The 144,179-nt window shown below is 41.5% G+C and overlaps 2 protein-coding genes across 2 annotated transcripts; one reads left to right on the top strand and one right to left on the bottom strand.

Annotated features, from left to right (window-relative positions):
- Window positions 1-48,013: 48,013 nt before the first annotated feature.
- UTP15 (UTP15 small subunit processome component) lies at window positions 48,014-80,015 on the bottom strand. Its single transcript, XM_077462514.1, has 13 exons — window positions 79,870-80,015; window positions 74,535-74,691; window positions 73,928-74,020; window positions 70,260-70,444; window positions 64,906-65,084; window positions 63,424-63,549; window positions 60,345-60,480; window positions 55,127-55,211; window positions 54,465-54,617; window positions 53,764-53,865; window positions 51,979-52,112; window positions 48,494-48,552; window positions 48,014-48,398 (listed from the first exon to the last, which is right to left on the bottom strand). The coding sequence occupies exons 2-13, from the start codon at window positions 74,622-74,624 to the stop codon at window positions 48,169-48,171; spliced, it is 1,572 nt and encodes a 523-aa protein (XP_077318640.1). The 5' UTR covers window positions 74,625-74,691; window positions 79,870-80,015; the 3' UTR covers window positions 48,014-48,168.
- A 28-nt stretch (window positions 80,016-80,043) lies between these two features.
- On the top strand, window positions 80,044-109,811 carry ANKRA2 (ankyrin repeat family A member 2). The gene is made up of 9 exons (XM_077462515.1): window positions 80,044-80,200; window positions 84,446-84,796; window positions 85,649-85,807; window positions 89,060-89,125; window positions 89,543-89,640; window positions 91,878-92,003; window positions 96,950-97,016; window positions 102,309-102,389; window positions 104,157-109,811. The coding sequence occupies exons 2-9, from the start codon at window positions 84,511-84,513 to the stop codon at window positions 104,210-104,212; spliced, it is 939 nt and encodes a 312-aa protein (XP_077318641.1). The 5' UTR covers window positions 80,044-80,200; window positions 84,446-84,510; the 3' UTR covers window positions 104,213-109,811.
- The last annotated feature ends 34,368 nt before the right edge of the window (window positions 109,812-144,179 follow it).

The following is a 144,179-nucleotide window of genomic DNA, read 5'->3' as shown; positions in this document are numbered from 1 at the left end:
CTTTTCAGGAGCCCTTGGATATGCAAATTAGAGCATCAAGTTTGATTTTTTGGGGGGCCGGAAGTTGTGTGAAGGGCCATTAGAAGCCATGAGTGTATCCTCTCCAGCAGCAGCTGATGAGAATCTCCTGCTGGCTATTTGCAATTAGGAGCTTTCATGGAAGTATCTTCTTTGTCAGATGGTGGGATTTGGCCTGGTGAAGAGGTGGTGAAGAGGCCCCAGGTGCCAACTGGCCAGTGAGCACACCAGGGGTTATGGTATTGTTGGGTTTATGCTTCTTTTGCATTCCAGTGTGTACTATCTTTTTCAGTCCTCTAGATCAGTGGTCATCAACCCTGTCCTCAGGGCCCACTAACAGGCCAGGTTTTATGTATTTCCTTGGGGAATTGCAGACTAGAATACTGTAATCACTGAGCAGCAAATGATATCACCTGTGATGTATTTCAGTTATCTTGCAAACCTGGCCTATTAGTGGGCCCCGAGGACAGGGTTGATGACCACTGCTCTAGATGCTGACACGGATATAAAGCTGTATGGAGCCTTTGGAGCAAAAGGTAGTGCCCTTAATTGCGTATCTGTTCACAGGCAGTGTAGAAGACAATCAGCGAGCATCTGACATCAGTGATATTGTGCATGCACCCCCTGTTATTTCTTACTTAAGGCCCAACCTCTGTCATGTTATATTTGCAGTCTGGACCCTGCTGGGGAGATTTCCTCTCACTTCTGGTCATCAAGGAAAGTCCTGAAAAATCTTCAGTGAGAACACACAGTCTTTTTTTTTTTAATCCAAGAAGAAGTTTATTGAGCATACAAGTCAATACAGAATATTGCACTTTCAACAACCGGCGCAACAAGTACCAACCAGCAGTACAGGGAATATACACACTTCGTCTGACATAGTTAACAGAATGTACTATCTACACAATACAGTCTCAATATACAGGAGAGCGAATAAGTAAGTACTCCCGGAGATCCCATGCCCCCGATGCCAGCGGTAGTGAGAGGAAGACCCCGCATCCCCATCCAGACAGGACAGCTGTCCTAACCCGTGCAACTCTGGGAGTTTTCTATCCACCTATCCCAAATCCTATGAAACTTGTCCGGGCACCCGCAGTTAGAATAAATTACCTTTTTGTATGGTAGTACAATGTTCACAGCCCTCTTCCACTGCTGAATCGTAGGGGACACAGGTCTGAGCCACAATTGGGACATCTGCAGGGTCTCCTGTAAGAAGATCATAAGGTACTTCTCCTCCTCAGGGAGAGGGAGAAGACCAAGGATACACTGACGTGGGCACAGTGTAAGGGGAGAATCCATGTGATCGTGTAGGAACTTGATGACCTGCGCCCAGTATCGCTGGATAGGTGGGCAGGACCAAATAAGGTGGTAAAAGGTACTATTAATGTCTCCGCATCTGGGGCATGTGGGATCAAAGTCTGGCTTGTACTTGGAGAGGTGATTAGGTGTGATATATGAGCGGTGGAGAATATAAAGGTGGGTGAGCCTGTCCGAGAGCTTTCGTAGACACTGATAATATGTCTCCCCACTGATCAGAGAACACACAGTCTTCCCACTTTCATCATTTTGTCCCCTGCTGCCCAGACTGTCAAAGGAACAGAAATTGAGGTAGTATCTCCTCAATGAGGTCGCGGAGTAAACATGAGTATTTGCTCTTCCTGAGTTTTGGCTGAAGTTGGATTGATTCTGATCTGTTTGCTAGACTGAATCTTCTGAATACCATCTCTCACAGCACTACATATTTGATTGTGTCAGTGATTTGGTGATTATTACACACCTTTTTTCCATAATTCACAATAATTTAATAGGGCACAGAGAGGCTGTCTCGGTTTGTTTATTTAGCCCTCTACAAGGATGCTACATTAGAAGTATTATTATAATTTCATTGGCACCTCCTAAAGATTAGCATGCCGGTGTGGTTTCTGTTCTATGTGTTACAATCTCAGGTTAAAATCAATTTTCTGATTACAGAACATTGTGTCATTCTGTCACATTGCTAGAGGGTGTTTGATTAAGCCTGCTCTACAGGTTTGCATTGGGTTGAGGTAATATGTATATAAACAAATGCTTTCAGGTCAAATTATTTTTGGCACAATTTGGATCATGCAGAAGTTTTTCATATATGTGGATTGTTGCTATTTGCATTTCAGTTGGTTGTGTTAAAAGATACATGCTCTACTATCCACCCCCATCAATAATAATAATAATAATAATAATAATCCACCCTCATCAAATTATTGCCCGCATCTATTACCTTTTGTACCACCACCCACTCCTTTTAGAATGTAAGTTCTATGGGCCGAGCCCTCCTGTACCTTCTGTATTGAACGGTATTGTAATTGTGCTGTCCCCCCTCTACATTGTAAAGCGCTGTGTAAACTGTTGGCGCTATATAAATTGTGTATTATAATAATAATAATAATAATAATAAGTATGTTCTAATATATACACAAGGTGGGGAATGCTTATTAAATACTATTTGGAGGCATCCAGCTAGGTAGTTTTTGTACTATCTGTATTTTTCTTTGAAGTGTTATTCATATTGCACAACTGCATGCTTTTTATTATAAAGCAGAATTCTATGTATGACATTTTTTACATAGTTACATTGATCCAGCTTGGACCAATGTAACTAATAAGGAAAAATACAGCCAAAGCTGCTGAAGCCCACTGTCGGCTGACGTCACAGAGTCGGTCCAGGCTCAGGAAAGATCACGACCATATGGTCGGGATCTACCCAGATCCCTGCACCGGTATCCAGCTCAGCCTTTCAGCAAACCACTGAGAGCCTTAGCCTGCATGAGTGCCATTCAGAGAATCAGACAACACTGCATTTTCTCAATTAATGTAAATTGTTCTCTGATTGGGCAAGATGGAGAGGCGAGGTGGTGAGGAGACATTCTCTCTTAAATAACCAGGAGAAAAGAGAACCCAGGCTGGGCAAAAAATTGTCAAGGCACCTCATCCCAAAATAGTCAAGTGAAAAAAATAGAGAAGAACGGAGCGGGACTATTGCGGTGCTAAACAGTCAATCTAAAGAGGAAGCCCCCTTGATAGGAGGTGCAGAGACACAAATACTATATAGTATAAAAATAGAAAAAGACTTTATTACTAATTAATTATACATAATCATTAAAATACAAATCAAAATTCAAAGTTACAGATAAACCAAAACAGTAGTTAGGGGTAAAATGTCCACACTTGGTCAATTAGTTCAAATGGAATTGTACTTGGCTGTTCTGATGGAGTCCCGACATGTTTCACCCAAACAAAGGCTTCTTCAGGGGAGCCAGTAATTGACATAAAGTGGTTACAGGGAAAAATTCACTGTGAATAGAACACAACAAAGCTGTGAATTAGGTCTCAAAGAATCAGTGCAGCCCAGACCCTTCGTACTCGCATAATTTTTAAAAAACATCAGTAAATTTAGAGAGGCTTGTATCTGGGATATAAGTATATACCTACCCATCTCCAACCAGGAGCCCTGCCAACACGATTGAGTAGAGACGCCTTTAAGACATGGAGAGCGGACCAATAGGAAGATCCCCAAATGGTGGCCGCAGGAGATAAATGGAATAGACAAATACCCACTATCGTTAGAATCTATAGGGCCCAATTGGCTCCCATTATCAGATTGCCATACTAAAAAAGTTTACCGTGTGATTTTTATTGAAAGTTTGTGGGAGCCTACCTGAATGGATTGATCTTTAGTATGTCTCATATATGGGATAAATGCCCACGGATAATAGGCACCCTATTAGCGATAGGATGAAGGTATGAGAACCTAAAATGTAATTAATGGGAGAGTTTCCCCTTAATAAACAAATATGCAAATATCGAATAAACTTATGGGTGGCAGATAAGGACAGGTTAGTGCTCGTATTATAGTTTAAATATGGCATTATGCTCAACTTACTTGGATAAATATCAAAGAAAAGGGCTTACCCAATGCTAACAGAAAAAAAGGTTACAATTGCTCCACTATGTTCCAGGCTAGGACACACTACAGCTGGAGGGTCTATCGATAGATTAGATGCATGACCAAGTCAGGCAACCGGCACAGATCGATCCTATTGATGTAAATATAGATGAATGGAATTAGAGACTAGTATAACCAAATCGTAGGAAAAGAGAAATGGACGGTGTGGACCAGTCCAGACTCAAATCATCAAACTGACCTTCAACTAGCGGTATCCAAACAGTAGTGTCCTGCAGAGCCAACACAGGCCTGCATCGTGGATGAGCCTTTTATCTCCCAATCACTCGGCGTCACGTCACGTATGCCGAGTGAAAGCGGACAGAGAAGCAGAGCTGCGCATTCGCGCGCTGGGTGGTGGAGCCTACATTCGATATTTGCATATTTGTTTATTAAGGGGAAACTCTCCCATTAATTACATTTTAGGTTCTCATACCTTCATCCTATCGCTAATAGGGAGCCATTTATCCGTGGGCATTTATCCCATATAAGAGACATACTAAAGATTAATCCATTCAGGTAGACTCCCACAAATTTTCAATAAAAATCACACAGTAAACTTTTTTAGTATGGCAATCTGATAATGGGAGCCAATTGGGCCCTATAGATTCTAATGATAGTGGGTATTTGTCTATTCCATTTATCTCCTGCAGCCACCATTTGGGGATCTTCCTATTGGTCCGCTCTCCATGTCTTAAAGGCGTCTCTACTCAATCGTGTTGGCAGGGCTCCTGGTTGGAGATGGGTAGGTATATACTTATATCCCAGACACAAGCCTCTCTAAATTTACTGATGTTTTTTTAAAAATTATGCGAGTACGAAGGGTCTGGGCTGCACTGATTCTTTGAGACCTAATTCACAGCTTTTGTTGTGTTCTATTCACAGTAAATTTTTCCCTGTAACCACTTTATGTCAATTACTGGCTCTCCTGAAGAAGCCTTTGTTTAGGCGAAACATGTCGGGACTCCATCAGAACAGCCAAGTACAATTCCATTTGAACTAATTGACCAAGTGTGGACATTTTACCCCTAACTACTGTTTTGGTTTATCTGTAACTTTGAATTTTGATTTGTATTTTAATGATTATGTATAATTAATTAGTAATAAAGTCTTTTTCTATTTTTATACTATATAGTATTTGTGTCTCTGCACCTCCTATCAAGGGGGCTTCCTCTTTAGATTGACTGTTTAGCACTGCAATAGTCCCGCTCCGTTCTTCTCTATTTTTTTCATTCTCTCTTAAATGTTTATCACCAGGTTGCCCATTGGATGATTTCCCCACGCCTCCTTTTCTGGAATCAGATGGAAAAAACAGACAGATGTGACACTCCATCCTATTTCAATCCCCCCCCCCCCAAAAATATGATATATGTAATGATAATGATATCTGACAAAAACCAAACTGTGTGGAGCAATTGGAGGAGGCATACTGAACACATTACCCCCATTTTTCTTCAAAATGTGCAAACTCAGGACAAAAAACTGTCAGAATCTCATGTCTTTGGTAGGCAGGGGACACCCTTGACAAAAACACAGCCAGCTTAAGGGCCCCTTAACATCAGTTTTTCAGTTTAAAAAAAAAAAAGAAGAAAAATGCATGAAAAATTCATCCCTTTAAATCCTATGGAACTCTTCACACCGGTCAGTTGCATTTTCACATTTAACAAAAAGCTAGGCAAAAGCTAGAAGAAAAACAGGATTTCACAAGCCTCCATTAGCCTGAATCCTCAAACAGCTCACAATGCAGTTCTATGGCAAAAAGCAAGGTTGTAAACCAGACCTGGGCAAATGATGGCCCCTGCCCTTTGGCTGATGTTGAGATTATTGCACATTCCTTTCTTTAAGGACCCATTCACACTAGGTACAATTACCTACGTCTTTCTGTGTTTTTCCACTTCTGTGATGTGACACAGCTGGTCCAGACTCTGCAGGGATCCCGACAGTAATGTCAGGATCCACCCAGATGCAGACACGACAAGACTTTTTGACAGCAAAGATCCAACGGAACAAATCCGTCGGACAATTTGATCGTGTGTGGGCTCCATCGGACCTTTGCTTGCCGAAAATCGATGGACTTTAGAAATAGAACATGTTTTAAATCTTCCCACCTGAACTCCACTGGACCCAATTCCTAGCGGGAAACCCGTTTGTCTGTATGCTGGTCCGACAGACCAAATACGATGCAAGGGCAGCTACAGCACTTGCCCGCGAGAATGTTTCCAGCGCGATCACGCTGGTTCTGTGCTGCAGGGTACTGTACATCTCGCGCTCGCTGCAATAGGAAAAACACATTTTTCTATTGCAGCGAGCGTGAGAGAGAGGCGACAATGTCCCTTTTAGGTCTGGTATGGATTTTAAGAGGAAGCCCCTACCCCGAAAAAGCAGCGTGGGGGTCCCCCCAAGGTCCATACCAGACCCTTATCTGAGCACGCAGCCTGGCCGGTCAGGAAAGGGGGTGGGGATGAGCGAGTCTTGCACGCTCCCCCACCCCAAAGTACCTTGTCCCCATGTTGATGAGGACAAGGACCTCTTCCTGACAACCCTGGCCGTTGGTTGTCGGGGTCTACGAGCGGGGGGCTTATAGGATCTGGGAGCCCCCTTTAATAAGAGGGCCCCCAGATCCCAGCCCCCCATCCTATGTGAATAAGTATGGGGTACATCGTACCCCTACACATTCATCTAGGGGAAAGAAAGTCAATAAAGTCGTCTTCTTCTTCTTCCTTCTTCTGTTCTTCCGATGTTGACACAACCCTCTCTCCCACTGTAATGCTGTGGACATGTGCGCAACGACTTATATAGGCATAAGGGGCGGGGTCACCAGGTAATGTCACCCGGTGACCCCGCCCCTTATGACATCACAGTCCCGGGGTATGCAAGTCCTTTCATTTGGAAGGCCGCCGGAACTCCATCGGGAAGACCTAGTCTGCCGGAAAGTCCGCTCATGTGTGACCAAGTCCGTTCATTCTGAAAGTCCATCGGAACTCTGACGGAATTCCGGTGAGGAGTCTTTCGGACCTAGTCTGCTGGAAAGTCCGGTCGTGTGTACAGGGCATTGCTGAGAGACTGAGCCAGCTGCTCCTGCCCCTCCACAGCCGGTGCTCCAGTGATCGCTGGAGGGACAGAGCAGAGTGCCGATGACTAACAGTCACCACTCTCTGCCCAGTGAAGACCGAGAACTGAGCAATCAGCAGTCATGTAATTGCTCAGTTCTTGGTCTTATTGCTGATGGGTAACAGCTGCAGCATAGGGTTGATGCCCACCTAGGTGAATATGTATGTTTTGTTTTTCGTTTTTTTATAAAACCTCGCATTTTTCTTTTAAGGGAGCACCAGGTATATTTATGCCTTCACTAAATTGTAAACCTGGGGTGGGTTGCCATTTACAGATATAATTCAATTTCTAATTGGCATCATCCCAAATTTAAACATTAATACAAGCAAAACACAAGGACAAAACTGGATTTTAAATATGCCTATGAGAACTGAGTCCATACGGATTTGTATAAAAACTTTACAAACTTTATTGGATTGCATATTTTAAAACGTCATTATATATACCATTCAGTATAGAGTTAGAAGGTTAAGCTGATATAAAACTTAAATTCAGTTGATGAGTAATTTGATAGTATGCTATTCTACGTGTTTCGTGGGAGCACCCGATTCTTCAGGACCACATAAATCGGGTACTATGTATACTTCTAACTAGAGATATATAACAAAGAGAACTATATCACAGAAAAAGAGTATAAATATATAATTATAAAATAACATTAGCATTAATATATAAACAACATATTAATAAGATGGTTCGCTCAAGCATAGACAAGAGGAAAAAAAACCCTATTTAATAAACAATGATTTAGACATCAATCATACTTGTAATGATAGATGGTAGACCACAAATTATGTCATCAATACAAAGAAGGATCTCCAAGTGGGGGGTACACCCACCAGCCCAGTGGATACACCCATATCTACATAAGAGATGGATTATGGATAGTAAGGAGCATGACATAGAGCATGATAAAGGGGTTAGAGAATATATATGTACATCCACATCGATATAAAAAAAAGATTTACTACTATTACTCAGTTCTATTTCTGTCAATGTTTTTTTAGTGCTCATTCAAATCTTGGTATAATTTTTTTTTTAGTCAATATAAGCATTGATTTATAAAATTTTCAATGCTTCTAGTTGAGTGAAGATGAGTTGTAATTTTCCACACAACATCATTGATTAAATTGTCCATCCCTTTTTGACAAGACTCCCAGCTAATACAGATTTATATCTGTATAGTAATCTTCCTTCAGCCAAGTACAACCAGAGAGGTCCTCTCCAAACTCTCTCGTTATCATTACATAGATCCAGGTACTTGTCTGGACTCGAGTGCACAGGGCTGAAGTAATGAGGCCATTAGTGCACCTAATGGAATGGCATAATCTTGTTGCTTTATGCTATGTGCTCCTAAATGATGATGGATGGGCTTGTTATCATTTAGGAATAGCTCAAGGGTTTGGGGCACAGACTGAGGATTATGTGCTAAAGTGTAAAAATGTGTGGATTTTCATGAAACCACAACAACCCTGCTGACCTGTCCCCTATAGAGGGAAAAAAACAATTGTTTTGTTGCTATGTTATGATTTGTCTAGTAAGTACCACTCGTTCTTACTTACTTCCATGGCAGTTTTGCTCTGGCCATGGTGGAAAGAGAGAGTAGGAAGGGAGTGGACCTAAACTCAAATTCAATATTTGCTATAGGGAACATTTAGAAATTTAGAAATTAATTGTGCTTAAGCATTACCCTGACATATCAACCTTTTGCCTGGAATCCCTCTTGCAAAATAGCAGTGCACTTCCTGGTTCGTGGAGATGCCTAGGCATTCCAGTGCATAAATATTTGGTGATTGCTGCTTACACTTTCAGGTGCTGGAGGGTCTGACGTGAGGAAGCAAAATCCTGCCTTTACAGAGATTGCCGCCTCCACACAGAGACAGTGCAGAACAAGCTGTGGTAAGTCAGTAATAGGGAATAGAGTTGGGCCCAACACCCCCCGGTTTGCTCCAAAACTCTTGAACATCGCAAAAGTTTGGACCTGAACCCCATTAAAGTCTATGGGACCTGAATTAGAAAAATCAAAAGTCCCCATTTTGAAGGCTTATATGCAAGTTATTGGCCATTAAAGTTTATTGGGGCCCAGGTTCGGTATGCAAATGCAATGCAATAAAAAAAAAACAGATCATTTTTTGGCGGCAAAACAAAAATGTTGAAAAAAATGGAGTGGGAGTCTCCCCCCCATCACCCCTGATTCTTTCCAGGTCCAAAAATAAAGACAGGAGGCAGTTTTCTTTTGACAATTCCTTTATTAAAAACAAAAACCAGAAAAAACAATGTGCCCCAATGTAGATCCATCGTCAATCATGGTGCCTGCCGCACCACTTGACCCCAAAAATAAAATGCTCTGCCCACGATGAAGGCTAACTGCCACGTTCCTGCTCCGCCGCTAGATCATTCTTAAATAGGTAGCTGCATGCTGGGTCAGTGATGCCATAAGGGGGTGGTGCCACCAGGGGACATCACCAGGTGGCCTTGCCCCTTACCTATTTAAGAACTGTCAAACGGCAGAGCGTTTTTTTTTCCTTCTTTTTTGGGGTCCGGCGGGCGTCATGATTGACAATGGATCTACATCTGTTTTTTTTTTATTTTGTAATAAAGGAATTGTCAAAAACTGCCTCCTGTCTTTATTTATTGTTGACACAGTTTTTTGGTGAATAGGTACAATGTACCCCATAATTATTCACATGGGGGTCGGAATCTGGGGGTCCCTTTTGTTAAAGAGGGCTTCCAGATTCCGATAAGCCCCCTGCCCACAGACCCCCAAAGCCACCACCCAGGGTTGTCAGGAAGAGGCCCTTGTTTGGGGTGGGGGGCAGAACCCCTCCTGCCCAAAAGTACCCCCCTCATGTTGAGGAGAGGCATGTGGTCTGGTATAGTTCAAGAGGGGGAGGGCACTCGCTTGTCCCTTTCCTTACTTGTGCTGCAAGGCTTGGATAAGTGTCGGATAAGGGTCAGGTATGGATTTTTGGGGGGCGCCACGCCCTTTCTTTTAATTTTGGCGTGGTTCCACTTAAAATCCATACCAGACTGAAGGGATGGGGTGGACCCTACGCAGTTTTTTTTCCACTTTTTCCTATTGCCTTTAACGTTTTTTTTTTTCATTCAGCTGTCAGCGGGGGAAGACCGTTGATAGCTGGTGACTCATCCATTGTTAAGCACGCAACGGCTAATTTCCTGCCCTCTTCTTAACAAGCTATTCACTGTGCCCTGACTGGGCCCAATCGGGACTTAGGATGCACTGTGCAGCGCGCAGTGCATGGTGGGGCGCTTGGTGGGTGCCCCGCAAATTCAGGTGTAAGCCGAACTAGCGATCAGCTAATGTTCGGGCCAAATTTTTGCTCGGTTCGAACTATTGGCCCAAGTCTAACAGGGAGCAATCACCTGCTGTGCAATGCAAGGCAATACTGGTATATTTTTGCCCTCTGTCCTCTTTTGTTTTGGGCTCAGCTTCAGTTTTGTTTCCTCCTTAGGCCTTTACAAAGAAACAAAACCTGCAAATTACTAGGGGGTTATATTAAACTACAAAGCAAATTAATAAAAATCATCACCTGGCAGCAACTTACATTCATGTTGAGGCATTTTCTTTTGCGATGCAGGTTTTCTCTTGTTCAAGTTTTACATATCGATCCTGCCAGTAGGACACTTCCTGCCCTAAGATGACCATACTACCCCTGCTGTCACCCTGGGAAATGTTCTCTCTCTGGGACTACATGACATGCCCTGTGCATCTACACATCCAGTCAGAATGACTGTGTGATTTGTTCATTCATAGCGTATTTATTTTAAACAATGCTCAAGTACTGAAGTACGCACAAGTTATGAACCTTAGTAGATTCAGTTACCAAGATGAGCATGGCACTAAAATCTAAAACCAAATTTACAAATAAAAAAAATAAAAAAAGTCACACTTAGTGATTGCCCAATATAAGTACATAATTTTTAAAATATGCGTTTTGGGAGATACAGACACGCACTTTGCATACAACAGCAGGGACAATGGTTCTTTTTCTGTAGAGTAATAAGTGCTCTACTTTTTTGCCCAAAATGAGTGAACAAGTAAATATCACACTGAAAAAAAAAAAAAACGCAAAAAAAAAAAAGCAGACACTCTATGAACAGTTGTTATGAACAGCAAAAAGCTGAGAATTAGGGAGCTACGATCTTCTAGGGATAGAGAAACAAAACTTAAGCTGCCAATAAATGGATCGAAACTCAGAGACTTCAGCATGGACCAGCCAAATTTTAACCATCTATGGCTGCACCTATGTGGGGGGAGTCGATCCAATGGGACTGTTGGTATATTTTAGTTTGATCACCACTTGCAGCCAATCAGATCCAGTGCTTATCAGTGTATTCTGACAGCGGAGCAGTCCCACCGTCAGAATACAATAGCACAGAGGGGAGGATTCCCCCAATCCATCTCACTTACGTGGATGGGGGAATCCAATAAGTTTTTTCGAACAGCCCACTGGCTGATCAAAACAAATGATCAATATATAGCTAGATTTAGAGGCAACAGCATGGTGAGAATTCCAAAGCCAGATTTTAGTACAACAGCCAAAGGTTGGGGTCAATGTTGTAAATTAAACTCAGGAAACCAGTAGATCAAACCAAGAAAGGACAATATGAATAGTACTCCAGGGAACAAAGGAAAGACCTAGCATCCTGCCATGGATCCAGAAGAGGCTTTACAACTTCAACATGTTCTTCCTCTAGTAGCTCCTGCTTCCCTTTGAACTTTACGTGTTTATCAATACTTCAATAAGACTCGCTCTCAGAAAAGGGTTTGCTAGGTGTTTCTTGAGAAGAGAGCAATTTCTGCCTCTCAGATATGTAATCACTGACACCAAGAAAATTAGAAATGATTACAAATTATTGGCAGGGGTTTCTAGGGGCCTGAATGTTATTTTTAGGGTTCCCACGTGTTAAAATGGCTGAGAAAGGCTAACTTAAACGCTCCAAGGACTTAACACTTGACTATCCTCGTCCTATAACCAGGCAGGTGAGAGATCCAAACTTTGGTAGGTTTGCTGAAATGAAAATTCTAAAATAACATAGCAGAGTTACAAGACTTCCAAGTGGCAGACTTCCTTGTCTCATGTTGCCCTCATTGCCTTTGAACGTTTGTGTGACTTTAGGTACAACAATGGAACTGGATGGAAAGGAGAGAGTATGCTTACATCACGCATCACAAGGACTCAATGCAAAAAAATATTCAATGGGTGAGATCAGGCTGTGGACACCAGAACATAACACAGATATTGTTATTCACTTGTTTTTTATGCATTTCACATTGGCTGGAGGGGCTATGTATATTATACTGTGATTTTATTTTCACGTGGAATTTGCAACAGTTTTGTGGCAGCCAGCAATCCAGAAGACACATGCTGTGCATTTACAAACTTTGCATGTTTTTATTTACCCCTTATTGAAGTATTAAGCCAATAACCTATTGTAGCGGTACACCTTTGAGGGCTGCTGATTGACTCTGCAAATCCCCTCTTACCGCTGATACCTTGGGTTCCATTCTGTAATGAGATGTTATCAATGAAAAATGCACACAATGTCACTGAACCACACCGAAAGTTTACTAAAGTGAACATTAAACACAATGAACAATGGGATAAAACACAAACAATAAGTGATAGTTGACAACAATCAGTTTAGATATGAAAATTGAGAATTCAATAATCACCGTAGTGGGTATACGCATAAAGGCATACAGTGGGACAAATGTTCAATATTCTCCAAATCCTATATTAAACACCTTCCCACTGAAGCCCCAATACACACACCAAATTGCAATATAATGTTTCTCACATTCAATAATACAATGTAATATTTAACCTGTACTCAAGGGCTCCCCCTAGATTGTAATTCAATGTTCAAACTACAAAGTAGAACCGTAATGCTTTGCAAAAGATGATAAAAGTTTCTTGACTCCCGATATTTTCAGCTATCCTGTAGTTTAAACTGCAGTATTTGTAATCCAACAGGGAAATAAAGAGAAAGCAGACTGTAGAATAAATGGTATGTTGATAACTGTTTAACTGAAGAAATAGGGTGCTTGTAACACTTCCTCCTTGTGTGTGTGTGTGTGTGTAATACAGCACTGACTTTACATCACAGGGAATAACAAACCCCAGAGTTCAGCTGAATTTGGCCTGGGAATAAGTAGAATAACCTCTGTGGAACTACAAGTCTCACCAGCAGCCTGTAAATAACTTGCTCAGCAAAAAGTGTGCTTTATTGAAATGGGCAGGTGCCCGCTCACCACAATAGATTCAGAGGCTGCGAGGTTCCGTCCGAACTCCCCTCCTGATGTCTCAGTCTGATGAAAAGATGGCGCAGCCATGCCGTACCGCTCCTTCGGGTGGCTGTAATACAGGAAAACCTCCAGATGCCCTGGTTCTGCAAACCAATCCGCTTGATAGGCCGGCTGGGTTGTACTTTGATTTACCTCAGAGGCTGTCAATCCCGCTCCACACTGTATAGACAGCAGTCTCCTGATCACACACACAGACCTCCTGCTGGCAGGCACTGAATGACGTCCCAAGAGACGGAAAGATGGCTGCGCCGTTTCTTTTATTACTACTCCCAGCATGCAGTGCTTTGCGCTTTGCATTGTCTGTATTGTAGTTCTGGGCTGATCCAGCTAAAAGAGTCACTTTCTCCTCCAAACTATATCTCCCACAATGCTTTGCAGCGCTGCTTCTCAGGAATTAAAAGAAAATCCTAACCGCATTAAAAGGACACTAGAGGGAGCCAAACTCATTTGCAACCATAAAAGCTGTAATGCCTTATATTAGCTAACCCTTGGCAACACTATTATAATAATAAATGCATCATAAATGTCAATCCAAGGAGCAATCTTATTATCTTGGGGATCATTTCCCAAATTAGCAAAAGTCCATTACGCTTGCCTTATGTCAAAGTGAAACTTCAAGAATCATCTGTTAAGGAATAGGTTACAGCTTTGACACGTTTACTTGTGTGTAAAAATTCCAGCTTGAGATATTTCATGAGAGATGATCTTTTTACAACAAGCGGGAAGAGAGAAGAGGAAAATATATGAAATAGAACCCAGGACTCCCCTTACTAGCAATTTTTTTTTCTGGCTATAATAAATAAAAAGGAAAACCCTGAACCCTGGGGCACTACTTACACACTTGCCTGCTATAATGGTAAACTATTGTTTTTGCTATAAAAAATAAAGAGTGATAATATATACAGAATCTCACAAAAGTGAGTACACCCCTCACATTTTTGTAAATATTTTATTCTATCTTTTCATGTGACAACACTGAAGAAATGACACTTTGCTACAATGTAAAGTAGTGAGTGTACAGCTTGTATAACAGTGTAAATTTTCTGTCCCCTCAAAATAGCTCAACGCACAGACATAATGTCTAAACCGCTGGCAACAAAAGTTAGTACACCCCCTAAGTAAAAATTTACAAATTGGGCCCAACTAGCCATTTTCCCTCCCCAGTGGGGAGGTTTTATCTCTCTCACTCTCTCATACTGGTCACTGGAAGTTCAACATGGCACCTCATGGCAAAGAACTCTCTGAGGATCTGAAGAAAAAACATTTTGCTCTACATAGAGATGGCCTGGGCTATAAGAAGATTGCCAAACCCTGAAACTGAGCTGCAGCATGGTGGCCAAGACCATACAGCAGTTTAACAGGACAGGTTCCACTCAGAACAGGCCTTGCCATGGTCGACTAAAGAAGTTGAGTGCACATGCTCAGTGTCATATCCAGAGGTTTTCTTTGGGAAATAGAGGTTGTCTTTGGGAAATAGACGTATGTGTGCTGCCAGCATTGCTGCAGAGGTTGAAGGGGTGGGGAGTCAGCCTGTCAGTTCTCAGACCATACACCACACACTGCATCAAATTGGTCTTTATGGCTGTCATCCCAGAAGGAAGCCTCTTCTAAAGATGATGCACAAGAAAGCCCACAAACAGTTCGCTAAAGACAAGCAAACTAAGGTCATGGATTACTGGAACCATGTTCTGTGGTCTGATGAGACCAAGATAGACTTATTTGGTTCAGATGGTGTTAAGCGTGTTTGGCGGCAACCAGGTGAGGAGTTCAAAGACAAAAACAAGTGTGTCTTGCCTACAGTCAAGCATGGTGGTGGGAGTGTCATTGTCTGGGGCTGCATGAGTGCTGCCAGCACTGGGGAGCTACAATTCAATGAGGGAACCATGTACTGTGACATATTGAAGCAGAACATGATCCCCTCCCTTCGGAGACTGGGCCGTAGGGCAGTATTCCAACATGATAATGACCCCAAACAAACCTTCAAGATGACCACTGCCTTACTAAAGCAGCTGCGGGTAAAGGTGATGGACTGGCCAAGTATGTGTCAGGTCACCCAGCCCAGGTGACAGATGCACACCGTAGGGTTTAGGGGTGCGCCACAAGGTTGTGGACCCTACGGCTGACTGCTGCAGACGGGGGACAGATCCCACTGGGGTTAGAGTGTAAGATTCCCTGTGGCGCGGAGTCTAAGAGCCAGCAGGTGTTCACCAATGCCTCTGGTGGTGAGGATGGACTTGGCTGCAACTGGCTCCAGGTCGCGACCCCCAGGGTCCCCCAGCTCACACCCACAGTAGGCAACAGGAGGATAGGGATGGTGAGGGACAAAGCCAAGGTCGGGCCACAAGCAGACAAGAATAGTCAGGTACACGCCAAAAGGTCAGGATCACAGGCAAACAGGGATAGTCAAGACACGCCAAAGTCGGTAACGGAAACCAGTAGCAGAGCACACGGCAGGAAACAGGAAGCTAACACACAAAGGTTGATCAGCAGGATAGGCTAGCAGTGCACAGGTTAATATAGAGTTGTCTGATAGGAGCTAGGGTGGAGCCATGCCAGAGGATGGATTATAAAAGCAGTCAGGTGAGGCTCGGCTGGTCTCTAGAAATGAACACATGCAGACAGGTAAGCAGACGAACTCTATTGCATAACCATGACAGTATGTCTCCAGACCTAAACCCTATTGAGCATCTGTGGGGCATCCTCAAATGGAAGGTGGAGGAGTGCAAGGTCTCTAACTTCCACCAGCCCTGTAATGTCACGGAGGAGTGGAAGAGGACTCCAGTGGCAACCTGTGAAGCTCTGGTGAACTCCATGCCCGTGAGAGTTGAGGCAGTGCTGGAAAACAACGATGGCCATACAAAATATTGACCCTTTGGGGCCAATTTGGACATTTTCACTTAGGGGTGTACTCGCTTTTTGCTGCCAGTGGCTTAGACATTAATGGCTGTGTGTTGAGTTATTTTGAGGGGACTGCAAATTTACACTGTTATACAAGCTTTACACTCACTACTTTACGTTGTAGCAAAGTGTAATTTCTTCAGTGTTGTCACATGAAAAGATATAATAAAATATATACAGAAATGTGAGAGGTGTACTCACTTTTGTGAGATACTGTAGATCAAGGGTCTCCAAACTTTCTAAACAAAGGGCCAGTTTACAATCCTTCAGACTTTAAGGGGGGGGGGGGGGGGGTGGGGGAAGACCATGGCCAGCCTAAATAGAAACTTTTGCAGGCATCAGTGAGATTAAACAGTGTACCCATCTTTGATATCAGGGGAGGAATAGTGCCCCATTTTTGCTGTTAGAGGGCAGAATAGTGTCTCATATCAGTGGGATGAATAGTGCCACAAGGGCCAGATAAACGCAAGCAAAGGGACGAATCTTTGGAGACCCTTGCTGTAGATGATAATATACTAGTACACATTTTTATAAAATGGTGGAAGAAATCTCTAAATATTTCTAAAAATGTATTTCAACATGTCAAAAGACTATGTTCTGGGACACAATTGTGAAGTGGAACGAAATCTATTGGATAATTTAAACTTTTTTAGCAAATAAAAAACTGAAAAGTGGTGCGTGCAAAATTATTCGGCCGTTTTACTTTCAGTGGAGCAAACTCACTCCAGAAGTTCAGCGAGGATCTCTGAATGATCCAATGTTGTCCTAAATGACTGATGGTGATAAATAGAATCCACCTGTGTGTAATCAAGTCTCTGTATAAATGCACCTGCTCTGTGATAGTCTCAGGGTTCTGTTGAAAGCGCAGAGAGCATCATGAAGACCAAAGAACACACCAGGCAGGTCCGTAATACTGTTGTGGAGAAGTTTAAAGCCGGAATTTGGATACAAAAAGATTTCCCAAGCTTTAAACATCCCAAGGAGCACTGTGCAAGCAATCATTTTGAAATGGAAGGAGTATCAGACCACTGCAAATCTACCAAGACCTGGCCGTCCCTCTAAACTTTCAGTTCAGACAAGGAGAAGACTGATCAGAGATGCAGCCAAGAGGCCCATGATCACTCTGGAGGAACTGCAGAGAACTACAGCTGAGGTGGGAGAGTCTTTCCATAGGACAACAATCAGTCGTACACTGCACAAATCTGGCCTTTATGGAAGAGTGGCAAGAAGAAAGCCATTTCTCAAAGATATCCATAAAAAGTCTCGTCTAAAGTTTTCCACAAGCCACCTGGGAGACACAACAAACATGTGGAAGAAGGTGCTCTGGTCAGATGAAACCAAAATCAAACTTTTTGCCCACAATGCAAAACGATATGTTTGGCGTAAAAGCAACACAGCTCATCACCCTCAACACACCATCCCCACTGTCAAACATGGTGGTGGCAGCATCATGGTTTGGGCCTGCTTTTCTTCAGCAGGGACAGGGAAGATGGTTAAAATTGAGGGGAAGATGGATGCAGCCAAATACAGGACCATTCTGGATGAAAACCTGTTGGAGTCTGCAAAAGACCTGAAACTGGGACGGAGATTTATCTTCCAACAAGACAATGATTCCAAACATACAGCAAAATCTACAAAGGAATGGTTCACAAATAAACGTATCCAGGTGTTAGAATGGCCAAGTCAAAGTCCAGACCTGAATCCAATCGAGAATCTGTGGAAAGAGCTGAAAACTGCTGTTCACAAACGCTCTCCATCCAACCTCACTGAGCTCGAGCTGTTTTGCAAGGAAGAATGGGCAAGAATTTCAGTCTCTCGATGTGCAAAACTGATAGAGACATACCCCAAGCGACTTGCAGCTGTAATCGCAGCAAAAGGTGGCTCTACAAAGTATTAACGCAAGGGGGCCGAATAATTTTGCACGCCCCACTTTTCATTTTTTTATTAGTTAAAAAAGTTTCAAAAATCCAATAGATTTCGTTCCACTTCACAATTGTGTCCCACTTGTTGGTGATTCTTCACAAAAAAAAAAATTTTTATCTTTATGTTTGAAGCCTGAAATGTGGCAAAAGGTTGAAAAGTTCAAGGGGGGCGAATACTTTCGCAAGACACTGTATATAGGAATTATTTATAACCATATACTATACTGTTTCTTTTGTTTTTTTTATATAAGTTAATTGGTCTTTCAAATGATGTTTCATGCAATTAGCATTAATTTAATTTAAATCTTTGTTTGTACATATGTAAATATGTAAGTCATGACGTACCAATGTAATGGGCTTTGCAAAGCATTCTAGATTTGTAAAGAGGGAACACAGAAGTATATTTTTCAGCGAAAACTTCCTCTAGCTGGACTGCCATATGGAGCCCTAAAGAACATGAAGACTTCTGCAGCTGTGTATACAATGGGCTATTTTCAGCAAAGCAGTTAAGGTTAACCTGCAAATATGTAAAAAAAAAGAGCTAAACGTCGTAAATATGCACACGTAAATATGAAATATTTATATGCAATCTTTCATATTTACCTAAATAAAAAATAATGTACCTAAATAAAAAAATATCTTGAACATTATATTATATATATGCATACTTATCCACTATACTTTGTACTTGTATACTTTCAGATGTAAAACGAATCTCCCCACAATCTCTAGTGCATCCCTTGGCATGCCTAATATAAAATGCGCACGTTGTGTCAGACACGGTAGGGTAAAGTCAGATTTGATGTCATGTATTTGTACAGACAATGGAGAAAGTGGAGGAGGAGGAATGCATTAAATCCAGGATCTGGTTCCAGGATTTTATCAAGACCTGCGTCATCATCCTCAGAATCTGACCACCCAAATGTCTGTCCTGGATTCTCTGACATTTTGCATGGCTGTGGATATCAGAAGCGGTGCCTTCCAATTTTACTTACATAATTACATTATCTCTAGCTTTGTTAGAAAGAATAGCAGTCAGTTTGGATGGCAGTCTGGTGGTGTTAGGCTGTTTTCAGTCTGCTGAAATCCAGTATGGACACACAATACTTAGTAAGCCACTCTGACTAATGTTCAGTGATTTGGAAGACTGGTTTGGCCAGTTTTATCATTGGGAGCATCACTGCAATGGGGAAAACAAAAAAAGAAAAGAAAAAAGAAAACAAAACAAAGGAGAAAGTTATCAGCTTTCAGCACTGTCAGGCCAGATACAAGGCTGTTTGCACAGAAGTCAGTCTTACACAATACAGGAAAATCAATCCTGGAGCGTAGGCTTGTCCCATCATGTGTTTTAATATACAGTAAATGTTTTAAATGAAAGTTTGTAAATGTAAAGGTTATGTGTAAAACTGCATGTTTTATTGTTTTTTGCTCCCTGTAAAACATAAAGGGTGACTCCACTTTTGTGGGAAAAAAATAGCAATCAAAAAAATAATATAGCATATACAACTGCTACACAAGTCATATCGTAATGTTATGAAAAATTACCTTTCTTTTTCAGTCTGTAAGTTTCTCTAAAATTTAATGCAACACCTGGAGATGTTCCGTACATAATTGGTGTACAAAATGCCCCCCAGAAATGTCCTTTTGTGCTTTGTGTGATCGGCCCACTGAGTTTCCCAAAAGTCTACATTAAGATACAAGTCAGATTGCAGGCATCCCCTGCAACAAACATGTCAGTGGATATGACTAAATATTGGATATTGGCTTGGCTCACTGACTCACTGGTGGCCACATATATTTTGAAGGGATTTTTTCTATTGATGCATATTTGAATTTCCCCTGAGGAAGCAGAAATACATGTGCAAAACGTGTTGGGTGACTCTACGCTCAAGTATCCTCTAAACTATTGCTGGGAACAAGTATCAATACTGAAAATATGATATATGTTGTTTATATATTGAGATATATTCTTTTATGCAAATGTTTTTATATAAAACTTGTACAATAAACATATTTTAAACATATACATATTTTTGTGCTCACCTCAGTGACGGCATCACATCCCTTAAAGTCCTGGTTCTATATGGTAAAGTTAACTCTTCCAATTTTGTGTATTCAGTCTAGTAGGATGTGGATGTGATTTGCTGTCCCTAGAACTGGTTTTAAAACTTTAATTCTAATATTGATACACACAGCTTTTACTTCAGAGCAACCAAAGGTAGGAACCTGCAAAAAAAGTTTGTTAAAATCCTTACATTGTACATAGATTGCCCAGCTTTGAAAATATCGTAGCCATGTTTTGTACTAGAACATTTTTCTCAATTAAATTTGCACAATACAATTTTTTTACTTTGGCATCATAAATTATGACAAAGCTATCCTTGGGTCAGTAGACCTACAGCCTAAATGTAAAAATTGCTCTGGTTCAAAAGAAGTATACAGGTGGGAAATCTGAAGTGATTAACCACTTGCCGACCGCTGTCGCAAATATACGTCGGCAGAATGGCATGGCTGGGCAAAGTAACGTACCCGTACGTTACTTTGAATTTCCCGCCATACGCACATGTGTGCGCCACTGGTGGCGCGTGCCTGCCACAAGTTCCGTGACCGCTCCCGCGAGACCCGCAAACTCGAGCTCAAGAACGGGGAGATGCTGATGTAAACAGCATCTCTCCGTTCTGCCTAATGACAGGACACTGATCGTCTGCACCCTGTCATAGGGAGCAGCGATCAGTGTCACGTCACACACAGCCCATCCCCCAGACAGTTAGAAACACTCCCCTAGGACACACTTAACCCCTCCCCACCCCCTAGTGATTAACCCCTTCACTGCCAGTGACATTTTTACAGTAATCAATGCATATTTATAGCATTGATCGCTGTATTAATGCCACTGGTCCCAGAAATGTGTCAAAATTGTCTGATGTGTCCGCCATAATGTCGCAGTCATGATAAAAATCGCTGATCACCGCTATTACTAGTAAAAAAAAAATTATAAAAATGGTATAAAACTATCCCCTATTTTGTAGATGCTATAACTTTTGTGCAAACCAATCAATAAACGCTTATTGCAATTTTTCTTTTACCAAAAATATGTAGAAGAATACGCATCAGCCTAAACTGAGGAAAAAATTTATTTTTTTTTATATATTTTTGGGGGATATTTATTATAGCAAAAAGTAAAACATAATGAGTTTTTTTCAAAATTGTCGCTCTTTTTTTGTTTATATCGCAAAAATTACCGCAGAGGTGATCAAATACCACCAAAAGAACGCTCTATTTGTGGGGAAAAAAGGACGTCAATTTTATTTGGGAGCCACATCGCATGACCGCGCAATTGTCAGTTAAAGCGACACAGTCCCAAACTCCACTTTTGTGGAGAAAAAAACATTCCCCTCTGGGTTATCTATTTACAGTGCAAGAATTTTAACAAACTTTGTAGCAGATTCCTACATTTTGTTATTCTGAAGAAATCCCTGTGTGTTTGTCTGTGTCTTTGTAGAAAGTGTATCTAATGGGAATGGTTTTATGGTTTTTATAAATCAGCTGCAGGGCTCTAATGAGGAAAATTTGCAGGGTCTGCATCCCTTTAGATATGATTTGCTACTGGAAGTATCTCATCATAAATCACATTTTTGGTGCAAGGGATGCCTGAAATCTGACTTGTATCTTAGTGCAGACTTCTGTGAAAATCGGTGAGCCAATCACACAAGCAGGAAATTACATATCTTTGTGGCATTCTGTAAATTCTGTGTACATAACACCTCCAAGCAGCCATATTGCATTGCATTTTACAGAAAATTATAGTGCTGCAGATTGAAAAGGAAAGGTCATTTTTAATAATGTTCAATTACAATATGACTTGTGTCGCAATTGTATATATTATAATTAAATTTTTTTGCCATTTTTTTCCACCATGAAAGTGGAGTTACCCTTTAAATATGTAATTTAATATATGTAATTACTTATAAAAAAAACTGTGCTTAGTTATTACATGAAATCCAATAAATTGAACCCTTGTGAACTCTGCAAATAATTAAATAAAAACATTGCGATAGATTAATGTGTAACAGCCGCACTCAGAACAACACTATAAAATACACACACACAACAAAAAAAATAAAAAAATCAAGAACTGCAATCCTTGTTGTTTGGACACGAATCTTACCTGTTCTGAGATCCCTGGCCAAACAACAAGGATTGCAGTTCTTTCCAAGGGACAGAAAGTAAAGCTGGACATACAGTACATCCGCACTAAAAAGCCTGGATCGAAGAACCTCCTGTTGCTGGATACTGTATTCTCGTGCACCCTGTGGTTCCTCTGTGAAGACTCACCATCCAGGTCCACTCACCTCTGAGCTTGTTTAGACCACCTATGATTTGGGGTCTTAGATTTTGGTAAGAGGCTGTGTGTGACTAGGCGGAGGGATGCACCGGAGACATTTTGGTTGATACCATGCACTGATGGACTCATTGCAAATAGTTCACACGTGGTGTTAACTTTATTTTTATTTTCTGGTGATATTTTGATGGGTTTGATGATTTAATTTGTTGAAAGTTCTATTTACTGAAAGATTGGTTAACACTGAAACATACTGTAGGTGAGGCTGAAAAAAGACACAAGTCCATCAAGTCCAATCTATGTGTGTGATTATATGTCAGTATTACATTGTATATCCCTGTATGTTGTGGTCGTTCAGGTGCTTATCTAATAGTTTCTTGAAACTATCAATGCCAACCGCTGAGACCACCGCTTGTGGAAGGGAATTCCACATCCTCGTCGCTCTTACAGTAAAGAACCCTCTATGTAGTTTAAGGTTAAACCTCTTTTCTTCTAATTTTAATGAGTGGCCACGAGTCTTGTGGGGTCACCATTATGGTATTTGTATATTGAAATCATATCCCTTCTCAAGCGTCTCTTCTCCAGAGAGGATAAGTTCAGTGCTTGCATCCTTTCCTCATAACGAAGACCCTTAGTTAGACCCTTTATTAACTTTGTTGCCCTTCTTTGTACTCGCTCCATTTCCAGTACATCCTTCCTGTTGCACTGTATATACAGTGCAACAGTATTTGTATAAGACACTCAAGTAGTTGTCAGTATATTTTAACTGTTAGGTCCCTTTAAGACATGGGCTGGTGATTAAACTCATTGGCGTATATTTTAGGTAGATGTACCCTTACTTTTAATTCTATATTAAGAATTAAGATTTAATTGCATAAAAAGTGCATCATGTTTTGTCCACCTTATCGTTGATATCCATTGTTTGTTCCATATACCCAGACCTCCGTTAGTGTGCAATTAACTAAAGATGGCTTACATTAAATGAGTGATGCGTTGATGATTGAAGTACTTTTGTGTTCAGTGAATATAATGATAAAAACAATGAAATTGCTTATGTTCTGTGGTCAGTTATTTACACAGCTTGAACATTTCCTGTAGCTCCCTAGAATTTAAAACGTAATTATATTTTCAGCCTCCTGCACTTTGTCTAGTCAATGGCCATGTCTTCCGCAGGCTCTTCACTGCAATACCCCCTCCCTACAATACTGCTTCTTATATGTTCTATTTTACCTTAAAGAATGTCCTTTCTGAGGGATTCCTGAAAGAGAAGTCACACTATATATTTTGTGCTGTTTTAGTACAGAAAAACATTATGGCTGAAACGCGTTAACATCTGCTGTATATATTCATCTTTTATGGCGTTACAATAAACTTGGACTTATTAAGGAGCATGTAAGGAGTTGCGGACTGTCTTCTACCCATTTTCTTCCATGAACATAGGCTAGTCAGATAGTCATAACATAGTGTAGAAATGCAACTGATTCAATTAACCACTTCAGCCCCGGAAGATTTGTCTGCTGAATGACCGGAATGTTTTTTGCGATTCGGTACTTTGTCGCTTTAATTGACAATTGAGGGGTTGTGCGGCACTGCACCCACAAATAGAGCTTTCATTTGGTGGTATTTGATCGCCTCTGCGTTTTTTATTTTTTGCACTATAAACAAAAAAGAGCGACAATTTTAAAAAAAAAAACACAATATTTTGTACTTTTTGCTATACTAAATATCCCCATTTTTTTTTTTAAAAAAGCTATTTTTTTCTGTTTTGGCCTGATATGTATTCTTCTACATATTTTTGGTAAAATAAATCGCAATAAGCGTATATTGATTGGTTTTTGCAAAAGTTATAGTGTCTACAAAATAGGGGATAGATTTATAGCATTTTTATTATTTTTTTACTAGTAAGGGCGCCGATCTGCGATTTCTATCATGACTGCGACATTATGGTGGACACATCAGACAATTTTGACACATTTTTGGGACCATTGGCATTTATACAGCGATCAGTAATATAAAAAATGCATTGATTACTGTAAAAATGTCACTGGCAGTGAAGGGGTTAACACTAGGGGGCGCTCAAGGGGTTAACTGTGTTCCCTGGGAGGTGATTCTAACTGAAGGGGGAGGGGACTGACTAGAGGAAGTGACGGATCGTGGTTCCTAGCTAATAGGAACACACGATCTGCCACTCCTCTCAGAACACAACAGGGAAGTGTGTGTTTACTGTTCTGTCTCTCGTGCTCGCGATCGCTCATGGCCGGCGGTCATCGCGACCATTGGCCACGAGCATCAGCACCCCTGCTGTGCAGAGGGCCCGCTGTCGCGCCTGCTATCCTGATCCCGCGAGCCGACCTATGGCTACGATGGTTCACGGGATCGGGTCGAACAGTAAAATGACAAGAGGTTAAGCTTTTACCGTAATACTCTAAAATCACTACAAATAAATGTGAGATTGTTTCAATCATAGCAAAAAAAAAAAAAAAACTATCTATGTTGGCTAAGAGTGGAGGTGTCATTACATTATTAGGTAAATTGCAGAAACGTGCCTTTTAAAACGTATCTGCTGAAAATGGGCCGCTGAGAAAAGGGGCATGTAGCCAGATTTTGTCTAACAACGGGAGTGGCTGCAAGTAGAATTGTGAAATAGAACTTTAGCCGCATACTGTATGCTGTATACACTGCACATATACACTGACCACCCACCTAATATTGAGTAGGTACCATTTTGCCGCACAGCCCTGACCCATCGAGGCATGGACTGGACCTCTGGTGATATACTGTGGTATCTGGCACCAAGTTGTCCGTAGTATCATAGTATTAGAAGTCCTGCAAGTTGTAGGGGCCTCCATGGATCAGACTTGTTTAATCCAGCACTACCCACAGATGCTCAATTGGAGTGGGATCTGCAGAATTTGGATGCCAAGCCAACACCTTAAATGCATTGCTGTGATGCTCAGACCATTCTTAAACTATTTTTGCAGTTTGAAAGGGTGCATTATCCTGCTTAAAGAGACCACTGCCACCAGGGAATACTATTTCCATGAAGGGGTGTACTTGGTCAACAACAATGTTTAGGTAGGTGGTACTTGTCAAGTAACATCCACATGAACGGCAGGACTCAATGTTTTCCAGCAGATTATTGCCCAAAGCATCACTCTGCCTCCACCAGCTTGCCTTCTTCCCATGCTGCTTCCTGGTGCCATCTCTTACTCAGGTAAGCAATGCACATGAAAAAAAGGAACAATGGAGGTGAAGGAACGATATATGGGTACCATAATATACCCTCATGTCACTTACCCACTCACTAAAAATTAAAGTGTGGCTCTATGGCCAAAAGATAGCTTATACAAAAGAAAGAGACAGTACCAGAAAACTGCACTGTCAACAGGACCATAATAATGAGTCTGAGGGGACCAAATACAAAAATAATGAAAAAATATACCAAATAGGAAAATACAAAAGCCTTTATTAACCGGTTCCCCACCGGCACACTCCGATGTACGTCGGCAGAATGCCATCGCGTGCGCGCCAGCCGGGAGCTCCGTGAGTCGGGTCGTGGGTCCCGCGGACTCGATGTCCGTGGGCATACCCACGATCGTCTCACGGAGAGGAAGAATGGGGAGATGCTAATGTAAACAAGCATCTCCCCGTTCTGCCTAGTGACAGTGTCGCTGATCATAGCTCCCTGTGATCGGGAGCTATGATCAGTGATGTGTCACAGCTAGCCCATCCCCCCTACCGTTAGAAACACTCCCCAGAACACACTTAACCCCTTCAGCGCCACCTAGTGTTAACCCCTTCACTTCCAGTCACATTTACACAGTAATCAATGCCATTTTAATCACACTGATCGCTGTATAAATGTGAATGGTCCCAAAATCGCACCAAAATTGTCCGATGTGTACGCCATAATGGTGCAGTCATGTTGAAAATCACTGATCGCCGCCATTACTAATAATAATAAAAAAAAATTAATAAAAATGCCATAAAACTATCCCCTATTTTGTAGACGCTATAACTTTTGTGCAAACCAATCAATAAACGCTTATTGCGATTTTTTTTTACCAAAAATATGTAGAAGAATATGTATCGGCCTAAACTGAGGAAAAAAAATGTTTTTAGATATTTTTGGGGGATATTTATTATAGAAAAAAGCAAAAAATAATGTGTTTTTTTCAAAGTTGTCGCTCTTTTTTTGTTTATGGTGCAAAAAATAAAAACTGTAGAGGTGATCAAATACCAACAAAAGAAAGCTCTATTTGTGGGAAAAAAACTACATAAATTTTGTTGTTACGTCGCACGACCGCGCAATTGTCAGTTAAAGCGGCATAGTGCCGAATCTCAAAAAGTGCTCTGGTCTTTGGCCAGCAAAATGGTCCGGGGCTTAAGTGGTTAATCATAAAAATCTGGCAAAAAAACAAACAAACAAAAACAAAACTGAAAAAAAATGCACCAGACCATCCACATGATGTAAGAAAGAAAACGTGATTCATCAGACTAGGCCACCTTCTTCCATTGCTCTGTGGTCCAGTTCTGATGCTCATGTGTCCATTGTAGGCACCTTTGGCTGTAGACATGGGTTAGCATGGGCACCCTGACTGGTCTTCAGCAATTAAGCTCCATACACAATAAATTGCAATGCCCATTTTTTTATGTTTTCAACACAATAATTTCAGGGACAAGATGCTTACTTGCTGCCTAATTTATCCCACTGACTTTTAGAAGAGTAATTGTAAAGATATAATTAATGTTATTCACATAACCTGTTAGCGGTCATAAAGTTATCGCTGATTGGTGTAGGCTGCAAGTTATTAAGCAAAAAGTTTGGATTGCAAGCCCTAGGGATCTGAACCTTATTTCCATCACAGAGTTTTCGAATGTGGGTCTAGTTAGGTAATGACTGCAGCACAATAACTTTACTCCAGCTATCTCCTCCCCATGCTGAAAGCATTTTCCATCTTTTATGTAGAAAAATATTAAAAAGAACAATATTTGAATAGACTCGCCAAGCTCATCCCAGGGCATTCCATTCAGGCAGTGAATGTGGTTGGTGCTGCGGCTGTGGCCCCTGTAAGCATGATAAGTCCATATGTCTATTGAAGTGGGCACTCAAGCCAGGAAAAGAATCCATGGGTGTAGCACCGCCAACACATTTCAGCCTTAGTGGCCTTAGTCATAGCAAACATTGAGTGGCATTAGCAGTGCTACACTCATTGATTCTTACCCTGGTGGCAAATAAAAGTTACATTTTATCATACATTTTTGGTCGAGTGCCCACTTCAATATATATAAACTCACTGGCCATTTTATTAAGTACACCTGTTCAATTGCTTGGTAACACAAATTGCTAATCAGCCAACCACATGGCAACAACTCAGTGCCTTTAGGCATCTAGATGTGGTGAAGATGACTTCCTGAAGTTCAAACTGAGCATCAGAATGGGGAAGAAAGGAGATTTAAAGAGGAAGTAAACCCTGATGAGTTTACTTCCTCTTTCATTCCCTGCAAAGGTAAAGCATAATGGGCTACTATTCATCGCATAGTAGTCCATTATGTGTCACTTACCTGGCAGAGGAGCCAGCGATGTCACCGCTGTCCCCTGTAGTCCGGCGCATCCATCTTCTCGATGGGTCTCGTTGCTCCGCCGCTGTCATTCGGCGAAACCGCGATGATGTCACTCCCGCACATGCGCACGGGAGCCGCCACTCGCGGCATATCGCCGTTGACCACGGCGCGCTCAGTGCGCCCGCGCGCCACTGTCTACGGTGCATGCGCCGTAGACAGCGATGCCTGTCTTTCGGCAAATATCTCCTAAACCGTGTAGGTTTAGGAGATATTTCTTGGACCTACAGGTAAGCCTTAATCTAGGCTTACCTGTAGGTCAAAGTGTGTTGTAAGGGTTTACAACCACTTTAAGTGACTTTGAATGTGGCATGTTTGTTGATGCCAATGGGATGGTCTGAGTATTTTAAAAAAATGCTGATCTACTGGGATTTTCAAGCAAAGCCATCTTTAGGGTTTACAGAGAATGGTCCGAAAAAGAGAAAATATCCAGAGAGTGGCAGTTGTGTGGACAAAAATGCCTTGTTGATTTCAGAGGTCAGAGGAGAATAGCAGATTGGTTTGAGATGATATCAAGGCAACAGTAAATCAAATTACCCCTCGTTACAACCAAGGTATGCAGAATACCACCTCTGAATGCACAACACATTGAACCTTGAAGCAGCGGAAGACCACACTGGGTGCCACTCCTGTCAGCTAAGAACAAAAATCTAAAGGCTACAATTCACACAGGCTCACAAAAATTGGACAATAGAAGATTGAAAAAATGTTGATGAGTCTGATGACTCTCGATTTCAGCTTCAACATTCAGATGGGTCAGAATTTGGCGTAAACAACATGAAAGCATTGAACTATCCTGCCTTGTATCAGCGTATCAGGCTGGTGGTGTAATGATGTGGGGGACATTTTCTTGACACACTTTGGGCCCCTTAATATCAAATGAGCATTGTTTAAATGCCACGGCCTACCTGAGTATTGTTGCTGACCATGTCCATCCCTTTATGACTACAGTGTACACATCTTCTGATGGCTCCTTCCAGCAAGATAATACACCATGTCACAAAGTTCAGATCCTCTCAAACTGTACTCCAATGTCCTCCACAGTCATCAGATCTCAATTCAATAGAGAACCTTTGGGATGTGCTGGATATCTGCAGCAATTGCATGATGCAATCATGTCAATATGCACCAAAATCTCTGAGAAATGTTTGCAACACCTTGTTGAATCTATGCCACAAAGAATTAAGGCAGTTCTGAGGGCAAAAGGGGGTCCAATCCTGTACTGGCAAGGTGTAATAAAGTGGCCGGAGAGTGTATATAATAAAATTAACATTTTATGAACTGTATGTGGAACAACTTATATTATGTTATTTGTGGTTTACAGGAATTTAGTACTGCACTCAATCTGGTGCCCATCATAGGTCTCCTTGAATAAAAGGGGAAATCTATAAAATGGATGGTGGTTTGTTACTAGACCAATCAAGTTCTGCTTCTGACCTGAAATTAGTAGGAAGAGGAATCCCGATAAAGGAATGTTGGAGGTCTCTTGTGTGATGTGCTAAGTGGAGAAGAACTCGGTTTGAAATACAATGGCAGGATGAGATTTCTTTGCTTATATCCTTCCATGGTTTCAAAATATCACAGAGTAACAATAGTTCTGCGAAAAGAAAACACGTTTGTTCAGACACACATTAAAGGGCCATCTGGGTGAGTAAACACAGCGCCTGGCAGTAAAGGGAGCCAGAGACCCAAGATCATTTCACAAACCAATTACAAAAGCAACCTACCCTCCCGATGTGAGGACATTTGTCAACATTGTAAAAATATTTCATTTGTTGTCAGTGCAGACAGTGGTGATCTTCAACACAATAGCTGTTTTATAAAAAGGCAAATATTTATAGCTTAACTAATCCTAATTACAGCAAAGTATTTTAAAGAGGTGATTATCATGAAGAAGGACACAAACAAAAGGTTTGCATCATCAAAGACTAATTTTGCTTGGAAGCATAAAATACTTATGCCGCGTACACACAACCGGACTTTCCGGCAGACTAGGTCCGACGGGATCAGTCCATTGGACAATCCGATCGTGTGTGTGAGCTAATCCCATCATGTGTGGGCTAATCCAATTGTTTTTTGTTTAAAAAATCAGACGGACCTAGAAATAGAACATGTTTCAAATCTGTCCGACAGACTCAATTCCTATCGGGAAAACCGTTCGCCCGTGTATGCTGGTTCTACGGACCAAATACGACGCAAGGGAAGCTATTGGCTACTGGCTATTGAACTTCCTTTTTTAGTCCCGTTTACGTCATCACGTTCATAATGAAAGGACTTTTAAACGGACTTAGTCCGTTCGTGTGTGGCCAAGTCTGTTCATTTGGAAAGTCCACTGGAAACTCCGCTGAAAGTCCATCGGGAACACCGTCGGACCTAGTTTGCCAGAAAGTCTGGTCATATGTACGCAGCATTAGGAGTTTATTTATAAACATATAACCCAAGATTCACACATTATTATGTTGGTCGAATATACATACAAAGACAAATAAATCTGTGCACAAGTGAGACCATAGTGGGCTTTCCATATATACCAGGGATCCTCAAACTACGGCCCTCCAGCTGTTGCGGAACTACATATCCCATATGAGGCATTGTAAAACTCTGACATTCACAGACATGACTAGGCATGATGGGAATTGTAGTTCCTGAACTGGCGGGCCATAGTTTTAAGAACAGGAAACTGAGGCTACAATTTGCACAGGCTGACCAAAATTGCACAATAGAAGATTAGAATACCGTTGCCTGGTCTGATGAGTCTCGATTTCAGCTGCAACATTCAGATGGTAGGGCCAGAATTTGGCATAAACAACATGAAAGCATGGATCCATCCTGCCTTGTGTCAATGGTTTAGGCTGGTGGTGTAATGATGTGGGGGATATTTTCTTGGCACACTTTGGGCCCCTTAGTACCAATTGAGCATAGTTTAAATGCCACGGCCTACCTGAGTATTATTGCTGACCATGTCCATCCCTTTATGACTATAGTGTACCCATCTTCTGATGGGTACTTCCAGCAGCATAATGCACCATGTCACAAACCTCAAATCATCTCACCGCTGGTTTAAAAAAACATGACAATGAGGTCACTGTACTCCAATGGCCTCCACAGTCACCAGATCTCAATCCAATAGAGAACCTTTGGGGTGTGGTGGACATCTGCAGCAACTGTGTGATGCTCTCATTTAAATATGGACCAAAATCTCTGAGTGTGTGTGTGTGTGTGTGTGTGTGTGTGTGTGTGTGTGTGTGTGTGTGTGTGTATTTTTTATTAAACAACTATCAGTGAGAAAACCCATTATAGTAAAACCATAAGCAAGAAAATTCATTAATTTTCATTTTGGATAGAGTAAGGGAGGGTTATAAGCCCTGCCAACAGGGACGGAGGGTGGGTGGATTGTAATTTGTAATTTGCAGCCTATAACAGGAGATGGCACCCTTGGTTGCCGATGCCTGCCCTTTACCTTTAAGCAGCCATGTCATATGCTACCAAGTGCTTGGCTACAAAGCTCATAACATTAACTGCACTGTGCGGATGTCTCAGGTTACATGGAAGTGTTAAATATCTCAATAAACAATTCACCCCACCAATCTAATATTACACACTGATGACCATTCATAGACTTTCACAATCTGCACTAAAGGCATAAAAAGTATGTAGACTCTCAAATTTCCACTATATCAGTTGAGCTTTAAACTTGCAAAATTCTATCATTAAATATCTAAATGTGTTGTTAGTTAGTGCCTTTGGCAGAAGATTGTAATGAATTTTCTTAGAGCTCTTACACACAATTATTAATCCTCCTTCTTGGTCTAAAACAAATAAAGTAAACCAACAACAACAACCAGCACAGGTTAGAGAAAAACTCAACTCACGGCTTGTAAACACAGTAAACGCGCTCAACACAACAATACAACATTGTAAACATAACATTCACATATGACAAGTGCATACTGACCCACATCTAAGAATTATAGAATTAAAGTGAAAACACAAATAAAATCTGACACTAAGGCCGCGTACACACGAGCGGACTGTATGGCCTACTTAGTCCGTCATACAATCCGACGGACAGTCCGTCATACTTTCGACTGAACGGACTTGACCACACACGGATGCACAAACAGTCCGTCGAAAGCTTGCGCGATGACGTGTACAGCACGTACGACGGACTAGAAATAGGAAGTCCAATACACAGCAATGCAACCTTTCGCCGTGTAAATCCTTTCTGGGCATGCGCCATTCTTAGTCCGTCGAACTAGCCTACTGACGAGCGGATTGTCCGCTGAAACCAAAGTACGACGGACAGAATTTCGAAAAATCCGAAATTCTTAGTATGCCAGACTGCACGCTGAAAAAGTCCGCTGAAGCCCACACACGAGCGGACTGTCCGCTGAAATGTGTTTAGACGGACTAAGTACGCCATACAGTCCGCCCGTGTGTACGCGGCATAAATTTGCGCTTTTGGTACAAAGGATTGCAAAGTTATTTTCAATTAAATAAAGGTGTTTTCTTTTTCAGTGTTACTTATTTTTATTGTGAAAAAATGCAAGAAAAAAAATAAAAATAAAAAAAAATCATGATTAAAAAAATAGATATGAAAAACATCAACAGAAAAGTAATAACTAAGGGAAGAAAGAATTAATTAGGACTGGTTAAAGTTAGCAAATGGCTAAATCATGAGACCAGAACAGATTAAAAATAGGTAAGTACACAGATCTTTTTTATACAGGGTATGCAGGATAGGTAGGAAGAGTGGGGAGGGAAAGCTCATCTCCCAATTTAAAGCGTAACTCCACTCTTGTTGAGAAAAAAAATTACCCTCTAAGCAATCTATGTATATTGCAAGGATTTTAACAAACTTTGTTGCGGATTTCTACCTTTTGTTATTCTGAAGATATCCCTGCGTTTTTGTGTCCATGAGGGAAAGTGAATCTAAAGGGAGTGGTTTTATAATTGTCAATCAGCTGTGCACCCGCAGGACACTAATGAGGAAAGCTGCTGGACCTGCATTCCATTAGGCCTGATTTCCTATTGGGAGTATCTCACCAAAAATTTAATTTTTGTTGCAGGGAAGCCTGTAATCTGACTTGTATCTTAACCACTTCGCACCTGTGCTATAGACAAAAGACGTCTACAGCATGGCGCTCAATTGCCGGGAGGGCGTCCATGGATGTCCTCCTGTTTACTTCCTCCCTGCGCGCCGCGCGGGCATGCATCGGGGAAATCTGTGTTGCCATTTGGCCATTTAGCACTCAATCAGAGTGTCCAATGAAAGATGATCTCATATGTAAACATATGAGATCATCTCTCATTGCCGGCTCTTCCTCCTCACACAGAGATCGTGTGTGAGGAGGGAGAGCTTCCGTGCTGCAGAGTGAGTGGAAAAAACATAAATTACAGTGCCACACTAACACAACACAGTGCCCACAGTACCTATCAGTGCCATCTGTCCCCAGTGCCACCTATCAGTGCCAACTATCAGTGCCACCTGTCCCCAGTGCCACCTGTCAGTGTCACATGTCATCTGTTATCAATGTCATGTGCCATCAGTGCCATGTATCAGTGCTAACTGTCATCAGTGCCAACTATCAGTGCCATCTGTCCCCAGTGCCACCTGTCAGTGCCAACTATCAGTGCCACCTGTCCCCAGTGCCACCTGTCAGTGTCACATGTCATCTGTTATCAATGTCATGTGCCATCAGTGCCATGTATCAGTGCTAACTGTCATCAGTGCCAACTATCAGTGCCATCTGTCCCCAGTGCCACCTGTCAGTGCCATCTGTCCCCAGTGCCACCTATCAGTGCCAACTATCAGTGCCACCTGTCCCCAGTGCCACCTGTCAGTGTCACATGTCATCTGTTATCAATGTCATGTGCCATCAGTGCCATGTATCAGTGCTAACTGTCATCAGTGCCAACTATCAGTGCCATCTGTCCCCAGTGCCACCTGTCAGTGCCATCTGTCCCCAGTGCCACCTGTCAGTGTCACATGTCATCTTTTATGAGTGTCATTTTATCATCAGTGCCATGTATCAGTGCCATCTGTGCCATCTGTTATCAGTGTCAGGTGTCATCAGTGCCATGTCATCAGTGCCACATCAGTGTAATCTATCATCAGTACCACATATTAATGCCATCTGTCATCAGTGTCACATGTCATCAGTGCCACGTATTAGTGCCATCAGTGCCACATCAGTGTCACGCGCCATCAGTGCCACATAAGTGTCACGTGTCATTGCCCTGGTGCTCCAGGGCCTTCAAAAGTGTAAAAGGTAGTCAACAAGTTAGATGTGTAATTTATGCTCCTAGAACACGTGATGGCACTCCCTGCATGTTGGGCTCTCTATGTTGCCAGGCTGTGAAAAAGTCCCAAACATGTGGTATCGTAATAATCAGGAGGGGTAGCAGAATGTATTTTGGAGCGTCATTTGTTGTATACACATGCCATGTGAGAGAAATAACCTATTACAAAGACAATTTTGTGGAAAAAAAATAATCTTGATTTTGCAAAGAATTGTGGGGAAAAAATGACAACATCATAAACCTCACCATGCATCTTACTAAATACCTTGGAATGTCTACTTTCAAAAAAGCGGTCATTTGGGGGGGGGGGGGGGGTATTTGTACTTTCCTGGCTTGTTCGGGTCGCAAGAAATGAGATCGGCCATCAGTACATCAGATGTGATAAATTTTTTATGATTTGCACAACAGCTTGTAGACTCTCTAACTTTCACAAAGACCAAATAATATCCACTAATTTGGGTTATTTTTACCAAAGATATGTAGCAGTAGAAATTGTGCCCAAAATTCATGAAGAAAAATTAATAATTTGCAAAATTTTATCACAGAAACAAAGAAAATGTGTTTTTTTTCCATAATTTTCGGTCATTATAGTGCAAAAAATAAAAAACCCAGAGGTGATCAAATACCACCACAAGAAAGCTCTATTTGTGTGAAAAAAAAGAACAAAATATTAATTTGGGTACAGTATTACATGACTGAGTAATTGTCATTCAAAGTGTGAGAACACCGAAAGCTGAAAACTGGTCTGGGCAGGAGGGGGGGGGGGGGGATCTTAAGTGCCCAGTAGGCAAGTGGTTGAGGCTGACTTCTGGGAAAATCAATGAGCCAATTAGGAAATTATGTTTCTGGGGGCATTCTGTGTACCGAACACCTCCAGGTAGCCATATTGCATTGCATTTTTAGAAAAATGACAGAGCTGCAGATTGAAATGGAAAAGTAATTTTTAAAAACGTTCAATTACATTATGACTTATGTTGCGATTGTATATGCTATATATTTGTTTCTTTATTCACACTGCTTTAAAATATTTTAAAAAAAACACCTCACCAAAAAAAAAAAAAAAAAAAAAAACCTATATACTGTATTTTCTGAAAGCAGAGATCATGTGGAATAAAATAGTAGCAGTTGAATTTTTTTTTTATGTTGCACAATATTTGTGCAATTGCTTATCAAATGCATTTTCTAAGAAAAGAATACACTTAAATGATTTTTAGTGCACACAAAAAATACCCATTTGTCTGCAACATATAAAAGAAAGGGCTGTGTCAATTAAGTAGATACCAAACATACCAAGTTACAAAATTGCATGTACCCCTGAAATGGTGAAAAACTATGGTACCCATAATTGTCCAGAAGTGACACTTTAAAAGCATTTACAAGCAATCAATCTAGAATTAACCAGGAATGATATCCCCAGAATGATTGTGGCAATATCTCACATGTATAGTGCAATGCCCTTTACCCACAGGTGCGTGCCCTACGTGTACATTTGCATTTGGGTGTATAGCCGGGGCAGCAGGCGTGCTTTTCGGTTTTTTTTTATTTCAATTTTTTATTATTTTATTGCCATAACAAGGGGGGTAACAGCTGCTGTGAGCTTGTTTTAACCCTTTGACTACCAGAATATTTATGAACATGCCTTGGAAGGCAAGAGGTTAATGATCAATGTTGCTGCATTTACTACTTTTTGGAAAAGGTGGACTGAGCCTTTCAAGCTGGCTAATGGCCAATGACATTAGAGCAGACAATGTGCACCCCTCATATGTATATATCAGCATGCAGCTCCTTTAGCATTGGAGGGCGAGCTCCAGGAAGGTTCTTCTTGTATTACTGCCAGATGCCTTCTCTATTTACCACTGTGAAATAGTCAAAAAAATAAATAGCATTAAAAGTTTTTACTTTAACAGTGGAGTTCCAGTTTGTCCAGGATGGTATCCTTCTTCTGCATTCTAATTACAATCAATTCATAACAAGGGAATATAGGTTTACCCTTGCCTACTTCATTCTCAGCCTTTGGTTGAAAACTTTACGGAGCAATTTTAGGCACACAGGGCATTTTGGGGAAGGACATTACACACTAGATTTCATATAATATAGTTAAAGCCCATTTGAATCTTCACTTTAAAGCAGCTAAGCACACTCCAGATGCATCAAAATAATGTGCTCAATTGTCTTACACTTCTGTTTTTATTTTTTAAGCATATATGCGAATTGGATGCATTTTTACCTACATCCATTTCGCATAACATGTGAATAGGACTGGCTTTTTAAAAGCCGAGTCACACATGTCCAGGTCGGCCGAGGTCCATTTCTAAAAAGGGTCCTGTGTGATTTTGGGTCCTGTTTAAGTGCGACTTCAAGTAAATATTTGCACCTGAAAAGGTGAACAAAACCGCACCGGATTCCGGACTGCAAATCGCAGACAGAGATGTGTGAACCCACTCTAATGCTCATGCTCCCTGCTGATTGAACTCTGGCTCTGCAGGGGTGTGTTGGACCTCTGCTGAGAGAATCCTGCAAAGAGCAGGAGCCCCAGTCTGCAGCTGATGGCAGGAAACAGGCTTTTTTTTTTTTTTCTAATGCCCCGTACACACGATCGGAATTTTGGTTGGAAAAAGCTCTGATGGTTTTTCCGACAGGATTCCGCTCAAGCTGTCTTGCATACACACGGTCACACAAGAGTTCTCTGTACTTTTGACTGTCAAGAACGTGGTGACTATGACGAGCTGAGAAAATGAAGTTCAATGCTTCCGAGCATGCGTCGGAATTTGTACAGACGATTGGAATTTCCAATCTGAACTTTTTCTGACCGAAAAATTGAGAACCTGCTCTCAATCTTTTGCTGGCCCAAATTCCGCCAGCAAAAGTCTGATGGAGCATACACATGATCGCACCAAAAGCTCTCATCTGACTTTTGCTGGTGGAATTTCCGATCGTGTGTATGGGGCATTAGGCTAAGGCTGCTTTAGCCAGAAAAACTAAAATACTTTAAACACTTTTAGGTGACACTGATGGATTAGTTGGACTTTGAAATGTATGTAAACCCAGTCATTATAATCTCATATAAGCATATGATAAAAAAAAAAAAAAAAATTTAAACCTTTAAATAGCAGGGATCCAATCATAAAGGTTCTTGTTCAGGCACTTCCTGTTATGGGGTAACAACTGACTCCCAATTGTTCTCATGCACTTTCACAAACTCGCTCAATGAAGCGTAAAATCGTTGTGCCAACGCTCACTGCACAGGCATGGTCCACTCTTGTCACCAAAGTGGTATGCCCTGAGAAATGCATGCGGCAATTACCAGAGTGTGTGTAGACAGGAAGTGTATGCAAAGAGACATTTTTTCAATGCATGTTTTGACTAATCTGTGTGTTAATGCCATTATTTACAAATTATTGTATTACATTTTTTTACATGTGAAACCCATTTGGATTCTTGTTTGTATGTAAAATACATAACCTTAATAAAAACCTGATTTGAAAAAATAAGATGATATTGAACAAGATAAAAATGGACTGACTCCTTTTTCATGATGTGTGCCAGTCCTCCCCTAAAAAATCTACTTGAACAGCTTGGCCCTTTGCTGGCATTGTAATCAGCATGCTAGTACCCTACTTTACAATTCCTGGGAATGCCCTGTTCTTAAAGTGATTGTAAGTGTTTGTAAGGGTTCGTTTAAAAAAAAATATTAACAACAAACATGTAATACTTGCCTCCACTGTGCAGCTCATTTTGCACAGATTGGCCCCGAACATCCTCTTCTGGGGTCCCCTGGTGGCTTCTCTCCGCATCAGATAAACCCTAGCAGAATCGCTCTCCCGGGGGGGGTTACCTTGCAGGCATGCTCCCGCATCAAGAATTTGCATCCACAGACACGAATGCCGGACTTGGCCCCGCATCATTGATTGACAGCAGTGGGAACCAATCTAGCCAATCAGGACATGAGACACCGGCTAGAGCTGGTGTGCTCATCCCCGGCCTGAGAAAAGGAGGGTTCAGGTAAGTAAAACGAGGGCACTGGGGGGCTGCTGCACTGCAAGAGTTTTTTCACCTCAATGCATAGAATGCATTGAGGTGAAAAAACACAAAGGTTTACAATCCCTTTAAGCCTTCCATTATATTTAAGCTTACTGATGTAGACCATAGCAATAAGGGAGGATAACCCCAATCATGCAAAATAGATAATAAAGCATAAGTTCACCTTTACAAAAAAAAAAAATACATATTTTTTTTTGCAGGTAAAAAGGGGGTAGAGGGGTCAGATGCTGAACATGTTCAGAGAGGTGAACTTATCCTTTATTGTTCCTTGCTAGTGCAAGTGATCAATGCGGCAAGGGCCTGTGTCCCCCTGATGTGAAAGCCTCCAACTATTCCTTCTGTGGGTATGTGACTATGGAAGACCTTACAGGTTGCCTTCATCATAGGGAAGAAAAGTTTCATCACACCTGGTTTTACTGGATTGCCTTTACAGTACAGATTTCAACACCAAGTTGTTGGATAATCCGATCGTGTGTGGGTTTCTATCAGACTTTTTCCGTCAGATTTGCTGACTAAAAAGATTTGAGAGCAGGACCTCAAATTTTCCGACAACAAAGTCCAATCGGACTTTGACCGATCGTTTGTAGAGAATTCTAATTGGACAAAGTGCCACACATGCTCAGATCAAATTACGAGACCAAAGCAATTGGCTACTAGCCGCAACATAGTCCCGTCGTAACGAACAACATCACGTTCTCAACGATCGGATTTTCCGACAACTTTGTTCGACCGTGTGTATGCAACACCAGTTTCGGACAAAATCCGTCTGCAAAAATCTGACGGATTTTGTTGTCTGAATGTCCGACCGTGTGTACAAGGGCTAAGGAGTGCACAAGTGGCCTCCAACGGGCACTCGGATGCACGGACTCACATGTCTTTCTATTTAAATCACAAAGCGTCTATTAAAAATGGATGCCACTCTATTGTTTGATATGTCAAGTACAAGTTTTGTATATGTTTACACCCCCACCGCATACTTGTCCCTTTTAACTATTCCATACAAATGTTTCCCCTTTTACCCCTTAAGGAAATATCAGCAACAAAAAAAAAAAAAAAAGAGAGAAAGCTGGTAAATGGATAAGTGGTCTTTAGCCTTAAACAAGAAATGGGGCGGTCACTTTCTTGTAGTTGCAAAGTATTGCCCTGTGTTCCCATTTAATTAATGCAGAAAGTTTGGAGTTTAAAGTCAGCCACAGACAGTTTGAATCTCAGCTGGTTCAGCAGGAACAGGACAAGATTCGAACCATGTATGTGCAGGCTGAATGTACCCAAGTTGATTAATCAACTTGGGTAAAACCAGGCTGTTGGATTTTACATGCAATTATTGCTAGCGGCTATTACAGCCGCTAGCAATAATTACTGTGTTCTCCCACGGGGAGAACACAATGGCTCACAGCAAGAGTTGATGAGGGAAAGAAAGTCGCTTCCTCTATGGCCGCCTTTCTAATTGGGGGAAAACTTCACAGGAAAAACTGACAGACCTTTGACAGATGTTCATAGGTGAATTCACCGATCATGTATTTAAGAATGTTAAAAGGGGTGTAAAGGCAGAAGGTTTTTATCTTCATGCATTCTATGCATGAAGATAAAAAACAAAACAAAAAAAACAACCTTACCTGAGCCAATCTTTATCCAGCAATGACAGCAATCCGCTGCTGTCAAAGTCTGTCAGCCAATCAGGAGAGGGGGCGGGGCTTCATGTCTGAATGGACACAGGGAGCCGTGACTCGACTCAGGTGCCCCTATAGCAAGCTGCTTGCTGTGGGGGGCACTCAACAGGACGGAGGGGCCAGGATCACAGAAGAGGGTGATCCAGGCTGCTCTGTGCAAAACCACTGAACAGAGCAGCGCAAGGATAACGGATTTGTTTTTTTTTAGTTAAAAATAAACAAAAAACTAGACTTTACACTCACTTTAATCTTCCCTGCATTAAACGTTCTAATCTTATTTGTTCTTATAGCTTCATAGCATTGTATCATTGAATGTACAGAACTATTTTGGACCGTTAGTCACATTTTATATGAGGAACAGCTTCTATAAAGACCTCCATGCTGTTGATTGATCAGGAATAGTCAGCAATGCCCATCTTCTAGAAGACGGCTTATTTTCACTAGAAACTAAGGAAACAGCCATGCAGTCAGGAATGTTGTTCCAGCCTTAAGACATTATTTCCTCGCTTTTTACTTAACGTCTGTGTATGATGTTGTCGACTTCTTTTGAATTTCCTCTTATTGTTTAAGTCCAAGTGCAAGAATGCAGATGGGCGATCTCATGATACTTGTACGGAAGTGACGCGGCCCTAGTAATCCCCACAACAATGAAGGTCCATAGGCTGACTTATGGTAAATGCATGTGCTACCTCTGCCTAATATAAATTTCAGAAGCTCAAAAGGAAGAAGAAACAGGTCAGCAGAACATTGTACTGCACAATAAACACTTGTTCGGTGAAGTCATATGCTGGAATCATACAAACTTCAGGACACAGAAGCTGTGTTGGATTAATCTGGGTAATGCTATCTGAATAGTAAGAGGCTCTCTCTCGGTCTTCATCAGGAACCTTGATTAAAGCCTAGTGATGCCTGCTAGCTTGTTTGTTTGTTTAAAATAACAGCCATCATTCCCATTAAAATTTGTGTTTTAACATCGCCATACTGGAACTGAAGCTCTCTTTAAAGGCTTTAACAAAGCTACTCAAAACTTTGTATTGATCACTGTACACATTGCTGTTATGTAATCTAAAGCCTGTGTGAACAAGGCCTTAGGCCCCTTTCACACTAACGTCCCGTTCAGGCCCGCCTGTCAGTTGTTCAGGCGGACCTGAACGGGTGCTCCATAGAGCTCTATGGAGCGTCGGATGTCAGCGGTGACATGTCCGCTGACATCCGACCCGCTCCGATCCGAAAAAGTGTGACGGAGGAAAAAGCTATTTTTCCATCCGTCTGCGGATCGGATCGGATGACGACGGGCACTGCGGTCCGTCGTCATCCGATCTCCCATAGGGGAGAGCGGCGCTGTGACAGGTCCGTCCCTGCACAGTGTGCGGAGACAGACCTGTCATCTCCCTGCTCAGCGGGGATCGGCGGAGTGATCCCCGCTGAGCAAACGGACATCCACGGGGCGGATCAGAACTGATCCGCCCCGTGTGAAAGGACCCTTAGAATGCAAATAAAAGGGATTTGCGACACACATCTGATTACTCCAAAGTTAAAGTGATTGTAAATGATCACCTTGTAAACAACCCATTCAGTTTAAAATTTAAATGAAAGGCAAAACATTTTTGTATATGTATTAAAAAAAAACATTCTAAATACCTTTTGCATAAGAGCTGGGGGAGGAGAAGCTGCATCACACCGAGCTTGCCAGTGAATAGCTTTGCAGCGGGGGCGCGTCAGGACAAGTCTGATCATTGGAGGAGGAGAGTACACCGAGTTCCCAGCATAGCTAGAGAACTGACCACAGTGTGCTCTCCTGCTTAGTGTTGTCTGTTTTTAACATGGAAGCAAGGGGACTTGCAGGAACACCAGGGATTTCACATAAAGGAAGCAATCCAAAGAGAATAGGATACTTTTTCATACAAGTACATGGTACACATGCACAGGCATAGATCAGGAAAATTAAGTGTTGGGGTAACAAACGCTTTAAGCTAAAGAGCCAGAATACTGGAAGTTTGAATCTACCACAATACCAGTTGCTAGAACTATTTTATTTTACAATCAATTGTGGAGGAAAATGCCCCACAATACAGTACTAGGAGTGTTACCATAATTAAAGTCTAAGGCCGGCCAAACACGGTGCAAAGTTCTTTTCTGCAACAAGTTCACACAATGCCCCCATCAACACAAACAGTGCTAACAGCGGAATCCCTCCTGCTGAGCAATTGGCTTCTCCCAACGGTGGAAGCCATCATCACCAGGAGAAGACAGCGATTATGGCTATAGCAGCCACTAGCAATAAGCGCAAGAGAATCCAGTAGGATGGTTGTACCCAAGTTGATTGGTCAACTTGGTACATTCAGCCTGCCCATTAGTGTTCCTGCTGAACCAGCTGAGAGTTGAACCATATAGGCCCGGTCTACAGTATCTCACAAAAGTGAGTACACCCCTCACGTGTTTGTAAATATTTTATTCTATCTTTTCATGTGACAACACTGAAGAAATGACACTTTGCCACAATGTAAAGTAGTGAGTGTACAGCTTGTATAACAGTGTAAATTTGCTGTCCCCTCAAAATAACACACAGCCATTAATGTCTAAACCGCTGGAAACAAAAGAGAGTCCAAACCCCAAGTGAAAATGTCCAAATTGGGCATAAAGTGTTCATATTTTGTGTGGCCACCATTATTTTCCAGTACTGCATTAACCCTCTTGGGCATGGGATTCACCAGAGCTTCAGATTGCCACTGGAGTCCTCTTCCACTCCTCCATGAGGACATCACGGAGCTGGTTGACATTAGAGACCCTACGCTTCTCCACCTTCCATTTGAGGATGCCCCACAGATGCTCAATAGGGTTTAGGGCTGGAGACATGCTTGACTAGTCCATTACCTTCTTTAGCAAGGCAGTGTGGTCATCTTGGAGGTGTGTTTGGGGGGTCGTTATGTTGGAATACTGCCCTGCAGCTCAGTCTCCGAAGGGGATCATGCTCTGCTTCAATACGTCACAGTACATGTTAGCATTCATGGATCCCTCAATGAACTGTAGATCCCCAGTGACCACGACACTCGCACCACCGTGCTTGACTAGGCAAGACACTCGGCTTTGTGCTCCTCGGCCAGTTGTCACAACACATGCTTAACACCATCTGAACCAAATAAGTTTATCTTGGTCTCATCAGACCACAGGACATGTGTCCAGTAATCCATGTCCTTAGTCTACTTGACTAAGCAAATTGTTTGTGGGCTTTCTTGTGCATCAGCTTTAGAAGAGGCTTCCTTCTGGGACAACAGCCATGCAGATCAATTTGATGCAGTGTGCAGCATATGGTCTGAGCACTGACGGGCTGACCCCCCCCCCCCCCCCCACCCCTTCAAACTCTGCAGCAATGCGGGTAGCACTCATACGTCTTTTTCCCAAAGACAACCTCTGGATAAAATTCTGAGCATGTGCACTAAACTTATTTGATTGACCATGGTGAGGCCTGTTCTGAGTGGAGCCTGTCCTGTTAAACCACTGTATGGTCTTGGCAACCATGCTGCAGATCAGTTTCTGGGTCTTGGCAATCTTCTTATAGCCTAGGCCTTTTTTTTTTTTTTTTTTTTTTTAGATCCTCAGAGTTCTTTGCCATGTTGAACTTTCAGTGACCAGTATGAGAGTGTGATAGCCTGCTCCCCATTCACACCTAAGACCTTGTAACACTAATGAGTACAGGAAAATAGCTAATTGGGTCTAATTTGGATATTTTCACTTAGGGGTGTACTCACTTTTGTTGCCAGCAGTTTAGACATTAATGACTGTGTGTGGTTATTTTGAGGGGACAGCAAATTTACACTGTTATACAAGCTGTACACTCACTACTTTACATTGTAGTAAAGTTTAATTTCTTCCATGTAAGCTACCGTAAGTTTAGGTTAAGGGAAAAAAAAAATTGTCAATGTCAAAGCTCTATCCCTTCCTTACTACTAAAAATGTACATTTGTTTTTCCCTGTTGAATAGATTTCCCTTCCTGAAATCATCCAAGTAGGGGCACAAACAGCAGTAAATCCCCTGACAAAGAAGCTAACCCCTCTCTGTCCATTTCCAACTGCATAAAATGTGGCAGATGCTGGGCTTTAACCATTGTGGGACAGAAGACGACAAAGACTGTCCTTACTGTTTTTTTACAAAGTGGTTTTGGAAAAGGGCTGTACAGGTAGGATAATCAGCCATGTTCTTTGCCTGTATTAGCTGTTTTTTTTTTTTTTTTTACATTAGAGCCAAATATATCTACCAGTACTTGCACATGGGAAAATAATAGCTTAAACAGAGTAATAACCAAACAGCGTTAGCGTAAATGGAAGCAGGGACAAAGTCAGGTCACAACATAGGGATTAGAGCCAGAGGGATGGAGAAAGCTGATGAAAAACAAATGCACAAGTTACAGCCATATGAAATCAGTTGGAAATTGAGAGTCAGGAAAATAATCACACCAAAAGGAGAGTGTGTGTGAGAGTGTTTTTTTATTTTTTTTTTACTTAGGTTAGGTTCACATTGCAGCGAGGCGGGAACGCCGCAAATCCGGAGGGTTCCCGCATCGCATGCCTCCCGGCGGCAGTTCACACTGCCCTATGCAAACAGCTGGGAGTGTCAGTGAAATGTTAAAAAAAAGGGCCCTGTGCGAGTTTGGGGCGGGTGCGATGTGAATTCAGCCATACCATCTGTATGGCTGAACTCGCATCGCACAGAGATCGGATGTGATTTGCACTGCAGTGCGGTGCAAATCACATCTGGTTCTCGTAGCCGCAGCAGTGTGAACCCAGCCTAAAACTGCATGGTTAAAAAAAAATAAAAATAAATCAGGTGCAGCTCTGCATATAAACCAATCAACTTCCAGGTTTTATAGGCAAAGCTTAATTGTGCAAGCTGAAGTTAGAAACTGATTGGCTATCATGCACAGCTGTACCAGACTGAGTGCTTCAGTTTTAGTAAATCTCCCCATAGAGGGGAACGGCCTGTCATGGGTGAGTTATTTCTTTACACTAGCAATATCTTACTTTGTGGCCTTTGTAACAGTATATTAAGGGGTTATATCCTCCCTAATTTCGACAGACCCCCCACTAACTGTCCCACCACTGGAAAGACCTCCAGAGATTTAAAGGGGTACCAACATTTTTTTAAGGCCTCCCTTGCCTGGTGCTGAAAGACACACAAATGGATAACAGCATAAAAAAAAGCCACGCAGACATGGGTATAGCACGTGTGGGTAATAAATATCTCAAACAAAATATCACTTATTTATCAATAGGTGACATGGCAAAATACAGGAGCATTACAACTTTGAACCTACTATAAGGCAGGTTATTAGAAAAAAAGCAATGCATTGAATTACTGGCAAAAGGTCATCACAGACAAAAAAAATAAAAAAAATAAGATCTTATACCTGTAGTGACAACCTACTGCCACCTAGAGGCAATATAATGAAAAATACAAACCCAATAAAAATGTCTAAACATTTGATCTTTCATGCTTTCCACTGGGATCCTGGCAGCCACTAATCAATAGGCACATTCAGGAGGGCGCTTTCGTTTTCAGATTATCTGCACCGTTCTCTGGATCATCAAATGCAGGGAAACAAATGGTGATCGGTTTTAGTGGCTTCTACACCTTTCTATAAGCAATTAAATTCAAAGTATGGCCTCAGACCATGACAAATATGTCAGAAGTACACAAAAGGAAAAAGAATTCACCAAATGCAAAATTCACCAACACTCCATGCAATTGATGAGACGCACATGGCAGCTGCTGGATTTAAAGCTTGCATGCCAATTACAAAAAAAAAAAAAAGAAGGGGTAATGCAAATTTGTACTGTAAATAAACAAGCGTGACAGAGGCCTTTTTCTGGTTAGGTTTGCGACCAAAGCAACCAGTCCAGTTTTAGCTTCCATTCTTTAACCTATCCTAGAAAAAAAGAAAATGGATCTGCTGAAGATTTGTATATTTTCTATAGTAAATGAACACATTTGAAAAAAAATGCACACCGATGTAGTTAGTTTAAAGAGTAGTTGGATACGCTTTTAACCTTCTTATTCACAGTTCCTTGTTGTCTTTTAACAGCGTAAATATTTGCCATCACACCTTGGATCTTCAGATTAAGTCCAAATGCTCCGTTATTGAAGAACGATCGCATTAAACAGAAAAGAGCAACGTTTTAAAGCCACACAAGACTCTGGTCTCGTTAGGCATGTGATGGCCTGCGCTCTGTTGCACTCTTCGGTTTGTGGTGTGATTGTTTCTTCAATAACAAACCGTTTGGATTGAACTACTTCAGCTCCGGAAGATTTTACCCACTTCATGACCAGGCCATTTTTTGCCATTTGGCATTGCGCTATTTCTAATGGCAATTGCATGGTCATGCAGTGCTGTACCCAAACTAAATTTATATAATTTTTTTTTCCCCACACAAATGGAGCTTTGTGTGGAGAAAAAAAAACAAAATAAAACCCCAATAAGTGTATATTGATTGATTTGCATGAAAGTTATAGCGCCTACAAACTATAGTATATATACTGGAATTTTTAATGACAGCAATCAACTTATAGTGAGACTGTGATGGTGTGGCAGGCAATCCGCCATGGATGCTGGGTAGGGGAGGGGGGGGGCTTAGTGAGGAATTGACTAACTGCCACTGACATCACCAGTGACACTAATACAGTAATCAATGCTATAATACACACATGGTCACTGTACTAATGACACTGGCTGGGAAGGGGTTTAATATGTGCCTAACTATGGGTCATGCGTAAAGCGTGCTGCTTTTTACTAATGATATCCCAGTTTCTCCGCTTTGCAGGGATGAGAAACTGAAAGATCACTCCCTGTGTACAGAGCTCTGTGTTGAACGTCACAGACCTCTTGAGTGTGAATATATACAGCCAATTAGCAGGTCCCAGCCATGAATCATTGGCTAGGACTTGCTTCCAGGCTCCCTAAACCTGAAAGTAGGTGATGTACCAGTACGTCGATTTGCCTACAGCAGCCACCCATCCACAGTACAAGTGGTTAATCTGAAGATCCATGATGTGCTGGCAAACATTACACTGTACTGTGTGTGTTCCAGTTTCCAGCTGGTGGTTGCTGCAGAAACCATTATTTTAGATCCTTTTCCAGGAATGTTTGCAATAGGAAGATGGACGATTACTTGTTGGCAATTAAGATACAGATTTCTAGATTACAGACTAGCTGCTGTTGTATATCAAAAATACACCGCTGAAAAGACTTGCAAACATACCTGCAATACCACTACTCGCATATTAAATACATGTTATTTCCAGGCATGTATGTCTGACTACAGAAAGCTCATCTATAATGGCATCAGTCACGCCAGTGTAACACAAGAAAAGCAGTAAGATGGCACTAGTAAATGAAAAATTCCTGTCTCTTATGCTCCACACTACTCTTAGGGCTCCCCGGCTGTAAAACTGGAAATGCTACGATTCATTCTGTGAATACCAGTACACAGATAAAAATATAATGCATGGCAGAAGCCATCTGGTGTTTCTCATACGAGAATTTCATTTTAAAAGTAAACGAGAAGAATTTTGTACCCGCTAAGGAGAGAAATCCACCTGGAAGTGAAATGAAAACAGCCCAAAAATCTCATCTGTTGTTCGAGAACAACATGGATGTTCAATGCCTTTGGCAGCTTCATGGCAGTGACCAGGCCTGTATGGTACAGCTATCATCACAGGCAGGAGTGAAAACGGAAAAGGATTCACCTGCCACCAATTGCAATAAAATCACAGAAATTTCAAACTTTCTTTAAAATTTTATGAACGGCGTTCCAGTCCTTTTCAACCAGACACATGAATTGTATTTGACAGCTTTTTGACAAATTATATGAATTTACATTTCCCTGCATATAAAATGTTTTAAAAAGTGGTATAAAAAGGTCCATTGGCAACTGCCACATCAAGATGAAGATGTTATGCCTGTTGAGGTCTCCTGCCCAGAAATGAATGATTTGGTCTCCCCAGAAATGGTTTCCTTTTTACTGGTCATAGTTGCAAAGAGAGTGTCCATCATCCCCAACACCTCCAGAAGTTCTTCTTGGTAATGTATTTCCTTTTCTAGAGTGTCTTGGAGTCTCAGGAATAGTTTGTCGATTACAGATGACTGGTTGACAACAGATGAATAAATATCTAAGGACAAATCAAGATAACCTCATTAGAATTGAATCATCAATGACCATCACTGCTGGCGATATGAGAGATTGTGACGGACTAAAACCACTTACCAATAACTTGTTCTGCTACATTTATCAGTATAGGGGAGAAGCGAGGATCTATCACGTTTCTGTTGGGAAAAAAAAAAAAAAAAAAATCAGTTATTATGGTTACTTTAAATGTACGTCACCAACATAACTCCACAATGCGTTAACCCCTTCTTGCTATACACATGCACAACTTCATGTAGTGGTTTAATAAATATTCCCCTTCTAACTAAGAGCCACCAGCTAATACTTTGCACGCCTGGAGTCTCTCAATCCCGGCTGTCACCAGCAGTTTGGACCCACACTGAAGCAGGTACCAAGTTCTTACAAAGGGCTAAATTAGGGGGAAAAATAAATAAATAATATACTACATTAATAATTACAGAGATGCATTATTTTGTCTTTTACCTCTGTATGAAATTTAACTTAGAGGATGAAATATCACATCTGAATATTGGATCTAATTTGCTCTCAAGCCTGTTTATGGAGCTCAACAGCTAATGCTGCAATTTACGCAGCTGCATTAAACTAAGCAGGACCCTCCTTCTCTTTGCTTTGTTCAGATGGGGGCTGTAAAATAGGTTCAACCACAGCAAGTATGAAGGCAAACCACTTTTGCTCTCTGCTAAAAAAAAAAAAAAAAACACCTTTATAAATCATGCCTCATGGGTACAGCACAAGGGACAGAACCTACCTTCGGTGATGGAAGCTACTGTATGGTTACTATGAACAATGAGTGCCTATGTCAGCTCCCTTAGCTCCATTAATCCCCAGAACACCAAAAGATTACAATGCAGGGCGCAGGGCTGGGGGAGAAGGAAATCAGAAGACGAAGCTAAAAAAAGGACACCAGCGCAAGGGACAAATCTCTATGAAGATAAACATTGTCCCTTATATATCCATCTATCGATACTTCCTACTAATTTCTATTGGCCCCTATTCTCCTAGTGATAGACTCTCCTTTTAAAAGTATCTAAACTCAAGATCAAAAATGCAATATATTGCAGGTTACCAGTCCTTCGATGATGTGGTTGCATTAGGTTTTATTTTCCTCCCAATTTTTAGCCTGGAGATTGAACCAGAAACACACTTCCTGGTGACAATCATTCACTTTAATGTATCTATTGAGGTGTTCTGTAGGTCACAGAGAGAACTAGGGTTGCTAACACTGTTTAAGATTTAGGTCCAGTAAGACATTTTGCTAGATGAAGTTTGAAGCGCACAGTTTTTTTTGGCAGGGTCAACAGGTAATTTCTGCACTTCTTGAAGAGATAACAATTATTCCACTATTCCTGGAAATTCTTCCAAACAGACTCCTCTGCTGCTCAAGATGGCAAGCAAGTCTTAATGGATACCTCCTCCCTGAAGACTGGAGTAAAATTTGGCTGTCACTTTTTAAACACTCCCCTTAAAAGTACAGGTCTTAGAATATTCCTACAATGTATTTCTTGTCCAGGAGCATTTTTCAGGGCTGTTCAGACATATGCAATACGATGCACATATAGTGGATGTATATGGATACAGATTTACACCATGATCAATGCAATCCTCTGAGCTAATCTCTGTAATGCCGCGTACACACAACCAGACTTTTCAACATCAAAAGGTCAGACGGAACGATTCCGGCAGACCATTCGATCGTGTGTGGGCTGCAGCGGACTTTTGATTTGCAAAAGTCTGACAGACTTTAGAAATGGAACATGTTTCAAATTTTTCCGCCAGAACTCCGCCGGACCCAGTTCCTACCGAGAAATCCGCTCGTGTGTATGCTAGTCCGACGGACAAAAACCGACGCTAGGGCAGCTATTGGCTATGAACTTCCTTATTCTAGTCCGGTCGTACGTTATCACGTTAGAATCCGTTGGATTTTGGTGCGATTCTGTGTGGCCAAGTCCATTCATTCGGAAAGTCCATCAGAACTCTGTCAGAACTCCGTCGAAAGTCTGTCGGACCTAGTCCCTAGAAAAGTCTGGTCGTGTGTACGTGGCATAAGGACCCTTAGGGGGCCTGCCTAACACTGAAAGGTTTCTCTTGTGACCACACATTTCTAAGCTACTAAACAATACTAATGCCCAGGCATGGAAATCTTCATACTCCAACTTCCTTTAAGTTAAAAGCTGCATACAGGGCACATTTATTTGTGAGAGGCTGACAGTTATTCCAAATGACAAACACAATAGGTTCCTTTTGACTTGGCAGCAATGGCTTGATTATTCCCCGCTCTCTCAACATACAGCACAATTATTGGAACGGCTAGGTCTCGCTACCTGAACATCACTTATTCCCAACAGCCTCTAGCCATCAGCAGAATAAACGTATGCTCCAAGACAGTGTTTCTCAGCCTCAGTCCCAACAGGCCATGTTTTCAGGTTTTCCTTTACTTTGCACAGTTGCTTTAAATACTTATCAAAGACATAGTATTGATAAAAATAGCTCTTATCTAATGGAAGTTCCCAAAACATGGCCCAGAGGACTTCGGTTGAGAACCACTGATCTAAGATACAGACTAGTAAACTCGACATGCAATTGTTTATCTCCTTCTTTACCTATGGTAATGTTCACATTTCATGCCTCATTGTGTTTAACATTTCTGTCTTTGAATCACTATTATCCCCAAGTAAATGATTTGTGATCAGACAGTATGGAGCCCGTGGGCCACAAAAATAAAATTATACAAATTTGGCGAAAGAAAAAAGACAAAAACAAACACTTTAAAAACTATTCATTTCACAGACCAATAAAATAAGATTATCTATAGCCGAGGTTTACATAAAAACTTTAAAAAGGCAGAGCAAGAATTCAGGTTTAGCGTGGGGAAAGTTTGATCCCCTGCAGATTTTGTAAGTTTGCCCACTGACAAAGAAATGAAGGGTCCATCATTTTTTATCATGGATGCATTTTAAATGACAGGTAGTCGTGGATGGGAATTCAAGCATGACAATGATCCAAAACATACCACCAAGGCAACAAAAGTGACTCAAGAAGAAGCACATTAAAAGGTCATGGAGTAGCTTAGCCAGTCTCCAGACCTTAACGCTTTAGAAAATGTATGGAGGGAGCTGAAACTTCGAGTTGCCAAGTGACAGCCAAGAATCCTTAAGGATTTAGAGAAGATCTGTAAAGAAGAGTGGCTCAAAATCCCTCCTGAGATGTGTGCAAACTTGGTAACCAACTACAAGAAATGTCTGACCTCCAAATACTAAGTTATGTTTTGCTTGGGGATCAAATTTTTTTTTTTACTCACTAAACTGCAACTCAATTTATAACATTTGTATTGTGTTTTTTTTTTTCTGTATTTTTGGTTGATATTCATCTCTATCCTTTAAAACACACCTATGTTAAAAAATATAGGCTGATCATTTCTTTGCAAGTGGGCAAACGTACAAAATCTGCAGGGGATCAAATAATTATTTTCCCCACCGTAATTCCAATCAGCAATAACAAACAAAAAAATAAATAAAAAATAAATAAAAAAAGGAATTTCACACAAGATGCAGCTGGATACATACTTTATGAGAAAGGTCAGTATGGAAGTCAACTGTTTCTCATCTCTTCCTGCCAGAGCATTTTTAAGGGTTCCTCTTCTGTGAATTTCATTCATTACAGCCACTGTCACCTCTGGGGTTCCATTTCTAACATTGGTCTGTAACAAAGCAGAGATTAACATACTATAATGGCTTATACACAAATACATGCTGTATTAGTTGTGGTGCAAATGAGCTTTACTACAACATATATCATACATGCATTAAAGGTGTCATTTTTTTCAAAATGGCACCCCAAGACAATGTACTGCAGTGCTCTACAATATACAGCAACATACGACTTTGCAATGTGGTGCACAGGTTTGGGAAAATTATTGTTCTTTGGTCTGTCTGCTACTATCAAAGTGTTACTAAACCCAGGACCCTGCATTCACTACATCTGGTCTCCCATAGTACACAGAACAGGGAAATACAATTATTTTAGTAAATATAAACTGCCAAATACCTTTTCTCATTAGAAGTTATAGCAGTCTTGTAACTTCTATCAGTGTCTGGCCGAGCACTAGGTAAAGCTTGTAGAAGGGGTTTTTTTTATTCTCCCCTTATTGTCCCATAAGGCTACAGGACTCCTGAGCCTCTGTCTGGAGAGTGCCGATTGGCCCTCTGCTGATCACATGCACCATCCCAGGGAAAAAAAAAATGCAATACACAACAAACTAAACATGTGTAGCTTGCCCCAAAGGCTCTGTTCTATCAGCAGATTGGGGACTGAAAGAAGGGGAGGATTAGAGAAGACAGCCCTTTTACACAATGCAGAGGATTAACCCCTTAGGTTCCAGTGAGTATAACAAGCATGCTTTACTGCATATACAGACTGATTTCACTGTTGTGGGTTTAGCAAGACTTCCAGCATTTACATTTTTTTTTTTTACGTCACATATTTGCGCAGCAGTTTAAGCAAATGCAAACTTTTTTTTAGTAAAAATACACTGAATTTTAGTTTAGTTTTTTTTTTTTTTTTTCACCAGACATATCGTTTGTCTGCTGCTCTTTGCCATAGAGTTGTCAATGGGAAGAAGGTTTACCTTCCAACATGACAATGACCCAAAGCCTACAAAGGCTAATGTCCCTGCATGGCATAGTCAGAACCCAGATTTAAACACCATTGAAAATCTGTGGAATGACTTGAAGACTGCAGTCCAAAAATGGTCACCATCAAATGTAACTGGACTCAAACATTAAATATCAAATACTGCAAAGAGACATATCCTAACAGACTAAAGGCTACAGGGATTCTCGCTGTAGATCCGAGGGGGACATGCAAGGGAAAAAAAAACAAAAAAAAAAACAGCATTTTAGCTTGCACATGATTGGATGATAAAAGCAGCAGAGCTTCCACTCATTTCAGATCTACCCCTTAGATTTAGAGCGACTGCACTTCCAAGTACACTTGCAGTGATTGATAGGTTGCAATAGCAACGGAGCGGGAACTTCCTGCAAGGCCAGCATTGCTACGGCAACCTGATATACACATAGTGGGGCATGATTCGTTCAAACTGCACATGCGCAAGATCAGGAGGTGCATGCTGGGTATCCAGCTGCACCTAATCCCAGAAGAGACTCCCAGCGCGCTTCAGATGCCCACAATCAGGATGGCTGCTTGCTAGATCAGGAGTGTAAAGTGATTCCTAAAACTTGTATAAAAAACACAGGAAACTTTACCATATGCAGCACATGCCAATTTTTAATGCATAAGCGGAAACTATTTTTATATATAATAAAAAAAAGAGCAACAACCTTGCCCCTTACCTCTAAAACAGCATCAAGTGCCGCAGATACCTGGAATCCTCTGAGCAGCCTGTCATATTTTCTTATGTGCTTCTTTACTGGCTTACTGATAACAACATCGTCCTGTAGAGATCAACACTGAAAAGTCACAAAATATAATAGATTTCTGACAGTCCCCATGTTATCCTGTCTACCAGTACCTAGGCATAGAGGCTGTTGTGTCATTTATTGCTGCCTCTTAAGCCACAGTTCCCCAGCAGTCCCTACGTTACAGCTGTGAAAAGTCCTCCCATTAGATGATCTTAACATGTTAGAAAAAAAAAGAATAAAAAAAAGTTCCAGAGGCGATGATGTAATTGCATCCATACAGACTATGGAAAGATATACTACAGTTTAGACTTCAGAAAGCACAGAGTTTTCAGTGCTGCTAAGCTAGAAAACTACGTTTTTTTTGAGCTGGCTAATTTTTGTATTGTCCATATATTGCCCAACTACATGCAACCATTTTCTCCTAGTTAACAGATTTGAGCAGCTGCAACTTTGAATGCAATTCTTGTATACACACACTACAATGCAGGACTTTTATATGGTTTGAAAAACATAAAGCCAAATCTTCCATTTGAAGTAGATAAAAAAAGAAAAAAAAAAAAAAAAAAAAAACATTGAAACAGCTTGAATAAATAAATAAATGCATCAACCCTTATATAGGGCTGTGTCTCTACCTGTTTTGGCATATAGTCCTTGCCCCTCACAAACACTTTGTATCTCGGATGTTTCCTGGCTGGAAGCTCATTTGGTTTCTTCTGTTCAGGCTTCCGGTGCTTGATATTAAGAACTCCATTGGTCATTCCCACCACAATCATATCATCATCAGGCTACAAACCAGAACATCAAATTATTATTCTCAATAAAAGATCTACTGTCTGATTATTATTTGCTGAAAGCTCAACATTTTTAGTAAGATCATTGGAACAGTTTACCAAAAGAACATTTCACTTAATCACAATGAAGATTTGGAACTGAAAATATGAAATTACTGGAGAGGGCATGTTGCATCTGCACAGACTTCATAAGCTAAAATAGAAAAAGACTGTGTACCCATTTGTCTGCTAACATATAGATCGAAGGTTTTTCTTACTAAAGCCTACCATGCCAAGTTTATTTTAGTAAACAGAGGCGCAATAGAACTATAACTCAGTCACTTAATCAGGTAACAGTAAGCAAGCAGTAATAATGCAGAGAAACATTTCCTTATCCAAGGCAGTTTTCAGCAGTCACTAACTGACTGGTTGTTGTGTTACTGTACACTGATCATCCCCAAAAAACAGGCATTCTAACCAAAAATCACTACTGGAAATGAGTTCCGGGTTTCAAAAGTACTCACCGCCAATGCAAGAGTCAAAATTGAGGCAGCATAATCAAAGCTATGAACTACTTTATAATTCATTGTGCTGTAAATCTTGACATGCCTGTTTAAGAGATACAAAACATTCTAAAATCAATATATACAACATAAAACACAGATTTTAAACTTGAATCAAGGTTTTAGTGATATGATTTGTTTATTATGTCCAGTGTCTGTACAGGCAAAATGAAGTATGGGTACATCGCTCTGCTGTACATGGCACTTGCCCGCAATAAAATGTGCTGTGGGCAGTCAGCAAGTGGTTAAAGACTTTTTTTTTTCCTAAACAAAAATGGAAACATTGGGTGATCCAAGTACTGTACACTGCAAGGATTTTACCCATATCAGTTGTTTGCAGAGTGAATCTGAATGGAAGTGCTTTTTTTTATTCATATAAAATGTGCAGCGCTGTAGAGAGAATGAAAAAAGTGCAAAACGGTGCAAGAAATTAAAAAAATTAAACAATATTAAAATGATAATTAAAACGTCCTCTTAAAATATGTCCAATTGCAATACAAAAAATATCTCCAATAGTCTGACTTAATCTATGCCAAAAACTATTCAGCCACTGATGTGAATTGAGGCTTACCAAAATGAATGGCTACTCAATTAAGTGCAGCAGACTCACATTAGGGAATTGTTTTCTTTCTCCTTTAATTCTTGCTGGTAACATTCCTGGTAATGATGTGACTAAACTCCAAATTATACCAGAAAACAGAAATAAACTTGTATGGTGTAATATTGTTAAAAAACAAATCTACACCCAGGTAAAACATATTTTCCTGCAAGTAGAAAGTGCAACCCCAATCAGCCTTCACCAGACAGCCCCCTAAACAATGCTCACTCACCTGAAAGGTTCTTTAAAACTGCATGGGTGAGATGGGGGATGTCCACCAGCTCCAATGTCAGGGATCCTTCACACTCTCACAAGGTAGAACTTCAACCATATGACCACAAAATATTAAAGGCAATCAGAAGACCCCTGAAGATGCACCTTGATGCAAATGGCAAAGGGTAATTATAAAAACAGACACGTCGTACCGCCATATGGGTGATCCAAGTAGCAATGGTTTTTGTTGTACTTCGTGGTTTGACTTTTATCTATTTTTATGTGTTTTATACCCGTTTTTACTATATGTTCCCCTTTTTAAAATACTACACAATGAGGCACTTTTTGTCTGATTGCCTTTAATATTTTGAGGACGTATGGTTGGAGTTCTACCCTGCGAGAGTGTGAAGGATCCCTGACATTGGAGCTGGTGGACATCCCCCATCTCACCCATGCAGTTTTAAAAAAAGAACCTTTCTGGTGAGTGTGCATTGCTTTAGGGGGCTGTCTGATGAAGGCTGATGATCGGGGCACTTTCTACTTGCATGAAAAGAGGTTTCACCTGGGTGTACATTTGTTTTCACAATATTACTCCATACAAGTTTCTGTTATCCGGTATAAATTTCGAGTTCAGTCACATTATCCAGAGTTGTTAAAAGGGAGAAAGACACAGCAATTCCCTATGATACTAATGCGAGTCTGCTGCACTTAATTGTGTAGCCATTCATTTTGGTAAGCCTCAATTCACATTAGTGGCTGAATAGTTTTTGCCATTGATTAAGTCAGACTATTGTAGACATTTTTTGTATTGCAATTGGACATATTTAAGAGGATGTTTAACTAGCATTTAATTATTGTGGTTTCACCCCCCCCCCCCCCCCCATTTCTTGCACAGTTTTGCACTTTTTTCATTCTCACTACAGCGCTGCACATTTTACATGATTGTTTATAGGACTGGGGTATAATGCGTGTTTTTTGCTAGCAGCTGTGCACATTTTATTTTATTTTTTTGTATAATGCTCCCTTTTTTTTTTTATATTAACACTTTGGAAGTATCTCGCCAAAAATGAAATTTATGTTGCAAAGGACTAAAATCTGTCTGATCTTAGTGCAGACTACTGGGCAACTCAGTGAGCCGATCACACCAGAAGCAAATTATATTTGTGGAGGAAGTTTTGTACACCAATAGTTTACGGATAGTCTTCCAGGTTGGCCCATTTCATTACATTTTACAGAAAATTACAGTGTAGCAGGTTGAAATAGACAGGCAATGTTCTAAGAACACTAGATTACAATATGACTAAAATCCACACAGATATCCAACAAAAGTGATGACTGACTAATCAGTTAAAATCAATAAGAGCAATTAATAAAACCTAAATGAATGTCAAACTAGCATCGGTGGAACATAAACTTCCAACAAATGAAATAATATCCAGTGTTCAATAGCTATGATACTTCAAGTGTAATCCAATCACATGAGTGAATCACGAATGACTGTGTGCATCAAAAATATTAAAGTGCATATATTATGCAAAAACAATCAATACATGACATAATTCATCATAAAAAAAACAAATGAACACGTGCAAAAAAGCAAGTAAATTGTGACAAAAGATATTGTGTAACTATTAGTGGATAAGAGAAAGTCCCATATAAAGTGCAGCAGTGATCCAAATGTCTTTAACAACGTGTCCAATCGTTCACCACATTAAAGTGCAAGTGCCACCGTCTGATATGTTTCCACCATCCAATGTGCAACACACTATTTGCCCCTGCCTCTCACCTCATAATCGCTAAATTGGGCCTCTCTGGTGTTTTTTCACTAGGCGATCAGTCTCCTCAAAAACATTGCCAATATCATCACAATCAATGGTTAAATGTACTCTTTAATCAATGATTAAAAGGGCCCTTTGAAAAGGTCACGTGGACAGTGACGCAACGCGCCAGAGCGAGCCGGGTGTCGTCACTTCCATTCGCAGCCGAGACCGGAAGTTTAAGTGAATACTATGCCGTTTACCTTAAATTTTAACTGTACTAAGTTTCTTTAATAAAACTATTGTTTAAGTACTACACTATAGAAGCCCCTCTCTTTTCCATGTCAATGAGTAAATTTAACCATTGATTGTGATGCTATTGGGAATGTTCTTGGAGACTGATCGCCTAGTGGAAAAACACCCAAAAAGGCCCAATTTAGTGGTATATGAGGCAAGAGGCTGGGGCAAATAGTGTGTTGCACATCGGATGGTGGAAACATATCGGACGGTGGCACTTGCACTTTAATGTGATGAACGATTGGACACGTTATTAAAGACATTTGGATCACTGCTGCACTTTATATGGGACTTTTTCTCTTATGCATTAATAGTTACACAATATCTTTTGTCACAATTACTTGCTTCTTTGCACAATTTTGCACGTGTTCATTTGTTTTTTTATCATGAATTATGTCATGTATTGATTGTTTTTACATAATATACGCACTTTAATATTTTTGATGCACACCAAGTCATTCGGGATTCACCCATGTGATTGGATTACACTTGAAGTATCATAGCTATTGAACATTATTGAACACTGGACATCATTTCATTTGTTGGAAATTTATATTCCACTGATGCTAGTTTGACATTCATTTAGGTTTTATTAAAATTGCTCTCATTGATGTTAACTGATTAGTCAGTCATAACTTTTGTTAGATATCTGTGTGGATTTTCGTTATTTTTAGTAAGCGCCACATTACTTGCTATTTATTATATATGTTTTAGTGTGATTACTAATTTATGTTGGCAGCTACTTGTATTAGGTTTAGATTTTAATGCCCTGTTTGCGCATTAGTACTCCCCCCTCGGTTTTATAGATTATAATATGGCTTGTGTAGCACTTGTACATGCTATATATTTTTTCCATGAAAGTGGAGTTACCATCCCACATATAAAAACTTATTTTCCGCCATGCTAATGTGTGGAGAAAAACTGAAGACAAAAACAACTTAATCACTACTCAACGAACAAGGGCACTTTCAGACAAAGCATGTAGAGCGGGAACACCACGTGGAAAGACCGCTAATTGCTTGTATGTGACACTCCTTCCACCAGTAGGAATAAACTCTTACCAGCTCTGATGGACCTCTGAATTTTCAGATGGTCAAATTCGCTTGTTCACACTCTCGGTGTGCAGGAGTCTTTATTACCACATGAAAATAGAGCAGTAGTCCGAATCCCTTGATCACATGCAGCCGACTCCAGAAAAAACCCCAATGGATTCACTCCAGATGTAAGTAGGTAGGTATATGTGAACAGAAAAATCCAGGAACAACTTAAACCAGTTGCCATCCAGGCCCACTAACAGGTGAGGTTTGAAAGAGAACTGAACTACATCACAGGTGATCTAATTTGCAATACTGGAATACTGCAATCACTGAGCAGCAAATTAGATCACCTGTGATGTAGTTCAGTTCTCTTTCAAACCTCACCTGTTAGTGGGCCTGGATGGCAACTGGTTTAAGTTGTTCCTGGATTTTTCTGTTCACATATACCTACCTACTTACATCTGGAGTGAATCCATTGGGGTTTTTTCTGGAGTCGGCTGCATGTGATCAAGGGATTCGGACTACTGCTCTATTTTCATGTGGTAATAAAGACTCCTGCACACCGAGAGTGTGAACAAGCGAATTTGACCATCTGAAAATTCAGAGGTCCATCAGAGCTGGTAAGAGTTTATTCCTACTGGTGGAAGGAGTGTCACATACAAGCAATTAGCGGTCTTTCCACGTGGTGTTCCCGCTCTACATGCTCTTCTGTTGTCATACATGACCAAAAACGTGTGGACTTTTGTATTTTGCGCTGCACCATCTATATTAAATTGATGTGTTATTAAGGTGTTTTTTTGTATTGCTCCTTTAGGTGTTCAGCTTGCAATTAGTTTGTTTTGTATTATACATGTGAGCGCTGATTGTTTTCTCTTGATTTAACTTTCAGACAAAGGGCTATTATTTTTGCCCTGACCTAAAAAAGGACCCCACAACTCCTCCGCCCATGTCACATATAGGTGTATACTTGAGGTGAGATCTGGAGGTCACAGCATTGGTTTGTTTAAATCCAGCTGTAAAAGGCTCCCTTTCCTAGCTGCAAAGGCCCGGTAAAGCTCTGTAGACTTATCAGTAGATGGAGGTAGACAAGTCTTTGGAGCTATACAGTGCAGGTACAACCAGGAGAGAGAGGTATTAGATCTCTAAGCATACATCTGTGAAGAGGGGAGGAGGGTCGAACATTTCGGTCAGGGTAAAGGGACAAAAATGGATAAGCGCGCTTATTCTTGAAAGGGAACTTTTCACTCAAAAATGAATTTCTCTATTACAAAACACACCTGTCTAATGATCCAGAGAGCAGCCTTTGTCCGGAACTGCTGAGACACAGAGTGGTGACTGTCTTGTGATGGTTTCTTAGGGACACCAGTAACTGTCCACCCTTCAGCATGTCCCACACTTTCACATATCGACCACCTAAGGAAGGACCAGGTAGAGTTAAACCGGAAGGTACTGCTCTATGATTTCTAGCATGTAAAAAATGATGCTCAAATTATTTTGTGTGCACCAAAACAACATCATCTCTATATTTTCTTTTAAATACAAAAGATTATATTGCTTCAAGTATACAGATCTCCAATATGTTAAGTGAAATGGATTTTCCCTCACTTCATGTTTTAACTATGGGACAGGAAGTGAAGGGAAATTTCCTCAATAATATACAGATGGCGAAAAAATAACACACACACACACACACACGGATTACAACCGTCACTTACTCATATCAAAAATTGAAAAAAAATAAATAATAATTGTCAAGTGACACTTTAAAAACCTTTAAAGCTCATAAAATTTAGAATGAACTCTAGGAATAATCCACTCACTTCAGCATGTGCAGCAATACCCCAATAAGCATTATGCAATTAACGTTTAAAGTGGTTGTAAAGGCAGAAGCTTTTTTTATCTTGATGCACACGCATTAAAAAGACCCTCTTAAAAGACCTTGAGCTCCCTCTAGATCCAGTGATGTTGTTGGAATGTCTCGGCGACTGAAACTCCCCTCACTGGCTGAGACAGCAGCATGGCACCATTTTCTCCCACTGCTGTCAAAGGCAGTCAGCCAACAATGGACACAGGAAGCAGTGGCTTGGGGACCCCCCATAGCAAGCTGCTAGCTGCGGGGGGCCAGAAACACCAAAGAAGGAGAAGAGGATCTGGGCTGCTCTGTGCAAAATCACTTTAAGTATGCATGTATGTGAGGGCAGGGAGACCAAATATTTTTAAGGTTCCTGTTGTATTTTAACAGTTTTTTTTCCACTTTAATTTATTGGTACCTCAGGGGAGTCAACAGCCCCCCCCCCCCCCATGTCATTGCATGTAACTGGTAATGTTTATGGAGACATCAGGGGGGTAACCTAGATCCCTGCCGATTCCCTTACACTCTGCCCAAGCAGATTAGGGGCACAGAGTACCCTACTTTGATGTGACAACTCTGAACCCCGGAATTGCTTAGAGCCAAGTTCTTCCAAATTCACGCTCTGAAGATCGGGTAATAAACAATCTCAAATTTCCTCCTTGCTATCCATCACTTTGACACCATTAAAAGTGATCAGAAGGCTTTGCAGTTGCTCAAATCACGCCAGAGACAGTAGAGTGACAGTGATGTGGAAACAAGTTATTGAAGCCGAAAGAATGCTTACAACCTGTTACTTCTGTACTGCTATACTTATTTTGGAAGTAGTAAATGGATTTAAAAGCACTACTACATCCATTTTTTTTACTCCACCCCAGGCTTAAAGGGTGAAAGTCCCCATTTTGGAACTGTGCGGTTAGACCCCGCCCCCCCCCCCCCCCCCAAGACATGAAGTAAAATCTCTTAATGAGTTCAAAAGACGAATAAAAACCGACATGGGTTCTAACCCTTCCAACTAATACTACCACCAAAAATGCATTACTGTGCCCCCAATTGGAGAGCTTTCATCTGAGCTCCCATTTCAGTATCACATAGTAAATGAGCAGGTTCCCAATTCTGAGAGCCAAATATCAGTTTTAGTTGGCAGATGGGGGGGGGGGGGGGAAAAAAAAAAAAAAAAAAAAAAAAAAAAAAAAAAAAAAGCAGCATTCCATACAGGTTCTATGGTTTCCCACTCGATTCAAAAATAGAAAAGCAGTCTTGCAGGAATGGATAAACCGTTACAAAAAGCAAATGCTTAATTTTTCCAGGTAAAATGCTACTACATAGTCATTAGAGCTGCACAATTCTGGCTAAAATGAAAACCCAAGATCACGATTCTTGCCGCATAACACCATTCACATTATACAAACAAAATTAGGCTAACTCTACCATTTCGTTTTTTTATCAATTCATTAAAGTATGTTTTTTCCAAACAAATTGCATTTGAAAGACCGCTGCACAAATACAGTGCGACAAAATATTTCAACAATCGCCATTTTATTAATTTTATTCTCTAGGGTCTCTGCTAAAAAATATATATAATATTTGGGGGTTCTAAGTAATTTTCGAGCAAAAAATAAATAAAATACTGATTTTACTTGTAAGTAACAAGTGTCAGAAAAATGTTTAGTCTTTAAGTGGTTAAACTTCCCTCATTTACAGACCAAAATTATTTTTTTTTGATCTAAAAGGGCTAAGGACCAATTCACACCATAGTATCGCAGTCTGGATGTGTTTCAGATGCTTTTCTGCATGCTCGTTTTTGATGCAGTCTGGTGCATTTCCCCCCTCCCCCTTTTTTTTCTTAAACGTAAATAAGGATGTGTGGTCCAGTGTGCTGATGAGTTTTACAGCGTTCCAGTACAGTCCAGTGCAGGTAAAATGTTCTACTTTTTTTTTCTTGAACTGCAAGCACTGGTGTGAACTATGCCATTGAAAACCAAATAACCTATTTTACATGCATTTGTGATGCAAAAAAACAAAAACAAAAAAAAACAAAAAAAAAAAATTACATTAGTTATGTAATTTCTGTTGAAAGGGGGGGGGGTCATGGCTCATTTTGGGAAACTCTCTGGAGGGGAGGGACTAGGATACCCAAATCTGTCCATAGGCAATGCTTTAAAGGCCTTCTCAGGTCATGAACTTAGACTTAACCATAAATGACGATACTAGAACTATTGTTCTCATTCCGGCATGAGGCACGATACCAACGTTTACTTATACTTTTATTTTTTATTCACAAACTTTATTGCACTCACAAGAAGGCTGGTAAGCCCTCCAGTCTGCTTATAAAAAGTAAACACAAGGCTGCGAGTGTGTTTACATGCTGCTACTGCCACCAACTTATTAGTTTATGCACGTGGCAGTCAAAGGGTTAAAGGCTGAAGCATATAAAATTTCATGAATAAATTCAACGCATTTCCATTTTAGTTTTTTTAGAAGTTGTATTGTTCCTTGCACCATACCTGCAGAAACAAGAAGCCCCTCAGAAGGGAACAGAAGAACGCTCTCCACTGGATGCTCGTGGTCCATGCTCATCACACTCTTTTCTGTCCGGGTATCGAATACTTTTACTGTGTGATCGTAGGATCCTGCAATCACAACATGTGGTGTCACCAACACATTCACTAGCCACATGGACAGAAAATATTCAGAAAACCCATGGGTTACACATTTAGAAAGGGCACACAGAAATAGCTGAACTCATTGATGCACAATGCAGGTGCTAAACAGACATCAGAAGTAGCTGTGTTGTATAAAGAAAATCTGTCACAAACCTAAATTCCCAAAGCTTCTGAGGGAACAGCCTCTTATCTCATTAGCAGCATACCAGTAAAGTCATGCACACTGAAGCTATAAAATTTATTTCACTGGTAAGGGCTAAGGGTCCTTGTACAATGGGCTTAAATGCTGCCTCTACAGGAGTTTTGCAGGTTTTTTTTTTTCTCCTGCCTGTAGAAGCAGCTCAATTTTATCCTATGTGTCCATGCACATTAGGATGTTTAGAAGCATATTTCAAGAGGAGAGATGAAAGGCAGAAAAATAAACCCTTCACAGTGTATTTTTGAGAGTTTTCTGGCAGAAAAAGGGGACAATGTTTTGGGAAAAAAATTATAAAAAGCAAAATGCCCATAAACTCCTAAACTCTTGTGCAACACTTTCCACTAAGTGCATTTTTTTATGTTGCTATTTCTGCCAGAGGTTCTTTTTTCTGCTCCTAGTGTGTATGAATCCGAAAGTTTAGACTATGAGACACAGAGAAGCAGCTTCTCAAAAAAAGGATTCTGGGATAGAAATAGTTTTGTCTGTAGAAGCAGCCCAATGTTATCCTGTGTGCCCATGCACATTAGGAAGTTTAGAAGCAGGAAAGAAAACCCTTCTAGTTTGCACTTCCAATTGGAGCTTTCTGGCTTAAAAAAAATGCTAAACTCTCCTAAACCGTGTACCCTGTACCCTGTGGACCCTGTGATCAGACATTCTATTCAGCCCTATGGCTGAATAGAACGTGCAGCTAAAAACAAATGGAAGGAGATCTGTTCTCCATGCAGGTGGATCAGATCGGGGGTAGTTGGGTGTAAACAGACCGCAGAGTTTGTTGCCACCCGTACAGCAGAGCATAAACTAAGCGGATATGGACCTGTGATCCGCCCACTCTGATTAGCGGACAGATGCCCTGCTGATCAAAAGAGAGCCCACCCCTTGTGAAAAGGGGATTTCTAAAAACTTTATCATGAAAGAAAAAAAAAAATTATATAGGTTTAAAGCTACACACGATAATTATGATCTCTGCCCTGCTAGAAGGGAAAAAAAAAGGGAATGTCTCAGCTCAAACAGATGGGAGGTATGCAGTGCTGCTTGTACCCCAAATAGTGAGGCAGGCAGTTAATATGCATCATCCAATGTTAGCGAAACCTCTTATTTGCTGGAAGAGAGAAAAGACTACTCACCTGTGACAAACAAATCATCACTAAGTTTACTAGCACAGCCGCAGCGCACATAGTCTGTGTGCTCTTGGTAGGAAGCGATTTCAGTGCCATTTGGAATATCCCAGATCTTGGACGAATAGTCATCAGAGCCGGATACAATCCGATACTTGTCTGACATGAAATCCACAACATGCACAGCTCTATATAAAAAAGGAAAAAAATAAATAAATCACACTATATATATATATATATATATATATATATATATATATCTCCAGTGATTAAGGTACACATACTAATATAATATTTAGGGGGTAAAACTAGTAAGTCCTGTATTAACATGATCCTTTTAAGAACTAGCAGACAATACTTTGCGCGGTTGCTAGCTCTCAAACTTGTCACTGACCGTTTAGGTCGCTGCTAACGACTTGGAACCAATCAATACATGCTGATCATGTCGACTCCTAGTCATCTATGAAATAGTGATCACATGCAAGATGGGGACTTTACTGACAAAATACTTCAAGTCTTCAATCTGAATAGGACACTGCACTCTGAAGGTGTCAGTGCACGTGTGTAGTAGTGCAACTGTACTCAGCATCTATGGATCATGAAAGGGGTTAAAAAATAAAAAAAAATTAAAAAAAAGCTCTGAATCAAGGTCTTTATCCATCACTCACACTGTCTGCTATGTGAACTGGTATAGGGACCCCCTGTCAGCTCACTACAAAGCTGCAATCATTACTAGAAAAAAAGACAGCATAGGTTATTGGTGGTTCTTTCCAAGGTTGGACATTGCTTCAGTGGTGTCCCAGGAAGCCCTGGTGCACTAATTTGAAGCACTCATCAAGGTAATATATAGGAATGGCCCATACCCTGAAAAGCAATATCCACGCAATTTGATTTTAGATGGACGAATTCATATATAAGTTATTTAGGAACAAAAATGTCAAAAAATCTAAATGAGCTGTTCGAACTTAACTATATCCCACTGGTAAGACAGATCAAACGGGATCTTCAAAAATGGGACAAAGATTTTTACATGGTTTGGGAGAACCATTATTATTAAGATGAATGTGATGCCTAGACTTCTATACATAATACAAACTATACCGATTAAGATCCCTCCAAGCTTTTTCAAGGATCTTAGATCAAGATTTATGAAGTTCATCTGGGCTGGGAAACCAGCAAGAGTACGTTGAGATATTTTAGTACTCCCCAAAGGAAAAAAAAAGGAGGGATAGGACTCCCAGACCCAATAAAATACCAGGAAGCTTCACATTTAGCCAGAGTAGTGGAATGGTGTAGGCTTAAAAACGAAAAACCAGGGATACAGACAGAACAAGCAGCGATAGGATATCACATTGGAAGGATTAGTGTGGATTCCAGATACAGAAATACTAGTAGGAATGAGAAAACATCCAATACTAGGAGAGACATTACGAATAACTATAAGAGTATTTAGAAAAACATCTATTTCAAGAATTCCCAGCCCGCTCCTTCCCATTCTGGGTACCCCAGCATTTCTACCGGGAATAACAGATCCAAAATTCAAAACAATACGAGAGAGGCATGAGCAGAATTTGTTATTTCTCGGTAGGCAATCGGTTAATGACAAAAAAAAAAAAAAGATATTGAAAAAGGAATGACATTAGGGTTAGATCCCTTCAGAATGAGGCAATTAGAAGCCTTTATTAGATCCAAAATCAAAAGTATACGTAGAAATAAGGGCATTGACTGAGTTTGAAGAGATCTGTTAATAGAACAGGAGACTCCACAAGAATTGCCTTTTCTGCAGGCTTGGGAAAGACTTAGGGACTACGTTTTCCACAGAACAAAAGGATAAGATGTTACTGTTTAATCAAAAGGCCTTGATGGCAAGCAGATATCAAGAAGGGGGATACAAGATTCTCACTAGGTGGTATAGAACACCAAAAGTGTTACATCAAATTTACCCCCAGATATCAGAGACATGTTGGAGATGTCATGGAGCAGAGGGAACACTATTACATATTTTTTGGGAATGTCCAAAAATTAGAGTGTTCTGGGAGATGGTAGCTGATACTATTGTAAGCATTACAGGAATTGACCTGGGAGACAAACCGGCAACTTTTCTGTTGCTGGATATTCGAATGGCAATAGAAAGATTCAAAAATTCTTTGCCGAGACACTTATTGATAGCAGCAAGGGCATGTATTCCGGTTCTGTGGAAAAAAAGCAGCCCTCCAGCTAGAGCACAGTGGTTTCAGAGAATTGCAGAAATCCAACAAATGGAAAATTTAACAATGACAATGAGAGATCAAGATGAGAAATATCAGAAGATTTGGGCTCCATATCTAAATTATAGAGAAAGTATGATGTAGAACATTTGAAATATGGTAGAGCTGGCGGGTCGAGGGGGGGCTATAACGAAAACTTTTTTTTTATTTTTTTTTGGGACGGAAGGGTGAGGGATGGGGGGGGGGGGGGGGGGTGATGTGGAATTGAGGTATGGATTGAAATATTATAAGACATAGCTGTTAAAGAAGTTGTAGATATATAACGAAATGTAATGTGAAATCTATGGAAAGAAAAGATGAAAAAATAAAGAATTTATAAAAAAAGAAAAAAAAAAAAGAAAAGGGGACGGACATTCTCAAAACTGTTTTATAGGATCTTTCAAATGTGTAATAACAGGACAAAAAGGGCAAAAGGGCAACCCCCCCCCCCCACGGACACTTCCCCTAATGGCCCCCTGTGGCATAACCCACGGCTAGTTGAAATTTATAGGATCCCAGAAGGGGCAAGCTGGGTCCAGTATGGCACTAACATTCAAAGACTTGCAGATTGAATACAAGATTCCCAATACTGTTTTTTCTGCCATCTGGTTTAAAAAGGAGGTCAAGCTTTCCCCCTCTAATTTAGAAAAATTTAGATTTGAAGATGACCAGTCACAACTTATTCATAGATACTATTTTGCCTTGCTGACCTCCTCCTCCTTTAGGATGGAGACTGTGGCTGCTCAGTGGAGCTCGGACATTCTATCCCTTACAGAGCAATCTTAGACTGAGGTTGCTGAATCGCTGTTGCCATTGGTGATCTCAGCCAGAGACCAACGAATACAGTTCAATTATTTCCACTTATTTGCCTCCTTGTGGGGAGATTCTGGGCAGCAATCTTGAAATTCTTAGAGGAAAAACTGGCCCTTCCAAATATCTACTCTCCAGCTAGGTGCCTCTTGGGAGATTTTGGAGGAGGATATAAAACTTATCTTTTTCTATGCTCTCCGATGGAAGGACCTGGATCCTCCATCTCCTCTTTTTTTGGGTAGAACGGATTAAAGCATTGCCAATGTATAAATTATCATATACCTCTAGGGGATGCCCTAAAAAGTTAGAAAAAATATGGGCTGGTTGGATTACATCGGTATCTGGGGACATAGAGGTGTAGTTTATGTGGAAGTAGCAGAATAATTTAAGTATGTAAATGGACGGACGTTAATTATATACAGATATAGAGTTTTTCTTTTTTGCGCGTTATCAGAAGGGTGGTGTTTGAGAAGGAGGACAGCACAGGTGCTGCAATGAATAGACATTTCCTGTTCAATGCTATGAATGGAGCAAAATGCATCTTGTGACCCCTGAAGACAATTAGCAAGCCCAACTCACAAAATGGGGCTGTAAGGTCCAAGTACTATGTACAAGGGGCCACCTCTGCAGGCCACGGTTGATACATTGTGTAATACTACAGATCAAGGACTTAGAGGCCTCTTAAGGCCCGTACACACGATCTGACTTTTTGACAGCAAATTAGCTGTTTTGGAGCAACATCCGACCGTGTGTACGCTCCATCTGACAAACTTTTTCGGTTTTCATCTGACTTTTGTTGGCTGTGCAAACGGACAAACTTTTTTACAACATAAGTCCGATGAAGCAAAGTCCGATGAAGCAAAGTCCGATCGTGTGTACACAAAACCATCGGACTTTACAAACACGCATGCTCAGAACCAATGCAAAAGATCAGACAACAGTACAGAAGTTGACCAAACGCTAGATTCATTGAACTTCCTTTTGAAGTGGCGTCAGTACGTTGAAACATCACTACGTTCGTGTTTGTTGCCTAAAAAGTCTGATCGCGTGTATGCAATACAAACTTACGGCCAACGCCCTTTGTACAAAGGTCCACAGGAAAGTTTGTACAAAGTCTGATCGTGTGTATGGGGCTTTACAGTGTTACTAATCCCAGGAGCCTACATCCACTATATCTGGTCTCCCACAGTACACAGAACATGGAAATGCAATTATTTTAGTCAATATAAACTGCTAAATATCTTTTCTCATCAGCAATATATAGCAGTCTTGTGAATCTTAACAGTGTCTGGTTAGAGCTTGTAGAAGTTTTCATTCTCCCCCGATTGTCTCAAAGCTGCAGGACTCGTGACCCTGTCTGGACAGTGCGGATTGGCCCTGTGCTGATCCCATTCACACTCCCAAGATAAAAAAATAAAACCTCTAGCAATACACAAACTGAGCATGTGCAGCTTGCCCCCAAAGCTCTGTTCTCATAAAAACCTCACTGCAAAAAGCTCAAAATGCATTTAAACAGTTCTGTGCAGAGGTAAGGCGTACACAGCCCCAAAAGGGCAGAAACATGTCCCGTTTTTTGCGTCATGTTTTACAACATGTAAAATAGAATAAGTTCAATAAAAAGTAAATTGAGGATGCCTGTATGTTCTAATGCTCTTAAAGTGTATCTATGGTCAAATGTAGTCTTTAGAAATTGAGAGTAAACAGCAAAAAAGGAGAAGCTGCAAAGCATGCAGGGAATCTAGAAAGTTGTAAAAAGAGGACAGCAGACTGGCGGCACTCACAAATTTGAAAGGGATTTTTTAAGCTTATATTGGATTGTCAAAAATAAATATTGTTTTTTTTACAATGCTTGTGTTATAAAAACGAAAGTGTATGCAGCGATCATAGAACATTCATTCTAATTGGATGGTGTGTCCCTTGTATGTATGGTCCATTACATGATGATATGCAGTAAATAAGAAGAGTTTCCATGGACTTTACAATGACATTAAACATTAAATGCCACATGTAATGGCTAATCCCCCCCCATTTATCTCTATTACCCAAACAGGGCAATTTATTGTAAGTTACCAAAAAAAAAAAAAAAAAAAAAAAAAAAAGGGATAGTCAGCCCTATTGAAAAGTTAGGAGGTTTTCAGAAATCAGATTACCCAGCAATTAAATTAGTATGGACAATACCAGATATAAAATCGGTATACACACTAAAACACAGCAGGATACACAACAAGCAGGGTCTAAACTCACAGCTATTATTCAAAACAACAGAATAAGCTATGTTATGAATGGAGACTCCAGGAGAACACTTACTTGCTGTGTCCAGAGTACTGTCTGAGAGCGGCCTTGCCATTGATATCGAAAAGCTGAACAACGCTGTTTTCGCAGCCAGCAGCAAGTAATCTCCCATCTCCTCTGTAGGTCCCACAATAAGCTGTGTCTTTGAAGCGGGAGAAGGTTTTTACAGGCTCTTGAGAATACTGCCCGTAAATATGGATCTAAGGAGAAAACGGTTTCTGTCAAGCTGTTCCAATGACTTCAATACCTTCATTCTTACCATGGTATACAGATTAGGAGTTCCGACATTACTCTAATTTATAAAATTCATGCTTGCTCCAGATCAGGGACTCAAATCAATACAGCTAGACTTTTGAGGTTAAAAAAGGACACCTCAATAAATTTCTCTTAGTACATCTCACCATTAAGCCATGAATACTACGAGTCATACTATACGTCACTTCAGCCCCAAAAGAATTTACCCCCTTCCTGACCAGGCCATTTTTTGCGAAATGGCACTTTCACAATTTATGTATTATTCTTCCCACAAATAGAGATTTCTTTTGGTGGTGTTTGATCACTTCTGCTGTTTTATTTTTTTGTGCTATAAACAAAAGAATGACCATTTTTTTCAAAAAAACAAACACTTACTTTTTGCTGTAATATCCCAAAATGAAAAAAAATTAAAATTAAAAAAAAAAAAACAAACCAAATGCACAAATGTTTTCCTCAATTTAGGCCGATCTGCATTCTTCATTTTTTTATTATTTTTTTTTAAAACAAAAATAAAATCGCAATAAGCGTATATTTCTTGGTATGTGCAAAAGTTATTGCGTCTAAAATAGGGGATAGATTTGTGGCATTTTTATTATCATTATTATTATCGTTTTTTTTTTTTTTTTTTTTAACTAGTAAGCTCAGGTGGGTAAATTCAGATAAATGAACGAGGTGAATTGAAGGACTCGTCTCAAGGGTGCTCGCCACAGCTCGTCCACTGTACAAACTGCAAAAAGGAAGACACAGCTCCACTCCAAGATGATGAATACGAGTCCTTTATTAATCCATCCAAGTGACACCACAGGAAAAACGGCAATCATGCGTTGGATGATCCAGGTTGACCCAGCACAGCCCGCAATCAGGTGTCTGAAAAGCTGATGCCAGTAAGACGATGGACAGCAGTGATATCAAGCCAGGATGGAAGTGTCGAGGAAAAAAGATTCTCAGCGTAGTGAAGGTTCTGTCAGCCCGATCAATGCAATAGCCAATAGGGACGTATTGCAAAGGCAAGCCATGCCTTCTTCATCAGCCTTGACTATGCCTACCTGGCGCCTCTGTCCTTCCCCTCTTTCTCAGTTCATGGATTCCCACTCCTTTCTGAGAAGGCAGCCTCACACATATTAGTGACAGCCAGAGACATATTAAAGCACTATCCCTAACCTCCGGGAATTTCCTTGTAAATTGTATTTTGTACTTGTGCCTAAAATCTGAAATTCTTTTAATATATATCCAGCAGGATATTTGCTTAGGTTTTTACCTTGCATTATATTTTTTTTTTTTTTACACTCAGGGTTTTTGTACCAGGGAAGCGCTGTTTTAGTATCTTTTCCTCTGCATGTTTAAGAATATATTTCACTGTGCTTCTAGGCATTGATAAAGCCTCAGATTTTTTTTTTTTTGTATTCATCTCCTGACTTTTGCCTGTCTACAACTTTATCCTGGAGATTTTTTGACAGTGCCTTGCCACCCATAGTTCATCGTTTGCTTCAGTTGCGCTACCAGGGACTGAAATGCTCCAGGAAAGCGCTTTTCAATCTGAGCTAATTAAACAACCACAGCTGATCACAGTTGAAACTCAAATGGCTTTCTGTGCTACATCTGATTGAGTTTAGCATGTTTTGGCGGGAGGGGTATGCTTTTTCCAACACAGTGATTATGTTCTTGATTAAAAAAATAAATGTATGTATGTATAAATAATTCTGACATATTGGTGTTATATCTTTTACTCAAACGTTACAAGTCACACAGGTGGATAAAACAAAAACCGTGTGTCTTCATTTCAGGCTGCAAAGCAACAAGAGGGCGATTCTTTTCTATATCCATTGTGTATAAAATAATAAGAAAAACAAATACACACAAACACATACATATATTTGTTGTGTTATTTGATCAGGTGTAGCTTTCAGTGTATGTGTAGCCAAAACTATTTTTTTTTTTTTTTTACGTTTTGGATAGAGCTGGGAATTATTAGAAGCAATGTCTTTTTTCTTGCAGTCTCTGTTCCTGCTAGGTATATTCAACCCTCTATTTGTCCTGGTGATCATTGGTGCTTGCTCTGGTGGCATCCAAGAGGTGAATTAAGCACACTTTTGAAGAGATTATAAATTTATTAAAAACACAGATAATTATAAAACATGCCTGCTTACATTAGCGTGTGCCTGTGTCCTGGCACTCGGAGGTATTGCGCATTGGTCAAATGGATGCTGTGAGGTGCCCTTCAAAGAATTCCCAGCGTGAGCAGGGCACAACACAAAATCCATTCGAACAACACGCAATACCTCCCAATGCCGGGATACATGCGCACTAATGTAAGCAGGCATTTTTATAATTATCTGTGTTTTAATAAATTAAGCAATATTACGCTATTGGATCCTCCTTGTTTTTTCTAACCTTATGTACGCGCTGTGGTGGAGAGGAGAGCACGGTTTGGAAAGGCCGTGATTCCACACCACCCTGCAGGATTGTAGCACAAGTGACTTCTGACTTTTTTTTTTAGCTAAAGAGGTCATGGCTGTCTGGTGAGCAGGTCGTTTTACACCAGCACGTGGGGTGCTTGTGGATGTTATCTACATTTACTGATAGAACCAAATCAGATTTCATTTTGGAATATTCACTGAAGAATATGGACTATTCATACCTATAATTAATCACCAGTGATTTTATATATATTTACGATAGCATTTGTTCACAAACCAATTAATTTAGATTATTATTTACCGGCGTATAACATGCACTTTTTTCCCCTTAAAATCAGGGGAAAAGCGATTCCCTTTGCGATTTTTGGGCTCTGGGCGGCTTTAAGCCGCCTTTGGCCCTTCTCTGCGGTTTTCGAGAGCGGCTGAAAGCCTCAGAGTACGGCCGAGGCAGCCGAAAGCCGCTGAGAACTTCCGGGCACTGCCGAGATACGAAGGACATCTCGGCGGCACCATTTTTAAAAACAAAAAGCTGAGGGGACAAGGCTGCAATGACAGGCTGCAATGATGGACAGGCTTCAGATGGACACTGATAAGGCTGCATTGATGGGCATTTAAATGTAAAGTTTTTTTTCCTTAAAATTCCCTCCTAAACTTGGGGTGCGTGTTATACGCCGGCGCGTTTTATACGCCGGTAAATAGCAACACAGCGCCACCTATCATCAATATATAATCATTGCACAGTAGGAATATACAGCACTTGGGGAGCAGCTTAATCAGCACATTAATTAGGTATTGGTGCAAGGTTTTCACTATTCAAATGTTTATTAGTGGAGTGGAAAAAGGTTAGCGCCATTGCTGTTTTTTTTTTTGTTCCTGTAATCCACCTCCGCATCCAATCTATGACATATGCCATTGACAATAAGGTGAGATGCAAATCACACCATTAGAAAATGGTCACTGTCTAATTGGATGATTTTAATTATATTTGCTCATTAGTAGTGAATAACTTACCCTTGTGGATGATGTGACAGCATAATTTATAGGCTGGGTAGGTGAAAAGTCTACTTTTGTTACTGCACCAAATTCTTTGATCTGAACAGGAGTCTAAGAGGAAAATATTAAAGAGAATATGAGCATGATTTTCAACCAAACAAAATAATTTTAATTTGGATTATTTTATTAATAAAACCAAACATCCAGAAGTCTTTATATAATGCCTTACATACAATGTTTGTAAAGTTTATGTCAGAGAGATGCTTTCTTGATGGGAAAGAAGACATCAATAACTACACTGCAAGAAATTTCCTCATACCAATTACAAAGCTGGAGAAAGAGCGCAGCACTCCCATAAGAGCATCGCAAGCAAATTAACTGATGAGAGATCATAGGGAATATAAAGTGCCTTGTATTAAGAAAAGAAAAAAAAAGAAAATCAATATTTTAAGCCAGCATATTTAAAATTATGACATGCAAATATGTTATATTTAAAATTAGAGCTAGCAGGTGGAGCTCCATGCTCTGGTTCAAACCTTCCAGTTTCTTAGGTGGGGAAAAAAAAAAAAAAAAAAGACCCACAAACAACTTACTTTTAAAACAAAGGTGTAAGGTTATATATTACCTTATAGCGCCTCCAGTACAGAGTGTCTTGTGTTATCTTCTCCCCAAGCTTAGGGTACGATAAAATGGTAACAGGTTTGTATCCCGACATTTCCGTTTCTTCACAATATTAACATATAAGCAATGCAGGTTCTTCAGGAGCAGAAGCCTGGTTTAAACTAGGATTAAAAAATACATAAATATAGGCATATAATTTTAGACACAGAACAAAAAACACAGAGAAAAGGACGCAGGAGTACAAAACCAGAACACAATACCACTCCAAGATTGTAAAGCTGACCAAAAAAAAAAAAAAAACTATAAGTTAATAATTTTATTGTAACCAGCATAAGAATTAAATGCCTATCCAACACCACAAGACAAAAAGGAGGACTAAACAGACCTCAGTAGCCTGCAGAATACCACTGCAGGGGCCTCTGGCCCTTAACATATACATGGGTCCTCCTGTCTACTTACAAAAAGCCTTCAAAATGTCAGAAATTTGTAAACATTAAATCTAGTGGTCATCGGAGGAAGTGTCATCAGTCTCCTCCTCAAAATGTCACATTTCATTCTGTTATTTGTCCTGTTTATAGCCACCTAATTCTACAATTGTTTTTCCAAGCATGGAAACCGTTTATTTTGTTAAATCCCAAGAGGGAGGTTTCCCTTCACTTCCAGTCCTGTAGCTTGAACAGACAGTGAAAGAAATCTTTCCAATGTGAAGGACATCCCCACTCGGATTGCTGTCACAGGAACTGGTCTTACCTTGAAGGCACTGTACACTTTCAATTGTTTTTGTTATTTTAACTATGTATTAGTGTAGTTAGATTCCCTAGGCTGTCTGTTTGCCTCACTTTGTAATGATGGGCTCACATTTCCAGCTGCAGTTTGTATTGTTGTGGCTGATCCCCCCCTGTTTATGTATTCATTCACCTAGCTTGCCCCTACAGTTGGGCAACACCTTGTTCTGGGTCACACAGAATCCAATGCCTGGCCTCTGTGTTGCATCACAAATGTGGGAGTGATAATGTGATGAAAACACATGGAGGTTGATTTACTAAAGGCAAATATACTATGTGCTGCAAGTGCAGTTTCTCTAGATCTGAGGAGAAGCTCTGCTCGTTTTTATCATTCAATCATGTGCAAGAAAATTTTTTATTTTTTTTTCCTTGCATGTGATTGGATATTCTTTGCAAAGTAAAGCATTGCCTCATTTACTAAGCTCTGCAGCATATTTGCCTTTAGTAAATCAAAACCTGTGGTGATCTGTTAATTCCTGCCTGTTGTGTCTGTTCCAGATCAAACTACTATCCAGCTCTCACTTACACCAGCCTAAAAGACCCATGGATTGTGGGACATATAGTTTCTTCACGGAAGTGTCAGTTCTTAGACTATGAGGAGCATGCATTAACCCAGGCAGTGCCATGCAGAATGCCTAAAGTTTGAACACAAACAAACTACTTAGACCAGAATGTGGAGATTTACTCTACTATAGGCTGTGCATATATGGCAACAAATGACACCATGGAACGCCACAATCAAAGCACAAATCACATAAGGGGCAGGTAAGAATTGTATAATGACGTTGAGGATACTAAAAGATACACCTAATCAGCCATAGCTTTATGACTACTGACAGGCAAACTGAATAACATGGGTTGTCTCATTACAATGTTATCTGAAAGTCAGCATACATTAAGAAGTAAACATGTTGTTCCTGAAGTTGATGCATTAAAAGCAGAAAAAAAATGGGCATCAGGCTGTGTAACCACAAACCGGTCAGGGTGCTCATGCTGACTCATGTCCACAGCCAAAAGTGCCTCCAATGGGCACATGAGCATTAGAACAGGACCATGGAGCAATGAGAGAAGGTGGCCTGGTCTGATGAATCACAATTTTATATCATGTGAGTGGCCGGGTGTGTGTGCGGCGCTTCCCTGGGGATGAGATGGCACCAAGATGCAGTATGAGAAGAAGTTGAGGCAGTGTGATGCTTTGGGCAATGTTGTGCTGAGAAATCTTGAGTCCTCCCGTTCACGTTGAAGTAACATATTTGCCTAAATACTGTTACTGACCATGTACACCCCTTCATGGAAACAGTTTTCCCTGAAGACAGTGCATCAGCAGCATAATGTGCCCTGCCACACTGCAAAAACTGTTTGAGAATGGTTTGAGGAACACAATTTTGAGGTGTTGACTTGGCCTCCCAATTCTCCACAACTCAATCCTTTGAGCATCTGTGGGATGTGCTGGGAAAATAAGTCCGATCCATGGAGGCTCCACCTTGTAAACTTACAGTACTTAAAGTGGTTCTAAAGTCAGGTTTATTTTATGTTAATGGGTTCTATTAATGATGTTGCACAAAACAATCCAGATTGGCTAAGGCATCATTGGGGCACCATTAGCTCTCGCTGCTGTCAAAGTCAGTAAGCCAATGAGGAGAGCAGGTGGGGCTGATCAGCGACTCCATGTCTTAATCGACAAACAGAGCAGTGGCTCGGCTCAAGTGCCCCCTTATCAAGCTGCCTGCTGTGGGGTCCTTGGCAGGAGGGAGGGGCCAGGAGCGCCGGCCCAGAGAAAAGAAGGATCTGGGCTGCTCTGTGCAAAATCACTACACAAAGCAGGTAAGTATAACATGTTTGTTATTTTTAAATGAAAAAAAGTTTTAAAAAAGATGTGTTTTTTTTTTTGGATTCATACTTACCTAGGTGGATGCAGCATCTGTCCCCTGCACCTCTACACTGAAAACTGAGCAATCTAACACCGATGATCGCTCAGTTCTCACAGCATTCTGAGCAGAATATCAGCAGCTCTCTGCTGTTTCCCCCCTTGCTCATTGGAGTGCTGGACTGTGGAGGGGGTGGGAGCAGCCAGTTCAGCCTTTCAGTGGCTCGCTAAGAGGCTGAGCCGTGTGGTGATCCAGGGATCTGGGCAGATCCAGACTCTACAGTCATGATGACACCAAGCCTGGACCCAGCCTGTGATGTCAGCAGAGAGCGGATTTCAGCCCACTCTCTGCTGAAAATGGGTCATAGAAGGGCAAAGCAAACTGCACTCCTGTGAGCCACAGGAGAAGTACAGCCAAAAAAGAATTAAGAAAAAAAAGAGCTTTCCCCATAATTCTTTAACTTCACTGTAGCACTAACCCCCGAAGGAGCTGCTGGTTTTGATTGGGCTTACCGTTACCTTCTTTTCCTCAATTCACGTCTAGGGGTGTCCCGTGGTAGATGGCCCAGTGACTTGAGAGACTGACGATAGATCCGCATAAAGCGATTTTATTTGCAAAACATAGACAATGAACAGTCTCTTAAAGTGGGATCAGAGGGTGGGAAAGGAAGTTCAGGTACTCAGTGTCAGTCAATATTGAAGAACTTGCTTACTTTGACCAAATCCAGAGAATAGCCATTCACAACTGGATGTTCACTCAGGTTGGATAGTCCCTTTCACACAAGGTCTAGCAGCCAACTAGGAGCTTCACTCAGGAACAAGTCTCTGCCACAGACGTTTTGTAGAACATACAAGGATAAGTCTCTGCCAGACGTTGTTGTAGAACGCGTAGGAAAACTAAACTTGTAGAACACTCATGTGATACCTGGATCTTTCAGCCAGCTTGGTGATATCCACGAGACCGGATTCTGTTAGGTACTTCAGCCCCTCCAGGCTCTTGCTAAGAAACCAACTTGTACATGGTCTTCTTCTGAAGAGTCCTCCCCTGGAATGCTTGAAGTCACTGGGTCTCTCCCAAACCGGAAACGACACCCAACCACCTCAGAATTCTCCTTTAGTTTCCTTGCCTCAGGCTAGCCAGCCCCGAGACAACAAGTCGGGTTGATCCGCACCCTAGGCCATAGCCTTCCTGGGGGCTGGTCAGGAGGACCATGAAGTCAGTACATCATTCTGGACTGGAACCCCGAACCACGTGACATACGCATCTTAAGTACCCTCTCCCAGAAAGCACAGCAAGAGCGGCACTCCCACTGGGCGGGCTCCGAGAGAGAGTAATCTTAAAGCACCCAACTAGACTGTGGTTCCATGCCTGCCAAAAGAGACAATGCCCCCTGTGGCCAGGCTGAACATCTCACAGTCCAGTCAGACTGATGTCGAGGTCCAAATTTAAACAATTGTACCCAAACCAAACTGCAGTTCAGGTGTAACCTTAAAGCGGTAGTAAACCCGCACATTTTTTTTTTTTTTTTAAACCTGCAAAGCAAAAGGCATAATGAGCTAGTATGCACCGCATACTAGCTCATTATGAAATACTTACCTTAGAACGAGGCCCCGACATCTGGCCCGATCCACGCCGAGGGAGCTGACATGCTCCCTCTGCGTTTCTTCTAGGTATCGCGGCTCCGGCGCTGTGAGTGGCCGGAGCCGCAATATCGTCACTTCCGCGCATGCGCGTGGGAGATTTCATTCCGGCCGGCCACTGCCGGATTTTCAGGCTGAGAATCCCCTTGTGCGCATGCGCCGCTGCAGTCAGCGGCGCATACCGAGGGGAATATCTCCTAAACCGTACAGGTTTAGGAGATATTTTTTTTACCTACAGGTAAGCCTTATTATAGGCTTTCCTGTAGGTAAAAGTTTAAAAATTGGGTATACAACCACTTTAAGTTTAGAAAAACACAGCACGTGCTCTTCACAGCCGGGACTTCATCATTTTAAAAGGATCTTCTACTGATGGCTTGGTGCCAGGTACCACAGCATACCTTCAGAGGTCTAATTGGGTCCATGCCACAACAGGTTAAGGCTGTTTTGGAAAAGGGGGACCTACTCAATATTAGGTGGGTGGTCATAATGTTGTGGCTGATCGGGGTATAAGAGGACCACCATTGCTCAATCTTAGGCTGTCTTTCTGTTGAAGTCACCAAAGTGAACGGTGAATAGAGATCAGACATTGGGACAGACAGATGGTGGTTTATCCAACACATAGGCGGAGATGTGCTCTGTGTAATAATGCAGCATCTACTCACCTTTCACTCAATGAAATGTTGGGGGGCAGTGTGTTATAACCTCTGGCTGTTTAGGAGATTTCCCGTTACTTCCTGACGGCTCAACAGGAAGTGTAAAGTTACCTTCCCAATGTGGGGGGTATTCTCATTAGAGAGCTGTCAGAGGGACAAGTGTCCCCATTACAAGATTTCCCCTCTATTTCTGTGCTGGTGACAACTTAGAATTTTGGGAATACCTTCCACTTTCATTCCTGGTGACCAGAACAATTAAAGAAACTGGATCACCCTAATGGGGACACAGACAGCAATGCAGACCTCCTAGTGCCCCAATATAGAGATGAGCTGTGCCTCTAGTTATACTGTACTCCTCCTTCTATGGATGAGAACATCCCAGTGCCCTCTTACCGCTCTCCCACAGCCTTTCCGTCCACTGCCTTCCTTCTCTTCCTCTCACCACCGGGCAGTCACGCCGCCGGAATCGGCACTGCGGGCCGCCATCTTGCTTACTGACGCATTTCCGGAAAAGTCGCATGCATTTGACGTCATCAACGAGCGGGCACAGCTTTCAAGAATTATGTCGGACTAAAGCCTGTTTACCAGTCCCGCCATTGCCCCTGTTTTAGATCACCGGAAATTATTCGCTTACAAATAACAAAAAGTCCGCTTCCCTCGGGTCCCGGAAAAGTCGCACCGGATGTGACGTCATACAATAACATAACAATAGGAGTCCGCAGAGGTGAGTGACAGCAGCGAATAGCCGGCCGGTGCTTAGGGTGTAGAATGATTGGTGAGGCGGATGTATAGGTATTGTGATGACATGTTAGTGTAAGAATGAATGGTGATCATTGTTTCCCCTCTTAACCAGTACATGTAGCCCAACACCGACCCCATCCCAACCAGTACATGTAGCCCAACACCGACCCCATCCCAACCAGTACATGTACCCCAACACCGACCCCATCCCAACCAGTACATGTACCCCAACCCCATCCCGACCAGTACATGTACCCCAACACAGACCCCACTCAACCAGTACATGTACCCCAGCACAGACCCCATACCAACCAGGACATGTACCCCAACACCGACCCCCTCCCAACCAGGGCATGTACCCCAGCACAGACCCCCTCCCAACCAGGGCATGTACCCCAGCACAGACCCCCTCCCAACCAGGGCATGTACCCCAGCACAGACCCCCTCCCAACCAGGGCATGTACCCCAGCACAGACCCCCTCCCAACCAAGACATGTACCCCAACACCGACCCCCTCCCAACCAGGGCATGTACCCCAGCACCGACCCCCTCCCAACCAGGGCATGTACCCCAGCACCGACCCCCTCCCAACCAGGGCATGTACCCCAGCACAGACCCCCTCCCAACCAGGGCATGTACCCCAGCACAGACCCCCTCCCAACCAGGACATGTACCCCAGCACAGACCCCCTCCCAACCAGGGCATGTACCCCAGCACAGACCCCCTCCCAACCAGGGCATGTACCCCAGCACAGACCCCCTCCCAACCAGGGCATGTACCCCAGCACAGACCCCCTCCCAACCAGGGCATGTACCCCAGCACAGACCCCCTCCCAACCAGGGCATGTACCCCAGCACAGACCCCCTCCCAACCAGTATGACACCATAGCACTCAGGGGAACTTGGAAGCTGGACAGGTGAAGTGATATGATCATCAACACATCACACACCTGAGGACCTTGAATGTTACACTTTTGGCACACAGATTGGTTTCCTGGTTTTACTACACTTTTACACCTTAAATGAAAAAATGAAGACAGTATTGCACTAGACTAGGCCATTACGCCCTTTGTTTTGTCCAGGCCAATTCACCCTTATTGTGGGAACACTTGTTTTTGCACACTTCTTTTTTTTATCACAGAGGAGCCCATTCAATTGAACAGGCAGCCCACACACTGCAAACACACCAAAGAGGCTCCTGCACCTTCTCAGGTTTAGGGCTTAGCACATTTGTTTTACTGCAAGTTCTCAATGAACTACCATGGTGCTTTTTTACAGCTCTGGTAGTTGATTGTCTCTTCCTGTCATTGTGTATCTGTCTGCCCATACGAGGTATGAGCAAACAGATGCACTGACAAATCTGCAAGATTCCTGCATGGCACCTGTGATTTGCAATGCTTTCCAGGCTCCAAGTAAAAAAAAAATAATAACTTACATTTTATTTTTTTACCTGCAAAAATATGTGTATTTATTTAAAAAAAAAACATTAAAAGTGAACTTATCCTTTAAAGTGCCATTTAGAATAATTTCCCAGTTTTCTGTGATAATGTAATAGTAGCCGATCCTCTTGCTGTTGCCTTATCACCTTTACTGTGCATGCTCTGCCTGTGTCTATCAACGCACTTTCACCCCACCTTCTTCACCTTTTTTCTTTCTGCTAGTTTCAGGGGGCATGGCTCGAGATGCGGCATTGACTGAGGCTTTCACATGTATACATCCATACTAGGATTTGCTATGGCAAACGGCAGTTTCAAGCTAAAGTGTCTAGTACTGTGATTGAGAGCCTCAATAACACATAGCATGTACATAACAAAAATGACACCCCAAAATATATTCTGCTACTCCTCCTGAGTATGGTGAGACCACATGTGTGAGACTTTTACACAGCATGGCCACATACAGAGGCCTAACATCCAAGTAGCACCTCCAAGTGTTCTAGGAGCATAATTGACACATATAATTCTCTGACTACCAATCACATTTTTGAAAGCCCTTCATATTTCTAGCAGATAGCAGGTACATACCAAATAACAAAAGATTACCTGTGGTTTTAGAAGTGCAGTGGTCCACAGAGAAAATCATAGGTCCAGGCAGCAGGCAGGGATGTGGTCAGCGACAGCAAAAGTAATCGTCCAGGCAGCAGGCAGGAATACTGTCCATAGTTCGTACAGGCAGAGATACTGCCAGCACAGCCAAAGCATTGGTCCAGGTAACATTCAAAGGTGTCTGGGCAGAAATATTGTCCATAGTCAGTAGAAGCAGCAGGCAGATATATGGTCAACACAGGCAAAGTATTGGTCCAAGTAGCAGGATAAACATGGTCCATAATGTCCTGGGTCATTACGGGCAGCCATATGGTCAGTACAACCAAAGTATTGATCCAGGCAGCAGGAAGGACCATCAAGCTTAGGGGCAGGCTGGTATAATAGTTGTCCACATATAAATGGTATCCTTTTTTGAACAGGGGTTATGCCAGCTCCCAGATAATTTTCCCACTGGTTCCAATATATGGGGACACTGACGGGACTGGAGCTGAGAGTCTTTGCCTTTGTAAATACGGAATGTGTACACGTATCCAGTTACTCGATCACACAATTTAATTTCAACCCATACCTGGCTCTCTTACTTGGGATATATTGCTTGAAGTGCAGTTGGCCAGTAAAATGTATAAGGGATGTGTCCACACAAATGTTTTGGTCTGGGATAAACATTTCAGCAAATCACTGGGAAAGGAATTTATTAGGGGGCATATCTTGTACAATTTGTCGTGGTTGGGATGATCCCGGGGGAGGGCACTGCAAATTATATTTGAAGTGTAGAAAACGCATAATCATGTCATAGCGTGTCCCTGAGGTGGCAGCAGAATATATCGGCACGTGGTGGATGGGGTTGGTGGACCAATAGGCAAGGAGTACCTTTTTTTTTTTTTTTTTTTTTTTTCCCAAGCCCCATATTGGACGTAAGGCCCAAAAACTATTTAAATTCGTCCAGTGTGAGAAGTCGCCACTTGAACATGCGGGTGTAGGATGACTTTGGGTTGGCAGCAACAAATTTCTCTGCATACAGATTGGTTTGGCCAACCATATTCTGCAACAAATCTTGTGGGAAAAATAAATAAAAATAATCTAATTAGGAAAAATGTGTAGTGTTGGGCTGCACACCTGGCTGTGCGGTTAAAGGGGGATTATAGCTGATCCTGAGTTGAGAGGCAACCATAAGGGGTTTTCCAGGGCATCGGGAAGGTAGGACTGGGCCTGGATTCTTGGGCTGTGTGACTCGCAGATCTAGATGAGCAGAAGTTTTCACAGGTTTTCTTTATTTGGGGAGGGGGGGGGGGCGTGTTGTGCACAGTAATACAGTAGCAGACAGATGCTGATTTCACTCACTGATTCCTGCTCTCTCCTCACAGGATTGATGTGTGAGGAGAGAGCAGGAATCAGATAGCAACTGCTCCTCAATGTTTACATTTGTGATTGGACGCAGCCGGTCACGTGGTAATTTCATTGGCAGTTTACCCTAATCAGGGAAGCGCCGTGTCCGAGGGTGCATTTTATTTGTGCCTCCGATTCTGATGTCACATGTGATCGGCTGTGCCAAGGGACACATGCCATCCCCGAACGTCAAGCACGCTAGGGGTTATCCTGAGAGACATGATATGATGTCCAGTCAGGATAACGCAACCACTGCCTGGCCGTCATTCTGCTATAGGCCGGGTGGGAAGTGGTCAAAAAATAAAAATAAAACCTTTAATGTCACTTTATTTAGAGACCATAGGCTGTCATCAACTTCATTTTCCCTGGAAGATTTGATCATAGTGGGGATAGGTAAGTCTGTGATCAGGGTGATTAAGCGATGGCAGCAGAGGCCACGTAGTGTACAGTTGTACACTGTGTAAAGTTCACTAAAAGCAGAGTTAAAATGTGTACATTTCTGTGTGCGCCAATTGGTAGGGTAGAAAAAAATTGTGTCATCATATTACAGGACCAGTGGGTTGTCTTATCAGTTTGGTATTTAGATATGAGGGCTGGGCCAGTTGCTTTACACCAGAGCAAAGCTCCATCAGTGTTTCTACACATTGCAGTTACTTTGTGAAGCTGAGCTAACGCTTTAGAATAGATTTTTAGAAGTAATTTGTCATTTAAGATCTGTTTTAAGTGTAAATGAAATAAAAATAACATTTATGTAAATCAATTCTACAGTTTCAGAAACCTTTGCCCATTCTATTACAGAATTGAAACATTCCAGTCCTATGATGCAGATTTAGGAGTTGTAGTGCAAGAACCGCGGATCCGCCATGTCTACCTTAAACAGTCTGGAGGGCCCCTCGGAGCTGCCGGGAGAGGACTGCGTCAGCTTTTGTCTGTCTGGCATGCCTGACATTAAAGTAGAACATGTTATGGACTCAAGCACAGAAGAAGGCCAGGCTCAGAATGTGGCAATGGGAATGAAGTTCATTTTGCCAAACAGATTTGACATGAATGTCTGTTCTCGCTTTGTGAAGTCTCTAAATGAAGAAGACAGTAAAAATATTCAAGATCAAGTTAATTCAGATTTGGAAGTAGCTTCTGTCTTATTTAAAGGTTGGTTTTGTCTACTTTGATTATATTGTCTATCTATCATCTTTGTTACCGCTGACAGGGCTTCCATCTTCACCCGGTCTTCCTTCCGGGTTCACAGGCTCTGGCTGGTTAAATGGCCAAGCCACGATGATGTCATTTTGGTTGTGGCACAGAGCTCTGAAGATACGGCACAAGCATGCCGTTCCTTCAGCACGCATGTGCCTGTGACATCATCAGCTGCAAAGACACTGAATATCTCCTAAGCGGTGCACGTTTAAGATATATTCCTTGTAACTACAAGTAAGCTTTATTATAAGCTTACCTGTAGGTACAGGTGTGCAATGGGAGTTCACTACCACTTTAACAATTGTGAGACACTGGCTGGCAGGATTTTGGACTGTCTGTATGTGTCACCTAGGTTTCTCACGTACATATGGTAAGGGATTCCAAAGTTTCCAAGTGATGTAGAGAAAACAATCTTTATTTTATTTTTTTCCTCAGCTCTTAATACCTGCTTGGACTGTTCCTGTGGTCCCTATCTCCTGTGTGCTTTAGCACATCATTAATGCTCACAGTCCATTCACAGAACATATTTCCTACATTATACAAACTACTCTGATGCAGTAATTGAACAGTGTATGTAATTGCAGCAGTGGCTTCCTGAGAATCTTATTCTAGATAGAGGTAGAATGTTTCAGCTTTGTCATAAAGCCAATAATTTACAGTCTTTGAGAAATCTCAAGTTCCTTTTTAACTTTTTTTTTTTTTTTTTTTTTTTTTTTTGACTGTCCCCTAGAACAAGCTTGTAAAGTTTGCCTGTAACAAATATACCACAGAATAAATTTGATGTATGAAATATATTGTTCTTTTCAGCTGAATGCAATATACACACTTCACCGTCTCCGGGTATACAAGTCAGACATGTGTACACACCATCAACAACAAAGCACTTTTCTCCCATCAAGCAGTCTACTACGCTGACAAATAAACATCGAGGCAATGAGGTATCGACCACCCCGCTGCTAGTGAATTGTAAGCAGTTTTATTTTTATATATTTCTTTTCATTTTAACGTATGCTGTTAGAGGTTAGCTATACATGAATGCAGAATCTGACTGCTGAAAGATCTAGATTTATATAGATATTCTCTTAAACTTGCACTCTCAGATTGTAGGGTGGGGAGGTAAGTCCCATGCTCTCCAGTTTGGTGGGGGAAATAATAACAATTGCACAAAATTATTCAACCCAGATAATCTTTGTCCTTAAAGAGGAAGTAAACCCTGATAGGTTTACTTCCTCTTTGATTCCCTGCAAAGGTAAAGCATAATGGACTACTATGCATCGCATAGTAGTCCATTATGTGTCACTTACCTGACACAGGAGCCACCGAAGTCACCGCTGTCCCCTGTAGTCCGGAGCGTCCATCTTCTCGGTGGGTCTCGCTGCTCCGCCGCTGTCATTCGACGAAGCCGCGATGACGTCACTCCCGCGCATGCGCACGGGAGCCGTCACTCGCGGCATATCACCGTTGACAGCGGCTCGCTCAGTGCGCCTGTGCGCCGATGTCTACGGCGCATGCGCCGTAGACAGCGGTGCCTGTCTTTCGGCAAATATCTTCTAAACCGTGTAGGTTTAGGAGATATTTCTTAGACCTACAGGTAAGCCTTAATCTAGGCTTACCTGTAGGTCAAAGTGGTTTGTAAGGGTTTACAACCACTTTAAAAAATGTTCGGCCAGTAATGTCTGGTGATAAGCCTTCTACTGGTGGATGTAGATGCTGGGATCATCTTTAAGGCTTTGCCTTTTATTTTCAATAGATTTTTATAAAAATTTTCACGTTTTTGTGAGAAAAGATGCCATTATATCCAACAAGCTTACAATCAAATCGTACACAACGCTTCCAGAGCAGCAAAGGCTTTATCTATTAATGTCAGGGATTCCCATAACCGTCTGTGGGAGGAAACCTAATCGAAGAAGCAAGAGTACAGCTCAAGTAATAAAAAATCGGACTAGAAATTTTTAGAGACTGAAGGATATAAAGGTGATGGCATTTTTTGTAGAATTGTATTGATGTTGGTCAGTTTCTAGTTGAGGAAAGTGAGCAAAATAGCGCTGGACCCGTAAGATTCTTACTGGTTCTTATTGCTATATTAAACTATTATAAGTAAAGAGTAAGTCCAATTAGGACTATATGCATTAAGCAGGGTCTGCCTGTCCATCTGTGACATCACCACATTATCAAGGGAGATCTGTACCTGCTGTCAGGAGGATGGAGTCTGGTGCTGAGTAGAGCTGCACTATTAATCGTTAAAGAATCAAGATTGCGATTCTACCCCTCCCCCTTCCGATCTTAAAACAGTTTTTCCCCGATTCTATGTAACAAGTGCAGAGTTCTCTGCTCACTTCTGACATTTTACAAAAAAATAAAAAATCCAGGCAGCCTGCCAAGTTTATCTGGGCCAGTTAACCACTTAAAGACTAAACCTTTTTCTGACACTTGTTGCTTACAAGGTAAAATTAGTATCTTTTGCTTGAAAATTACTTGGAGCCCCCAAACATATATATATATATATATATATATATATATATATATATATATTTTTTAGCAGAGACCCTAGAGAATAAAATGGCAGTTGTTGCAATATTTTATGTCACACTGTATTTGCGCAGTGGAAAAAATACACTTTAATAAATTTTAAAAACAAAAACAGTAAAGTTAGCCCAAATTTTGTATAATGTGAAAAACGATGTTACGCCACGACAATTGTGATCTTTATTTTAAGCAAAAAAATAGTGATTCTCATTTTAGCCAGACTCGTGCAGCTCTAGTGCTGTGTAATCGGGACAAGTCTGTAAGCTGTTCATATGGAGCAATTTTATACGGAAAGAGCTATTTACTTATATCTTATGCGCGTAGATGCACGTAATAAAGCTGTTATAGAGAGAGAACCAGATGATGTTTTTTTTTTTTTTTTTTTTTTTTTTTTTTAAGATTACACACATAAAAGTTTAATGGGAGAGAGCAACTCCTGTAAGCCGGGAGCCAAAATATATCCATTAGGGATCCCTGTGAAAGCTGGATGCTGCTACAGTAGATCACAAGCCTGTATTGACCTCCTTTTAAACCCAGGGGTCAGTCAACAAGGGTGAGCGAATATCTATCTATACCTGAGTGGTGGTGAAAGAGAAGAGGCGAAATCACAAGATTGAGGATTTATTGAATTGGTTTATTACAAGGGACTTTTTGAAGTTAAGGAAGAGGTGTTAATGGACTGATTGGAGAGTTTTAAATGGTTTTGATTTTTTGCATCACAGCAAACACTTATAGATATGTTATTTACTTGGATTAAAGTGGTTCTAAAGGAAGAAGGTTTTATACCTGCATCAAGGTAAAACAACCCTCTGTGTGCAATCCCAGCTAATGTGGGGAGGGTGAGGGGTGGGGCCAAGGTGTGGCTCCGTGTGTGAATAAACACGCAAAGCAGCGGCTCGGGAGCGAGCCTGCTTGGGTGACCCCAAGCTGCTTGCTCTGGGGGCACTTGGCAGGAGGGAGAGGCCAGGAGTGTCGGGGGGAGAGGAGAATTGGGGCTGTTCTGTGCAAAACCATTACAGAACAGGTAAGTATAACATGTTTGTTAAAAAAAAAAAAAAATTGCCTTTAATATTACTTTGAGGTTACCAATGTTTTTTATGCACTGATTAATTGAGATGTATATTCATTGAAGTATTGGTTGTTATATATATGATATATGGTGATACGTTTACTTATAGTATCAATAGTGGATAATAAGATTCAAGCGCTGCACATATGTATTGTATTTATGTTAAAGTATTGCTGTTGACATAAATAATCTGGTTCCCAGTCGTGCAGCTTCTACATCCCACAGGATCTCCATGGACTCCTTGGCTTTGTAGTCAATGTAACAGAAATGGAAATTGAAGCACCACACCACTGCTAAGAGGTTTAACTTTCTTCCAATAAAAGTCAGGATGATAGTCTAAAGAGCACCAACATTTTTTGGGGTCCAAAAACACCCTCTTTATCAGGGCATGATTGAACGCAATGTGAATGGACCAGAAGTGAGCTCCTTGATTTTAATGAGAGACAGTGTCTGAATGCATAGTATAAATACAGATACAATATATCCTTGTAAAATGTATAAACGTGCTGTATGACCTGTTGAAAAACTTTGCTAGGATTAGTTTAAAAACATTCTCAAATGGATTTGTAGCTTTTTCAGTTTGTGTAATATTGAATATGTTTGTGTTCATGTGTGTTCTACAGCCCTGTCTGTTCATCAGCTGGCTGCTCAAGGGGAGATGGTCTATTTGGCAAGTCGACTTGAACAAGGTAATGCAAGATCTTGTAGAGAGTTTAGCCTACACTTTCTTTCATTATCGGTGGTTCTCTGTTTGTTTCTTTATGCAGTTAGAAAACCTCAGTGCGGCAGTAATATTGAGCTCCCATCATTCAGGTATTTGGAGTGCTGCAGTTGTCAATGCTTGTTTTATTTGGCTTACTGGAAATGGAAATAGACATTGTGAGGATATGGAACATATGTAGATAAGTCTAGCCCTGTTTTTTAATGTGCATATTCTAGTAAAAAAAAAAAGTAATATACCTAGTCTTTCACGTGTATTTTAATATAATTTAATAAGCTTTACAACAGTTAATATAAAGCCTTATAGATAGATGTATTTATGCAGGCAGTTTGTGTATGTGTTTCCTTGTTGTGAGATGTGCTAAATATTGTTCCTTTTCCCACAGAAAGTGTGATTAATCTCACAGATGAAGAAGGCTTTACTCCTCTGATGTGGGCTGCAGCACATGGGCAGATAGCAGTGGTGGAGTTTCTTCTACAAAATGTAATCCAATAAATTAGATGTGGATATTGTTATATGTGTATTGTTGCAAATAGTACCCTTTCTTCTCCTCAGTCCTTTTTAGGCAAACCCTCAGCCAACTAGCTTTTTTTTGTCCCTATTGTCATATAGGTCTTAGGATATTGCCTCTGATACATCGGTTTTCAAGGCTCATTGATCCCCAGTGGATTCCCAAAGCAAGACTGCAACTGTATCTAAGTATGTGCTTGCAGTGTTGCGCTGAATAAAGCTCAACAGCTCCCCACCATCAGCCTAAATTGTTAACAAAAGTAGATATATTCATGCTAGTGGTGCACCAAAATAAAAAATAAAGTCCTGTACCAAAACGGAAAATTCAGGATCCACTTGGCCAAAAACTGACACAAAAAAAGACTGGGTGTGTGTGTGTGTGTGTGTGTGTTATATATATATATATATATATATATATATATATATATATATATATATATTTATTTTATATATGACATTTAAATTGAATTAATATGAATTTTAAAAATACAATCCATCAACATAAAAAACTTAAAATAACTTGGGAAATAGTCACCAACTAATCCAGGCAGGGAGGAGGGATATAAACATCCCAGATGGTAAGATATTATCAGACTTCATTGGCCAGCACTTTTGCTTGAAGAATCATCAATCATCTGGATAAACAAAGAGAAAGAGGGGGGAGGATTTTCATATAATGAAGGTATGATGCTTTCGAATAGTTAAAAGATAACTAGAGAACAATCTCACCGTGTGATAACCTTGTGGGGATGTATCCATCCCCACTGAATGATGCATTCACAATAGTCCAGACAGTCTGAGCAAGCCCAAATTGTTTCAGATATTGAGAAGGAGGAAGTAGTGACACCCACTAAGTCCATCCTTGATACTGCAGAACAATGAACCACTTGATATAATACACAATCCCAATGCCTATTAGCCCCTGTACACACGGTCGGACATTCTGCCAACCAAATCCGTTGGATTTTGTCCGACATGTTTTGTCCGACGGATTGTGTCCGAAACTGTTGCATACACACGGTCGGACCAAGTTGTCGGAAAATCCGATCGTTTAGAACGTGATGACGTTATTTCGTCGGGACTACGTTCACGCTAGTAGCCAATAGCTTTGATGTAGGAATTTGATCTGAGCATGCGTGGCACTTTGTCCGATCAAAATTCTCTACACATGATTGGAGTATGTCCGATCGGACCAGTTTGTCGGAAAATATTTCCAACAAGTTGGAAAATTGGGTCCGACTGATTTTTTTCCGACGGAAACAGTCCGATGCATACCACACACAGTCGGATTATCCGACCAAACGGTCCGATAGGAGACATTCCGTCGGAATCTCCGATCGTGTGTACAAGGGCTTAGAGATATGCAGTTGGAAGGATCTCCAGCCGATATTGCTCACCTTTTAGAATATATAACATGTAGATCCCATTAAGGAGAGACACAGCCCACTCTCCCATATAGCTAGCCCCTTAAACATGCTCCTAACTGCCAAGTGAGTGCATGCTGCCTGTCATGGACAGCATTGCAAATGACCTCACCCGCCGGCGCGGCCACTGCCAAGCATGAGCATCCGCGAAGCCCAGGCATCCTCATTGTGCAGCTGTGGAAGGAAGGAGGGGGGCAACGTGTCCCATGGCTCCCTATTGAGAAGGGGGCAAGGCGGAACCTAATGTCACAGACGCACCTACTCCCTTCATGCACACCCAGTGGACAGCTGGTAGTGGTTTAATCGACAAAACACCAGTGCCGCTATTTTTGGCTGATATTTTACAGTGGTTGATGTATTCATGCATCCCCAATTCATGCTGTGTAGATCAATTTTTACCTTTTTACTGTACCATCTGGTTATCATAGCAGAAAGCTACATTGGTCAGATCAGGCAACACTTTATTAATCTTCATCCATCTTGCTTTGGCGCTCCTGTTCGCAAATTTTTTCCACTTTACTATTTGGCTAAGCAACTAATAAACTTGTTGGCTATACCTGCCTGTTTTATGTATTAAGTTGTAACCATTTATTTGCTGTTTCTATTAAAAGCAGGCTTACCTAGTAATATGGTCACTGAGTGTACAGTCTGCACTTTAAAAGCTATAGGAGAGAAGTGTATTTAAGTGTTTTGTTGTTGGTAATCTTTGCTATTGTTTCGCAGTTCTAAGCTAAACCACTGTGAGGCTATGAAAATACATTTATATATGGTTCTTGTTTACATTAGGGGGCAGATCCTCAAATCCTTGGAAAAGGACGGGAAAGTGCCTTGTCGCTAGCTTGTAGCAAAGGTTACACGGATATAGTAAAAATGCTGGTGGAGTGCGGAGTAGATGTCAATGAATATGACTGGGTAAGATGTCATGCTTTTTATGTGTTCTCTTAAATATGATCTTTAATTATTAAAGGTTTGTACAAAACAATGAAATAAGAAAAACACACCTGTATCAATATTGGTAAAAAAAAAAAAGGACAAACAAAAGTAATAGTCCAATCAATATCCAGTGAGATAGATCAACAGGGTAGATTGCATATAAACAGATTTTGCCCCTGGGCCAAACAAAGTACATCATTAGATATACTCCTCAGTCTAACCTGTGAATTGGACCAGCATACCCACAAAAAGGACATCTTGATTTTACAGGGAATTATCAGCACATATTAAGGTGTACTATATTGGACCAGTACCACTAATCGATAGATAATTAAGAAAAGAAAAAAATGAATCAAAGAAAATCAGAAGAAACACCTGGAAGTATAAAACCTAAGTGCAAAACCAAGTATACTTAAAGCAGAGTTACACCCAAAAGTGGAACTTGCGCTTTAAGGTATCTTGAACATTTGGCATGTAATTTTTTTTTTGGGGGGGGGGGGGGGGTTTAGGGGGTGGGTATCTAGTTTTGACAGGTACCCAGCTTCCGCCCACGGCACCTAGGCGACTCCTCCCTCCCTACAATCTTCTGGGACACGTCACAGATCCCAGAACATCACCCGACCAGTCAGAGTGCGCAGCACATCTCGCGCATGCATAGTGTGCACCCGGCTGTGGCACAATTGCAATGCCAGTGCCGCGGACTGGCGGAGGGAGAACTGAGGCTTTGGGCGGCCGCATGGCTGGTCTGAAGGACAGGTGAGTGTGTGTTTATTAAGTAAACATGGATTCAGCTGAAACTTCGCTTTTAAGTGGTGTCAGGGATGCCTCCGCTGTGTCTAAAACTGCGTAAGGGCCTCTCGGACGGGGACTAAAGTAAGGGGGGGGGGGGTAGCTACCAAGTCTGGGAAGTATATAATTAAGATCAGGAAACTTCCTCAGAGTAGCACATCTACCCCAACCAAATATCATGGAAACGGTCCAGCTGGTCCTGAATAGTGAGCGCCCAGCGTTAAGCCTCCATGATGTTGTTTACTTCTTGCTTCCATTCAGTTAGTGTTCGAAAAGTGCCCTTTTTCCATTATCTTGGGAGCAGGCATTAGCATTCAACAAATTTGGAGTTACCCCTTTTTTTTTTTGTATTGCCTAACCGAAGACCTAACATCATGGAAGAGGAACTGAAGGGGTGTACACTTAATTGGCCATAATGGATGTTTTCTGAATCCAAGTAATTATTAAATTCCAGAAAGTCCTAATCTTTGGACAATCTCAATGTACGGCGCTGGGTGCAGCCACGCCAACAACTGGGTGCGAGTACTGATGAAGGAAACATGGGCCAGGTGAACAATTTTCTGGATTTGTGAAGGAGAAAATTCCCAACTCTCTCTCTCCCATTCTTTGAAAAAGTAAGGGGTTGTCTGTGAATGCGCCCCAAGCACCAACTTGTACATGTAGGATAGCAAATGTCTAGAGTCTAAGGGCCTCACACACCAGGATTCGAAGGGAGATAATGTACCCAGTGAGCACAGTGATGGCTGCAGAGAAGAACTTCTATTTGTATTCTTTATCACTTCAGGTTGTTGCGTCATCCTCAGGAATTTTCCTTTTTATCTAACTTAGTAGTATACTGTAATTTCCTAGAAATCAATATTTTCCCTCCACCGCTACTTTTTTTCCAGTAGTTTTCTAGTCATCCATGGAAAACATAGAGCTTTACAATTTATTTAACCTCCAAATCAATTAAAATATGCACACTAATTTATCCAGTGGGGGCTGCCATATTTTTTTTAAATCCAAAAGTTTATTTATTTTTTATTTATTTTATTTAAATGGTCATTAAGTAATAAACATCAATGCTGTTAGAGACACACACACACCTACTCAGCCAAAGGATTCAATAAGAAGAGTTTCTGCAGTATAGCATGCACAGAAAATATATGTATTACATAGACAATTGGCAACTTATTACATTTTTTTTTTAACACCAATAAAGTAAGAGACCTGATTACAGACTGCTCACAGGAATAAGTGCATAATAATTACAGCAAAGCCCATATCAGTAAAGTGTATAATTGGTTTAGAAACTATGAAAACCTAAACCAGATCTTGTGTGCCCTCTCAAATACAGGGATATTTTGGAGCTTAGTAGTAAAACATAACAGATCACAAAAAAATATATGGTACTGCCGATTGAGTACATCAGATGTAAGCACATATGAGCCACATTTCAAAATCAAGTAGGAATTGCTAATAATGGACAAGAAGTAAAAGATTCTGTCTGCTAGAGCTACTAGAGCTGCACAATTCATGGTTAAAAAAATTGTGATCTCGATTCAACCGCCCTGATCATCTCTGCAGATTTTGCTGATTCTGTCATATAACAAATGGGGAGACTTACTCACTCAACTGTCAAAAGAAAGCATCCAGGCAGTCTGCCAAGTTTTTAACTTGCAACATTGTAACTAAGGCCGCGTACACACGGGCGGATTGTCTTCCCAACTTAGTCCGCTGAACCGTGTTTCAGCGGACAATCCGCTCATGTGTGGGCTTCAGCGGACTTTTTCAGCGGACAGTCTGACGGACTTAGTCTTTCGGAATTTCCGTAATTTTGTCCGTCCAAACTTGGTTTTGTCCGTCCAAGCTTGGTTTCAGCGGACAGTCCGCTCGTGTGTAGGCAAGTTGGACGGACTAAGTATGGCGCATGCTCAGAAAGGATTTACACGGCCGAAGGTTGCATTGCAGTGTATTGGACGTTTTTCTAGTCCCGTCGTACGTGCTGTACACGTCATCGCGCAAGCTTTCAGCGGACTGTCTGTTCATCGTGTGTGGTCAAATCCGTTCATTCAAAAGTTGAACGGACTGTCTGTCGGATTGTCTGACGAACTTAGTTGGGCAGACAATCCGCCCGTGTGTACGCGGCCTAACTCTTCACTTCTGTGTTTAAAGAAAAAAATCCAGGCAGACTGCCAAGTTTTTTAACAATGTGTAAATGCAGGAAGTTTAACCACTTAAATTCTAAATCTTTTTCTGACACTTGTTTCTTAAGTTAAAATCAATATTTTTTGCTAGAAAATTGAAAATTGCTACAAAAACACAATTCTTTGGGAAAAAATACACTTCGATGAATAAAAAAAAAAAAAAGAAACAGTAAAGTTAGCCCAGTTTTTTTTTTTTTTGTTTTAATGTGAAAGATCTTACGCCACAAGAATCATGATCTATCTTCTAAGCAAAAAAAATGTGATTCTCATTTTAGCCAGAATCGTGCAGCTCTACTACATACCCCACATTTTCTGTGGTCATAGATCAGTTTCTTATATGGGAGTGTTGTAAAAAAAAATTCCACTTTCTGTTGTTGAAAGGTAGGCAATGCAGTTTGGATCCACATGTTAACTATCAGCTTCTAAGGTGGGCAGATAAACTTTTTTTATTTCTAAAGACTTGGGAGGAACCAGCAGGCATCACCGAGGGTCTAGTTTTACTGGGAAACTCATGACATCATGTAAAAGGGTTATTATTCACCAATAAGCCTGTATCTGTGGGCAGGACCAGTGCAGATGGAAAAAGGAGCTGGGGGTTTGTGCTTATGCTTTAATTGCATTTAGCCAATGTTTTTCTTTGACATAAGACTTTCTTTGGTATACCTCATCATTGACAACTGACATTCCCAAATTTAGTTTACCTGTTTTTACCTCCTCCAAGGTTTATGCTGACAATGCCCATTGTGTCAGCTACATGCATCAAAAGTGGTTTGTGAAAAGTATTGATCTGCTAGATTTCAAGCTCTGTCCCAGCAGTTTGTGGACAAATAAATATGACTGCTGTAGAATACAAATTATACCCAGGGAATGCTGAATTGAGTAGATAAGAATGGCACTAGCAACTCTGGTATGTAATTACTGTTGACTAACCCATTCACAATCCATGCTGTAAAGCCCTGTCACCAACTTTAAAAAAATTACAGGTAAAAACACAGAAAAATCAAGTATATTAAATGCTTGCTTGCTGCGATTTTACTTTCCATATACATTTATTCACTTACAAACAAGCCTTTTAATTTTTACTAATTCATTTGATTAACCCAGGGAAAGTAAATTTTCTAGCACAGCCCCCACCCTCCTTTCACATCATAGCCCTTTCCTCTTCTTCTAGTGCCTTATTGCTGTCTATGTTGGCCCTGCATCTCCACCCCTGCCCTCACCACCCTATATAACCTTATATCTAGGAGATACTTTTTTTAAATCTTCAGTGCATTACAGTTATTGAACTCTGAGCACGGTACTAGAAAATACCTAATATTGTTAAACCTAAAATATATGACCGTAGCGAAGCAAGCAATTTCAAAGGCCTGAAAAAGAACTCCACCCCATTTGATGAACTGAAGTCCTACATGCATGTATGGTTTATAAAAATAAAAATAAAACTAACCACAATTCAAATTTGGGACACCACTTATTACCACAAACTGTGACTGTTTGTCATTGACCATATAAACACTTAACTGTTAGACCTTAAATGTTCCCTAACAAAGGCTCCTTCCTTTTATTTTAATTTCCTATCCCCACTCACACTTCTCTTCTTTTCTTTTTTTTTTTTTTTTTTCCTCTTCCCTTATTCTTCTACTTTTTCTCTTCCATCTTTCTTTTCTGTCTCTTACCCCATATACCACTTCAGCTACTTTTACATATCCCTCTACCACCTCGCCTTATGGATGCTCCTAACAAATGCTTTTAAATCTGGTCAATATAAACATAGCAGCCAGTAGCTGGTCTGGAATTGTTTTTCTCAGGCCTAATATAACTAAACCAGCTTGCAGAATCTTATGTTGTAAGCCTCATCACTCCTTCTTGATGAAATAAGCTACTTCTACTCAAGTCTGCTTTCTTGAAGACGCTGCTCTAACCATATTTCTTGTGCTTTCGTATCTGTAGAATGGAGGAACACCACTGCTGTATGCTGTACATGGGAATCACGTGAAATGTGTGAAGATCCTGTTAGGTGAGTTGAGGAAATAATCCTTACAACTAGTGAAATACTGAACCACTGAAATCCAAGAACATTACATGCATTACTTTTCTTTTTTTCCTCCTTTTTATTTATCCTGATAATTCTGCCATTTAACTTGTTTCCTGTCCTAAGGTATCTTTTGGGACCTCCTAATGCCTTCCTTTCTTCTCCATAATATATACTGTGTGTGTGTGTGTGTGTGTGTGTGTGTGTGTGTGTGTGTGTGTGTGGTGTTAGTCCAGATAGCATGGAACAATGCTGTTAGAGTTTACATGCACTTTAACCACTTGACCACTGGGCACTTAAACCCTCTTCCTAACCATACCAATTTTCAGCTTTCGCTGCTCTCACACTTTGAGTGGCAATTACTCAGTCATGCAACACTGTACCCATATGAAATGTTTGTCCTTTTTTCACACAAATAGAGCTTTCTTTTTCTGCTATTTAATCACCATTGGGTTTTTTATTTATTGCACTATAAATCAAAAAAGACTTAAAATTCTGTAAAAAAAAAAAAAAAAAAAAAAAAAAAATTTTTGTTTCTGTTAAAATTTATTGCAGAGTATTGCACAGTGTTCCACAGTATTGTCACTGAGCAGCACTGTGGGCACTACACATCCAGCACACAGCGCTACTGCCATCTCTCCCCCTCTCGCTGTACTGATTGGTACAGAGAGAGGAGGGAGGAACCGGCGACATGACGTGATGCCGGTTGGTTTACAAGTGATCGCTTCATCATTTGACAGAGCAATCGCATGGTAAACGGCCACTATCGCATGCCGTTTACTGCGATCTGTGATGTGTTGGGTCCGGTCACGGATGTTCCCGGGTGCGTGCCCCAGGGGGGGAATCTGTGAGGATGTCCACCCAGAATAAGCCGACCACGCTGTAGCCGTCTTTCAGCTATGGCCCAGTCGGCATGTGGTTAAGCCATGTGCAGAATTGGCATTATTTTTATTTCTTTTTATTGAACATGATAGGACCAGAGGACCTTATAATTGTGACTACTTGGCTTATGCCACCACCTTCAGGTGAATAGACACTGGCCAAAAAAGGCAGGAATGCCCAGGCAGAACCCTTCCCAGCTTAGCTAAGCCTCATTTTTGTGTTAGTGTCCCGAGGTGCCTCCCTGTATCTCTCTCTCTAAAAATCTCTCTCATGTACTTTGTTTCAATATATCTGGGCCTGTTCCTTACACCCCTGATGGGGCAAAGGTGGACTCTAGATCAGTCGAACCAGGCCAAGGGAAACTGTATTCAGACCATACCTAAAAGACCAGGGGTGGCTTGTAATATCTGCCAGTTGAAGCTGGACCCTGCAGGCAGTGATCTCCAGTGTAGAGTATAACTTTTTTTTTGTGACTATTGATCCTCATAGAGGGGAGTCAAATCCCTGAGGGGCACGCCCATCGTGATGAGTGAAGATTGGGTGTACTGGCCCTGCAGCTATGAACTGGTGAATGTGTTTTTGTTATAGTGGAGCAATTTGGCAGTTCCCCTGACTGGGTTCCCTGTGTCAGGTCAATTTCTCGGTGGTGTACACTGTGGCAACCTACAGCAGTGGCAGGGTGGTAAAAGGACAATGCGCGTGTCTGATGTCATGTTATGTCATTGCATTTGTCTCTCGATCCATTGGTGAAGTACATGTGTCTTGCAGCACCTAACCTACACAGCATGGGGATACCCAGCCACATCACGCAAACTAACTTCAGCAAGCCATGGCCTTGTGCAGGCAGAGAGGCAGGGGATAGACTATGTGGTGGGCTCCCAAATCTCTCTATTAAGTGGGGAGGATCCCTGACAAAATTCAGTGTGTAATGGCCCCCCAAAGGGTCTTATTAGCTTTGAATGCCTTTTTGAGCTGCACAAAAAATTGTGATCTCGATTCAACCCCCCTGACAATCTCTATTGCAGAGTTTGCCGATTCTTTCATATAACAAGTGGAGAGACTTAGCTGCTCACTTAGCTGTCAAAAGAAAACATTCGGGCAGTCTGCCAAGTTTTTAACTTAAAACATTGAAACTAACTCTTCCTTCTTAGATCAAAGGGGTAAACTGTGTGTAAAGAAAAAATCCAGGCAGTCTGCCAAGTTTTTAACAACCTGTAAATGCAGGAAGTTTAACCTCTTAAAGTCAAAATCTTTTTCTGACACTTGTTTCTTTAGTTAACCTTTTCCCGCCGAGCGTACGCACATCTGCGTACTCGGCTTCCGGGGGTTATACCGGGATGATGCCCGCACCTGCAGGCATCATCCCGGTACCGTTTTTTACAGCAGGCGATTGGCTATCCAGGCATAACAACCGATGCGGCTAAAAGCCGCTCGGCTGTTATGCCGGAGGAGCGGGAGGGGACGTCCCCCCCCCTCCCGCCGCCTCTCGCCGCTGTTACCGGTGCTCCCGCTCGATCGGGAGCACCGATTAGAGATCCGTCGGCTCTGGCTGCTGGGGAGGAACTGGAACGAAGCCGTAATCTGCTTCGTTCCAGTCTCCTCATCGTAAACACGGAAGCGACGTCATGACGTCACTTCCCGTTTACTCGGCTGCCAATGGCGCCGGTTTTAAAAAAATATCCGGTATTCAGAATCGCTGTTTTCGGCGATCTGAATACATTGAAGTGTAAAGGAGGGGTGGGGGGTCTTTTAGACCCCCGATCCCTCCATAAAGAGTACCTGTCACTACCTATTACTGTCACAAGGGATGTTTACATTCCTTGTGACAGCAATAAAAGTGATCAAATTTTTTATTTATTTTTTTAAACAATTTAGTCATTTAAAAATAAATAAAATAAATAAAAAAATCAAAAAAAAATTTTTCAAAGCGCCCGCCGTCCCCGCGAGCTCGCGAAGCAAAGAAAACGCATACGGAAGTCGCGCCCGCGTATGTAAACGGTGTTCAAATCACACATGTGAGGTATCGCCGCGATCGTCAGAGCGAGAGCAATAATTCTAGCAGTAGACCTCCTCTGTAACGCTAACCTGGTAACCGTAAAAAATTTTTAAAGCGTCGCCTATTGAGATTTTTAGGTACCGTACTTTGTCGTCAATCTACAAGTGCGCGCAATTATAAAGTGTGACATGTTTGGTATCTATTTACTCGGCGTAACATTATCTTTCACATTTCGCAAAAAAATTGGGCTAATTTTACTGTTTTTTTTTTTTTTTTTTTTTTTTTTTTATTCATGAAAGTGTCCCTTTTCCCAAAAAGTTGCGTTTAAAACACCACTGCGCAAATACCGTGTGACATAAAATATTGCAACAATCGCCGTTTTATTCTCTAGAGCCTCTGCTAAAAAAATATATATAATGTTTGGGGGTTCCAAGTAATTTTCTAGCAAAAAATATGGATTTTAACTTGTAAACACCAAATTCCAAAAATAGGCTTAGTCATGAAAGGGTTAAAATCAATATTTTTTTCTAGAAAATTACTTGGAACCCCCAAACATTATATATATATATATATATATATATATATATATATATATATATATATATATATTTATATTTTAGCAGAGACCCTAGGGAATAAAATTTCAATTGCTGCAATATTTTGTCACCCTGTATTTGCCCAGCGTTTTGGGGAAAAAATACACTTCAATTAATAAAAAAAAAATTAAATGGTAAGGTTAGCCCAATTTTTTTATTTTAATGTGAAAGATGATGTTACGCCACAAGAATTATGATCTATCTTCTAAGCAAAAAAAAATTGTGATTCTCATTTTAGCCAGAATTGTGCAGCTCCAATGCCTTTGCATATCTTGTATTGCCACTGCCACAGAGGCACAAGCCTCCATTTCCTTTGTATCAAAGTTAAGAATTTTCTGCAGCCATATTTGCACTGCATGATCAGCTTTCAGGGGTCCTTACTCACTTGGAACACATGGGACTCTCCTTTCCTAGTAGGAATATCAAGGTCCAGGGTTGTCTAACACACAGAAGGCCACAGTAGGCTTCCTGGCGGATGTCGTATGCACTACCCTTTAGTTACTTCCGCCAGAATCCTTCTCCCTGAATGTCACTTGTTGTTTTGGGTCCTGGCAGCTGCCAAATTTTCCTTTACAGTGCAGCCTGATGTATGCAGTTTGGGCTCATCCAGAGAAAGTGTTTTAATTTCTGAAAAGTTTTGCTTACCATCACGCCATGGAGGAGGAATTCTACAACAAATGGGACTCTCGGGCTGTCGACCTAGCTATTTCTTATTTAAATAAGACCCTGACAGTCCCAGTTGATGAGGTCCTGGTCTTTAAAGACACCATAGATAATAGGTTAGAGGGCCTCTCTAAGATGTCCCCCTCCCTGATGGGAGCAGCTACTGCAGAGTGGTGAGGGAAGAGCTGCCTCTTAAGTCCCTGGTAAAAAAAAAATCCACTATTGACTGCCTAAGATTTATTTATTTTAGGTGGAATTTGGCTTTTACAAACAAAAGAACATGGATGCTGGTATCTGTATAAGGGCTTCCTTAACAGCCAGCCTTAATGGGTGTGGCATAGTGTTTACATCGTTCAGAACTAGGCATTTTTTCAGTAAGGTGGGCACATAGTTTGGCAGGAGGGCAAGAAAGTGCTAGACTGGCTTACAGGGAATTCTTTCTGTATTCTAACAATTACAGCGAAATTGTATTTGCTGCTTTGTCTGTATATTGTATGGGAAGACAGTTTTAGAAAACAAAACTTATCCCTTAGCCAATTAGCATCTGCAATACACCTCTATAAGGCCTGTATGCACAATGCCTGATAGACTTATAGACCAGGTAACTGGCACAGCTATATTTGGTCTGGGCATCTAAGCTTCAATAATCTCTGGTCATGAAAGGGTTAAAAAATGCATGAAAATGGATTGAAGGTTTATACTGGGAGGAGGTTGAAATCTGATTTCTTTCCTCCCCATTGCAAAGCAATATATTTCAAGCGCACATATCTTATTATTGGCCATGCTTCATGTGTTCTCTAAATTACCAGGAACAAGCAACATGAATTGGGACAGTTTCCCAAATGGTTGATGGACTGGTGAGCTGTTCCATTATTTATATCACTGACCTGAGTTTTTTTTTTTGCATACCAGGTGAAAATTAAGTTGCCCATAAAAAAAGATAATGGCAGTTGGAAGCTTTGGGCTAAGTGACTAAGGCCGTATACTTGTCCTGATCTGGTTCCTTGAATCACTTGTGTAATATTTATGACTCAGATTATGCAAACACATAAAGTAAATACCTTGCTAGAAAAGCATGTTTGACTAAATAAGAGTGGTTCTTTATGATGGTGTAATGTAACGATGACTTGTATTTGGCAGAAAATGGAGCAGATCCAACCATTGAGACAGACTCTGGATACAACTCAATGGACTTGTCTGTAGCTCTTGGCCACAGGAGTGGTAAGTTGTGTACTTACAGCAAACAGTGCCCTAGGTTCATGCCCAACTCCATCCAAAATGTGTACTTAATAGTGATTATATTTCCTACCACATGCAGCAAGGCATCAGGCATTATGTTGACAATATCTAAACATGTAAATATTGCGAAAATGTATAGCGTCACACTCAGAGTCAATAAAAAAAAATGCTATAAATATCCCAAGAGGGCAGGGCTATATACATTTTGTTAAATATCTGTTAATATTGTAGTTTTGTCTTGGGCCATAGTTCAGTACTTTTCTGGCTCTTGTTTTCCTATAAAGCATTAGCATCAGTCATGTCATTGGCTCAGAGGCTATGGGGTTGATTTACTAAAACTGGAGAGTGCAAACTCTGGTGCAGCATTGCATGGTAGCCAATTGGCTTCTTACTTCAGCTTGTTTAGCTAAGCTTTGACAATAAAACCTGGAAGCTGATTGTTTCTATGCAGAGCTGCACCAGCTTTTGCACTCTCCAGTTTTAGTAAATCCACCCAACTGTTACCTTCCTTGTGCAGGACATCCCCATCCCACATGTACTTGCCTTGCCTGCACTCCCTTTGCAGTTCTTTGATCCTTTGCAGCTGACGGTGAAATTGCCTGTGTCAGTGAGCCAAGTGAATTTTGACATTACTCCCCATCACATGACAGCATTCTGGCCTAGTGATGGGCTGCTAGGCTTGGGAATCATTATAGGGGAGCAGGTCACATGCTTCCATATATCTGAAAGTGCTGACTATTCTCAGAGTGCAGAAGAGCAAGGAGCTGCAAGAGAGCACAGGTAAGGTCAGTATAAGAAGAATGGATGGTCCTTTGGAGGTACACCTAGGTCACTTTGCCCTGCATAGGCAAGGCGACTGGCTCAATATTGCTTAAAGAGACATTATTTGTGCACAAGGATTTGCTGTCATCAACTGCTACAAAATTACCAGTGTGATAAAGGCCTTTGAAGACTTCCCCTTCTTCTCTCCTCCTAAATGGTGCCACTGAACAGAAAATGCGAGGAAATCTCTCTGTCAGGACAACAATTTTTTTTTTTTTTTTTTGGTAGATGGGGGTTATGGGTCCCTCACGTTCTGTTCCACAGGCTAGAACAGGGATAAGTCATTATGACCAATTCGAGCTTCAGCATGTTTTTTAGTAGTCAGTAAAGTAGAGTAAGTAAAGTAAATTTGCCACATGTAGTCTACTACAGGACTACATGTGGCAAAAATGGTAAAAGAAAAAGACTCTAGAACCTAACCAGCTGTTTGGAAATTTTAAATGACAGTGTGAGCAAAAACATATTAAATTGTTTTAGTTAGAATGGAGAAAGGGTTCTAATTGCTATTTCTCTAGCCATTGGGGAGATTTACCCTCACTTTCTCGTTACCAGGACAGAAAGTGTGCAATATCTTTCCAATATTGGTCATAGACAGTAATAATACATTTTTTTTTTTACATAATGGTATGGTAAGAACCTCTGTCAGGTTTTTTTTAATGAGCCAGCACTCCAGTCGATCAGCATAATAATTAGCCAGGTTTTTTTTGGAGTCCCTATTTAAGAGATATGACTTCTTGTTTGATTGCTGGGACAGGAGGTGAGCTGTCCCTGAAAAGGACATAGACAGCAAAAAACTTTAACAGAGGTGGACTTTTATATATTTACTTTTCATTTTATTACCCAATAATTTTGCTTTTTTCTAACATACACAATAAAATGCTACAAATGTCCTAATACTTTGTCTTTCTCTCCATTTTATTCTTCCAGTTCAGCAGGTCATTGAGAATCATCTCCTTCAGCTTCTCCAAAGTATTAAGGAATAATGGACCATTGTACCTAACATTTTGTTTGTTTTCTTCAGTACTGTTATATTTGTTTAAAGTAGCATTCCAGTCATTTACTTACTATACCTATACCAGTTTCCATCCCCCATTCTAAGCCTGTTCTAACTACCCTGCAAAGGAAAGATGTCTGTACTTGCATATTCTGAAGCTTCTCTAGTCTGGTCATATGATTGGCTCCCAGCGGCAGCTTCAGTATAGAGGAGGGACAGCCGACAATAGATGCCCCATAGTAAATCTATAGGTGATGTCATTGCTCAGGCTCTGCAGCTGTTGGTGATCTCTCCTCTTCACTGAAGCTGGCCACTAGAGAGATCATGTGACCAGACTGGAGCACCCTCAAAATAAGTAAGGCCGGCCATACACAAAATTTATTTCCTGCAACCTGTAAATTTGCTTGATTCCTCCATCAACACAGACTGTTTTGATGTGGGAATCTCTCCTGTTGGGCCATTGTCTTCTTCCAGCAGGGGGGCGGGGGAGGGCAAGGGAAGCCGTTCCCGCCGGGAGAAGACAGTGATTATTGCTAGTAGCTATAGCAACCGCTAGTGATAATCGTAGGTAAAACCCGGCATGCTGGTTGTATCCAAGTTGATCGATCAATGAACTTGGTACATTCAGCCTGCCTATACATGTTTGTGCTGAACCGGCCGAGATTTGAACCGTGTATGGCCTGCCTAAGTATAGACATCTTTCCTTTACAGGATAATTAGAGTAGGGCTTAGAATGTAGGTGGAAGCCAGTTTAAATGTAGTTAGTATTTGACTTGAATTACACTTTACCTTTTATTTAAATGTGACATTTCATGAAGTATTTTTGCTAGTGTCTACTCTCATCAGTTGTAAAAAATGTTCTCCATATATCTAAAGACAATAAGGGTTATAAGGCTGCAGGAATGCTTATACAGTGGGCATTTCATGTTTCCCATATGTGCATTCTAATGCATTCAGCACATTGATATTTCAGTCATCACACATGTAGTCCTATTGTTAATGAGTACATTCATATTGAATGGATGGCTGTAACCACAGCAAGCCTGAAGCAATGAAAATGTTACTGTAAAAAAACTCTAAACCTAATCCAGTACCATCACAACACCTATCAGCAAAGTCTTTCAAACACTGACCAAGCAATATGGGGTTGGTGCAGGGCTGGTTTTCCATACACCATCGGAGAGAATGAGCACCCACATGGAGATTGACTGTTGATTTAGTGGGGTTTGTATTCTTCTAATTGTGAATAAGAGTCAGCATGACACAAGCTGTACCCCACCTCCACTTTCTTTTTGAGTGGACTGTCTGGTCATGTTAATATCTGATGTGACAGAGGATATAAACACTGAACCAACCCTGTAAGCAATGTTGGTACGCAAACAAGGTGCAGAATTACATTTACATTAATGTATTTATGTTAATTAACAATACAGTTATCCTTTCCATGTGGAGTAACTACCAGCTAAAGACCATTTTAAAATGAACCTTTCGCAATATTTTGTCATCGAATCGCGTATATTATGACAAAACATCAAAGGTTACTTTCAGTGAAAAACCCATGTCAAAAGGATCCGTAGATCAAGATATAGGTAGTTTGTTATATGCACAAATCGGCTCTGTGTGCTATCACTTCTATCGGTCAGTAAATTATAAATATACTTCTGCATTGAGTAGATGCTGCGAGATTGAATCACCAAACGAGTTCTCCCACAAGCATTAAATGGTAATCTTATTGTCCTGGATCTTTCACTTTTATAAAATAAGACGGCATGACAACTAAAACTGCTCTTACCGAGTTGTAGGAAGTAAAAGAAGTAGCACAGGAAACTGTGCATGTCTCTAAAACTTCCAGAGAATTGCTTTTTGTGACCTAAACATCAGATGTATTTGTTTTGGGTGGATTGCAACTCCAGACTCATGGAGTTGACTAAATTCTCCCTCTGTCATTTCTTAAACAGAAACTAATTGTGTCTGATTGTGACCTAAAACGTTGAAAGGTTTTTATACATTTTAAAGGTCAAAGCTGTAGTCCAGGCAAACGGCTAAACATAAGCATGAAATACATATATGAGAGCTGTTTCACCAACTTAAAGATTTGTATTTCTGTCCATTAAAGAGGAGCTGCACCTTTAAAAAAAATATTAAAAGCCAGCAGCTACAAATATTGCAGCTGCTGACTTTTAATAAATGGACACTTACCTGTCCCAGGGTCCAGCGATGTCGGCGGCAGATGACGAGCGATCGCTTGTCTCTCCGCTGTCCCCACCGCCATCCTCTGTCAGGGAATCAGGAAGTCAAACATTGCGGCTTCACTGCCCGGTTCCCTTCTGCGCCTGCGCAAGTCGCGCTGCGCGTCTCCACTGGTCCCCGCTGTGTCCTGGGAACTGTGTGTTTCCCAGAACACAACAGAGGGGCAGGGCATCTGCGGCTAGCTTGTCCCGGAAGTGGGTGCAGTTACCTGGATTATCCAGGTATCTGCACCCCCTCCCCCCTGAAAGGTGCCAATTGTGGCACCAGAGGGGGGAGGGGTCAGATGAGCGGAACTTCCACTTCAGGGTGGAGGTCCGCTTTAAGTTCTAATATTCACTCATCTGTCACTCAGTATAGTCCTGTCTAGCAGGAGACTTGATTTTTCTCTATTGCAGTTTAGTAACGCTTACAAATCCTATCTTTCCCCATCCTATAAGTGGACATTAAAAGGTGAAGCAGCATGACGATGCGCTCATCTCTCCATCACTCTGCTTTCATCTGCTATCAGCCTGCTCATTGCACTGCAGCACAAGTGATTGGCTCCTTGTACTGCTGTTTTCCGCTCTGAGTTCTGCTGCAAAGGTGATTGCAAGATGCTGATACCCAACCAAAGTCAGGTTATTACACTGTTAGCATTAAAAAAATAAAATAAAAATTATTGATAATGAATACATATGTGGCTTTTATATCTGAATAGAGTTCATCTTTAAGTTCACCCAAACCTTGTAATTTTTTGCCTTATTATGAATCATAATAGGTTTCATTGCCTATGACATGGTGCTCCTTAACAGGAAGAGGGGGGTTTCCTCTGCAGTGGTCAAGTTTTTCCTTAAATTGTATATATGGTAAAAATGTAAAGTCATGTTTTCATTTGTAGATTGAATTTCAGTTATTTCTAGCCTACTCCTATTAATCTGGCTGCAGGCTGCTGACTCTGCCTCCTGAAACTCCTCCTCGCAGCACCTCTTTAGGTCAGAAGGCAGGCTCTGTGAATTCTATGATACCGCAGCGCATACTCACAGGGTATAGTGAATGTGTCACGGAATTCAAGGTAACTCTGTGGGGATCTTCACAAAGTCAATTTACAATCCTCATGATTGCTTATAATAAGGCCGGCCATAGGCAGAGCAAGCCGTCCCTGCAGGGAGTACACAGTGATTATTGCTAGCAGATATAACGGCCACTAGTGATAATCACATTTAAAATCTGGCAGGCTGCTTGTACCGAAGTTGTTCGATCAATCAACTTGGATACATTCAGCCTGCCCATACATAGTTTGAATCTCGGCCAGTTCCTGCTGAACAGATTCGAACCTTCTTTGCCTGGCTTAAAAGGAGTAGGCTAGAAATAATTGAAATGCAATGTAAAAATGAATGTATGATTTTACACTTTAACCATAAATACACTTTCTAATTGAATTGGCTTGCATTAACTGTTAGATTTTACACTTTTCTCCCTCGTCCTCACTCTCTCCATACAAAAGAAGAGGCAGTAATACTGACAGCTCATCAGATCCAGGAATACCACTTACCACTTGTGTCAGGATAGAAATATGGGAATTCCTATTGCTTCATTTTTCTTTAAGATGAAGGCTCCAGAGCCATAATCCTTATCTTTCCTTTAAGCCCAATTCCAGCCAGTGTTGTGTCAGGACAATTGCTTGTTCTGGGTCAGCAAACTAGTGATTAGTAAAGTAAGACTAGAGAGTGCATCTCCAGAATTTCATGAACAGGTCAGCAATGACATCCTCTGCACTTTCGTTCTAATGACTTCCTTCTAAAGCAGAGATCACAATTGGGTAGATTTTCCCTGGGAGTATTTATCTTGTTTGTTTTGAATTTTTGCAATTGATGTAAATAATTCATTTATTATATTATTTATTTGGATTTTGCACAGGGGTTACTTGAATATGTTAGAATTCTAGAAATGCACTTTTTTTGAAGCCTGAATGTGTTAATGTGGTAAGTGAATAGTACATATTTAGTAAGCCAATTAAATATGGGAAATATTTCTGTGCAATGTACATTTTTTTTTTTTTTATATCCCCCCACATGCTTTCTCCTTGGGTTTTGTTCCCATGAGCTTCAGCTTGTACAAGAGCAGTGTATACAGCAAGCTCTTTAAAAGCTTTTGGCAAGTAAGTTTGTTCAAGCCTTTAAAGAATAACTCCAAAAAAAAAAAAAAAATGCTTAAGTAAAAACCTGCTTAATTTATTTCCTTTAGTGCATTGTGCTCTGATGTCACCAGCGACTTAGGGGTGGTTCACACATGCTTTGATCTCTGAAGAGCATTCCATGTTCTGATTAGATGCTCATGCTCTTTGGTGAGCATGTGACAGGAATTGTATCGCCCTGCACTGCTGCACTGTGGGGTGCTTGTAAAGCGGCCCCATTTACTTGATTGGGTCATGCTTGGCAGGCACTACGCCTGCTGTAATCTGCAGATAGTATAATTCCTGCCGCCGCCATAAAGCAAAGCATTGTGGCCATGGCATGTGTACTCATTTGGCCACTGCCTCTGCGGCTAAGGGGGGGGGGGGGGGCAAAATGTGGTTCAGCCTCCACTCAACCACTAGTGTGAACAAACGTAGTTGGCCTATAAAGAACGTAACTGTTCCTTGCTTCTTATTTTTCTCTGTATACAACCAATTTATTTGTCCTGGGACTTTAAATGAGACACAGCACATACAATCTATGAATACATAGTTTGCAACATTGTTTAATAAGTGAATATATATTGCATACAAAAAAGGATAAAATGGTAACAAGCTGATTTTGTAGTGAATCCATATTATAGAATTTCATACATAATTAAGCATTAAATTATGTATAAAATGCAATAATATGGATTCAGTACAAATTCAGCTTGTTACCATTTTATGCTTTTTTTTGTATGCAATATTTATTAAACAAAAATGTTGGAAACTAGTTATTCATTGGTCGTGTGTGCTGTGTCTCATTTAAAGTGCCAGGAAAAATAAATTGGTTTAATGGATATGTTATGAAGGGATGGAGGCACATCACTGGGTGCACCAGGCCACATTCTATTTTGTTATATTTTTGTCTATGCGACAATAATCATCGCACAGCTATTTCCTGTGGGAGCCGAGCCATTTAGACTCTTTTGTAGCCCTTGAGACTACAGAGGTGATGTCATCATGCTTCCAATGCTGATGTTGGACAAGATTGAATGGATCACAGTAATTATTCAATGCTTCCTGGTCAAGCCTGAGCCCTGCCCTCCTGTGCCTCGCTCTGCTATTCATAATAAATATCATCTATCCATAATACTCCAACTCAAAGATTCAGATATTATTATTTTTTAAACTCTAATTAAACTTTTTTGTGTAATTATTTGTGGCCAATGGAAACATTTTTTACAGGCATTCCCATTCAAGCCTATTGGAGTGAAAAATACTTGATGCATGTAGCTCAAAAGAAGCTTGTGTACTTTTTCAAGCTACTTCTAAGCTACTTCTAAATGGAATAAAGGGTATACAGTTTTTCGTCAACACCTATGATGACCTTGCATTTTAGAGCAAGGTATGCTTTCAATAAGCTGCTAGCAGGCTTCAGCAGGCTTTCAACAAGCTTCAAGTTGGGCTGGAGCTTACTGAAGCCTGCTGGCAGCTTGTTTAAAATGACAGTCAGCATTCACATTAAGAACTGTCCTTCACATTCCCAAATTGAAGTTTAAAATGATTTTAAAATTTACATTTTTATAAGTTATTTCAAATGCTTTTGATATGCCTTAAAATCTTTTGCTGATATTTTTTTTTTTTTCTTATTTCCTCTCCTCTTCCTCTTATTCCCTCTCCACTTTGTGTGTGTGTGCGTGCGTGCGTGCGCGCGCACACACTTCTCTCTATTCTCACTCTGGATAAGTCTCCATGTATCCACTGAAAGAGCACCCCGGTGGCAAGTCATTCCCATTTCCCACTTCCTCCCTGGGAATGATTGCTAGCAGCTTTAACCTGAGCAATTCCTAGTAAACTGTGCTTTTGTGCCTCCTCATCAGCTCTAACCCCTTGAAAGCTGCATCAGTGCAACCTTACAGAGTGGCCCCATTCGCCTGAAAGCGACAGAGGGTAAAATTCCTGCCATGGCCACAAAGCAAGGCATGTGTACACCCCTACCTTTTGTAGCTAAAGTGGGTAGTTATTGGGGGATCAGTAAAAGCGCAGCACAACCACAGGGTTTTACCGCCCCCATCACTAGTTTGAACAAGTCCTAAAAGGCTTCAACAAAAGCTTACCAAAAGCTCTGCAAATGCATTCTGTACACTGCTTTGGTGTTCTGTACACTGCTTTGGTACAAGCAGAACAAGATCAATTCATTGTCGGTTTAGTGTATATATGACTGCTTTATAATTTGGTGTGTGTATACAATATATATATATATATATATATATATATATAATGTATATGACCTACTACTCTGTGTGTATGTTTACAAGCCTAAATAAACTGCACTTGTATTACCCAAACATGTTATCTATGTGTATATTTCTAGTTTTAATGGTCTATAAGGCTGGATTCACACCTATGCATTTTTCTTTTCTTACATCAGGGCCGTAGTAATTACTACGTGATTATATCGGCGTATCAGGTGCTGGACACTGGCACGTCTCTTAAGGCGTGAACTTCCCCCATATAACCCCTCCCACTAGTGGGAGTACTCAGTTTTCATGCCAGCGTCTAAGGTGTTGGGCACGTGTAAGGATGTGTGTACTGAGCTCCATGGGCACTAATCCTTTGAAAGCCAGACATCCTGACCGGATCTGTTCTGATGTCTCCGTAATGGACTAAATGAATGGTACCCGGGCCTCGTCATCCGAAGACACGAGGTTTTGCTTGTGAATGCTTTAAGAGCTGGGTCCTGGGATCCAGAACTTTTTGGTAGTAAAGCCAATAAAAGTTTACTGGCAGGGTCTTCTCACAGGTCCAGGATTGTGGGATAACCTGAGTGTTTCCTGGTTCCTGAAGGTTTCCTTTTAAGGTCTCGGTGCCTACCATAAAGGGCGAAGATTGGGGTTTTTTTATCTCTGAAAAACCCTGCTGCGAGGAAAGGTAGGGGAGATTTTCTCAGGAATCTCTCCTTCCATGTATTGTGTTGTCATGTCATGTCTATGTGTCACCAATGGAGGCTGTATTGAGCACTCACCATTCTGACGCTGGAAACAGCAGAAGCTCCACTCTCCTCTCCGTTCAAGCCAGCTTAGACCCTCAGGTATGAAGGGTGGTCTGATCACTTCCTGGGCCCCCAGATTGGCAATTCTTTTTGTATGCCAGCCAGCTGCCTATCTTTTTCTTTAAAGGTTTTTTTTGGGCAAGTCGTGGCCGCTCAGCAAGCAGAGGATTTACCCTCTCCGCCGCCGCCCGCCATGATGCCGGGAGATTCACTTCCCTGTTTGAAAGAGGAAGGGGGGGGACGTTTTTGCGTGGGGGGCGTGGCTAAACGGCGTCAGACGCCGGCCACATGTGGAGGAAGTATTTTAAGCTGTACATAAGAAGCTGCTGCCTGGCGGTGGAGTGACAGAGCAGAGTGGTTGCTGGTCAGGTTTGGTGACACAGGCATTCCCCTTTTGACAACAGTGTACTGTATAGCTAGGATTAATAGCAGTTATTGTACTGTACTATAGCCTAGCAGGTGTTACATTCTTTTGCTGGTAGTGCCTCTGCTTTGTACTGTAAGCTATGAATGGCAAGGGGGCCAGGAGCTCCTCTAAGGGTTCTAAGGGGTCACAACAAACTAAAACCCTGTCCAAAAGAATGTATTCCTCCTCTGAGAGTGTTGCGGTCAGTCAGATTGAGCCATTAGGGGAAGCTATTATTGCAGTCACTCAAGCCACTTCAGCCTCTGAGTATGTTACACGTGAAGTGTTGTCCTCTACCATCGCTGGTTTAGAGAAGAAGCTTGATGCGATTTATCCCTGTTTTTAACGCATACTGTTAGGTTAATTTGGTTGTCTGCGAGCTGGTGGTAAGTAGGCTTTGGTTTTTTCCTGGGCATTCCCCAGACATTGTTGTTACCTGTTTTAGCCTTCCAAATTACGCTTACTGCGATAGCCAGCTATTGATGAGGGCAAGTTTTTGTTATCACGTGTGTGTTTGTATTGGTCCAACAGTGCACCAACACCTTTGCTGTCATTGTGCTCTCGCTGGGTGTTTGGTGTGCTCCTGGAACTTTAAGGAGGGGTGGCTCCCCTTCAGTCCACCTGCTCTCATCTATCCATCAGAATACATGTGCCTCCACTGCGGGGACACTTATAGTGTTAGGACCACAGATACCAGGGTGCCGTGGCATGCCTCTGTGGCTCTCGCATGCGTTTGCAAATGCGTGCGGACTAAACCCCTGTTTTTAACGCATACTGTTAGGTTAATTTGGTTGTCTGTGAGCTGGTGGTAAGTAGGCTTTGGATTTTACCTGGGCATTCCCCAGACATTGCTGTTACCTGTTTTAGCCTTCCAATGTCGCTTACTGCGATAACCAGCTATAGATGAGGGCGGTGGCAAGTTTTTGTTATCGCATTGATGCAATTTTATCCCTTCAGAGCGGGGTTAAACGCAGTGGATCCCCATCAAGTGCTCAAGATCCTCCTCTGGAGGTTCAGGATGCCGGGGATCAGGCAGATCTTCCTAGAGATTTGGAAGATACTAGCTTATCCTCTTCTGAGGATCCTAACACGGAAGGAGTATCCCTGCAAGAGAGCTTGCTTGTGCACGCTCTCACTAAGTTGGTTCGTTCAAATTTTTTGCTACCTGCAGCGCAGACTTCTGATGATCCCATCTCTAAGTTAGGATCATTAAAACCTCCTCTGGCTGGGGATGCCTTTCCTATCCATGCATGGCTAGGAAAGCTTATGTATGCAGAGTGGGAACATCCGGATAAACCGTTTTATCCTCCTAAGAGATTCTCCAAACTGTAAGCTATTGGTTGATGCAATGATGCTATCGGTGGATGCTGCGATTACCTCTGTAAATAAAAACCTCACATGTCTGGTCGATAATGCGCTCATGTTACAGGATTCAGCCGATAAGAAGCTGGAGCACCTTTCTAAGAACCAGATGGCTTTAGCAGGTTCAGCAGTGCAGCCGGTTCTGGCCGCAATGGGTGTATCCCAGGGCATTAAGGAACAATTTGAGGAGATGCTTACATTTTTACATTTTGAACAAGATCAGCATATGATTTAGCATATGCACTGTGTTTTACAGTAGATGCTATGAGAGATGCGTCCATTCAGATCTCACGTCTGATGTTGGGACTGGTGCATTCTCGCAGAATTCTTTGGCTTAAGAGTTGGTGTCACGTACCTAATGGTTTTGAGCCTGAATTGCAGAGGAGGGCCTCCCTTACGGCTCCCACTACCGGTTCCCTGGTAAGGTAACAGGAAACACAGGAGTAAGGAGGGGCATGGGTGCCTGGCAGGATCAATAGACTGGAAGGGATGAACAGACTTGGTCAGCTCCACAGACAGGAACAGCTTGGCCGACAGGAACAGCTTGGCCGACAGGATCAGCTAGGCAGACTGGAACAGCTCGGCAAACTGGAACAGCTCGGCAAACTGGAACAGCTCGGCAAACTGGAACAGCTCGGCAAACTGAATCAGCTCGGCAGACTGGATCGTAAAACAGGCCGGGTCAGGTATCAGGCTGGAAGCGAGGTACAAGGGAACAGGCAGGAGAGTAGTCAGACAGGCCGGGGTGGGTGCAGGCAGATAACAGGTAGGTCACAGACAAGCCGGGTCTAAATCATGGGTAAGTACTTCAGATCAGGTTCTTGGGCACACAACGCTGTAGAGCAGACAGCGGGGACCGTCTATGACAGACAGGCTTAAATAGCCTGTTCGGCGCCAACAGGGGCATGCGATCGCGAGCCAGAGGGCCTGGGGTGCAGATTTCTGGCAGGATCTCCATGACAGTTGGTCAGCCGAAGCACCGTGCAAGAAGCTTCTAACCAGTTTCCCTTTTCATGGTGAATGGCTATTTGGAGTAGATTTGGATAAATACCTACAGAGGATTTCCAATTGCAAAAGCTCTCTGTTGCCAGTAAAGAAGAAATTTAGACATTTCCCTTTTAAGCGGGCATCTTCTCCTGTATCAGGGACATCAGCCTCTAGGCAGTCTCGACGGCCTCATCCGCCAGGTTCAAGGGGAAAACCCCAGGGACAGCACCAAGGTCAGAAAAGATCTTGGGGAAAGAAGCCCGCCAAGTAGAGTACTAAAGCCTCCTTATGAAGAGGCGCTCCCGCTTGCTCGGGTGGGAGGAAGGCTCCTGCAATTTTCAAAGATCTGGCAGGAGCAATGTCCGGACAAGTGGGTGGCTTCTTCGGTTTCTCTAGGTTACAAACTAGAGTTCCGAGTTTTGCCGTCTCCGCGGTTTCTAAAGTCAAGTGTTCCCAAAGACCCAGAAAAGAAGGCTGTCCTTCTAGCACTGGACCATCTGCTAGCCAAGGCAGTCAGATCAGAAGTTCCCTTAGAGGAACATGGCACAGATTTTTATTCAAACCTTTTCACAGTCCCGAAACCAAACGGGGAAGTAAGACCTATTTTAGATCTCCGACATCTAAATCAGCACTTGAGCATCCGATCCTTCCGCATGGAGTCAATCTGGTCGGTAGTAGCCATCCTCCAAGGAGGGGAATTTTTGGCCTCAATCGATATCAAGGACGCCTATCTTCATGTGCCAATATTTCCTGCTCACCAGAAGTTTCTACGCTTCGAAGTAGAAAACAGTCATTTTCAGTTTGTGGCTCTACCATTCGGTCTAGCCACAGCCCCTCGAGTATTCTCAAAGATTCTGGCTCCTGCCTTAGCCAGATTAAGGGCTCAGGGCATAATGGTCCTAGCCTACTTGGACGATCTACTTTTAGTAGATCATTCGGTTTATGGGTTAGACCATGGTCTGGTGACTACTGTAAACTACCTGGAATCTCTAGGCTGGGTTCTCAACCTAGAAAAAGCCTTCAAGGAGAGTACAGTACCTGGGACTAATCATAGATACCAGGCAGGGAAAGGTATTTCTACCTCCAAAGAGAATCCGTTCCATTGTAGACCTAATCCATCTCATCAAGGCAAAGAAAAAGCCTTCCATTCGGTTGTACATGAGATTGTTGGGGAAGATGGTGGCCTCCTTCGAGGCCGTCCCTTATGCACAGTTTCATTCAAGATTGCTACAAAGCGCAATCCTGTCAGCCTGGAACAAAAAGGTTCAGGCCTTAGATTTTCCAATTCAACTTGCTCCCGACGTACGTCAGAGCCTAAATTTCTGGCTGATATCCAGCAACCTTCAAAAAGGAAGGTCATACGGATGCCAGTCTTTTAGGCTGGGGAGCAGTCCTGGAAGAGGATTCTGTCCAGGGAAAGCGGTCCAGGTTGGAAAGGACCTTGCCTATCAAAATTTTGGAGATTCGGGCAATTCGTCTGGCTCTCAGAGCCTGGACGGTAAGACTGAAGGGCTGTCCTGTCAGGATTCAGTCCGACAATGCCACGGCTGTGGCTTACATCAGTCACCAGGGGGGCATGAGGAGTCATGCAGCCCAGAGAGAGGTGAATTAGGTTCTGTCTTGGGCAGAACACAACATCCCTTGCCTTTCGGCAATTTTCATTCCCGGGATAGAGAATTGGCAGATGGACTATTTGAGCCGCCAACAGTTGTTTCCAGCAGAGTGGTCTCTTCACCCCGACATCTTCCTTGCGATATGTCAGAGATGGGGTACTCCGGACGTGGACCTGTTCGCGTCCAGATTCAACAACAAAGTCGACAACTTTGTGTCAAGGACAAGGGATCCTCTAGCTTGAGGAACAGACGCATTAGTCTTCCCATGGGATCAGTTTTCTCTGATCTATGCATTTGCTCCAGTTCTGCTACTTCCGCGTCTTCTTTGCAGGATCAGGCAGGAACAAAAGGAGGTGATTCTTGTGGCCCAGAAGGCCTTGGTTCGCAGAGATTATAAAGATGGCAGTAGGAGTTCCCTGGACTCTGCCATTATGGCCGGACCTGCTCTTGCAGGGTCTGGTATTCCATCCTACCTTACAGACGCTAAATTTTATGGTCTGGCTATTGAGACCCACATCCTAAGGGATTGTTGGTTGTCTCCTTCAGTTATATCCACCTTGATTAATGCCAGGAAGCCAGCTTCCAGGATCATTTACTATAGCGTCTGGAAGGCATATGTTGCCTGGTGCGGATCCAGGGGTTGGCACCCCAGGAAATATGTTATAGGTAGAATTCTTGATTTCCTACAGATGGGATTAGAGATGAATCTGGCCTTGAATACCAACAAGGGCCAGATCTCGGCTTTGTCAATATTCTTTCAGCGGCCTTTAGCTTCCCACTCTTTAGTGCATAGCTTTGTGCAGGGGGTAACATGGTTCAGTCCTCCGATCAGGACACCTCTAAATCCCTGGGATTTGAATTTTTGGTCCTGTCAGCTTTTTCAAAAGCAGCCCTTTGAACCCTTATGGGAAATTCCCTTGGTTCTGTTGACTAGAAAGATAGTCTTTCTGGTTCCAGTTTCTTCTGCTAGCTGCTCTATCTTGTAAGGAGCCATATCTGATTATGCATAAGGATAAGGTGGTTTTACGCCCTCATCCTGAATTCCTGCCAAAGGTAGTGACAGGTTTTCACTTAAAGTGGTTTGGTACCTAAAAATGAAAGTTCATGTTATTAAAATAAACAGATAGCATACTTACCTAAACGAACCCTGAAAAAAAAAAATATTATTTACTTACCTTTTATTTCTGATGTTTCAGCTGACTTCCTGGTTGTCCTCCCGTGGGAGTAGGCGTGGCTATCGTCCTCGCAATGGTCCCTGGGAAATTTCCCAAGAATCCATGGGGGACAATGAAAGTTTTTCTTTCCTTGTCACTGCTCTCACTGAGCATGTGCAAGATGGAGCGGAGCATGCTGGGAGCCAGACGTCATCATATACCAGGAAGTAAATGCCTGTGGGCTTCAGACGCCCACAGTTAAAATGGAAAACGCCAGGGCAGGTTTTTATAAGTCATCCTGAGGAAAAGATTCGTCGCGCCGGGGGTCAAATAAACGCCGGACGTGGATGCCAATCGAAGGTAGCACTCGCCCACCAGTGAGACAGGTAAGAAAAGAAGAAAAAAAGAGCGGAATCCCGCTTTAAACCAGGATATTGTTCTTTCTTCATTCTTCCCAGAGCCTCAATCTAGGGAAGAGAGGTTGCTACATTCCCTTGATGTAGTAAGAGTGGTCAGAGTGTATTTAAAGGCAACCGCTCAAGTTCGTAAGACAGATATTTTGTTTATTCTGCCGGATGGTCTAAGGAGAGGATAGGCAGCGTCTAGATCCACTATTTCCAAGTGGATTTGTCAAGTTATTGTGCAGGCTTATGGTTTAAAGAGGAAGATTCCTCCTTTTCATAAGGCACACTCAACCAGGGCGATTAGTACCTCTTGGGCGGTGCATCATCAGGCCTCTGCGGCTCAGATCTGTAAAGCCACAACATGGTCTTCAGTTCATACATTTACCAGATTTTATCAAATCGATGTTAAGGGTCAGGAGGATTCTGCCTTTGGGCGCAGCGTACTGTACTTCCTTTGACTTCCTTTTTTGTTGTGTCCCCCCCCCCCTTTCAGTGGCCATTGCTATGGGACATCCCACGTAGTTATTACTATGGCTCTGTGTCCCCTGATGTAAGAAAAGAAAATAGGATTTTTAAAACCGCTTACCTGTAAAATCCTTTTCTTTGATGTACATCAGGGGACACAGTGGTCCCTCCCTTCTTCTTCTACACTTTGATTGCTTGGCTACAAAACTGAGCACTCCCAGTAGTGGGAGGGGTTATATGGGGGGAAGTTCACACCTTAAGGGGCGTGCCAGTGTTCAGCACCTGATATGCCGATATAACCACGTAGTCATTACTACTGCTCTGTGTCCCCGATGTACATCAAAGAAAAGGATTTTACAGGTAAGCTGTTTTTTAAAAATCCTATTTTTTTTTTTTTGCTTTTTGCAGAGTTGCGCTACAGATTGTGTTCCATGGGAAACATTGTTAAATGGACTGTAGTAGAAATCTGCAAAATGCAAAAAGCACTAAAAATGCATAGGTGTGAATCCAGCCAAAGGAATGTTTGTTATTATATGTAAAATCTACTTTTCTTTTGATAGAAAATTACTTAGAACTCCCAAAGCTCATATATATATATATATATATATATATATATATATATATATATATATATATATATATATATATATATATAATTTGTTTTTTTTTTGCAGAGAACCTGTAGAATAAAATGGTGGGTGTTTCAATTTTTTTTTTTTTTTTTTTTTTTACACACGGTATTTGCGCATGAATTCATTTCATGAATTTAAAAAAAATAATTTAAAAAATGTTGTTGTCAAAACCGGACTGCCACTGAGAGGCCCGGGTCCCATACTAACAAACAATCAGGTTCTTTTATTTGTAGGGCCGCATATATGCATAGTTCTGTTTTTGTTCTGGGAGCACACTGTACAGCACACTCCCATCACCGAGACCAGAGTGTCACTGAAAGGCTCGGGTCCCATACTAATACTCAGGAACCGTACGGTCCAGTTCCCAATCAACTCATCGCTGTGTCAGGAAGTTTAAATGATTAATGAGAACAGCAATACCAATTATCGAACTAATCAATATACAACAGTGCTTCATGCGTGCTAATTAGCATAAAATAAATTGGTAAAGATAACCTACACTGGCTTGATTAATCTCCTATTTAAACCTGTGAGATTTTTTTTTAACACGACGCAATACAATTATCAAAGAAAGTATGGATTACGTAACAATAAAATAAAATAAAAATTGGTCACGGTCAATTCGCTAACAATCACATATATGTCTGATTTATCGCAATACAGAAATACTGTTAAATCAATATCACGTCTCTTCAACAGTAATCAATATAAGTATAGATTTAAGCTTAAGCCTCATACACACAGTACAATTGTTGGACGACCGAGCTTCTGAATTTTATCAAAAGGGAGTGTGCCAGGATCTTGTTCATTTCTCAAGCACTACCCTTTGGGCCCCTTCTGCCAATTTCCTGTTAATAGAAGTTTGAGCATTGATTTGCGATTTTCAGATCGTACAAAACAAATGCCTTTTAAAATAAGTTTGGCATAACTACATGCAAAGCATCTTCATTATTATCCCATTAACCACTTCAGCCCTGGACCATTTTGCTGGTCAAAGACCAGACCACTTTTGCGATTCGGCACTGCGTTGCTTTAACTGACAATTGCGCGGTCGTGCGACCTGCCTCCCAAACAAAATTGATGTCCTTTTTTCCCACAAATAGAGCTTTCTTTTGGTGGTATTTGATCACCCCTGCGGTCTTTTATTTTTTGCGCTATAAACAAAAATAGAGCGACAATTTTGAAAAAAATGCATTATTTTTTACTTTTTGTTATAATATCCCCCAAAAATATATAAAAAAAACATTTTTTTCCCTGAGTTTAGGCCGATATGTATTCTTCTACATATTTTTGGTAAAAAAATCGCAATAAGCAATTATTGATTGGTTTGCGCAAAAGTTATAGCGTTTACAAAATAGGGCATGGTTTTATGGCATTTTAATTAATAATTATTATTTTTTTTTTACTAGTAATGGAGGCGATCAGCGATTTTTATTGTGACTGCGACATTATGGCGGACACATTGGACATTTTTGACACATTTTTGGGACCGTTGTCATTTATACAGCAATCAATGCAGTGATTCCTGTGTAAATGACACTGGCAGTGAAGGGGTTAAGTGTTCCTAGGTGTGTGTTACTAACTGTGGGGGGCTGGGCTTTCATTTAGTGAACACTGATCTCTGCTCCAATCGCATGGAGCAGAGATCAGCGTCACTAGTTGCTAGGCAGAACGGGGAAATGCTGTTTACAACGGCATTTCTTCGTTCAGCCGCCCCGTGAGATGATCGCGGGTATGCCCGCAGCGATCGAGTCCGTGGGACCCGCGACCGGACTCATGGGGTCCCGACCAGCACGCGTGCGCGCCAGCATTAAAGATTGGGCGTACCTGTACACCAATATGCCTGTCCGTGCCATTCTGCCGACGTAAATCGGCTTGCGCTGGTCGGGAACCGGTTAAAGAAGATGAGAATTTTTACATTTCATCAATTGCTGCGTCATTAATGTTAATTCTAGATTAGGAACCGTAGTTTACAAGACCAAACTCTTCCCAGTCGTTCCTTGATTCCGCGCATGCGTGTTTTGTACTTTCGACTTTTGTGCGACGGATTTGTGTACTGACCAGCTGAAAATCAGACGTGAAGCCGTCAGTCGCCAAAAATTGACTAGCCTGCCATCCAACATTTGTTAGCAAAAATTGGAAAACAATTGTCTAAAGGAGGAACGGTAAGAATTTCGGAAAACAGCCTGTCAAACGTCAATTCCCTTGTGATTTCTGTACCGTGTGTATGAGGATTTATGAACTTGGGATAAATCAAGGTACTTACTTTTATTCAGTGGACACCACCACCACTGTCTCAGAATACAAGCAATTTGGACTATACTGGCAGACAACAAGGCCCACCCGAACAGAATGCGAAAATCAAGTCTATGCTACTACCTATGCTGACACAGCTCAAATTAAGTACTTGATTTCTTCAGTGAAAATTACACCAATAAATAGGGGTGGACCTTGTTGTCTGCTAGTAGAGTTCAAATTGCTTGTATTCTGAGACAGTGGTGGTGGTGCCCACTGAATAAAAGTAAGTACCTTGATTTACCATAAGTTCCTAATGCTAAATCCTATAGTTATATTGATTACTGTTGAAGCAACTTGATATTGATTTAACGGTATTTCTGTATTGCGATACATTGGATATATATATGTGATTGTTGGTGAATTAACCGTGAACGAATTGTTATTTATGTTATTGTTACGTAATCCATACTTTTATTGATAATTGTATTGTATTAAAAAAACTCAGATTTAAACAGACTCAGGAGATTAATCAAGCCAGTCTAGGTTATCTTTACCAATTTATTTTATGCTAATTAGCACGCTGGAAGACCGGAGGCACTGTTGTATATTGATTAGTTAAGTAATTGGTATTGCTGTTCTCATTAATCGTTTAAACTTCCTGACACAGTGATCAGTTGATTGGGAAATGGACCTACCGGTTCCTGATTGTTGTTAGTATGGGACCCGAGCCTCTCCATGACAGTACAGTTTCTGTGCTGGGAGTGTGCTGTGCGGCGTGCTCCCAGCACAAACACAATTACGGAATGGGAACCGATGAACAAAAATTCTCGTATGACAATCTTTCAGATTTTATTTCTTTTTTTTGTACAAAAATCATACGAAAAACAGTACACATGAAACGAAAATCGTTTGTTCTGTTCCCGTAGGAGAAAAACGTTGGAGTTTGTCTTGTCTGTCGAAAGTTGTGTACACGCTATATGAAAATCATATGAAACTTCTTTGGACCAAAATGTTTGTCCAATTTTCAAATAGTGTGTACGAGCCTTAAAGCAGAGGTTCGAACAAAAATTTAACCTCCACCTTCTGGTGTCATATTTGGCACCTTTCGGGGGGGGGGGAGTGCAGATACCAGGTATTTTTTCCCACTTTCGGGCATAGACTACGGTAGGAGTCTACGCCTCTTCCCGTTCCGCCGTGCTGTCTGCTGGGACACACAAGGGTCCCAGAGACAGCAGGGACCATTCGGATTGTGCAGCGAGTTTCACGCATGCGCAGCAGGGAACCGGGAAGTGAAGCCGCAAGGCTTCGTTTCCTGACTCCCTTACAGAAGATGGCAGTGGCAGCATCCGAGGGACGATTTTAGCCTCGGATGCGGACATCGCAGGCACCCTGGACAGGTACGTGTCCTTATTTTAAAAGTCAGCAGCTGCAGTATTTGTAGCTGCTGACTTTAAAAAAAAATACATTTTGTGGTACTTCCGCTTTAACCATTTCCCGCCCACTGGCCGTCATATGACGTCCTTGACATTCTGGTGGTATATCTGAATGATGCCTGCAGCTACAGGCATCATTCAGTTATCGGCTTTTTCAGCCGGCGATTCCCTACATCATAGGGTCGATCATAGCAGCTGTTTTGGTGCTTGAACGCTCTTACAGGCGGCAAGAGAGCCCCCCCCCCCCCCTCCCGCCGCCCTCCGGTGCTTCTACCGACTCACTACTTCCATCGGTGAGTCGAAGACGTGATCCACTTGTCCCTGGATGTTTACCATAGAGATTTCCAGTGGGCCAGATGGTCATCGGAGTCTCTATGATCATTCGGAGACTGGGCGCAATGTTATGACAGTAAGTAAGTAAGTAAGTAAAATGTAACAATTTTTATTTAATTTTTTTAAAGTGCCCCTGTCCCCATGTGCTCGTACGCAGAAGCGAACGCATATGTAAGTCCCGCCCACCTATGAAAATGGTGTTCAAACCGCTCATGTGAGGTATTGCCTTGAATGTTAGAGCGAGAGCAATAATTCTAGCACTAGACCTCTTCTGTAACGCAAAACAAGTAACCATGGGGATTTTTAAGTACCGAAGTTTGGTGCCATTCCACGAGCGTGTGCAATTTTGGAGAGTGACATGTTGGGTATCTATTTACTCGGCGTAACATCATCTTTCACATTATGTAAAAATTGGGCTCACTTAACTGTTTTTTTTTGTTGTTGTTTTTTTAAAGCACAATACTGTTTTTGTTTTTTGTTTTTCCCCAATAAAGGCATTAGAAAAAGAGCTGCGCAAATACCGTGCAAGATGAAAAGTTGCAAGGACCACCATTGTATTCTCTAGGGCAGGGGTGGCCAACCAGACAAAGGCCAAGAGCCACATTTTTTACCAAGTTACCGCAAAGAGCCACATCATACGCATGGGCACACATGAACATCACCCCATCCCTTCCTCATACACACATACGTTTGCTCAGCTGGATTTATTGTAAATGTCACACACTGTTTTAACACTACAAAGACCACAGGCCAGTCATTTTCAACAATGAACACTGTGTGCACTCTCACACAGACAAACTCTGTTTAACCAAATCCATAACAAGACTCTCATCCAATGCAACACTAAAATACTCACAAGCTTGAAGATCAGAGTGCAACTTTGACTGAATAGACGTGTTAATGTCTGATATTCTGTGCTCAACAGTGTGGCGGGACAGTTGGAGGTCTGATACCATTCGTTTTAGTTTGTCGTTTTCAGGAGACAAGATTTCAACAATGTCACAGAGGCATTTTTTAATGAACTCCCCTTCATTGTATGGCTTTTTGGCCCGTGCAATGTTCCAAGCCAGTTGATACGATGCAAGCGTTACAGTCTCTGTGTGCTTTGTAAGTTTTTTGAAAAACTTTGCCTGCTTTTCTGTCTGACTTTTCAAAGTAACCAACTTGTGCTTACGAAGTTCAGTCCCTTTTGGAAATTCCTGGTCGATGTTAGCATGGAGTGAGCTGAAGTGGCGCTGAAGGTTTGAAGCTTTGAAATGCGACAAGGACACCTGACATATAACGCAGAATGGCTTTCCATTACGTTCAACAAAAAAATATAAACTCTCCCACTCTGTTAAAAACGTCCTGTGTTCTTCTTCATATTTTCGTTTTGCTGTGCATTTTTTCCCTGCCATTTTGCTCTTACTGAAAAACTGCCCACGTGTGCATTTGACGTAAATACAGAGCAAGGGAGCGGGGTAGTGAGAGTGAGGGGTGAGCGGAGGTGTGTATGAGAGCGGATGGCGAACGGCAGAGTTCTGGCCGAAAAATTTGAAGCATGTTTTGCAATTCTGACGGACTTTCCGAATGAGCGGACTTGGCCACACACAATCACACCAAACTCCGACGGATTCGAACGTGATGACGTACGACTCGACTCGAATAAGGAAGTTCCTAGCCAGGAGTAGCCAATAGCTGCACTAGCGTCGGTTTTAGTCCGTCGGAATAGCACACACACAAGTGAATTTCTCGGTAGGAACTGGGTCCGGCAGAGTTCTGGCCGAAAAATTTGAAGCATGTTTTGCAATTCTGACGGACTTTCCGAATGAGCGGACTTGGCCACACACAATCACACCAAACTCCGACGGATTCGAACATGATGACGTACGACTCGACTCGAATAAGGAAGTTCATAGCCAGTAGCGTAAGTAATGTAAGAGCCGCACGGAACCGGGCAAAGAGCCGCATGCGGCTCGGGAGCCGCGGGTTGGCCACCCCTGCTCTAGGGTCTTTGCTTAAAAAAACATTTATATAATGTTTGGGGGTTTCTATGTAATTTTCTAGTAAACAAATTATGATTTTTACATGGAGGAGAGAAATGTCAAAATTGGCATGGGTGGTAAGTGGTTAAGGCTCTGATGGAAAATCACTTGCCACAAAAAAAAAAAAAAATACATTGCAAGTGTTTACAAAGGGACTTCAAAAGGGTAACGGATGCAATGGACAGATACACCCTTGTTGGCCATGTTAGTAACACGCGTAAGAACACTTTATTTTATTTTATTCCTTATGTCTGTCGGCAGGCAGTGAAGCATTAATAAGTACTTATAACAACAGCAACCCAACAAACACAAAGCAAACTGTGATGAAGTCAGACTCCTACATAGAGTGGATTTTACAGGTGTGCTGATGTTACTTTGGAGGTGCAATAAACCTTAACTGAAATCCCATTCGCACTATTCTAAACCATTCACTTCTCAAGTATAATGGATTGTTTATCCTGTTCATCGCTAATCGTTTCCTGATGATTTTGTTGCTACTAAACTTAAACAGACTGTAAATGTCCGTGTTAGTTTTTAGTATTATGTTCTCATGCGTATAAGAGGCATAATCCTAGCAGCGCTGTTGTAATACGTTTGTGATGTATCATCAATAGTTTATTTTCTGTACTGAAATGAATAGATTGGGGTTTTAGGAGACCAACAAATCTAGAAAACTTAATGCGTTAAATGGGTTGTGAGATTTGATGCTACAGCTAAAATAAAGGTTGAATACAAGCTACTGTAAACTGCTTTGAAACAAAATTCCAGACATTTTTTTGTTTTTCAGATACAGTGGACAAGAGTTAAAGTTGAATTTCACGATGAGCTTAGTTTTAAGCTAAAGCTTACGCTTATTATTATTATTCAGGACTTTATATAGCACCAATAGTGTGCAGTGGTTTACAATCTGAAGGCGGACAGTACAGTTACAATAAAATATAAGAGGGTCCTGCTCATAAGAGCTTACGATCTAATAGGGTGGGGCAAGTGGTACAAAAGGTTATAACTGTGGGGGGATGAGCTGATGAAAGAGAGAAAAGTTCAGTTAGTTGGGGTGATTTCAGGTATCGCCGAAAGATAGCCAGAGTAGGACATAGCTGGACAGGTTGACATAGAGAGCTACAGAGGATGGGAGAGGCTCTGGAGAAGTCCTGGAGACAACAGAGCATGAGAAAAGGAGGGCTTGGGAGGAGCGGGAGGACAGTTTGGGTGATATTTGGAGACAATTGGTGAGGTGATGTAGCTGGGTACAGAGTTAAATCAACCTCTCAAATATCTTCCTGACTTCAGGAGTTAAATAAACCGCTTTATTTAGGACTATGATCCCTTTTTAAATATAGACACCACATTGTACCAATCTAGTGGTATCAAGCCAGTCATTAGAGTCTCAAAAATTTAGAAACAATGGAGTCTCTTAGAACACTTGGTGTTAGCCACCTGGTCCAGGTGCTTTATTTACCTTTATTTTGTCTGTATGTTTCTGGTTAAAATCAATTGTGAACCATCCTGGGTCCTGTCCTAAGCAGCTGCCCTTCTTTTTATTGGACATAGCAGGTTGCTTGCTTAGTATGGGCAACATTATGAGAACACTTTGCATTTTATTAATCAATGCAAACCGTTGTCTGATTGGATGAGGTGGGATGGTGATGTCACAAATGCTACCTCATCCAATCAAAGAACGCTTAAATGATCCATGGAATTTGCATGAGTTAGCCATGACTAATATGCATTGTTTACCGTTGCTAGGCTCTGATGACAGGGGCATTCTGACCCCAGAAGTTTATTCAAGAGGACCACCCTCTTAAACACACACAACAAAAATTTTAATGGGCATCCATGTGACCAAGGATGAAGCAAAATCAAAAGGGCTATCTATATTGATATCAAAATCATGCCCCATCATTATCTCGGACGTGCTTAGACACCCGAAAGGGCGCTACCTATTTCTCAAAGGCCATATTTACAATCGACACATAACTATAGCCAATATATACGCCCCAAATTCTCACCAGGTGTCCTTTTTCCAAGAGACTATTTCCCAACTCACAACTTTCCAGAAGGGAATCCTTATAGTAGGCAGGGATTTTAATGTTCCCCTGAATCTTTCTCTCGATACTTCAAATGGATCTTCATGTCTGAATTTCAGGGCACTGAGAGACATAAAATCGCAAATTGCAAATGCTATCCTTACATGGCGCACGCTCCACCCGACGGTTAATGACTTCACTTTCTTTTCGCCCCCACATAATAAATACTCTCGGATCGATCATTCTTTCCTCACGCAAGCTGATATTAACTGTTTGGAAAGAGCCACAATTGAGCCTTTACTCCTCTCAGATCACAAGCCGATAACAATCACCCTTTCGATATCACAGGATCCTCCACGCTCTGCCATATGGAGACTGGACGATTCCTTGCTACTAGATACAGCCAATACCTCATCAATCGCGGAATGTCTTTCAAATTATTTAACAGAGAACACTAAAGGGGAGTCACCACGAGCCGCCGTTTGGGCTGCACATAAATGTGTTGTGCGGGGACTACTAATATCTCTAACCGCACAGGGAAACAAAATAAATAAAGCACATATGGACAAATTGTATAGGCGTGTTCATTCTCTGGAAAGGGCTCACAAACGCACCCTTGCTGACTCATACCTCACCGAACTCACCTCGGTCATGGAAGAACTACTCGAAGAGCTTCAGAAAACCTTAAAACGCAAATTTGCATTGACACACAAATTGTTTTACGAATCCGGCAATAAAGCCGGTAAGTTATTAGCCAGAGCCCTTCAGAGAAAGAAAGCGTTATACAACATTCATAAAATTGTGACACCGACTGGAGAGTCAGTAGTTGATTCTGACGCTATAGCACAACAGTTTGTGACGTACTTTCATTCACTTTGCAATTTACCGCAACGACTGCCCACGGATGCCGCACACTCCAGAATAGACCTCATAAATGACTTCCTCTCCAAATACTCACCACCCCCCATAGACACCAATGACAGGACCACTCGAGATGCCCCCCTATCACTAAATGAAGCCACACTTGCCCTTAAAGAATTAAAGGCGGGTAAAAGCCCAGGCCCGGAGGGCCTCTCGGCAGCCTGTTATAAATCTATTTCCGACATATTACTTCCACAATTTCTTGAAACATTTAATAACCTTTTTTACGTCCACCCGACCTAACACAGATCTCCTTGAAGCACACATCACGCTAATTCCCAAACCAGGTAAAGACACCACATTGATCCCCAATTACCGCCCAATCTCGTTACTTAACGTGGACATCAAATTGTATGCCAAGATACTAGCAAATAGAATAACACCCTTGCTCTCCGACGTAATATCTACTGACCAAGTGGGTTTTGTCCCTGGTAGAGAAGCCAGGGACAATACCATAAAAGCTCTGAACATCCATCACTGGTTGACTACCACAAAAGCGAAGGGCTTCTTCCTCTCGTTGGATGTGGAGAAGGCATTCGACAGGGTAGCCTGGGATTATATGGTTCCTGTGCTATTACATCTTGGAATCCCTCCACGATTGCTACAAATGATCAGGCTTCTATATTCTACCCCCACAGCAAGAATACGAGTTAACGGATGACTGTCGAATGCCTTCTCCATCACTAACGGAACCCGTCAGGGTTGCCCTCTCTCCCCAATCATCTATGTGTTAACACTTGAACCCCTTCTCCGCATGCTGAGAGAAAACCCCAACATAAAAGGGATAGACGTCAAGGGTAAATCATATAAAATTGCCGCATATGCGGACTATATAATGCTTTTTCTATCAGACCCTGTAGTCACGATTCCAAACTTACTAAAAGACATGGACACCTTTCAAACCATCTCTAATTTAAAAATATATTTTGAAAAATCAAAAGCATTAAATATCACCCTATCAAACCAAGATGTAACCCAATGCCAGCATAACTTCCCCTTTTGTTGGGAACGCCTTGCTTTAACATATCTAGGCATTAACATCCCCACTGATCTGTCCAAATTATATGATCACAATTTCAGCCCAACGCTCCTTAAAATTAAAGAAGACCTTCTGAATTGGCATAAAGGCCCATTTTCGTGGTTTGGCAGAATAGCAATCCTAAAAATGAATATCCTCCCTCGATTGCTCTACCTATTACAAACTATCCCCATAGCAGTCCCTAACTCATTTTTTCAAACATACAAAAATATATGCAGGAAATTCCTATGGGCCCACCGTCCCCCAAGGCTGAGCTGGGCCAAACTTATCTTACCCAAAACTGTTGGTGGTTTGGGTTTACCAGATATTCACACATACTATCATGCCAGTCTGCTTACCAGAATAGTTGACTGGCATGTACACCACAGAAATAAAGCGTGGATTCAACTAGAACAGGATATGGCTGCACTTCCACTGATCAATCTTCCCTGGATCTCTAAACAAGCAATCCCCACAACGTGTCGGAATCACCCCATTATAGGCCCAACTATACACGCTCTTCATTGTACAGGTCGAAATCTTCACCTTGACGGGTCACAGGGCTCTATGACCCCCCTATCCTCGAATCCAGATTTCCTCCCCAACATCGCAGGACAGGGACTTACCCGACCGAGACCCGCGTACCGAGCACACCAGTTCATTGAACAAGGGGCTATACTGTCATATCCGAATATGGTTACTAAATTCCCAGAACTTCACTTACCATTTTTCAAGTTTCTCCAAATCAGACATTTTCTTAATTCTAAACCACTTTCGCATTGGCACAGGGAGTTTACTCCCTTTGAAACACTATGCAACAGTCTAGACCTTCAAAAACATTTAATCTCAACCATAGCCACAATGTTGAATTCAGATGCTAAGGCACATACACGCACAAAACAGCTGATGATTGGACAAGGATATTCGAACACACACATAAAGGATCTCTAAATGTATCGGCACAAGAAAACAGATATAAGATCTACTCTAGATGGTACTACACCCCAGAGAAAGTACACAGACTATTTCCTGACGTCCCACCGACTTGCTGGAGATGCAATACGGATGTGGGTTCATTCTTACATGTTTGGTGGGACTGCCCACTAATTCAGCCATTTTGGAAAGAAGTCCACGACAATATTGCAAAGATCACGACTTACATCCCAGAATACTCTCCAGCCCAATATCTGCTACACCATACACTGATTCCACAAAGCTGCTATAGGAAATCACTCACCTTACATATGATTAATGCCGCTACACAATGCATCCCCAGACATTGGAGAACCACAAGAACACCAACTGTGAGTGAATGGTACCGACAGATTGATAACACTGAGGAAATGGAAAGACTTATACATCAAGCTCATGACAAACACTCCAAATTCACTCACACCTGGGCATGCTGGATACAATTTAGATCCTCCACAAAATGTACCACCACTACTTCACACCCTCACCCTCAACCTAATCTGATAATGAGATAAATAGCTGTGCTGATATGTCTAGGGGCTGTCTCCCCCATTCCTCCTTTCCCCATCCTTATTCTCTCCTTTCCCTTTACAGAAGGCTTACAGGTGGCCTTCCCTCTTACTTACTATCTATCTCCTCATACACCATTTATATACCTCAGTTTCTGTCGACATTCGCTCTCCCCCCTCCCCATATCTCCCTACCCTCCTCTCCATGTTGAACAACGCAATAGTTTAATGATAGCATCGATACACAGACTAATATTCATTAACAATAGACATTCGACACAGTTATAATAGAACTTGTCAAGTCTCCTCATAAACCCCTCGGTTCCTTAACCGATAGTTCTCCCCCATCCACAGTTAGTTCCCATTAGGGGTGGATGGATGTGAAAGAGACTTGATGCAACACTGATTGATTTACGTTAAATAAACCTTGGATCCCAACTGGTTACCTGTGACCGGGGTTCTCATAAACATAAATCCTGTACCTATAAATTTTAACACCCCCATTAAAAGTATATCAAAGCAGAATAGGATATAAGCCCTAGGGAATCTTTCCTATCCTTATTGACATTTAGATTGCTGTTCTACTCTACGGTTGCAACCTATCTAATGCTCGAACATAGATACATTTTGTACACCTCTGTTTTACCTCGGAACCAGCAATAGAACTTTTGTGTTTATAAGATCATTTGTTGCTGTATTTTACTATATGTACATTTTGTTTGTTGTACTACAAAACTTACAATAAACTATTAGAAAAAATTAAATTAAATTAAATTTTAACGGGCATACAGGCATTTTCTTGTAAAAACAAACTGTTATCAATCAGTATGGAATGCCGTCCGCCATCTACCGCATCCACTATGTTGATAGTATCTGGTTGTTCCTTCCTGGTTGTGACATGCACACTTCACTTCCAGTTGCCGTAAGGTCAAGCCTGACGCGTTTCTTCATCACAACTTTAACAGAGGGCAATGACGAGGCGTTTGTCCTTGTCAAAATCATCACGTGGCAGGGCTCACCCCAATGTTGAGGGCGTGTTGTCTGGTATGGTTCAGGTTGTCACATACTGCCAGGCTGCATGCTCAGACGATAATCTTATATGAAATTTTGACGTGGACATTTGTGTAGGTTTTCTGGAGGCCCTTTTACTCCTTAACTTAATATTTAAAATAAACCTGTTTTCTTTTATATCCTAGCTGCTTCATTACAAGACAAATAAAACATAATGCCAACCACAGACATTAGACAGTGGTCACCTGATCTGATTGGCCAAGAATGTATGATTATGCTTAGTGTACCTTCATCCCTGGCCTTATCTTACTTGAGTAGCTGGATGGTTCAGGCTACAAATTAACTCATGCTCATGTGTAGTTCAAAGATAATCTGTGCCAAGATCAAATGGTATGCTTACACTGTAGACCCGCTTCTGAAAATGTGAGGTTCCAGCTCTTGTTTTAAAAGAGAAGTATGGCCAAAGTTATTTTTTTTTTCTGGTCATACTTCTCTTCTGGGTCACAGGAGTCTACATACTTTTGCTCTCCTGTGACCCAGAATCAATCCACAGTGAGCTAAAGCCTGCTGTCAGCTGATGTCACTGAGCTGCTGCTGCAGGCTCTAGAAGAATCCTGACCATATTGTCGAGATCCAGCTTGCTGAGCGATAGGCAGCTGGCTCCATCTCAGCATGCGCTGGACAGCCAAAGCCAGCTATGCCCGCCCCCTCTTCAGTCCATATCTGCAGTGAGTTCTGGAGGGACAGCGCTCTCTGCAGTCATTTGATCACTTAATTCTCCATCTTAAAGCCGGTGGGGAATAGCTGCATCATCACATCAATGCTGCAGCAATAAGGTAAGTATGTATAGGGTTATCTTTTGGTTTTAATTAACCCTATACTTCTCCTTTAATCAAGTGGCGTTTTGAGTCACTGAGCAAGCATACAGCAAGTGAAGTAAGAATAGCCACTCTATATTCTTGTTCCGGGTCAGTGATTAAGAAAGTATTGAAGCTTCTGAATCAAAGTTTTCTGGGAAAATTTACTTTATATATGTTGTTTGCATTGACTGTTTTGTTTTTTGATTACATAATGAAAGGCTAGTCATTGCTTACATAGTTAGCAAGGAAAGTGCCTTTGTGTGGGAACAAAAAGAGTTTGGGAGGTTTAGCCAAAGGCTTTGATTGACTTATTGCTACATCCCTTACCATCTTACCAAATCTCTAGTCCCTTTTGCAAAGGCTACTACATTATTAACTCTTTTAACGGACAAGCAATTTTATATTAATCAGGTGGCTACGTAAATAACATAAAGTCATAGTTAATAAAGCTTGTAGAAACCTGTATCAATGAAAAGTGATGCAGAAGCCATTCGATTCCAAGAACTATAATCAGAGGGCCCCCGATTCCTCCTCTATTAAACTGTATTGTAACTGTACTGTCTGCCCTCATATTTTAAAGCACTGCGCAAACTGTTGGTGCTACATAAAATAATTTCTCATTGCTTGCTTTGGGTTAAAGCACTTTGGTGTTCTTCACCTTAGTGAGCCTAATGCCGCGAACACAGTCCGCCAGAAAATCCGCCCATGTGTGGGCTCCGGCAGACTTTTTCTTCCCAAAAGTCCGGCGGACTTAGAAATAAGTTTTGACCCAAAATTGTCCGCCGGACTCGGCAGTACAGCGGACAATCCACCCGTCTGTGTGCTAGTTCACTGGACCTTTCAAATGAATGGACTTTCCCACATGCGGAGTAAAGTCCGTTCATTTTTAACGTGGCTCCAGGTAGATGGAACTAGTGAAGGAAGTGAATATTGGCACCTCCATCGGCGAGATTGACACCTTGCTAGCCCCGTCACCTGGTATGGATTTAAAGGGCAAGCCCTACGCCAAAAAAACGGTGTGGGGGTCCCCCCAAAGTCAATAGCAGACCCTTATCCAAGCACGCAGCCTGGCCGGTCAGGAAAGGGGGTGGGGACGAGCGAGCGCCCCCTCGACCCCCGAGCCGTACCAAGCCGTGTGTCCTCAACATGGAAACGTCCGGTCGTGTGTGGGCAGGTCCGCTCATTCGGAAAGTCCGGCGGACCTCCACTGCAAAGTCCGGCGGGTTGTCTGTGTACGCAGCATAAATCAGCCTTCACATTGATGTGTCATTGTAATGTGCGGTAAACATGAGTTACCTCAATGCACAATAATACATGTGCAGTGGTGTATTATGATGATGCTATTAGTTTAACATTAGCAGTTAATGCACCCACGCACATGCATCCTCCCTGCAAAAATTTGAAATGTTGAACATATGACTGAAAGCACACTCATTAAAAAATGTCTTGAGTTATTATTGCATTCTCGGTGTGTTACCATTCAATATAAAGTACACTTGTTTTTGTAGAAAGGTGCACACACTAATATATGCAATGAACCAATGGGAGGAGCTTCATAGGTTACAATGGTATCTATTTTCCTGCAGTTTGGGGCTTTACGAACATGTTTTAGTGCAATCATACAAAATGGTGTAAATGGGCAGATTAAAGCGTGCCACCAGCCCATTAAAATCAATGGGTAATCTTTTTAAAAGAGAGTCAGCAGCTACAAATACTATAGTTGCTGACTTTTAACAAAAAGACACTTACCAGTCCAGGAGTTTAGTGCTGTCTTCACCCAGACTGGTTCTTCTCAAGTGTTCGCATACCCAGCGCTACAAAATTGGATGTGGGAAACTAGCTATGACTTCCTGCTGTTTCACAGCCAGATCCCCACTGCACATCTTCAAAAAGTTTTGCACTTTCAGAATGGTCCAACAACCTCCAGGGATATGTCATGTGTACTTGGAGGTTGAAGGTGGTGGGGGGGTTAAGCTTACATAATTCTCACATAGGCAAGGAAAGTGGAAGTGGGGGTTTGGTACCTGTGACAAGGGGGTGGAGGAGGAGGAAATTTTCACTTTTAAGTGAAGTTCTGCTTTAATGCATTGTACCTTAATGCTCAGTAACGTATAGTGTGGCGTGCAGTTCAACCAGCCTTTAAGTGATTGGTTGGGATCTGATTAGCAGTCACATTCCTGTGCACAATCCAACTGCCCATATTTATTCAGAATAGTCAAAATATCAAGTTAGACACTGCAAAAACAATTTTTATTCACATCATGACAAAAATAAACCAAAACAATTTTCATACCCAGAAAATACTGTCGTATACAAATAAGTTACCCTAACCCCAAATCTAACATTGACCCTTCACCTACAGTGCCTTGAAAAAGTATTCATACCCCTTGAATTTTCCACATTTCGTTATGTCACAACCAAAAACTTAAATGTATTTTATTAGGATTTTATGTGATAGAGCAACACAAAGTGGCACATAATTGTGAAGTGGAAGGAAAATTATAAATGGTTTTCAATTTCTTTACAAACAAATATGTGAAAAGTGTGGTGTGCACTTGTATTTAGCCCCCCTGAGTCAATACTTTGTAGAACCACTTTTTGCTGCAATAACAGCTGCACGTATTTTGGGCTATGTCTCTACTAGCTCTGCACATCTGCAGAGTGAAATTTTTGCCCATTCTTCTTTGCAAAATAGCTCAAGCTCTGTCAGAATGGATGGGAGAGCATCTGGACTTTTACTTGGTCATTATAATACATGAATATGCTTTGATCTAAACCACTGGTAGGCAACCTCTGCCCTCCAGCTGTGGTGAAACTACAAATCCCATCATGCCTCTGCCTCTAGGAGTCATGCCTGTGATTGTTAGGGTCTTGCAATGTCTCAGGGGACTTGTAGTTTCAAAACAGCTGTAGGGCAGAGGTTGCCTACCCCTGATTTAAACCATTCCATTGTAGCTCTGGCTGTATATTTAGGGTTGATGTCCTGCTGGAAGGTGAACCTCCTCCCCAGTCTCAGGTCTTTTGCAGACTCTAACAGGTTTTCTTATAAGATTGCCCTACATTTGGCTCAATCCATCTTCCCATCAACTATGACCAGCTTCCCTGTCCCTGCTGAAGGAAAGCATCCCCACAACATGATGCTGCCACCACCATGTTTCACGGTTTGGATGGTGTGTTCAAGGTGATGTGTACTGTTTTCCGCCACACATAGCATTTTGCTTTTAGGCCAAAAAGTTACATTTTAGTCTCATCTGACCAGAGCACCTTCTTCCATATGTTTGTTGTGTCCTCCACATGGCTTCTCGCTATCTGCAAATGGGACTTATTATGCTTTTTTTTTTCAACAATGGCTTTCTTCTTGCCACTCTTCCATAAAGGCCAGATTTGTGGAGTGCACAACTATTAGTTGTCCTGTGGACAGATTCTCCCACCTGAGCTGTTAATCTTTGCAACTCCTCCAGAGTTACCATGGCTGCTTCCCTGATTAATGCTCTCCTTGCCCAGGCTGTCAGTTTAGGTGGGCGGCCATGTCTTGGTAGGTTTGCAGTTCTGCCATACTTTTTCCATTTTTGGATGATGGATTAAAAGTGCTCCGCGAGTTGATCAAAGCGTGGTATATTTTTTAAAAACCTATCTCTGCTTTAAACTTCTCCACTACTATTTCCCTTACCTCTCTGGTGTGTTCATTGGCCTTAATGATGCTGTTTGTTCACTAAGGTTCTCTAACAAACCTCTGAGAGCTTCACTGAACATTTGTATTTGTACTCAGATTAATCACTTCGCACCCAGGGCAATTCTGACATTTCTCTCCTACATGTAAAATTCCTAATTTTTTTGCTAGAAAATTACATAGAACCCCCAAACATTATATATATTTTTTTAGCAAAGACCCTAGAGAATACAATGGCGATCGTTGCAACTTTTTATCTCGCATGGTATTTGCACAGCAATTTTTCTAACACGTTTTTTTTCAGAAAAAAAACAGTTTCATGCTTAAAAATAAAAACAGTAAAGTTAGCCCAATTTTTTTGCATAATGTTAAAGAGGAGGATAGGCCGAGTAAATAGATACCCAACATGTCACGCTTCAAAATTGCACGCGCTTGTGGAATGGCGCCAAACTTTGGTATTTAAAAATCCCCATAGGTGACGCTTTACATTTTTTTACTGGTTACATGTTTTGGGTTACAGAGGAGGTCTAGAGCTAGAATTATTGCTCTCGCTCTAACGTTCGCGGCGATACCTCACATGTGTGGTTTGAACACCCTTTTCATATGTGGGTGGGACTTACGTATGCGTTCGCTTCTGTGTACAAGCTCACGGGGACAGGGGCGCTTTACTTTTTTTTTTTTTATTGTTAATTTTATTTTTATTTTTTTAGTTTGACACTTAAAAAAAAAAATAAAAAAATTTATGACTTTTATTCTTATTACAAGTAATGTAAACATCCTTTGTAATAGGAATATGGCACGATCGGACATATTTACAGTGAGATATGGGGTCAATAAGACCCCATATCTCACCTCTAGGCAGGGAAGAATAAAAAAAAAAAAAAAAAAAAAAAAAAAAAAAAACGATCCTGGCTTCCTAGCCAAATCGACACCCATTAATTTGAATACAGAGGCCGGGTGTGACGTCATAACATTGTGCCCGGCCTCCGAACGATCATAGAGACTCCGGGGATGATCTGGTCCGCCGGAAATCTCTATGGTAACTTGCGGGGGCCGGTGGATCCTGTGACCGACTCACCGATGGAAGTGGTGAGTCGGTACAAGCACCGGAGGGCGGCGGGAGGGGGGGTGTCCCCTCCCGCCGCCCGTAAGAATGATCAAGCAGCGGAACAGCCGCTATGATCGTTCTTATGGTTCAGGGAATCGCCGGCTGAAAACGGCGATATCTGAATGATATCTGTGGCCTCAGGCATCATTCAGATATAACCACCGAAAGCCCATGACGTCAATAGACGTAGTATGGGCGCCAAGTGGTTAAATTACACACAGGTGGACTCTATTTACTAATTAGGTGACTTCTGAAGGCAATTTGTTGCACTAGGTTTTAAAGAGGGGTATCAGAGTAAAGTGGGCTGAATACAAATGCACTCCACACTTTTCAGATATTTATTTGTAAAAAAAAAATTAAAAACTATAATTTTCCTTCCACTTCACAATTATGTGCCACTTAGTGTTGGTCTATCACATAAAATGCCAATAAAATACATTTAAGTTTTTGGTTGTAACATGACAAAATGTGGAAAATTTCAAGGGGTGTGAATACTTTTTCAAAGCACTGTACCTCTATATCTAAAGGCAATTTATTTTTCATTTTGGATAGAGTGAACAGAGCTAGACCCCTTTTACATGAGCGGACCGATCAAGTCTGCCTGTCAATTTTTCCTCCATGGAGCGGCAGGTGTACATCCACAGACTTCCAATCTGATCTGCTAAAAAACAAACAGATGGGAATACAATTGGGTGTAGATGGACAGGCAGTCTGCCCATAAAAAAAAGTGGGCTGTGTCTGTATCCACTCTGCATAAGTGGAGCTGACACAGATCAGCCACCCGCTTGCTCAGCAGGGATCAGCTGCCCTGTGTTTTTATTTGCCATCTGTGTATTATTAGGGAGGTATCCGTTCCCCTTTCACACTGGAGGCGTTTTTAAGGCACTTTAGCGCTAAAAATAGCACCTGAAAAATGCCTCATCTGCAATCCCAATGTGAAAGCCAGAGTGCTTTCACACTGAAGCGGTGCGCTGGCAGGATGTCAAAAAAAGTGGTTTTGGCTCTTCTTTGAGGCACTTTAGGATCGCTCAGAAAGCACCCCTGCCCATTGAGATCAATGTGCAGTGCCGCCGAAGCGCCTGCAAAGAGCCTCGGCAGCATCGCTTTTAACTCTATATTTGGCCACTAGCGGGGGTTAAAAGTGCCCTGCTAGCGGCAGAAAAGCACCTCTAAAACGACGGTAAAGTCCTGCTAAAACTAGCGGCGCTTTACTGCCGACACCCCCGCTCTGTCAGTGTGAAAGGGCTCTAAATGAGAAGTTTGGGTTTAGAAAAAAAACAAACCTCTACACTCACCTCAATGCTACCGAATCAGTGTTTTGCTGCAACTGTCCCTTGCCAGTTCCAAGCCTGAGAACTGAGTAATCACATGCTCATCATTGAGTTTTCAGTCCACTTGGAGCTGAGAACTGTCAGTCACCGCTCTCTGCTCTGCTGCTCCAGCACTCACTGGAATGTCGAGCTGTGAAGGGGGCAGGAACAGATGGTTTTGGCTCTTAGGCACATGATAAAAGGCTGAGCCAGCTGCCAATGAAGCATATAGATGGATCCCGACAATATGGTTAGGATCATTCCATAACCTGTCGTGGCTCTGTGATGTCAGCTGACAGCGGGCTTTACCCAACTGTCTGCTAATTCTGGGCCACAAAAGTGCAAAAGCAAGTGTAGCACTGACCCCCGAGGAGCTGTTGGCTTGATTGGACTTACTGTTACCTTCTTCTCCTCGATCTGTGTCTTGGGGTTCACGTGGTAGATGGCCCAGTAAACTCAGAGACTGACGACAGATCCGCATAAAGGGATTTTTATTTGCAAAACGTGGACAATGAACAGTCTCTCAAAATGGGATCAGAGGGTTAGGAAGAAAGTTCAGGTACTCTTAGTTTCAAAGTCAATAATGAAGAACTTGCTTACTTTGACTAAATCCAGAGAATAGCCATTCACAACTGGATGTTCACTCAAGTTGGATAGTCCCTCTCTCACAAGGCCTAACAGCCAACAAGGTGCTTTACTCAGGAACAAGTCTCTGCCACAGATGTTGTTGTAGAACATGCAGGAAACTAACACTTGTGGAACACTTGTGTGACACCTGGATCTTTCAGCCAGCTTGGCGATACCCACAAGACTGGATTCACTTAGGTACTTCAGCCCTTCCAGGCTCTTGCTAAGAAGCCAACCCATACGTGGCCTTCTTCTGAACAGTCCTCCCCTGGATAGCTATGAAGTTACTGGGCCTCTCCAGCTACCAGAGACTGCACCGGACCACCTCAGAATCCTTCTTTAGTTTCCTTGCCTTGGGCTAGCCAGCCCCGAGACAATAAGTCAGGTGGATCCGCACCCCAGGCCATAGCCTTCCTGGGGGCTGGTCAGGAGGAGGCCATGGAATCAGAACATACTTCTGGACCAGAACCCCCGAACCACGTGACATCTGCATCTTAAGTACCCTCTCCCAGAAAGCACAGCAAAAGAGACACTCCCACTGGACGGGCTCCGAGAGAGAGTTAACTTAAAGCACTCAACCAGACTGTGGTTCCATGCCTGCCAGAAGAGACAGTGCCCCTTGTGGCCAGGCTGAACGTCCTATAGTCCAGTCAGACTGATGCTGAGGTCCAAATTTAGAACAATTGTACCCAAACCAAACTGCAGTTCAGGTGTAACCTTAACTTAAAAAAAAAAAAAATAGGGCGTGCTCTTCAAGAGCCGGTGCTACACAAGTGTAATCGTGTGACCCAGAGGAGAAGTATGGCCAAACAAGCTTTGATAATACTTCTCTTTTAAATAAAACCTCAATCTTTTACTGAGGTTGTGGATGCAGAAGACACAAAGGTTCCCTTTTTCAACATGACAGACAAATATGAACACTCACAATCGCGTATATATATATATATATATATATATATATATATATATATATACACCTGTAAAGTTACCTATACCATACTGATCCCTTACCGGTTTACAATAATATACTCCATTATCAGGATGACGGGTGATATACATAAACATGCCCTGAAAAACAACTGAAGTCAGTTCAGGAAGTCAGTTCAACAAATAACAGGCAGGAGGGTCAAAGGATGTGAGGAAGCAGACCCACAGGAGTCGCACGGATCGCTGGAGAGAATACGGTTACTCTAAAAGAGGAACTAGGAACACACACTGGAGCAAGGGACACATTTGGAACGGGATTAGGGCTTGGTATATCCTATTGCTCAGACAATAAGAGTTGATCTGTGCATGATTGGGAGGCTGGGCAGAAAGTGACTATGGAGCAAGGTATATTAATCTGGTGAGGCCCATAGCTACCGCCTCTGTACAGCAAGGAAGCAAGAACAGAGCACATGCTTGTAGAACCACAGATACCAGCAGAGCCACAGGTGACAGATCAGCTCTGCAACTGATCTGTGACAATAGTATCAAGACCAGTTTTATTACGTGTATAAAGATGATGCACCCATAATGGCTTATAGCCACCCTGTTTCAAAATGTATGTCCCCTAATTTTTGCAAACAATGTTTAGGGTCTTTCAAAAATAAATGAATAAAATAAATAAAAGTGAAGAAACAGGAGGTTGAAGATGAAAATTATTACATTTACATCAATCTGTGCAATTTCTTCTTGCTTCAGAAATTATTGGATGGCGTTTTAATGAGTTTAAAACACTGCTCCAGTACCATGTCAAGTGGACCGAGATTTCTAATAGAAGCCCATGTTAAATGTTACTGGAGCCATGCCATGTCAAGCTGACCAAGATTGCACTGCACTGCACTGGAAAATCTTGGTCAGCTTGACATGGCACAGCTCAAGTAAGATTTAACATTGACATCTATGGAAAATCTTGGTCAGCTTGACATGGCACAGCTCCAGTAAGATTTAACATTGACATCTATGGAAAATCTTGGTCAGCTTGACATGGCACTGCTCCAGTACCATGTCAAGTGGACCGAGATTTCTCATAGAAGCCCATGTTGAATGTTACTGTAGCCATGCCATGTCAAGCTGACCAAGATTGCACTGCACTGCACATGTGCGAGATTGGCAGGTGCATGCTGGGTAGCCAGCATGCACAGAATCCAGGAAGAAGGACACTGCGGCTTCAGATTCCCACACTGGAGATGGCCACACTTTGCAGGAACTTCACAAAGTAAGAAAATTATGCTGCACAAATAGAAAACTGTGTTTACAGCATACCTTTGTTACATTGCGCAAGGCAATATTGTATTCTGGGGGTATTTTTATCTTAAAATGCATATTTTGTCCAGAACTCTGCTTTAAGAGTTGATTAACTCCCTTCATCAGTTCATCCCTCACAGTCCCTACCTTTTGTTTCACCAGCCCCTCCCTCTTAGATTGTAAGCTCGCAGGAGCAGAGCTCATCTAACCCTCTAGTTTTGAATTGTACTATTGGTGTAGTGTCTCCTTACATTGTAAAGCGCTGCTTAAACTGTTGGCGCTATATAAATCCTGTATAATAATAATAATATAATAATTAAAATAAAAAATGGGTTATATTTACCTGCTGTGTGCAACAATATGACACAGAGCTGGTCCCTTACCTCGTCTTTGGCAGTCCCCCACCAGCACTATCTGCTCATTCTTTCATTCATTCTTTCAGCAGGTGCGCACCCAATCTGGACTGTGTGCATTCATAGACGTGCACAGCGCAGCTCGGCCACGCCCATGCCCCTTCCTCACAGGATTTGGCTGACAGCTGCTGCCTGTGTTTTATGTGAGAAGAGGAAGTCAGTGCAGCAATGCTGCAAATGGTGACAGTGCTGAATTGATAGAGGAGGCAAGTAAGTGTTTACCCAGGGGCGGACTGACCATTGGGCCACTCGGGCACTGCCCGAGGGCCCCATGCCACTAGGGGGCCCCATCAGAGTTGCCAGCCTCAATAAAACCAGGGAAAGTATTTAAAAATCTTTTTTTTTTGTACATCTGTCTCTGAAATGTCCCTTACCGACATCCTTTTGGTCTAAAAATCCTGAGATTATAGCTGCCCTACCTCTCCAGTACCTTCTCAGCCAATAGAAACATGTCTGTGTATACTGTGTGATTGTATACTGTGCATGTGTGTTTGTGTATACTGTGCGGCCCCAAAATGTCTGATTGCCTGGGGGCCCCATAATCTCCTATTGCCCGGGGGCCCCATGAGTTGTCAGTCCGCCCCTGTGTTTACCTAAATAAGTACTGGAATTTCACAGGTTAATTGGCAAAGTATTTTACCTTCTTCAATATTAAGAAAAATAACATTTCTCATTTCTCATTAGCCACCTCTATTCACTTCTCCCAAAACTCAGTTTTCTGTCTTCCAGATATGTCAAGGATTTTTTATTTTGCTTGGTAAACTGCTAAATCCATGTATTCTTTACATAGACATTTGGTTCTTAACGAGATCCTCAGTTGTATCGTTGTCGAATGCAGAATATAAGTTCTTAGGTATGTACTGAGGAGCGCCTGGTGCAAAAATCCCTCTACTTTTTTTTTAACCGTTCAATGGTTAAAGGAGAAGTACAGCCAAAGCTTGTTTGTGGATCACAGGAGTGCAGTTTGTTCTGCAGTCCTTCGACACGTTTTCAGCAGGGAGTGGGCTAAAGCCCGCTGTTGGCTGACGTCACAGAGCTGGTCCAGGCTGGGGCAAGATTGCGATAATAAAGTTAGGACCCGCCCATAACCCTGGAGTGGCACCTGGCTGCCCGCTGCCTCCCCCGTACTCACTAGAGTGCCGAGTTTTGGAGGGGGAGGCAGCGGGCAGCCAGGTGCCACTCCAGGGTTATGGGCGAGTCCTGACTTTATTATCGCAATCTTGCCCCAGCCTGGACCAGCTCTGTGACGTCAGCCAACAGCGGGCTTTAGCCCACTCCCTGCTGAAAACGTGCAGAGAGTTGGTGACTGACAGCTCTCTGTTCATGGAGTCCTGAGAACGGAGCGATCTGCAGTGTTTGATCACTCAGTTCTCACCCTTAAAGACCGATGCTGCATCCACCTAGACATGTGTATTATTTTGAAAAGAAAAAATATGATTTTGAAAAAAATGTCATACTTCTCTTTTAAGAACACAAAATATGTCCAACGGGTTTGGTGAGAAAATGTCTCCTCCTTCTTCAGGGCTAATGTACAAAAAATCAATAAAAAGTAAAATAGTGTGTGATTTATCTCATGTAAAACAGAGCAATATAAATCCAAAAAATCTACACAGCATCATGGTATCTCATACTTTTTACAGTTTATTTTTTATAATATAAAATAACAAAATCAATAAAAAGTTAATAAAATCAATCAAAAAATAAATCAATAAAGCAGAACATGGGTTAAAGGAAAAATGAACAACGTCAATTTCTTCTGGATTAAAGGGACAAACAATAATATTTTCCCCAATGAGTCCATACCTAAAAAATTTTCCATTAGAAAAACAAGTAAAATCACTTGCAATTGGAACAAAAAAAAATTACTTGCTTGATTAAGGTTAATGAGTAAAATCCCTGTTGAACTGGTGCAGTAACAGCAAAATGGAAGATAAAAAAAAACATAAACATAAATGCATTTTCCCAAACCAGTTTTTAAAAAAAATCATACGCGATAAAGAAAAAAAGAAGATAAAGCAATTCCAAACATCAAACTGGGGAACTATTTTTTTTATTTTTTTATAAATCAATGTTTGAGTAAAAACACAGGAACTAGTCTGTTACATTTCTATACTATTAAGGTGTTGGAAAAATCAGATCCATCTTCCATCGTATTCTGGAAACAAATTGGTAAATTCAAATCTGCAATATTATACCAGAACTCCACTTCAACAAATATCCTTCCCAAAACCATCTTTTGGGGCCATTGAGTAGTAGTGTGCTCAGTAAACCTCCTAGTCCCCCCTTTAAGTTAGGAATGGGAGAGGGCATAGTATTTATTTTTCCTCCTATTTGACCTCTTCTATATAGTACCTGAGCCAACTGCAATAGTTGTTTATTAGCTACCAGTGATACATTATAAATGTTTAACCAGTGACCTCCAATGTATGGGTTGAGCCACTTGGAGTCTGTATTAACTTTTTACAAAACTTCAGTAAAAAAAAGGAACACCTGTGTGGTATTTAGACCTTCTTTTTGGTCTTTAACCCTTTCATGACTAAGCCTATTTTTGGAATTTGGCGTTTACAAGTTAAAATCCATATTTTTTTTTATAAAATTACTTGGAACCCCCAAACATTATATATCTTTTTTTAGCAGAGACTCTAGAGAATAAAACGGCGATTGTTGCAATATTTTATGTCACACGGTATTTGCGCAGCGGTGTTTTAAACGCAACTTTTTTGGGAAAAGGGACACTTTCATGAATAAAAAAAAAAAAAACAGTAAAATTAGCCCAATTTTTTCGTGTAAT

Source organism: Lithobates pipiens, unplaced genomic scaffold, assembly GCF_037356315.1.
Source record: "Lithobates pipiens isolate NorthernLeopardFrog02 unplaced genomic scaffold, aLitPip1_a1.2 Scaffold_3, whole genome shotgun sequence".
NCBI classification, from domain to species: Eukaryota; Metazoa; Chordata; class Amphibia; order Anura; family Ranidae; genus Lithobates; species Lithobates pipiens.
This window is presented reverse-complemented; position numbering and strand designations above follow the sequence as displayed.

Coding starts and splice junctions, on each gene's coding strand:
- UTP15 (XM_077462514.1), bottom strand. CDS start 74,624: ATGTCGGGATACAAACCTGTTACCATTTTATCGTACCCTAAGCTTGGG. Junction 70,445..73,927: donor CTGTCACATCATCCACAAGG/GTAAGTTATTCA, acceptor TTTTCTCCTTAG/ATCCATATTTACGGGCAGTA. Junction 53,866..54,464: donor AGGACTATATGCCAAAACAG/GTAGAGACACAG, acceptor TGATCTCTACAG/GACGATGTTGTTATCAGTAA.
- ANKRA2 (XM_077462515.1), top strand. CDS start 84,511: ATGTCTACCTTAAACAGTCTGGAGGGCCCCTCGGAGCTGCCGGGAGAG. Junction 84,797..85,648: donor AGCTTCTGTCTTATTTAAAG/GTTGGTTTTGTC, acceptor TGTTCTTTTCAG/CTGAATGCAATATACACACT. Junction 89,641..91,877: donor TGGAGTTTCTTCTACAAAAT/GTAATCCAATAA, acceptor TGTTTACATTAG/GGGGCAGATCCTCAAATCCT.